This window comes from Triturus cristatus, chromosome 1_1 (assembly GCF_964204655.1).
Source record: "Triturus cristatus chromosome 1_1, aTriCri1.1, whole genome shotgun sequence".
Lineage (NCBI taxonomy): Eukaryota > Metazoa > Chordata > Amphibia > Caudata > Salamandridae > Triturus > Triturus cristatus.
In genome coordinates this window covers 472,768,736-472,912,914 of record NC_140579.1, presented here as the reverse complement: position 1 = coordinate 472,912,914, position 144,179 = coordinate 472,768,736, and the positions used below count along the sequence as shown (strand labels likewise).

At 46.4% G+C, this 144,179-nt stretch overlaps 1 long non-coding RNA gene across 1 annotated transcript; it reads right to left on the bottom strand.

Moving 5' to 3' along the window:
• Positions 1-48,798: 48,798 nt before the first annotated feature.
• Positions 48,799-111,464, bottom strand: LOC146870437 (uncharacterized). The gene is made up of 3 exons (XR_014978054.1): positions 111,325-111,464; positions 110,542-110,605; positions 48,799-49,041 (listed from the first exon to the last, which is right to left on the bottom strand). It is a non-coding gene; the product is annotated as an uncharacterized LOC146870437 (long non-coding RNA).
• Between the last annotated feature and the right edge of the window lie 32,715 nt (positions 111,465-144,179).

Here is a 144,179-nt window from a genome sequence, read left to right as displayed (position 1 = left end):
CAGTGAGTGGCATGAAATCAAGCACCAGCTCCTTCAGAACTATGGGCGAAATGTGTTACTGATTTCCCACATAACCAGCCCCAATCTACATCCAAACTTTTATACTGCAGATTGAATTTCACGTGGTCACAAGAAAGAAGTCAGGAAAAGATAACATTGCTCCTTATAGAACTGACTTCAAGAAAAGCATTGTACGTATGCCTCCTCCTGATGTCTCACACTGTGCCAAACCTACCATTTCAACCTGAACCCCCAATTCACACTCTCATTCATAAAGTACATTGTCTCAACAGGAGTGCTGAATGAAGCTGACCCAGAAATTCTAAGGACAGTATGGTTGGCCATGGGGAGATGAGATCAGTAGAGGTGTGGCGGCAGTGAGGCTTAAGATTTACTGTAAATTTGTGATGTATAACATGCTACAGTCAGGGCTTACATATTAGCAAAATTGTGATAAAAATCTTTGAAAGTCCAGTGCTCCCTATTCCTTCAAATTCATGTTCTATTCACTCAGAGATCAAAGGCTCATAGAATTGAGTCTGTTACTTCATTTAAGGATCCCCGGGGTTCGCAGCAGCGATCCCTGGCATGTTCCTTGCGACCCCCGGCACTGCTTTTGCACCCCCTGGCCTCTTGCAATGCTAAGAACAGAACAGAAGGCTAACGGTGCTCTTTACATTCTGCAGTTCAGGCTGGGAATTATCTTGGTTATACAAATAAGTATACAGCAATGCAATGTATCCTCTGATGAATACAATTTTTAAAATGAAATAAAAAATGTGCTGTAGTGATTAACAGTGCCTTACAAGTGATTCGAATCAAGTTGCATTAACAAAGGTAAGGGACAATTTATGTCAATAATATTGTTCTAATTGGTCTACATAAAGAAACACAGGTGGACAGAATCTTATTTATTTTTAAAATCTTTTTGTGCATGTTTCTGTAATTTTCCAATGCCATTTCATGCTTAGGTTATATTTAGGGGCGGGCGTTACTCGTTTAATTCAGTGTAGCGTAATCAATCAGAATTACCTGATTATGCAAGAAGAGTCATTCTCCGTTTAGTGCTATTTCTTAATTCAAAAATCCTCCCTAACATCCAAATTAGGCGCAAGAATGCATTCTCACACTGAGAAATAGTGCTAAATGCAACAGAATCAGAATAGGAAGCTTTAGCAGCTTCTCACGCTCGCTAAATGTGCTCTTCGGGTAGGATTTTCACCCAATTTACCCTGGGCATTTAGCGCTATTTTCTTACCATAAACTTCCCCCCCTCCACTGGATCCAAATTGGGCACAAAAAGGCATTTTACGCTAAGAAATTGTGCTAAATGTGCTGTTAGGGTAGAATCCCCCCTCCAACTTACTCCCGACCTCTTGCGATATTTTCTTAGAGCATAATGTACCCTCTCCTCCAAAATGGATGTGAAGATGTGTTAGACCTGGCATTTCTTTGCGTGATTACCCCTGACTTTTTGCCTCTACCTCCTCTATTGTTGGTGCTGTGATAAATTTTGTTTTGCAAACTTAGATGCTTTGGACACTTTGCCATAGTTGGACAGTGTCAAAGTGCAAGTGTTCCCTGTATAAAGTGTAAGGGTAATTGGTTGTCCATGATTGGTATGTTTGCCTTACTAGTAAAGTCCCTACTAAAGTGCACTATGTGTGCCAGGGCTGGTAATGCAAATGCTACTAGTGGGCCTGCAGCACTAATTGTGCCACCCACACAAGTAGCCTTAATGAGGGAACTCAGGCCTGCCACTGCAGTGCCTGAGTGTAGTTTGTTAAACTGCCATGTTGTTCTGACAATTGCACTCACTTGCCAGACCTTACCCTTCCCTTTCTATGTACATCAGACACCCCTATGGTAGGTCTAGGGTAGCCCATGGGCAGGGTGCAGTGCATGTGAAAGGTAGGACATGTACTAAGGTGTGTGCCATGTCCTGACAGTGAAATAATCTCCATTTCGTTTTTCACTGTAGAAAGGCCATCTTGGCCATATGATAGAATGGGAAGGCTGTGTAATATGTTTTTGAGCCTATCTTCCTAAAGGCTTAAGATGGAAAGGTGAAGTTTAGTATGCCTGAACTCACAATGTAATAACACATCTTTCTATGAAGGTGGTTTTTGCATTGTGTATTAATAAGCCACTCTTTTAGAAGTGGCTGGGTTTTTGTGTTCAACATTTCTGTGTGTCTCTGCTTGGTTGTGCATTGACTGTCTGGATTTGAAAGCGATATGATCTGGGGAATGTCTTGACCCAGGGGAGGAGGTGAGACAGCAATGGCTGACCTGCATCTGGAGTGTAGGGGGAGGAGTAGCTCCTAGAGGTGAAGAGGCCTGGGTTGCTGCTATAAAACAATTGTCCCATCTCCTGCTGAGTGATTGAGAATCCAGACCCCACTAATCAAAGGAAGAAGGTGTCACTGGCTGGGTGGCATCCAGAACTAGTTTGAGCAGGGGTCAGTGCCCCCTGAACACAAAGACTTCAAAGCCATTGAGGGGTATAACTATGAGAGCTGAATCCCCTGAACTTTGGAGAATGGCTTGATCAAGACTGGAGCTACTTTGTGGTCAAGAGGACCTTTGCCAAGGAAGAAATAACTGAATAGACTGTAGGAGAGGACTGACCCTTTCTGTTCTGGGGCAGGCCTGCAGTTTGCTGTTTTAACCAAGGAAAGGCTAAAGGGACTTTGCTGTGTGCTGTGTCCCCCTGCTTGAAAGGACTTTGCTGTGCGCTGTGTCCTGAAGTAACTTATCCCCAAGGGCCCGAGGTGAGCTGGCTCCCTGTTGCGGAAACACAGGAACGCAAAAGTGTCCAGGAGCGTCCCAGCAGCGCTGTGTGCGCATGCTTGTTGCAGCCTGACACCCTTGTAAGGTGTGCCCTGTGATTGTGGGCACCTGGAGTCCAAGCAAGGATCAGCGACGCGGTGTGCATGGGCTTTGTACATCCTGAACCCCTTTGTGAGGATTGTCCAGTTATCGTGTGCACCGGAATCCAAGTGAGTCTCACCGTCGCTATGTGCGTGTGCGTTGTGCACCGTGAGACCTTTGTGAGGATTTGCCTTGTTATTGTGCACCCAAAGCTCAAGGAAGTCTCAGCGACACTGTGTGCGTGTGCCCTGTGGCAGCCTGAGATCTTCGTAGCGGTAGCGGCCCGGAACAGCAACCCCGGAGGAGCTGAGCAACTGGCCCAAGCCCGCCGTTGCCAAGTCCCCAAAGATTGCATCGGAGGCCCAAACCGTTGGACGAGGAGAGGAAAGTGAGTTTGCACCCCCCCCAGATAACGTGTGTCGACTCCTAGGGCGGGGCGCGGGCTCGGAGGGAGACGCTCTCGGCCTCTCTCTCCCTTCAGCAGCGCGAGCCTCTGCTTCGGCTCGTCTCGCGGCCCGCATTGCCAAGGGAGTAGCAGTACTGGGGCCGGAGCGCGGAGCTGAACTTTTTGTATTATACCATACTTGTGTTGGGGGCATCTGTTGTCGGAAGCTACCTGCAAGCAAGCACGAGTGGCGGAGAGACCTCCTGAGGCACCGTGATCGGGGCCGGAGTGTAGTACGGATTACTCCATTTCTGCATAACGGAGTACCTGATCAATGTATTACACATTGCATCATTGCTGCATAACGAAGTACCAGATTAGTGTATTACGCATTGCATCTTTCCTGCATAACAAACTACCTGATTAGTGTAAGACACATGGCATTGTTTCTGCATAACGAACTACCTGATTGTCGTATGACACATTGCATTGTTTCTGCATAACAAACTACCTCATTAGCGTATTACGCATTGAATTATTCTTGCATAATGAACTACCTGATTAGTGTATTACGCATTGCCTTACATCTGTATAACAAATTACCTGGTGGTTGTATTACGCATGGCATTATTTTTACATTGCAAAGTACCTGATTGTCGTGCTACGAATTGCATTATTTTTACATCGCAAAGTGCCTGATTGTTGCGTATGCGTTGCATTATTATTACATTGCAAAAGTGCCTGATTCTAGCATTATGATCTGCATAACATGGTGTTAGGATTACAGTAGAATGTTTAGAAGTGTTCATCAATATCGCCAGAACTGACAAGGGCTGGCTGGCCTAACAACCAGCCAGGAGAAATATTACAAATACGCATATGTTGGATCTATATTGTGTGGTCTTATCGTATATCTTGTTATATAAAGTTTATACTCGTTTTTATAAAACTTGTGTGGTGTCTATTTGAGGAGTCATCATTGGGTTGCTGTGAGCGTGGTTGCAAATACTTTACACATTTGCTTTGAAGGTAATCCTGGCTGCTCCTGCCAAGCCACCAAGGCGGTGAGCGGGGCTATCTCAGAAGGTGACCTTCCTTTCCCTGACGTTGAAACGCGGGTCCCTATTTGGCCTAAGGTACCTACCTCGGCCAACCAGGGATCCCGAGTCTAACAAGATGCATTTTGCATTAAGAAGTAGCGCTAAATGCAGCAGGACAGAAATAGCAAGCGTGAACAGCCACTTGCGTTCCTTAAATATGCTCTTGCAGTAGGATTATTTTCGCCCAAATAATTCTTATTACGGGCACAGGCATAATTGCATTATTATCAGTATTTCTGACTCAACAGGTAATGCAGAATTACTGAAATTACTCCAATTACACCAGCAAAATTAAAACTACACCTGGGGCTCGTTATTTACTAGGGAGACTATCAAATGATGAGTTTGAATTATAAATAATTAGACCTACCGGTGTTATTTTGTGTTTTAATTGCACTCTACTTTCCTTTTACTACAAACATAATTTCTTGTGCAATAAATACAAATGTTCAAAGCCCTATCATGTGAGTACCCTATTTCACATATAGTTGTTAAATAAAATGGACATTTATCTATGTTAGCAACTTGTGTTAGGATATAATAGTGTTCCTTAAGAGTCTCATAACTTCAATGTTGTCAGTTATTGTGATGTCATCAGGATTAAGGTTATGTAACATCACTTCCTGGGAGGATTCCACATCAGATCATATGACATCACTTCCTGTGATGAAAGTGGGTAAAAGGAACGTTATATGATGTTACTTCCACTACCCGTGGCATTTTGGTGAATTGACGGCCATGAATAGAGTGTTCATGGCTAATTCCTTAATTAGTTTGAGGATCATCTAGCAACAAAAAATAGTACAGTAGTGACATAGCTTGTGCTCTAGAAAATTTATTGCTCATATCTGAGAAATCTCGTGCCTCTTGTCTTAGAAAAACTATATTTATTTATGTATTTATTTATATATAAGTTATATAGCACATACCAGACAGTGGATGGGCGACAGAGTGCTTTACATAGATACATAAGTAAACAGTGACATGAAGAGTAAAAATGAATACTTGAAACAAGCGGACAACGATAGGAACAGGGTGAAACATTGAGAAGTGTGTAGAAATACGTGCAGTAAGAATGCTAACTCCAAGAAGAGAAACCAAGTCACAGACACTACAGCAATATCAGGGAGATGATGTGGTCAGATCTTCTCGATCCAGGGCCAATCCTTCCACGCAGGGCAGCCTTTGGAGAGGTCTAGGAGGTTTGGGGATGCTTGCCAATTGTTGGTTGTCATAATCAGTTCTAGAAAACACTAGGGATTGTGTCACAGATTAAAAGTCCAAATCAAGGGTGAATGTTGTTAGTGTTCTGAGCAGGCTGGCTTGATGGTTGCCACCGTAGGCGAGGGAAGTTATGTGGATGTCAAGTTTGAGATTTCCGTAAAAAGCTCTGACTTTTCAGCCAGCTTGCAAACGAACAAGTTGCATGTGCCCAACCAGGTTTGCACTAGAAGGGGGTCATGAGAGGAATTCTGTTCCACTTGGGAGGAATTTCATTTTCTACACGCTTCAGTTTTCGATGTTGTAGTTTCCTCAGATTGCATATTTGAAAGTACCTGGACCATTGAAGCGATGTCTTCAGGGAAAGGTACCATCATGTACAGGAGGCTTCTTCAGTAATTTCTTGCAGAAATAAGTGCAAAGCTCCCTCCAGCGTCTCTGTTCACCTGAGCATAACACAGCCCCTTGTTTCAAGTGAGACACATTCAAGTGTGTGATGGCTACCCATATGTATTGTATCGAAGGACCCACATGCCCTTATAATATATATTTTAGGTATGTTTGTCATTAAAGTGGAATAATTAAGTAGAAAATTGCTCAGCATTCGCTTTGAATCAGCACTGTACTTCCGGAGGGAGATGACAGACTCTTAAATATTACATGTATAGAGCATATTGCACAAGCTGTACTTACAATCTAATAAAATGAGGGCAGGAAACAATGACCTCTGCCTTTCATCTTATATTAGGGGTAGATGTCGGGAGCTGGAGCACGTGCTGCTAATGGGCAGTAGCTGCCAGGCCTGAGGCCATGTGAAAGTACTAGCATTAAATGTGTTATTAATGACATGACATGTTTGATAAAAAAGGCAGGCACAGGGGTAATGATGCATAATCAGAGACCCAATGTTAAAGCAATGTCACAGCATTTGCCTTGACTCTAAACTGCTTGGCAAATAACAGCATCTCTCCCACTTTATGCTAGTGTGACTCTTCAAGAATAGGCATGGAGATTCATAGCGACACACTGCTTGAAGCTGAATACTTGCTAAGTAAGCACAGTCGTGGACAATGCCTTCTACAAGTGTCTTTTTTCCATTTTCTCCAGTGCTGGCCACTGAGCATAGCAGTGTAGCCACTGAAGGCGTCTAAGGTGGGCCGACCATGGGCATGAGCGTGCAGGACCCAGGTCCAGGGCGCTACACTTTCCCAGCGGCGCAACAGGGAGCTGCCTGAATTAATGTCATGCAAACAGCAGCTCATCCAGCCCACTTGGTCCCCATCGGTCCCGTTAAAGACTTTGTAATCAGCCCTTAATGTACCTCAGCGTAACTGTTAGCACCCCACCAACCTTCTGCCCTCCTCTTATCTTCCTCAGACCTCCTGCCGTCACACCACTCCGACCCCGCCCACAACACACACCACATTTTTTCTTTCCATGCAGGCTGTTGTCCCAGTCAATCCAATTTAGGGCCAGCCCTGCTTCTATGTAAAGGAAGTGTCTTCCTCAGCTCCTAAATTAAAGGACCAGGAAAAGTGAGTTCTTGTACGACTGTGGGTGTTATTTGCATATGCTGGCTGGTTGAAGGTGAGAGACGCCTCCTTTGTGCAACAAATCCCATGGCAGGGAGTCTAGCTAGGTTCTGCGCTGTACAAAGCGCATTGTATTCTAAACTCAATAGGAAAGGTGTTATACCTCTTGATGGCGTCTCACAACGGCCAATTCACAAATATAGTCAACCTATTTATAATAGGTTGCTTTTTGCGTATTGAATACGTTTTAGACATCTTTATGAGTCATAAATGTTTCTTGAAATGCTTCTGGGAGTCTTAATCGCTCATACATTCACCGGAGTACCTCTGCTTGAGTATAGTTGCATTTGCAAGACCGTCTACATGAATGTGCGGCAGCAAAATGTCTGTACTAAAACATTTCAATTCTTTTTTCCCGAGTTGGAAAATATATTTGCCTGTTCAGAATACCATTTCCCTACACCTTTGATAAAAAGTAAGTTTGAGTAAATTTTCACCCCATTTACACACTTTGTCCAACAGTTTCTGGAATATATTTAAGTATGTAGATGGGTTGGAATGCCTTACTGTAACTGTTTGTATAAACTCACAAAGTTTAACTTTTGAGGGCATTCATATCAACCCAAGTGACTACCACCCTCCAACATGCATCATAGGAAACACCCTTGTTTTCGGTTTCTCTTTATAAAATGCATTCCTCTTCTCTTGTATTCATGCATTGCATAGCATGGAAGGAAACTGTGAAGTGTAGGTGGGTTGCCTTTATGAGATTAGGGCTTATTAAAGGATGAGGATGGCCTCCCCTGGGGGAGTACCACCCAGCCTATTCAGTGTTCACAGCTGCCCGGTGGAGATCTCCAAGTCTACAGTAAAAGCCTCCAGTGCTGTGGCATCACTACAGGCTGAGGAAAAGGCCGACTATACACCATGTTGTTTTCCATACCATAAGATGTATATTTGTAAACTCATCTCTTGGGGCATCTTGGCACTGAATAACAGATGGTTATTGTTATCTAAGTCAGTGCAACACACATCATTCTTAAAGTCTGCCCTACAGTGTTCTTCTCTGGAGCATGTGCATACCATTCTCATGTTCCCAGGGCTGAGTTTAGTTCTCCTATTGATGATTGTGTGTCTCCTCAGAGCTAAGCTAGACTCAGCTGCCTTCGTCCTGTTAAACCTGTCTGTGGCTTTTGACACAGCTTCCCATACTGCTCTTACATATTGTCTGTTCAGTGTTGGCATTTGAAAGAAATAAAGTGTGAAAAATGCATCCTGCCCCAATTAACCACACTGGATTTTTGGACTACCTGATTTATGGACTTCTGCTATGAATGAGTCTCCCTACCTCAGTCTCATCAATGTAATGTCTGTTATAATGAATTTGGAGTGCTACCCACCAGTGCCCACCTTCCACGATAATGTCCACTGCTAAGCAGCTATGGTAAGATGCTTTGGGAAGGTTGCCCGCAAACATGTGAAAACATGTGGGTGCTCATGTAAACAGGATGAGTATGTAAGACCACGATCTAACTCAGTCCGGTATCTGCGCACTGGTAGCCTGTAGCAACCGGGAATTTATGTTGTTTGTGGCAGACCTGTGCAGGCCTAGGTACAATTTAAATTACTCTGGTGTAATTTGTGTTGTTTCAGGAACTTAGCATTACTTTACTTGTCATGTGAAATTAACGCAATTGTGCCACTGTATGTAATTACGCTCCATTCGCTGTAAAAAGTTAACAGGAATGCACCATTAGCTGTAAATATTTACAGCAAATGCACATGAACAACAGAACGTAAGCAGCTGTTGTTGGCAGTACTTATGTTTAAATGCGTCCTTGCATCAATTATTATGCTAGAATATATTTTGCATTAATATATAGGGTGAAATTATGATGATTATTGTTCCATAATTTCACGTAATCTTGCTGAAATTTTGTGCAATTATGTGAAAGCAAATTACATGAATTTTACAATACTTATAATATAAGCAGGCATTGACAGTCTGAATATGTTCATCTGTAGCGTAGTGCTTCACTGAAGTATGTATCGTGTGTTACTGTACTATTCGTTATGGGTGAAAACCTGTAGCGGCTACCTACCGGACCTGGGTGGTGGGTAGGGTGGGAACGGGACAGAAAAGAAAACATTAGAAAAAAACACACCTGATGAAACGGCCGCTGCCTCTCCAACGTTCTCCGCCCTCTTCCTTTCTACAGTCCCGGCTACCAGCAGGAAGCACCCGCCCTCCCAGCCTCCCCAATGCAGCATTGTGATTGGTATGAGCGTTGTGGATCAATGTTGAGACGGAGACTGGGAGGGTTTGCATGTTCCTCACCCGGCTGTGTAATGCAGCCTGGTGGGGGACATGCAAAGTGTGCAGGACTGCTTGGGGTGGCCCAAGAGGGCAGACCAAGCAGTCCTGAGCACTTCAGGAGGTAAAACCACTCCTCTCCCTACTCCACCAGCCCTGCCTAAGAGCCACTGAATTATATAGGAAAAATAATATGATAATAACAATAGTTATTATCATGTTATATTTCCTTTTGTTTAATGGGGGACGCTCCTCAGCCTTAGTGGAGGAGCCGTCACTGGTGAAATCTGCACCAGAGTACAGTTTTACTGTAGTTAGGCCTAGAGATGAGTGTGGCAAGCCAATCATATTGCAATCAGGATACTGAATACACATCTGCCATTAATTCCTGTGCTCATTGGGGCAATTCAAGATTCATGATTTTTCTCTAACTCGTCTACTAATTAGATTCTGGCCTTTGAATCATCCTACTTGGCAAACTTAATTACTCAGCTGGCCATATGGAGGATCAGAGCCCCGTCTTCAACACCATAGGGCCATTAGCTAGTAATTAGGCCTAGCTCAACCCCTCAGAAACTAAGGCGAGTAGCCTGACCTCTGAAGTCACTTGCAGAAGAGGATGCTCTTTGAAGTTCGGGAGGGAAGGGACCAGGCAGCTGCGGCAACTTCTGGTGGCCTGAGTGCTGAACCAGGAGCAAAACAGTGAATGATTACGTGATTTAATGAATGTAATTGTTAAATGGTGCATTCTTAGTGATTTTAATGGTGTCGCATTGGTTTATTATGACACATTTCTTCTTTCATTGATGTGGTGATCACCCTAAAAAGCCAGTAGGTTTGCGTTTTGATTACTTTATTTAAGGTTTTGTATAGAGCTGGCTAGACCCGGAGGTATCAGAGCGCTTTACAGAATCGAGAGTAAGGCATTAAACAGTCACTGAGCATAGTACGTGCAACAATCATCAGTTCAAGTATACATAACATAAATACACAGGAAAAATAGGTCACGCGAGAGGAGTAAACAAGAAATCTGTACATAGAAAAACGTTTGGTCATGAGGGTGGATTGCTGAAATTGTGATTAGTTCTAAACAATTAGAGTCCATAGAGCGAAAGACATCCGAGACAAATAGAGACAAACATAAAGAAAAGAAAAACAGCCAACGGAATCAACGGAGACTGCAATGACAAGAGAGACCAATTGAACCAAGTTTTGTTTGTTCATAAGTTCCAGTATTTGCTGAGGAGATGGCATTTCAGGTCTCTTTTGAAGCCGGGTAAGGAGAGGTTGCATCTTAGGTCCTTCGGGAGGGAGTTCCAAATGCTAGGAGCATTTCCTGAGAAAGAGCGGGCCTGGGTTGTTTTCCTTTTTATTTTGGGAGGAACGAGAAGTGTGAACCAGCTTCTCAGCAGTCTGGTTCTTCCTGCTTTTGTGAGTTTGTTGTCTAAATAGTCCGCAGAGTGTGAGTGAAGTGCTTTGTGGGTGATGCAGGCAGTCTTGTAGATGTATCTTCCTTCGATGGGAAGCCTGTTTAGGGACTTGAGGGCAGGCGTGATGTGTTCATACCGTTTGATGTCTCTTATGAGCTGTGCAGCCATGTTTAGTACTGATCTGAGGAGGGTGAGATGAGTTTTTGGGGTCCCCGTGAGAATAGCATTTCCGTAGGCGAGTTTGGAGAGGACCAGATATTGAAAAACCTACTTGAAATCATCCGAGGGAATGAATGGTTTAATTTTTTTTAGGTGTTTTAGAGTGTAAAACACTCCTTTTGCTAAGTTTTTGATGTGATCCTTCATTGACAAGTTTTTGTCCAGGGTGAAACCTAAGGATTTAGCCGAGTTAGATAGAGGGAGCCAGCAATTCAGGACCTTCAGGTCATTGATCCAGTCTTGAATTGGAAAGTGGTTCCTTTTGGGGGAGAACAGGATAACTTCTGTTTTGCTGGGGTTCAATTTTAAATGGTTAGAGTTAAACCAAGACTGTATCTTATTCAGTGTGACGTTGAGATGTAGAATGTCACTAGGTGATTTGATTTTATAGTAGAGTTGTGTGTCATCTGCATAGATGTGGTATTTGATCTCTGCTTGTTTCAGGATGATAGTAAGGGGTTCCATGAAGAGGTTGAAAAGGGAGGGGGAGAGGATTGAGCCCTGGGGGACACCAAGAGTGACAGGCGTGGGTCTCGAGAGGCACCCCATTGCACTGTTTCTCATATATGTGCGGGTTAGTGTGGTTATAGGCTTTAGAGGTCACTATTAGTTTGAAGGAGGGTGTTACAATAGATATGTCTGCCTGCCATCATGTACATATTGTGAATTCAGTTGCAGTATTAAGTAGTGCATGAGTGATAAAATACACTTCCTTTTTATAAGTAAAAGCACTGACTGGACAGTGATTATTGGTTGTTTCATTGTTGCATGCAGGTGTACTAGCCTACACCACTTCTACTGCTTAGGCCTTGGATTGCTTTGCCTCACTACCCTGAAAGGGTGAAGTAGTACAATGGGGTACTTGGTTCCCAGGAGATGGAAGGTTGCAGATGTATTACTTGAGAAGGACCCATATCCTTCTCAACCAATAGCACATTTTCTTACACTGTGTTCCTTCTTCTCCAATCAAACACAGTTTGTTTCATTTCATACCACTCATGCTCTTAAATTATAGAGTCCCACAGGGCTTCTCATTTAGTCCTCCCTTGTTAAATATTTACATAGCCCCTCTGTCTACTTTCATTCGATCCTTCATCTTTGAGATTATGTCATATGTGGATGAGACCAAATCATTGTATCTATCTCAGACAATCTTAAAGTTAAAGTTACAAAAAAGAAGCTCTTCTGTTTAGGAAGCAACCTGTTTGGTTGCCATTATGGTGATCTGCAGAATTGGTCCTACTTATGCCCATATAGCTTTTACAAGAAATCTTAGCTTCCTTTTTGAATCATTTGAAGTCATTCTTCTTTTCTCCCTCAGCAGACTTCTTGCTTTGGCTTTTCAAGATGCCCAGAAAGTTTATTCTCTTGCTTTCAATATTAAAACGTACAACTGTGGTTCAATCTTTAATTGCATCTGAACTCCTCTGTGGGAATTCCCTTTATTTAGGTATCACGGGATACATTTGACACCTCCTCCAAGTGGTGCATAGTGCTGTAATCTGCCTTTGCTTGAATCGTCCTGCTCGTTGCTCAGTCTATGCATAGCTGAAGGAACTACACTGGCATTTTAAAAGCTCTTTGTCTACTCCACCAGGCAATCAACTATTCAGATATCTTTGGTGGAAGATTCTTCCTTACCATCCTCCCATTTCCTTACGATCTGCCTTCCCTCATCTGACACAAGTCCCATTTTTTAAATTCAGCCAAACTGGAGAATGATCAAACATTAAAACCTTCCATTCCTAAATATACTACCCACACCCTATCCTACTTTAGGAGAAAAAAAACTTCTACAGAACTGATCCTCCTTTCACAGTGTCTTTATCTTCAGATCCAGGATGCCTTTTGGGTAACAGTTGTGCTATAGAAACCAAATGGTGCAAATTGTATCAGCCTTGGAAGGATAAATAGCTCAGTGAACCTGCCAGGATTTGAACTTGTGAACATGACGTTAAACACTGATGTGTGGAGCAGATGCAGTAGATCACTGCGCTAAGAGAACAATTTTAGACCTCACTCAGCATTTCTTCCTAAGGAATAATTGTTTTTGAAAAACAAATAGTCACTGGCCCCACATGCTGGGAGATTTCTCCCTGTTCATCAGGACTCCTGATTGATTTTCCTGTTGGGGTCACTATACCTTGTATGGTGGCCCTCTGTCATGGGCTAGGAAATCTGGTGAGGGCCACCATACACTGAATAGTGCAGGGTGATTCTCATTATGTTCTGGGGACCAGTGGGAAATGGTGGCTCTGCCAGCGGAAATCATGATGTTTCTTCATCATTACATGGAGCAGGTAACTGCAACTTTGGCGGGGAATCACAAACTCATGATGGCACCTGCTGTGCTAAAGTGAAATTGAGGGATATTGCCTGCATTTCTTAGTGCGCTAATAGTGCTTCCGTATGTCCTGTGAGAATGTCCTTTCTGAATGATTTTTTGGTTTTATTTTAGCTATGCTGTTTTGCTTGCGATGTACTTGCTTTGAATAATATTGACATGTATGAATTGGTATGAGCCTTTATTAGGTATTATTTTGTCGCTTAATCAGATAGCAAATATTCAACTACAGATGGATTTAAAGAGTCATCTTGAAGTGCACTGCTGAAAGGAGGTCTTGTGAGGAGCATTAGTTTTTAGAAGATGGAATTGTATGCAGTTTTGGAGTGCAGGCTTGGGCTTAGATTTTGGCTTTGAGTATGATATTCTTGTCTGTCAGGGAATGACTATCATCATTTATGAACCACTGCTGTTATTGAATTCTGACCGTGATCTATACTGACCTAATCTTGGAAGATTTCCTTGAACAAGGCGACTAACTGAGCGACAGTACTGAGTGATCTTTCTACACCACAGTCCTGTGAAGCTCTTGACATGGTTAAGCCATGTACACGGCGTTACAATCCACGAGCCTGGCTGTAGGCCATGAAGAATGTGAACAGAGTACAGGTAAATTCGGCTAGCTGGTTGTTTCTGCCGTTCTGTGGCAACACGGTGGATGCTGCCCCCTTTCACTACTCACCCGAACCATCAGTGGCATTCACAAAGCCAACCATCATTCCTGGGAAAGGTTTATTCAGCTGCAGGCAGCGGAATGAGGGAAGCAGTGCTCAAGTTTCTACCCCAGAACATACAATGGTGGAAATTTCGCCATGCTAATACCATTTCTCACTTACCGAAGTGCACGGTCGTAATTCGAGAATTGAACCCACTGCTTTATTTCAAACTACACTTTAAGGTTGCAGAGACAGATGCAAAGATAGATTTGTTGGGAAAAAGGGACCCAATATTAATTAATCAATTTAATAAGCGTATTCCAAACACTTAGCTCCCAAAAACATACTATACTTCGATCGCAATGTTACAGCATTGACTACGTTATAGTCAGGTACAAATAAAAACTAAAAGTAAACACACACAATTACAATACATTTTCACATTTTTACAATAAATATAACCCTAATTGCAATCAATGTCCAGTTACTCGCAAAGAGGGCACAGTAGCAATTTATTTCCACATAAAAATGTTATATAATTTCCACTATATAAAAGAGCCAAATTCAGTCAGCATGTTCTGTGAACTTACTCTGTCCCATCAACACTGAAAGTACAGATTAAAACAACCAGGACACAAGTCCTTAAAAAAGAAGTTGGGGGACTAACCAAGTCAGGCACTATTCAAGTGACATCATTGCGCGTGACATCACACATGGCATCACAGGAGGTGACAGTATAATAAATGGCAACACAACCCATGATCTCACCAGAAATGATATCTCAAGAAGTGACATCAGATCTTAAGACCACACACATATGTTTAGCAGGTCTCTCACAACTACATTAGCGCATTATGAGATTCAACAAATTAGATTTCGTTTTGGGGTTGTGCCAAAAAAGTGACACAACCCTGATGCAAAATCTGGGCGTCAAATTAAAAAAAAAAAATTTTAAACTCTGCTACAAAGAAATTGGCAACAAGGAGAAATGTGGCAGTAAATCTGTTTTGCTTAATTGGCTACAAAGTCTGCATTTTAAAATATCTTATAGGGTTAAGACACCTCCTGTAGGATCTTTGTGTGCCCAGTAAATCTCAGGGACTGACTGTTGGACCTGTCAGCCTTAGGATAGTCCTCCCCTAAGTTCTTGCCTTCCTCCTCCATTTTTGCTGATATCGTTTTTTCTGGCCTTAGGTCTCTGGGCACTTTACCACTGCTAACCAGCTTTCCCCTTAAAACATGATACGGTGGGCTTCTTCCCAATTGGCATATGCGCTTTACTTTTAAGACCCTAGTAAAGTGGCAACCCCTGTGCCGAGGGCCTGTAAATTACATTTTACTAGTTGGCCTGCAGAACTGAATGTGCCACCCACTTAAGTCGTCCTTTAAAACATGTCTCAGGCTTGCCATGGCAACCTGTGTGTGCAGTGTTTTACGGCCACGTCGAATAACTACACTTGAGAGGGTTAACCTATGTTTACTTCAGGTCGAGAGATCAGTTGCATGTTCCTTAGTATATTCCTAGAGAATGAGGGATCTGCACCCAGCTAAATTAGTGCAATCCTGGCTTCTCTTGGATCCACTAATTTACCTGAAGGTAGATCTCAAATTCTCTAGGGATATGCTAAGGACTATACTACTGATCTCTTGATATGAAGAGATCACAGTATGCATAGGTTAACCCTCTTGAGTGTAGTTATTTGTAATAGTCTGGTAAACTGAGGGTTGCAGCTTATATAGCTTTTCACTCCCCTTTATGGTTATATAACTGCTGTGTCGGCCTGGCAACATCAATCGTTTGCCCTTCTTATACAGATGTCATTCCTAGGGTAGGCAGTGTATTTAAAAGGTAGGACATGTACTTTAAAGTTTTACATGTCCTGGTAGTGAAACATTCTTAAATTTGTTTTTCACTACTAAAAGGCCTGCCTCTTCTTCAGGATAACATTGAATTTGCTGTATTACATTTATAAGTGTGATTTGCAAATGGGAATAGGTACCCAGTTCATGTTTGATGTCTGTGGAATCCTAATTTAAAATCCTCTAACTTATGGTGAATTTGAGTGTTAAATTGCAGTACCAGGATGGGCCATCACTGGTAGGATGAGAGGGAGAAACTGGGCACAGTCCCACATACACCTGAATAAGTTGTGTCCTGTCTCCACGCAAAGAGCTTCATACCCCCTATAGTTAAGTTAGGCTGGAGCCAGGACACGGAAGGCAGGACACCTTGGTACTTCAAAGTGAAACCTCTAGAAGCTTCTCCCCCCTTCAAAGGCACCACTAGGTACAAATACAGGACCTCAGACACCTCCACTTTAGTACATTTCTGGACCTGTGGATACTCTGCCAGAAATAAGGACTGGTGTGCTGCTATATGGACTGCCATTCTGTTGGACTGCTGCTCTGAAGGAACTGCTGCACTGCTGTGCTAACCTGCTGCCCTCTTGTGATAAGGACTGGGCCTACAACTCTAGAACCCAGAACCCCAGATTGACTCCAAGGGCTAGTTGGCTGGCCTACTGACTTGAACTTCAAGGACAGAAGGCTCCAACAACCTTGCACTTGCACCAAGACTCTGCCATCTGTTAATCTACCATGCCAATTGGTACCCCTCAGTCCTAGACCCTTGTAAGTGGGCTTTATGTGCTTTGCCAGCCTTTGTTGATCCCGCAAAACCAATGCATCTCCTTTGCTGCGTGGTGCTCCCATTTCCTTACGATCTGCCTTCCCTCATCTGACACAAGTCCCATTTTTTTAATTCAGCCAAACTGGAGAATGATCAAACATTAAAACCTTCCATTCCTAAATATACTACCCACACCCTATCCTACTTTAGGAGAAAAAAAACTTCTACAGAACTGATCCTCCTTTCACAGTGTCTTTATCTTCAGATCCAGGATGCCTTTTGGGTAACAGTTGTGCTATAGAAACCAAATGGTGCAAATTGTATCAGCCTTGGAAGGATAAATAGCTCAGTGAACCTGCCAGGATTTGAACTTGTGAACATGACGTTAAACACTGATGTGTGGAGCAGATGCAGTAGATCACTGCGCTAAGAGAACAATTTTAGACCTCACTCAGCATTTCTTCCTAAGGAATAATTGTTTTTGAAAAACAAATAGTCACTGGCCCCACATGCTGGGAGATTTCTCCCTGTTCATCAGGACTCCTGATTGATTTTCCTGTTGGGGTCACTATACCTTGTATGGTGGCCCTCTGTCATGGGCTAGGAAATCTGGTGAGGGCCACCATACACTGAATAGTGCAGGGTGATTCTCATTATGTTCTGGGGACCAGTGGGAAATGGTGGCTCTGCCAGCGGAAATCATGATGTTTCTTCATCATTACATGGAGCAGGTAACTGCAACTTTGGCGGGGAATCACAAACTCATGATGGCACCTGCTGTGCTAAAGTGAAATTGAGGGATATTGCCTGCATTTCTTAGTGCGCTAATAGCCGTATGTCCTGTGAGAATGTCCTTTCTGAATGATTTTTTGGTTTTATTTTAGCTATGCTGTTTTGCTTGCGATGTACTTGCTTTGAATAATATTGACATGTATGAATTGGTATGAGCCTTTATTAGGTATTATTTTGTCGCTTAATCAGATAGCAAATATTCAACTACAGATGGATTTAAAGAGTCATCTTGAAGTGCACTGCTGAAAGGAGGTCTTGTGAGGAGCATTAGTTTTTAGAAGATGGAATTGTATGCAGTTTTGGAGTGCAGGCTTGGGCTTAGATTTTGGCTTTGAGTATGATATTCTTGTCTGTCAGGGAATGACTATCATCATTTATGAACCACTGCTGTTATTGAATTCTGACCGTGATCTATACTGACCTAATCTTGGAAGATTTCCTTGAACAAGGCGACTAACTGAGCGACAGTACTGAGTGATCTTTCTACACCACAGTCCTGTGAAGCTCTTGACATGGTTAAGCCATGTACACGGCGTTACAATCCACGAGCCTGGCTGTAGGCCATGAAGAATGTGAACAGAGTACAGGTAAATTCGGCTAGCTGGTTGTTTCTGCCGTTCTGTGGCAACACGGTGGATGCTGCCCCCTTTCACTACTCACCCGAACCATCAGTGGCATTCACAAAGCCAACCATCATTCCTGGGAAAGGTTTATTCAGCTGCAGGCAGCGGAATGAGGGAAGCAGTGCTCAAGTTTCTACCCCAGAACATACAATGGTGGAAATTTCGCCATGCTAATACCATTTCTCACTTACCGAAGTGCACGGTCGTAATTCGAGAATTGAACCCACTGCTTTATTTCAAACTACACTTTAAGGTTGCAGAGACAGATGCAAAGATAGATTTGTTGGGAAAAAGGGACCCAATATTAATTAATCAATTTAATAAGCGTATTCCAAACACTTAGCTCCCAAAAACATACTATACTTCGATCGCAATGTTACAGCATTGACTACGTTATAGTCAGGTACAAATAAAAACTAAAAGTAAACACACACAATTACAATACATTTTCACATTTTTACAATAAATATAACCCTAATTGCAATCAATGTCCAGTTACTCGCAAAGAGGGCACAGTAGCAATTTATTTCCACATAAAAATGTTATATAATTTCCACTATATAAAAGAGCCAAATTCAGTCAGCATGTTCTGTGAACTTACTCTGTCCCATCAACACTGAAAGTACAGATTAAAACAACCAGGACACAAGTCCTTAAAAAAGAAGTTGGGGGACTAACCAAGTCAGGCACTATTCAAGTGACATCATTGCGCGTGACATCACACATGGCATCACAGGAGGTGACAGTATAATAAATGGCAACACAACCCATGATCTCACCAGAAATGATATCTCAAGAAGTGACATCAGATCTTAAGACCACACACATATGTTTAGCAGGTCTCTCACAACTACATTAGCGCATTATGAGATTCAACAAATTAGATTTCGTTTTGGGGTTGTGCCAAAAAAGTGACACAACCCTGATGCAAAATCTGGGCGTCAAATTAAAAAAAAAAATTTTTAAACTCTGCTACAAAGAAATTGGCAACAAGGAGAAATGTGGCAGTAAATCTGTTTTGCCTAATTGGCTACAAAGTCTGCATTTTAAAATATCTTATAGGGTTAAGACACCTCCTGTAGGATCTTTGTGTGCCCAGTAAATCTCAGGGACTGACTGTTGGACCTGTCAGCCTTAGGATAGTCCTCCCCTAAGTTCTTGCCTTCCTCCTCCATTTTTGCTGATATCGTTTTTGCTGGCCTTAGGTCTCTGGGCACTTTACCACTGCTAACCAGCTTTCCCCTTAAAACATGATACGGTGGGCTTCTTCCCAATTGGCATATGCGCTTTACTTTTAAGACCCTAGTAAAGTGGCAACCCCTGTGCCGAGGGCCTGTAAATTACATTTTACTAGTTGGCCTGCAGAACTGAATGTGCCACCCACTTAAGTCGTCCTTTAAAACATGTCTCAGGCTTGCCATGGCAACCTGTGTGTGCAGTGTTTTACGGCCACGTCGAATAACTACACTTGAGAGGGTTAACCTATGTTTACTTCAGGTCGAGAGATCAGTTGCATGTTCCTTAGTATATTCCTAGAGAAGGAGGGATCTGCACCCAGCTAAATTAGTGCAATCCTGGCTTCTCTTGGATCCACTAATTTACCTGAAGGTAGATCTCAAATTCTCTAGGGATATGCTAAGGACTATACTACTGATCTCTTGATATGAAGAGATCACAGTATGCATAGGTTAACCCTCTTGAGTGTAGTTATTTGTAATAGTCTGGTAAACTGAGGGTTGCAGCTTATATAGCTTCTCACTCCCCTTTATGGTTATATAACTGCTGTGTCGGCCTGGCAACATCAATCGTTTGCCCTTCTTATACAGATGTCATTCCTAGGGTAGGCAGTGTATTTAAAAGGTAGGACATGTACTTTAAAGTTTTACATGTCCTGGTAGTGAAACATTCTTAAATTTGTTTTTCACTACTAAAAGGCCTGCCTCTTCTTCAGGATAACATTGAATTTGCTGTATTACATTTATAAGTGTGATTTGCAAATGGGAATAGGTACCCAGTTCATGTTTGATGTCTGTGGAATCCTAATTTAAAATCCTCTAACTTATGGTGAATTTGAGTGTTAAATTGCAGTACCAGGATGGGCCATCACTGGTAGGATGAGAGGGAGAAACTGGGCACAGTCCCACATACACCTGAATAAGTTGTGTCCTGTCTCCACGCAAAGAGCTTCATACCCCCTATAGTTAAGTTAGGCTGGAGCCAGGACACGGAAGGCAGGACACCTTGGTACTTCAAAGTGAAACCTCTAGAAGCTTCTCCCCCCTTCAAAGGCACCACTAGGTACAAATACAGGACCTCAGACACCTCCACTTTAGTACATTTCTGGACCTGTGGATACTCTGCCAGAAATAAGGACTGGTGTGCTGCTATATGGACTGCCATTCTGTTGGACTGCTGCTCTGAAGGAACTGCTGCACTGCTGTGCTAACCTGCTGCCCTCTTGTGATAAGGACTGGGCCTACAACTCTAGAACCCAGAACCCCAGATTGACTCCAAGGGCTAGTTGGCTGGCCTACTGACTTGAACTTCAAGGACAGAAGGCTCCAACAACCTTGCACTTGCACCAAGACTCTGCCATCTGTTAATCTACCATGCCAATTGGTACCCCTCAGTCCTAGACCCTTGTAAGTGGGCTTTATGTGCTTTGCCAGCCTTTGTTGATCCCGCAAAACCAATGCATCTCCTTTGCTGCGTGGTGCAACCCCAGGCAGAACAAATGTGTCTATGCAGCTGTGTGCATAGGACCTGCCTCAAAGACTTGCATCGCTGCCGACGCTCACATCACATTTGGAACCGCCACTGCGCAAGGCACCCTTGCCGCAGGCCCTCGCATCTCTCATTGACGGCAGCCTTGACGACAATTCCAGACTCAGCATTGCAGCCTCTCAGCTCCTTGCAACCGTCACATCACCCGACTGCGTAAAGCAACCCAACTCATGTCTGCACAAAGCAACCCGGACTCTGGACTTCACATTCCAAGCCCTTATCATCGGGATATCTGACGATGATGCAACAGAACCTCACCCCGCAGCCTTGCCACTTCTCAGAGGTGACTGTACGGCGCATCTTAGACACGGGTCCTTGCACCCCTCCACAAACCAGGACTGAAGCTATCTTGTTCAGCGAGCCTAACTGGGTCCCTGTAGCCGGCCCACACTCCATCGCGATTGGCCTGAACTTTTAACTTTGTCCCAGTCTGGCATGACCAGATATCAACAGTTGGTGCTCCATGCCTTTTGGTTCTGTTTTTAATAAAATCTTTAAAAATTGAATATCTCTGGTTCTATTGATTGGATTTTTGTAATTGTGGTCTTAATATATATATTTTGTATTACTCTATTGTTGGCTCATGTTTGTTTGCACTGTGTTACTGTTGAAGTGTTGCGTAAATACTTCACACATTGCCTCTGACTTAGGCCTGTCCGCCCTGTGCCAAGCTACCCGAGAATTGAGCACAGGTTAATATAGGGCTGGTTCTGCCTTCATCCTGAGAATAATTGTGGTTCCTGCTTGAGAAGGGTTTCACCTTCCTCAACCAGTAACCCAATTTCTTAAAATAAGAATAATGGTAAGATAACTCTGGAGGTTAATGCATTTGATGAAGAGATCTGTATTTTGTGTAGTCACTCGTTTGAATCAAAGTAGCATGGAAGGTTAATGTGTCTTCTGCAAAGCACATCAGTAACATGCAGATTACACATTTTTATTTTATGTAGCTAGGTAAGTGGCTTACTGCTTTTATCACAGAGTTAATACAATTTAATACTTCTAATTTAGCATACTGATCTATAAAGGACATATGACTCCTATACCTTGTAACCCTCACTCTCCGATGTAACACATCCTGTACATTGACTTACACATTTGTATGATTTATTGTCAATGTATAATGTGTACCTGTAATCTAAAGCACTCTGATACCTTGCATTGGGAGGAGAAGCACTTTAAAAGAAGTAAAACAAAATAGCAGTAATGTGTTATTTGTGTAAATACTGGGTCAGACCAACACATCTGACATTCTTATAGTGCATGCATATATTCTATATACAAGGACTTGACAAAGTCAATGCTATGCCTATCTTAAGTACTTGTGCTTGTGAAGTGATAAAAAAGCTGTGTGCCTTTGCTTCCCCTCCATTGCATTTGCATCTAGGTGTGAGGTACCCGATAGCTCCAGCCAGGAATCTCGTTAACAAAAGGAGGCATGATGGCCCCTGAAAATCCCCCTTTGTTTTGGGCCCAGCTGGAATCTGAAATAGCAAAGCCCCCTCACCACCTGCATGTTGCTGCATGCAACAAAAGCAGACAATATGCAGGTGCGGATAAATGGGTCCCTTTGCTTGGAGATTACACCGGTATAAATTCAGTGTATTTCAGTGGGACATCCACCCTTTGAAAATGGTGGGTGGATGCTGTCTATCCGTGTAACCTATGACTTGTGCCCAGAAAACAACCCCATGATACTTATTAGGAACCTGAATGGAACTTTACATACCCATTGCTGAAGACTCCCACCCAACCATCAAACAGACTGCGCAAAATCATGAGGGATGCAGAAAATGCGCCTCTTCATGTTTCCAATATGCGTACCAAGGCAGTATTTACACTGGAATGATTCCCTTTCTATCAAAGAATATTTCTTCACAAAGGGACAATTTTCATGTCACTCAGGGCCCGATTCACAGAACTAATCTGAGACAAAATCCTAAACTTACTACTTTTGCGATTCACAGAAGGCATTTAGTAGTAGTAAAGTTAGGATTTTGTCTTAAGTCTGTCTTAAGTCTGTCTTAAGTTTGTCTTAAATCAAACTTAAGACAAAATCCTAACTTTACTCCTACTAAATGTCTTCTGTGAATACCAAAAGTAGTAAATTTAGGATTATGTCTCAGATTAGTTCTGTGAATCAGGCCCTCTATCTCTAATATAGGTAATTGCACTGCAAGACAGAATAGTGAAACACGTAGGGCCTGATTTTAACTTTGGTAACCCTGGGACCGCTGTCGCTTTTTGGCGGACCAACCACCTGCATACCTGGCGGTCTGACCGCCGGATTATAATGTGGGCAGTGAGTCCGCCATCAGACTGCCTCCAAACCACCACCTCTGCCAAGAGCTGTGCTCCTGCGGCAGGGAAAGGGGATAGCGGAGGTCAATGGTGGCGGTGCTGGCATTGGTACCGCCGTCAGTATAATGACATGCTTTTCTGCCAACCTTTTCCTGGTGGGGACACTGTCATTAATAGGTCAGCAAAAAGGCAGATTTTGGGGTACAAACATGCCTTCAAGGTGAGTGTGCCCTGAAGAAATGTTGACAGGTGGCAACTATGTGTGCTCCCATGCCATCGACACAGTTGCAAGCACTGTTTCTCAAGCAGACCGTGCTGTGGGGAAACAGTGCCCCTGACTGCCCGGAGGCATTGCAGCATGGCCGGCATTGGCTTTCCTAGAGGTGCAGCATGAAGCCACCATGACTGCACTGCCACCACAGTGATGTCATAATGCGGCGGCTGGGATGCTGCCTGCTTGGTGGCGTTATCCTGACTGCTGACACAGCGAGCTGGCACACCAGGATCATAATCAGAACCATAGTAAAAATGTGATACTTGCCTGTTTATTTTTTCAAAACCTGCACATTTTTCTTGTTCCACATTGCAGCAGGCAAGTCAAATGAATGCATCAAAAGAAGTGAATATTTCCTCTTTTTCTACACTTTGTCAAACTTGCTTTTAGTTTTCACGTTTCATATTTATGTTTCCTCCTTTTGTCGATCTACTGAAATGAGTGTTACCTCATGCATACTGTTTTATGGACTTCTATTACTTTTTAGATGGATATGGTTTAGTTTTACTATAGCTGACTGAAGAAGAATCTTTTGCAGATTTGAAACCTAGGAGCTAGAAACATTGAGTTACTAATAGTATTTCCCATGCCTTTTGATTCTTTAAGGGTTCTGCCCGGAGTTAGAGAGTCTGACCCTCTTCCTAGTACTGCTCTCTCTGAGCACCAGCCTCTTTGAGTACCATCCGGGTCTGGTGGCTCAGTGGACTAATGCATCCATGGTCACAGGTTCAAATCCGGGTGGGTTCACTTAGCCTATCATCCATCTGAGGTCGATAAAATGAGTACCATTGAGTTGGGTAACAATAAACATCTGTTATTCAGCGCCAAGAGACCCCGTTGAGGTGAACGTGTGCTTTACAAACACACATGTTATATTAATGAGTGGTCAGTTTGGAACCCCCTGGCCTTGGAAAATACACACCATTCAAAGGCCCACAAATCCAGATAAAAAATCAACTGTTTCACTTTATGTGTGTATTTTATTATGCCAGTCTTTGCTCTCTGAGGTGGAGCCAAAACCAAAGCTTCCCTTTCCAGTACACCCAAATCCAATAAGGGTAGCAAGAGAGGAAGAAAATGTCTTCAAGCAGAGCAAGGCAGTAGACTGTGTCTGGGTAAGTCGATGCAAAGTTGGATAATTGTTGGGTGAGATCCCTCTGAAGTCCTTGGTTTAGGTAAGAAAAGCTTAGATTGGATGGAATCTAAATTTCATGCCCGCTGAGATCTAACTGTCAATCTGGAATACTTTAATTGCCTTCAACAGTTCAAGATTTTCGTATTGGGACTTAGTCTCTGAAATGGAGGTCCTTTACTTCCAGTGGGACTAGACCACAGGGCGATTCCGATGAGAGCTCCATGAGTTTGGATACTTTCTCTCCACTGACGTAGATGACCGGTCGCAGTGGAACTCCAAGTGGGTGAACCTGTTTCTTCCATCCAGCGAGCTCGCACTTGGATCGCTCAATATTGGAGACAGGTGTTTCCCACACTAGCTAAGGTGTTGGGTGGGCCCGTTTTGCTCTGTTTCGCCTGCTAGAGAAACTGGGAAGCAGTAGGGTAGCACATACCCTGGGGGTACTGACACTGTTATAGCTAAACAAGTTATTGACAGGTTCTGGAACTCAAGACCAGCCCTCTCTTTCGTTGACTGGCTGAAAACCATTGACCAATATCCATGTGTATTTATAAAGACAGGGGTTGTGCACACAAATATAACAAAATATAGAAGGGGTGGTAGAATTATTTTGAGATTTATGCAAAAGAGATATTGTCTTTGACTGACTGGGTCCTATGAATCGATTACATTACAATGTGCATTATATTCTTTGTTTCCTAAAATCAATAAAATGTGCATTATAAAAAAAAAGGAATACCACCCAATTGATGTTCACTGCCATGCTGAATACTGAGATGGCACCATACGACACCACTATAAACTGAGTTCCAAAAGAAGAGCATGTAGCACTAATCGTCATGCTGTTTGAGGGGGAAGTTTGGCGGGCCAGCCATGCTAAGTTTACATAAGGAAAGAACAGCAGACCAAAGTACAAGTGTGAATATGACTATAGCTGTTTTTACTTTAGGGAGCGAAGCATTCACCTTTCATCCACCCTCAAACTTCTATGACAGATGACACAGCAGCAACAATAATATTTAGCTGCTTTTTGACCCTTGTAATTCATTACTCCAGGCAGAGAGAAAGGACACACAGACACACAAATACTGTTCGAAATACACACATATCAATATACCCAAGTCAACACACCTCTGGCTATCACAGAAATACATGCTGTGAAAAATACAGAATTAAACTAATTGCATGTATCTTTGATACCCATGTGTGGGTTAGAGATAATTAAAAATGATTGTGTATGACATAGCAAAATTCCATAAAATGATCTCAACATGGAAACTCTTCCTCGCCTTCCACAAAGCCTAAAACCATTTAACCTAATTCAATTGCCTTCTTGTTACAGCTCCAGTGGTTTGCCATACATTCTGTTGAAATATCATTAAGTCTACTCCTAAAAAGGCCCATCTTAAGCAATAAAATAAGTATGAATACCTAAAAGACAATCACGTAGAGTCTTATGGTTTTACAGTTGAAGATTTAACCAGATACATTTCGAGGCATAGGCAAAGTGGTCAAGGGCCCAAGCATTCTAAAGGAACCTCTTGGAAAGTGATCTTTCTATCTATCTGATCTCTGTCTATTTTTGTAACTCAACCCCTCTCCCTTGTTCTGCCTACCGATATCTCTCATTGCCCAGTGTCTTCTTAAGGATATTGGGGCCCCTGGAAAGGCATATTTAAGTTTTACTAGTGGAAATCTGGTTCTGAATGTTTGTTAGCCATTGTTAGACCTGTCATCCTTAGGGTGGTGTTCCCCCAAACATTTTGCCTGCTTACCTCCTCTTTTTGCTGTATCTTTTTGTTGGCCGTTGGACTCTGATCCCTTTACCACTGTTAACCAGTGCTAAAGTGCATGTACTTCTCCCTAAACATGCTGCATTGGTGCATACATGACTTGGGTATTTAATTTACATGTAAGTCCCTTGTGAATGGTATACCATGTATCCCAGGCCTTGTAACATAAATGCTACTAGTGGGCGTGCAGCACTGATTGTACCACTCACACAAGTAGCCTTTTAAACATCTCCCTGGCCTGACATTACAGGGCATGGTGTGCAGTTTACCGGCACTTTGACTTGGCACTTAAAACTACTTGCCAAGCCTTAAACACCCCTTTTATTCCACATATTTCACCCCTAATGTAGGTCGTAGGTAGCCCTTTGGGCAGGGTGCTGTGTAAGTAAAAGATAGGTCAGGTACTGTTACCTTTTGCATGTCTTAGTAGTGACAAACATACACATTTGTTTTTCACTACTGTGAGGCCTACTCCTCTCCTAGGTTAGCATTGGGAATACCCTAAAACATTTTTAAGCTGTAATACCTGATCAGAAAGGAGTAGCTGCATCATGTTTTATATCTTTGGAATCATAATGATAAATCCTCTTGAATAGTAAAGTTGGATTTAAAATTACTATTTTTGAAATCCCATTTTTAGAAAGTTGGCATTACTCTGCTCTGTGTCCCTGAAGCCTGTCTTTAACACATCTGGGGGGGTGACATCTACACTTTATGCATTCGCTCTAGATAAACACAAACCACGGAAGGGCTGGTGTGACAGAGAACACATCAGCATTCTTCTGCATTCTGATAGTTCTTACTTGGCAGGCAGGAGGAGGGGGAGCTGACACTTGTTTCCCACACAAAGGGCTGATTACTCTCCTACTAATAGACTGGAGCCAGGGCTGGGAAGGAAGGACATGTGAGCACTTCAAAGGCCCTTCTTTGAAGTCAGTCCAAGTTGAAAAGCGCAACTGGGTATAAGTACTTATACCCAGTTGCGCTTTTTAACTGGGACTGAGCCAAGACAGTATACTACTGGACCTGTGGAGAACTCTGACTGCCTGCTGATCTATGCCCTGCCCTTGAGTGACTCCAAGGGCTTGCTGGCTTGCCCCCTGTACTGACGTTTCAGGGCCATCAAAGAGTTCTTTTGATGCGCTTTCCCAGCTTGCCCGGCTTGACAATGATGGACATCATGGATCGACGACAATGCAGTGCCTGAAATGTAAAGGGGTTCGACGATGGAGCCTTCATCACCTGCGCCGGTCGGAACCGGACACATTGAGTCTTCAACGTTGATGCATGCTCCATCCAGGGTATTTTTCAGCTGGATCTGCATGAGTCCTGTAGCCGAACTGCCCTCCATCGCAGTCAGCCTGAACTTTGGATTTAACCAGTTCCAGCGCGACCTTAAGTCACCCCTAAGCACTGAATGTTTCTAAGCACTACTTTTTGATGTATTCTTTCTGTAAAAGTTTATAACTCTGGTTTTCGTTTTGGTCTTGTTTTACTCATAAACATATAGGTGCCGATTCGGATCCTGGAAAAAATTTCCCCGTACGACTCGTATCCGGTCTTTTTACCGTACGAATCGTACAAGTGCCGTACAAACTGCCAAGTACGATTCGCATGGGAAAAAGTCCATACGATTTGCATTGGGAATAATTCCCCACACGTCCTCGGGTCGGAAAATGTGTCCGACACGTCCCCGGACGATTTACCGTACAAATGTGAAAAGTGAAGTCCGACCGCGCAACAGTGGATGTACGGACCGTACCCCCAGCCGCGTATGTATGGAGCGTACCCCCACCCCAACAGTGGATGTACGGACCGTACCCCCACCCGCGTATGTATGGAGCGTACCCCCACCCCAACAGTGTATGTACAGACCGTACCCCCACCCGTGTATGTACACCTGTGCATGTACGAACCGTACCCCCACCCGCGTATGTATGGAGCGTACCCCCACCCCAACAGTGTATGTACGGACCGTACCCCCACCTGCGTATGTCTGGAGCGTACCCCCACCCCAACAGTGGATGTACGGACCGTACCCCCACCCGCGTATGTATGGAGAGTACCCCCACCCCAACAGTGGATGTACGGACCATACCCCCACCCGCTTATGTATGGAGCGTACCCCCACCCCAACAGTGTATGTATGGACCGTACCCCCACACGTGTATGTACACCAGTGTATGTACGAACCGTACCCCCACCCGCGTATGTACGCGCCGAACCCCCACCCGTGTATGTATGGAGCGTACCCCCACCCCAACAGTGGATGTACGGACCGTACCCCCACCCGCGTATGTATGGAGCGTACCCCCACCCCAACAGTGTATGTACGGACCGTACCCCCACCCGCGTATGTATGGAGCGTACCCCCACCCCAACAGTGGATGTACGGACCGTACCCCCACCCGCGTATGTATGGAGGGTACCCCCACCCCAACAGTGTATGTACGAACCGTACCCCCCACCCGCGTATGTATGGAGCGCACCCCCACCCCAACAGTGTATGTACGGACCGTACCCCCACCCGTGTATGTACGGAGCGAACACACACCCCACCAGTCTAAGTACGGAGCGCACCCCAGGCCCCAACACCAGCACCCTCACACAATATCGCGCATGTACGAGTCGTACCAAGCCAGAGACAAGGACAGCACTGTACAACAAAATGGCCGATGTACGCACCGTACAGACGCTAAAAACACACGTACACAACCAGGACAAAGTAAAACAACACAAGAAGACTCCATTCGAATCGCACTAAGCCACAAAACATGTCCAACAAGCACAAATACAACCTATTCACTGACCTGCAACTGCCAAACTCCCAAACAGAGGCCCAAAACACAACTGCTCCTTATAACACACCCACCCAAAGTTCAAACACAGCCACACCCACCAATGGACCAATAAAAAGGCCCAACACACACAAACCATGATCCTTTGCAACAGACCCACTGCTGCCAGACCACACAGAGAAACAACTGCACCATACTACAACCTCCACTACACCTTACAACTGCACACCTTCACACAACCACCTTCACAAACACCCCTCATCACATTCACACACACACCTGCACAACCACACCCACACACCCACAACCATCCACACCCACACCCACACCCCTCACCATGCCCACTAACAAGAATCCAAAGTTCACTAGCCGAGAGTTGGAGGTCCTTGTCGACAAAATCATCAGAGTCGAGCCACACCTCTTTGGAACATTGGTCAGACGGACCAGCATATCCGAAAAATCAGCCATGTGGCAGACGATTGTCGATGCTGTGAATGCTGTTGGGACCACCAGAAGGACCAGGCATGAATGCCAAGCCAGGTGGTACGATCTGCGGAGGACGGTCCGCCGCAAAATGACCGATGACCACAACCAGGCCAACACCACTGGAGGAGGGCCGCCCCGCAGACGCGCACAATACAATCCCTGGGAGGAGAAGGTGATGGCCATGCTGCCGGTGGTGGGAGTGGAGGGAGTAGAAGGACTCCAAGAGCCTGGTGAGTACACAAACAACTCACCTCACATGGGGGGAACGTCATCCACAACCAAACTCACAATCATGCACGCAACCACCCCAAAGCTATCGCATGACTCAACCACACTCCATAAACACGCACATGCCACTAGCGCCACCATGCCCCATGCACCCAGCTAGACAATGCCAAGTCACATGCCACAGAAAACACCAACACAAGACCCGGTAAACCGGATGGCCGGAGTGTGGGCCTCAAAAATCACATAGTGCAACTCAGAAGCAGACAACAATGCCCTCAGCCCATATGGCCTAGGTCACAGCCAGACAAACAGTGTGTCCCCACACAGGAAAGACTTGCCTGCAAATGGCGGACGCCTTGCATGAAGACATGGGGGTGAAGGCACTTTTTGCACATGACAGCAGCTAATGAACAGCCAACACTGTGAAAGAGTGGCAGCACACACCACCACAGCAGCAGCGCAGACACAGACACCACACCCAATGGGTGCCTGGAGATCAGAAACAAACTCACATGAACAAGCCAAGGGCCATTCAAAGATCTGCAAACAGTGTGTGCCTAGGAAGCTGGGCTGAGGTGACAGAGGGTGACACACAGAGGGAGGGAGAGGGGGAGAGAGAGGGAGGGAGACACAGGGAGACGGACAGAGGGAGGAGGCTGACACAGGGAGGAAGGGAGAGGGGGACAGAGAGGGAGTGAGAAAGGGAGACACAGGGAGACCAATTCAGCCTTGGGTGGTGTGGGAATGTCTGCTCGTCAGCAGGTGGACTGCGTGCATGTAGACAAGGGTGGCCAGTGCCTGAATCCCCCTCTCTTCTCCATGGCAAAACACTGGGCCATGTGTCAACCTATGCACGAGCACAACGCCAGCTACCTGCATTATATAAGTGTGTGGAACAACTCCATTTGCCCACGTACAATGCAACACGGAAGGCGCCAATGCATGGCTCGCCACACCTGCTCACTCCACTGCTGACTGCAGTCACAATTGACGCAGCAAGTAAGACTGTGTCACACATAGGTAAAGTCTCAAAAGCTGTGGCCAAGGGACATACCCATGCACAAGTGCACTGTGAGTGGAATGCAAGACATATCCAAATACCCAGAGGAAATGTGCCAACTTTGAAACGAATGAAACATGGATGTTGCATGGAACAAAAATAACATTGTCTCTCTCACACACAGGTCAACGTCGTGGATCACCCCCCAACACTGGGGGGGAAGACTCACAGGACCTGTCTCTGCAGGATGACGATCCCACCGGCAGCGACGACTCTCACCACTCTGTGGACGACCCCGACCAACCTGGCCCCTCTGGTGTCCAACCACCTGCAGCACCTGCGTCAGGTACAACTGGGCCAACCACCACCCCCACTCCTGCCACATCCCAGGAGACACCCAGGATCCCTGCCCCACCACCACAACGCAGCCAGGCTGACCAGGAGGGACATGGTGTACCGGGCACCCAGGAGGAGGCAGGCGACAACGCAAATGCCACCCCTCAGGGGTCCCGGAGACCTGATGTGCCCACAAGGCAGGCTAGGCGCAAGTGGGCAGGGGTGGTGGGAGTGAAGGATGGCGGAGGCGCGAGCCTGACCAGTTGGCTGCGGAACCGGTATATTCCCATGTAAGAAACATCCTGGACACATACCGGCAGGACACCACGGGCATGAGCCAGGTTGTGTCCACCCTCAACGAGATGAAGGGGACCCTCGAGGAGATCAAGACCCAGCAGGCCCAGCAACATGCGGAGCAACATGCCTGTCAACAGCGACACCAAGGACGGATGGAGGACAGACAGGCTGAGCTCGTGACGGTGCTCACGGGAATTAACCGTTCACTCTGTCGGATAGCCGACAACATGGGCAACCCTCCCTGTGCCACCAGGCGAAGAACATCACCACCCACAGGGAGGGATCAGGAGGAGGAGGATACATCCGACGGAGCATCCCAAGCATCGTCACGGCCTGCTTCTGAGGGTTCCCGCAGGAGGGCGGGTCGTCCACGGAAAAGACCGTGAGGGTCGGCGCAACAGCACCATCTCCCAGGACACCTGGCCTGGCACCTGGCCCACTGGCCCAACAGCAGCACATCAGCAAATGACATTCTCTGCCACATGGACTTGCTGGTCACTGTCTGACCAATGTTGACGAACACTATGGCATGGACTCTGATGATTTCCAATGGCAAGGATACCAACTCCCCCAGTGAACTTTTGATTCCACACACCCGGAAAGCCCCTCTTGTCATACCCCCCCCCCCAACACGTACCCCAACACAAATAAAAACTTACACGATCAAGAGATGATGCCTACATTTTGCATTATTACATTACATGTGTCTTGTAAAGTCTAACCATGCCTGAGTTCTCATATGACTTCAACCATCCATACCCTGGGGCCTGAGTCTGGCACAGGACACACATGGGTCACAATGTATTAGGCAAGACAGACATGGAGCACCATACACACCCGTGATGGGCCAAACCAGCTGAGGGGGTGGCCGCACAACCGTGCCGACAGACATATTGAGTACAGCAACAGTCATGCGCAGAGGTCAGGGATCATGTGGAGTGTCCTGGGGGGCACCCAGGTATGTGTAGACAGGTGGCAGAACCATGTCCTGCAAGCTTGAGTCAGGTGGATGCAGAGAATGGTGGCCTGGCCAACGTTGGATGCATGGGGATGGCACATGTCACAATACCCACACAGTCATGGACATCATGCACAATACAGAGTCTAATCCCAGACAACCAGCTTGCATCTTGCTACTCTACACATAGACACATAGCCACTGTCACTGAGAACCATGCCAGACATGCCGTATGCACCGTGGCAACACACCAGCATTGACTGAGAAGAGGGACCTTGGAGGCATAGGGACACCTTTATTAGTCATGTATTCCGGAATGCAGAGGCAACTCGGAGTACACATACACAGGTCATGTGGAGTAACATGTGGGTCCAACACTGGCACCCCCCTTCTGCACCACAAATGCTTGATATCCATGGAACTGGCACACAAGTGTCGGGTAACAGCTAAACACCCCCTGCTGCTCACGGAGAGGCTGCCATACACCATTGATCCTCTGATGTGGAAGTCCCACACCATGTCAAGCCAATGCAAACCGTATGTGTCCGAGGGCAGTGTCACACACATTGATGCCTTCATCACAATCCACTATCCCATTACAGATGACTGTCAACAAGTCTGACCATCTATTCAGGTGAATCCTGCTACATGTCATGTGTCCCATGGTGATGCGACATGTCTGCAGAGGAACCAAACATCGACATTGGCAGTGTGCACACATCGTAAACAACTGCCACACCCAATACACCCCTGATGCATCCCTTACCCTAAGGAGACTTCCAAACTTGTCCGTGCGTGTAACGCTGAGTCAGCACACGATGACGTGTCCATGAGGAATAGCAGTGCCACAACAATGCAATCAGCAGACGGCATGCGCAAGTACCTGGGGATGAGAGACACACAAGAAGTCAGCCACAAAAAGCTCAACCACTTGCATGTGCATGTACTCGACACATATAAGGATGACAACATGCTAGGTCACAATTATGACTGCGGAAATACACTCATCACTGGCACCATCACTCGAGTGACACATCCACACACACCTCTGACTCACGTGGCATACATGCAGATGGACACACACATTGCAACACATGCCACACAAGGACCAATGCGTGCACACTCAGACACTGGTACTCACCACTAAGCAAAGAAGTCACGTATGAGCCGACTCCGGATGTCCTCTTGCGGCTCCACATCCTCCACATCACTAGCCCCATTGCCAAGCCCTTCGTCCTCCACGGGTGGATGGTCCTGATCATCTTGATCCAGGATGAGTGGCACAGCTTTCTCAACTGCCATGTTGTGCAGCATGCAGCAGACCATGAAGATTTTGCAGACCTTCACCGGGGCATATGGGAGGGCGCCACCGGTTTTGTGTAGGCACCTGAATCGGCTCTTCGGGAGGCCAAATGTCCTCTCTATCACTCGCCTTGTCCGGCCATGGGCGGTGTTGTAGCGGAGCTGGGCCGGCGTGCTGGGGTTGCGGAGAGGTGTGATCAGCCATGGCATGTTGGGATAGCCAGCATCCCCTACATGGAAACCACATGGACAAAAGTAGGACAGGAGAAGCAGTCGGGCAGGAAGTCTACGCAAAATACAGGACAGACAGAGTGTACCCACCAACAACACATGCTCGTTCGTTGCGCAGCTGCGTCATCATTTCAGGCACCCTGCTACGCCTCATGATGTAGGCATCGTTTGCTGATCCTGGAAAACGAGCACAGACATGTGGAATCACTATGTTGGACAGACACACCACAAGGGCATTGATGGAGTGGTAGTGCTTGCGATTCCTGTACGCTACCTCCTGTGCCTGTGGTGGTACCAAAGCCACATGTGTCCCATCTATGGACCCAATGACATGGGGCATCCCTCCCAGGGCATAGAATCCACGCTTGACACCTGTCAACTGTTCAGGAGTTGGAAAATGGATAAACTCATCCAGGTGAAGCAACATGGCCTCTAAAAAATCATGCAGCACACGGCTGAACATGGTCTGGGACATGCCACCAACATGAGCTATGGTATATTGAAAGGTACCCGTGGCAAAAAAATGTAGGGCTGCCATTACCTTCAGCTTGGGTGTCAGTGCCGTAGGATCCCTGTGCAGCGGTTGCAGGTGTGGTGCCAGCCTTGCCGTCAACTCCTCAATCAACGGTTGGGGGAAGCGGTAGCAGCGTATACAGTCATTCTCCCGCATGTCAGCCAAGTCCGGAATTGGTCGGGGAAGAGGCGGCGCTCTGCAGTAATTTGGAAGTGACAAGGAAGAGTGAGTGCACCACAACAACAATTTATATGTACTGAGCACATGTTAATCTGTCAATACACATATGCTACATACGGAGTCAGGTATGTGCTACATGCCCTGGACACGTATGGCTGCCAGGTGACACTCCTACCAAGACCCAGCTACACACGGGGATTGTGAACCTCCACATCCCATGGCATGGGACTAGCTGTGTCCCAGTGTAAGTGAACAGCCAGACGCAATACAGGACTGACATACATCAACATATCAGCAGATGTAGGATGTTGATTGCAGAGACAGGTAGCGGAACACTAGAGCCACAGGTCACATGACATAACACTAGGACAGCCCACACACCTTGCCATGAAGGTGTACATGTCATGACTGATCACACATACATTGAGAGTATGCAGACAGGTCCTTGTTACGCTACTCCGTGTCCCATGCATACATACACACCTTACATCCGTACCACATGTGGCCTGGTGTGCGTAACAGTGTGCCATGGCCATCTACACACAGACACATGTTGGTTGCAGCAACTGCAGATGCATTTGAGGGAACACCAACATCAAGCTAATGGTAACACACCACACATACATGACATAGTCACATCGTGCAACGTGGGTAGTCACATGTCAGGTGTGGTAACCCCTGTAGCGGGCATCAGGGGACACTTGCGTGTGTTGTTGACTGTGCCATGCCAGTGACGCTTATCTCAAGTGTTCTGTACGACATGCACACATGTCAAAGGAGTGAAGGGCATGTCTGGCACATAGTGCACCATCACACATAACATCTGTACACATCTCATCATGCATCTATTGCCTTCACAACTCAGGAGTAATGTGCCACATCACAGCCTTTCACACCTGTGCCCCACACATGTAGTACTGCACAGACAATGCCTTGATGTCCATCCATGGACAAGTATGTCAGCTCTATTCCTTTCTGTATGCTGCCTGTCACCACTGTTATGTGTGAAAGGCACCGTACATTCGCTCTGAGGGCGTGTGTACAATCCCTATCACTATGGGAGTGCTGCCGTAGGCCTACCCATAGTGATAGTGAGCGTACACGCGTGTGTACGGTCCGTATCACTATGGGTACGCATACACGAGCAAACCCATAGTGATCGTGAGCGTACAGGCGTGTGTACGGTCCGTATCACTATGGGTACGCATACGCGAGCACACCCATAGTGATAGTGAGCGTACATGCGTGTGTACGGTCCGTATCACTATGGGTACGCATACGCGAGCACACCCATAGTGATAGTGAACGTACACGCGTGTGTACGGTCCGTATCACTATGGGTTTGCTCGCGTATGCGTACCCATAGTGATACGGACTGTACACACGCCTGTACAGCGCGTTGCTATGCATTTGGGGTGCCCTAGGGCCCCGGAACGCACCGTACCTGTGTGTGAATCTCCAAATTACATAGGGGACACATGAGGGACAAGTATGAAGCCAGAGATGCATGCTGGTTGCCATGGAGACCGAGTTTAAACTTTGAATTTGTTGAATGAGGTGGCCTGCAAAAGTCGGTTTGAAATAATCTACTTTGTTGCAAAGTTGTTGTTGAAATGACATCATGCTGAATTCTAAAAAAATCTAACCCCCTCACAGGGGTAGGTTTAAAAGGATTGGAGGAAACATAGGATGCAAATGTGAGTGACCAATCACTCTGTACTCCTGTGCATGAAACAGGCCAGCAAGGCAGATATAAGGCAGCCAGGTCCCATGAGAGAGCACTTGCCTGCACATCTTTTGATTCCACAACACTGCTGCTGCTCGTGATTCCCTGGCACCATGTCAAGGTCTGTGGAGAGGGCCCAGCCTTTCACCCTGGAGGAGAATTTGGCATTGCTGGATGTCATCCTCCCACAGTACCCTATGCTGTATGGCCGACCAGGGTTTCAGGTGAGTGCTGAGTCCACTAGCACAGACTGTGGCCCTTTTTTGTGACTGTGACTTCTGGCATTGTGTCCAGGTGTGACACACATGCATTGTACTGTAAGGTGGGTCCCAGGGGGGGAATGCTTAATGTCTCCCAGCCAGAGCATGCTGTGGTTCTTTTGTTGTGAAGAAGACACGGGAGTCGTTCTTCGGTTACCACCGATTACATCACGCGGGCTTACCATAGCCGGTTCTCTGACCTCACTTAGCATGGCGGAGCCAGTAATCATATTAAGAATTAGTATTTAGACGACCATACGAGGATCGTCACAACGACCAATTACCAGAGATAATATAGCCAAGTACCTTGGGCCATAGCGAATTGTAATATGGTCTATCTATCCTGAACATTAGACACAATTGATGGAGACTTGTTAACCCTCAATGCAAGTTGTACAAATATCAGGACCATTCCCTATGAAATAAACAACATTTACAAACAACTACAAGGAATCTTTTGTATTCATGAATGCGTTTTTGGAAAACAAACAACCGAAATATCGTCTGAAACAAGCTTAATTACATGACTGATACCTAAATCGTCTCTATAACTTACAATAAAAGCCCTGAGGAAGTCACTATACGTGACGAAACACGTGTCGGCTGTTATCCATCTGGATCAAGATTTGGAGACTATAAGTCTCTTTTTCATGAAACATTGATTAGAACCTAATGTATTAGGGAACTCTGACTTGTGCTTATGATTGCGATTTTTCTTCATTTTTGTAAAATTCTTAATTAAATTATCCTTTGCTATATATTATTGTGAGGACCTAATCTGTTCTGCAGCCAGTCTCTCATTGTCAATATCTTGTTCTATGCTTCTGTGGCTAGTAACCAACACGAATAACAACTGTAATTTTGGAGTGCTGGGATATCGCCGTTCAAACCATGCTGTGGTGCATGTCTGCCGTCCTCACTTGCATTGTGTTTACTGTGACAATCACTGCATGGTGCATGCCACATTCTGCCTGTCTAATCCTCCTGGGAATGTTGCTTCTACAGTCCTCATGTGATTCTGTGGTCACCCCAGTGTGACAGGTGACTGTACCCACAGATGTGTGTTTGTTCAGTGTACCTGTGCTGAGAGTGTCCACATGATGTGTTCGTACCCTGGACATCGGTGTGTGTGTGTAAGTCCCCTGTCATGTGGGTGGGTGCATATGTGGAGTGTAGCACCCCAGCTGCATGAGGGATGGATATACCCTGCCCATCTGATGTGAGCAGGGAGCAGTGCTGTGTGTCTGACGTGCAGAGCCAGCCCCACACCTGTGAGCCCCCCCAGTCTAGTGGCACATGTGCAGGGTGAGGTTTGTAGCTGCATTTGGCAAAGGCAGGTGAATGTCCTGTGCCTGTGTGTCTCTGTGTACTCTGCTGAGGTAGCGTCAGTGGCCTGTGGCATGTGACTGCTTTGAGGTGCTGCACATAATCCTGGTGTACCTTCTGGTGCACAGTGTGAGTCTGGATCATTTATTGTGTCGTACCCCTCATGCCACCTGTGTACTTTCAATGGCACGTGGTGCATTTGCCCTTACACAGAGAAAAATGTCCCTATGACAAAGGTGCAAGGCTTTGGCTGCATACTATGCCTTGTTGAAACCAGCAAAATTGTTCTAATGTGCGTCTCTGTGACATGTGGCAGGTGTATTGATGTAGTCTCACTTTTTCAACCCCACAGGTAGGCGCCTCTGCCAAGGAGCAGATCTGGAGGGACGCCGTCAGTGCCGTGAGGAGGACGGATGGTCGCAAGCGGCGCCTGGCCCAGGTGAGAAAACGCTGGCAGGATATCCGGTGCTGGACGCGGAGGATCGCACGGGTCCTGCTGGGGGACTCACCTGTGGGCCCTAAGAACCATGGGCGTCGCCGTCTGATCCACATCCACAAGCGTGTGCTGGCGGTGGTCTTTCCTGACATGGACAGGCACTTACGGGAGAAGCAGCAGCAGGAAGGGGGTAGGTACATGTGTGTTTGTTGTGTGTCACCAGCATTTGTAAGTGCGCAGTTGCATGGATACACTGCCAGTGTTTAAATGTGCGGTGCAGGTCCTGTCACCCACAGTATAGCGGTGCTGTCCTTCCTCCCTTCCCCTCCTTGCCATGTGTTCCCTGGTCTGTGTGTAGTCACTCTTTCACAAGGTCATCTGGGCTGGCAGTTTATCCACGTGACCAATGCTTGCAGCATCATGTGTGGGGGTGGTGTGTAACAGGTTTTGGGACCTTGCCTGTGCCCTGTCCAGTTCAGTACTTGTGGGGTCCATGTCAATTGGCACTGATGCTGAGTCCAGACATAGGAGTATGTCTCTGAAGTGTAATGCCTTACAGCAAGCATGTCCTATGTTGTGGCCTGTGACATGATGTGCATGAGTGTGCGATACGCAGAGTGCAGGGATGGTGGCCTGTGTTGCAGTCATTACCATTCAGGACCATGGAATATTGTGGCCACTACTGTCCCCATGGGCATATTTTGCTAGGTATCATGTGTGTCATCACAATATGTGGACACTCTCAGTGTCTACAGCATAGGATGTGCTCTGTGCCATTGTCCCCTGGCACCATGTATATTTACGTAACGTGTTCTACAAGTGTCCACTGTACAGCCTGACCTAATTTTCCTCGTTCATGCTCACGGTGGCCAGTGCCTGTGTGTCTTGTTACAATTATCTGATGATGGCCATTTGTAAATGAGATCGTTGTACAGGCGCACATGGGGTATTTTGGGGCCAATATGGGTTTCTGGCAGCCCATGTGTATTTCTCCCAGACTAAAAGATGCAAGTGCTTCCTGTGTCTCATCAAATTGTCTCATGTAGGGGGTGGTTGGTGCGGGCAAGGCCTACATGTTGACACCTGAAATCTCATTGCTCGGTCTGGCCAGTGTGTGATGTTTGTCTGGACATACACTCAAGGTGCAGTGACCCATTCATGTTGGGCATGTTTTTAAGTATTACCTTTGCAGCATGTGCCTCAAGTTCATGGAGATGGTCCCTGCTCATCCCTAGTTACGGCAACGCTGTGTGGTGCAGATGCAGTGCTGGATTGTCCCCAGAGCCTGGCTCCTCTGTCCAAATCCATATCATGTCATTTGCAAATGTGTCATGCTCTCCATAGTTTCTCAGTGGCATGGTGGGTGAACCAACTGTGTGTTGCAGGGCCTATATATGTACCTTGTATTGTAGATGTTACTCATCTTTCTTTTCAGGCTATGCACTATAACCTATGTAGATTTGACTCATGTGACATATGTATACAGGTGTCTGATTAATTCCTGTTTGTTCACCTTGCCCACAGCATCGTCGGGGGACACGGATGGAGACACCGGCACGGACCGTGCGGAGGGACCGAGCACCAGTGCCAGCAGTGACATCTTAGCTGGCACATCGAGTGGAACTGAGGCCGAGGGGAGTGAGCCGGAGGACCTGTCCACTGCCACCACAGAATATGAAGCTGACGGGTCCGAGGCTGAGCTCTCCGAGGGGGCGGAGGCTGCTCCAACAGCTGACAGCAGCACAACATCTCTCCCCGCCCCCTCCATTGCCATCACCGGCCTCCCACTTGCTCGTGTCCCTTCCCGGCGTGCTAGGTCACCACGTGTCTCCACTGCTGCCGCCAATGCCGAGTCTGTGGACATCCTGCGGCAGTTGCAGGTTGGTCAGGCTGCGATGCTTAATGTCCTCCATGGCCACAGCCGAGTGCTCAACAACATGGAGGCATACTTGGAGGGCATTTCAGCATCGCAGGCTGACCAACGCAACTTGCTGCGGTCTATTGACTCGACACTGACTGCAGCAGTGGGTCTCCTGCAGCACTTCGTCCCACCCCCTACCCATGCCCCATCCACACTTCCCACTCCAATGCCTGTCCCACGTACACCCAGACGTCAGCATGCACACACCCCACCAGACACAGGCACCACACCAGCAGGGAAGGACAAGCGCACACCTCCTGGCACGCACACACAGGGTGAAGTAGGCACACCCACTGGGTCGGGGGGCAAACGTAAGACACGCAGCCAGAGTGGGAGTCCGCATTCTGCAAAATCCACTCCCTCCAAATCCACTCCCCTCAGCTCTCCTGGCCACAAATCCAGCAAGGACTCCTTCATGGCCGCTCTGTCCCTGAGCCCCACAGTGACACCACCCCGCAAGCGGTCAAAGGAGTCCCCGGTCAGGGTGGTTGAGTCCCCCCCCCCGTCCACACCCTCCCCGGGTAGCGCTGCGACCCATCCCTGTGACCCCCCCCTCCTTGGGGCCTGTGGTTCCTTCGGGTGCAGGGGAGACGCTGGGCGACCTGGCAGTAGTGTGCAGCGCCGTGCTCCAATCCACCTTTGGCGTTGCCCCACCCCCTGTGTTGGAGTCGTCCGTCCCTGCACCCACAACACCTACCCTTGCCCCTCCTGTCCCTGCGGTGCCTGGTCCTTCCCCCCAACATGATGCCCCCCCCCTGTGGAAGACAAAGGAGTCTGACTGTGCAGGCAAGCTAGGGGACACACGTGCCACTGTGTCCCCATCCGGATTTGAGTCATGGACTGCCCTATGTGCCTTGTATATATTGACATTTATGATGATTATTACTTACATCCTGCTGAATAAAGCAATTTGTTTTTTCCATGGAACACTACTGTTTATCTGGTATTGCTGTTGGTGGACCTGCTCCATGATTTTGGGTGGTGATAATGTGTTGGGTGTGTGGGAAATGTAGTCTTGTGCTGGTCATAGGGTGGACCCTGGTATCTGTGTGCCATCACAAGCTGTTGGCTAAATTACTTTGTTCATGTAAGCAGTTACTGCATGGTGACATCGTCCCAAGGTGTGTTCCTTCCTCTGTGTAACCTGACATCTTCCCTGCAGGGTGTTTCCAATATGTGGTGCTGAGCTGTGTCTACATCAGCTGGGTGTGTGACGGACTCCTTCAACTTTGCACATGCATGCTGAGCGATGTCTCCACCTGCATCATTCGTGGCATCCTTGGTGGTCACTGTACTTGTGTATGTAGACTGTTGCCATGACTTCATGTGGACATGTTCTCTTTTAGGCGCTATGCATGTGTGTACTCCCAGCCTCGCACACATGTGGTACATGTACTGCAGGGTCTTTGTGCACCTGACTGACATTTGTGGGCATTGTATCTGTGGGTACTCTACCCTTTGCGTTCCATGGGCACTGCTTGGAGGACTCTACACCCACCCCTCCTGTGTCTGGGCACTGCTGGGAGTGATAGGCACCCACCCCTCCTGTGTCTGGGCACTGCTGGGAGGACTCTGCACCCACCCCTCCTGTGTCTGGGCACTGCTGGGAGGACTCTGCACCCACCCCTCCTGTGTCTGGGCACTGCTGGGAGCACTCTGCACCCACCCCTCCTGTGTCTGGGCACTGCTGGGAGGACTCTGCACACACCCCTCCTGTGTCTGGGCACTGCTGGGAGTGATAGGCACCCACCCCTCCTGCGTCTGGGCACTGCTGGGAGGACTCTGCACACACCCCTCCTGTTTCTGGGCACTGCTGGGAGTGATAGGCACCCACCCCTCCTGTGTCTGGGCACTGCTGGGAGGACTCTGCACCCACCCCTCCTGTGTCTGGGCACTGCTGGGAGGACTCTGCACCCACCCCTCCTGTGTCTGGGCCCTGCTGGGAGGACTCTGCACCCACCCCTCCTGCGTCTGGGCACTGCTGGGAGGACTCTGCACATACCCCTCCTGTGTCTGGGCACTGCTGGGAGTGATAGGCACCCACCCCTCCTGCGTCTGGGCACTGCTGGGAGGACTCTGCACCCACCCCTCCTGCGTCTGGCCATGTACGCTCCATACATACACGGGTGGGGGTACGGTCCGTACATACACTGTTGGGGTGGGGGTACGCTCCATACATACACGGGTGGGGGTACGGTCCGTACATACACTGTTGGGGTTGGGGTACGCTCCATACAAACGCGGGTGGGGGTACGGTCCGTACATACACTGTTGGGGTGGGGGTACGCTCCATACATTTGCGTGTGAGGGTACGGTCCGTACATACACTGTTGGGGTGGGGGTACGCTCCATACATACACGGGTGGGGGTACGGTCCGTACATACACTGTTGGGGTGAAGGTACGTTCCATACATACGCGGGTGGGGGTATGGCCATTACATACACTGTTGGGGTGGGGGTACGCTCCATACATACGCGGGTGAGGGTACGGTCCGAACATACACTGTTGGGGTGGGGGTACGCTCCATACATACACGGGTGAGGGTACGGTCCGTACATACACTGTTGGGGTGGGGGTACGCTCCATACATACACGGGTGAGGGTACGGTCCGTACATACACTGTTGGGGTGGGGGTATGCTCCATACATACACGGGTGGGGGTACGGTCCGTACATACACTGTTGGGGTGGGGGTACGCTCCATACATACGCGGGTGGGGGTACGGTCCGTACATACACTGTTGGGGTGGGGGTACGCTCCATACATACGCGGGTGAGGGTACGGTCCGTACATACACTGTTGGGGTGGGGGTACGCTCCATACATACACGGGTGGGGGCACGGTCTGTACATACACTGTTGGGGTGGGGGTACGCTCCATACATACGCGGGTAGGGGTACGGTCCGTACATACACTGTTGGGGTGGGGGTACGCTCCATACATACGCGGGTGGGGGTACGGTCCGTACATACACTGTTGGGGTGGGGGTACGCTCCATACATACGCGGGTGAGGGTACGGTCCGTACATACACTGTTGGGGTGGGGGTACGGTCCGTACATACACTGTTGGGGTGGGGGTACGCTCCATACATACGCGGGTGAGGGTACGGTCCGTACATACACTGTTGGGGTGGGGGTACGCTCCATACATACGCGGGTGGGGGTACGGTCCGTACATACACTGTTGGGGTGGGGGTACGCTCTATACATACGCGGGTGAGGGTACGGTCCGTACATACACTGTTGGGGTGGGGGTACGCTCCATACATACACGGGTGGGGGTACGGTCCGTACATACACTGTTGGGGTGGGGGTACGCTCCATACATACGCGGGTGAGGGTACGGTCCGTACGTACCCGTGCCCATGCTGTGGAATGCTTGTGCGGCCCGTACCCAGGCCTTTGGCACATGGGTTGGGGTGACGTCGGTGTGGGCGTGGTACGACTCGTACCCATGCTCTTAAGGCGTGGGTACGGTACGTACCTGTATTGTTGTGTTGCCGGTTCGCGTCGTCGCCCACTTCTGTTGTGGCGGACGCTGGCGTTGCTGGACACACCCCCACCCCCTCAAAGTGACCAGGGCCTGGAGGTCAGGTATGTCCAGGGCATGTGTGCTGTGTGACTTGGGTGGGGGTTTTGTGTCCTGCCCCTGCCCCCCCCCTTTGCCCCTGGGTGTTGTTCTGACCTTCTGCGGCGTCTGCGTCGGTACCTGTAGAGGAGGTCGACTGCTATGAGGGCCGGGATGACACGTAGGTTCGGGTCCATGTCTGTCCGTCGCGTACAGGTGCTCCTTGTGCGCGTCGTCCTGATTTCCCGGCAGTTTTTGGCTGCCGGAAAATATTCTCCGTGCGGGATGACGTCGGTGCGAATCGTACTTCCTGGTTCGTGGAACGCAGGCTGCATGCGTCCCGACGTCACGTCGGCGCTTTTCCGGATGTCATTTGTATGTTTATTTTCCTCGGTTGGTGTTTTGTACGAATCGTACGGAAATAGTGTTTCCGTGCGAATCGTACTTGCATGTTTGTAAAGTTTTGCAACCGGGTACGAGTCGGACGGAGAAAACCCTCCGACCGACGGTTCGTACCCGGTTTCTCCAGGATCCGAATCGGCACCTTAGTCTATTTTTCTAATCATGTGTGGAATATGTCTTGTGGTGTTTTCAGTGTGTGTGTGTGTGTGTGTGTGTGTGTGTGTGTGTGTGTGAGACTACTCTGTGTTAAGCTACCATAGGCTATCGTTTAGTTTGTATCTTGTACAGGGTGCATACTCTAACAACCAGAAGACCCAATTCTAATAGCCATCATATGGGCTTGAAATAGAAAATGGGTAATACAATTCAAAGTTGTCCCTCAGAATGGCTTGCCCAGGGTACCACAAATCCTTAAGATTAGTGGTGGCAAGAAATGCTTCCCAGCACTAGCAACTCACAACACAGTGTAACATTATGATGACTGTATTAGAGGTTCTTGCTGCTTGTACGCCTGTAAAAAAGACCGAGGCTTTTCCCTGCTATCCATTTCTCTCCAAGAACTGGAAGTGATTCCCATGTTCAGAAAAGCTGACCTCTTTGAGTCAAAAGGATGTAAAAGGCAAATAAATGCATCTCTGAAGAATGGAAGGTTTCATCATCAACTGAGTTCTGGCCGTGCAACATACTAGGCAACTAATTTGATGGAATACCTCCCTCCAGAATAATATAAAAAGAATCTCACTGGACCCTTAATATTATCTTCAGGGTACCTTTACATATTATCTAGTGGAAATCTAATACCTGATTTTCCAAAACCAGTGATTTGGCCTAACAGACTAGTTCCATGGAACTAGTGTGCCTACCAGACTTGTACCTCAGAGCATCTGGCCTCTCTCTGTGCATGGCTCTATTCTGACGGGAGATACATCCTGCCTCTCCTTCTTCTCTGACACAATACCTGTTATGATATATGATCACTTTGCCTCAGCATGCCAAAGGTGCTGCAGTGGTGAATGAGGGCAGCCCAGATCTGGAGGTGGGCTGTGACCAGGCAATAAAGCTATGATTGACAAAGTGGCATGCCGCCAAGTCTTGGTGGGACACATTTGTGCCTTAGCCACTTGCTCCGAGCTGTTTTTATTTTTTTTAAATGGGGTCCCTTTGCAAACATCTGTCTTCCTTTAGCACTAAAGAATTTAAATCCCCACCCTTTACATTCATTATGGTGGATAGGTAGATGCAGAATGAGGGCGCTGCTGATGGCAAGGGAAGTATGTGACAAATTATGATAACATTGCCCCTAGTAGGTACACTGCTATGGCTTATGGCTGTTATAATGTCACAGTAAATATCAGACCACAGCAGCTCAGAGCATGTCCTGGTGTAGCATCATTTTCATCGGACTGTGATGTGACAAGTGTGCAGGGCTGGGAGTATGGGCCAGGGGATGAGTGCATGAGGTGAAACATCTAATGGGTCATTACAGACACCGTGTGCATGAATAAATGAGATCCTCAATAAATCTGTCATACTGGGATTACATCCGCAGAACTAGGGCAAGTATTTGAAACTCATATAAGGAAGTTGCAATTAGCCTTGTCTACATTCATATGATGACAACAGCTGTACAGTATCTGCTAAGTTTATCTCCTTTGATTCTTCATAACTCCAGATGCTGACCTAATGAGGTAAACAGCAATCACTCCACTTGACCGACATCAAATGTCTGCCTTGTGGACTGATCCGAAATGTGTGTGGCATTTCCTGCTAAGCAAAATCAGCAACCTCAACTGCCAAAACCCCATATTTGGCATCTGTATACATCCAAGAAAATATAATTATTTAAAATATATACATTGAGCCACAAAAAAATATAATCACCAAAACTGTATATATTTCTGCTCATGATACTTTTTATTCATTGTTTTTTCTTTTCAAAATGTTCTCTCCTATTGTCCGTATACTTTTTTCATTATTTTGTGAAAAATAGTATCGGTTCTGCGTGCTGCCGTGGCTAAACGGGATAGACGTATTGATTCCCACGCACTTCCAATTGCGTTTATTCATTGTGAGAAGTTGATGTAACACACTTAACTGGACCCTGCAGGGTTATTATCATCCCTCATTGAGGAAATGTATTCTCAACCATTCCTACATTTGTTTTGATTTCCCATTTGCCCATGTACTATTTTAGCGTTCAGTGTTGTCCTCAGCATTTTGACGTTCAGAAATGAATCCAGTAATTTCACCATAACCTTGAACTATGCCAACAATGACAAACGGCTCTTTTGCCTTGGCATGAAATGCGAAAGTCAAATCCAGAAACAGAATGAACCCAAGCGTATCCGGCCCCTCTTACACCAAATGAATTTTCTAGGAAAGTTTGCTCTCAGTAGAGGCAGTCCTAGATAGTATGTTGGACGTTCAGAAACAGTACAAATAGAACTTAAACGCATCATTTCTAGGTCTTTAGCCAGAGGGAGAGCATTAGATGTAGATTTTTAAGGTTTAACGTACGTAATTGGATAGGAAAGAGAAATTTAGGTTACTGAAGATTTCAGGGACTATCCAGACTTGTAGTTGTGTGTGACAACTCAGCAGCCGATCCACATCCGGAGTGCCCCGGGGGCGCTCCCACGTCCCGACTGGTGCTGACGCTGCCGCCAGAAAGGGGGCGGAGCCTACATGCGTATGAAAACCCGGAAGAGGAAGGAGGTGTGGGTGGAGGCGAGGAGACGGAGACATCCACAGGAGACGGCGTGACGGTGAACGAGGAAGCAGACGAGGGAGACCAGAGCATCGGGACGGAGACGAACGAAGAGGAGGTCGACACCCGGACGCCCAGCGGACGCCGAGAGGAAGCGGACACGAGGGCGCAGGCGAGCCCCGAGGAGGACGCGCTGGACGAGGCGACCGGGTCCCTGTCAGCGGGCTCCGGTTTCAGGCGAGTAGTGGGAAACACAGGGAAATCGGTGATTGGGTGGTGGACAAGGGAGGCGGGTTTCTCCGGTCTATAACTGGGTGGGTTGTGGTACCTGGGACGTACGGGAGAGCTTTGGAGTCCCTCAACACCCCGACCCAATCCCTGAATTGTGTGACAGCCCAAAAGGGGGAGGAAAGACGCGGGGAGGCAGACAGAGACAATTGGGAAAACCCTGAAGGAAGGGGCCCAGGAAGGAAAGGGGAGTATAACCCTGACAGTGCAAGAACCCACCTACACCTAGGGAGAAGTATCCCTGAGTAAACATAGGTAGCACAGGGCGAGAGTAGGCCACCACACAGGTTATCCTAACCGCCTGTCCTTTTCTTTCTCCGAGGGGACGCCTGGAGACGCCAGCCCCACGGGACAACCATTGGAAGGACCGAGAACCCAGAGGGACGATCGACGGAGAGAAGGGACCACTTGGACCTACGGGAAAGCTTCATCCTGCTATTTCTGTCCTATGTTGGGTTTAATAAAGCCTCTTTTCCGCATCAAGTAGTCCTTTGCCTCTGTGGTCGTTCACATTGTGCCTTGTTCAACAGCTTTGGGTTGGATATTTCATGCTTGGATGGAAAAAAAACTATCCCATCCTCATCTCTTACAATAGGCTATGTTAATATTTCTGGTGATTTTATTAGTGCAATCGTTTTCAAATTATTGATCTAAAATATTTTGTGTTGGGTGTACTAATTTAATTGAATTTAATTTTAATTGTATTTAATTGTATTCTTTTATTTTGTATGTATTAATTAATTATTGTATTTATTACCATAATAGTGTAGTTATTTATTATTTATTAATTTAATAAAATGTGATGATCATTTAATTCTTAATATTTTATTTATTTAAAAAAAATACTTTTTTATTTAAATTGTTTTTGATTGAAGCATGTACTAATCACGTTTATCACAAATTACAGTAATGATAAGTGAGGACTCCACACAGCCACAAAATTATGTTTGCACAAATTAGTGTATACGTCTAAAATTATCTCAGTAAGAAGTTGCAATTAGCCTTGTACCTGGCCCATTATTCTGTCAAGGATAATTTAGCTGCCAGATAAATCCTTGTTCTAGTGCCTCAGGAAGCATTATTTTGAGAGGCAAGTCATTTCACAGTCACTGGAGACATCATCAAATCAAATATTCATAGTTTTAATTCCCATAAAGATGCTCTTTTTGAGCCTATTTGGTGGCGCAAAACAATCATTTTTATCCAGTGAATTAAAATGCACCATAACGGGCCCAACAAGAACAGAACTAAAAACTATACATGTAACCGTATTTTTCTTCTATTCACACATTTGATGATTTTGCAAAGCAATACGCTCTCAATTACCCTTTCATATTTTGCCTTACAACTGGCACGTGTAGAATTGGAATTTGCCAAGCGTAGTGAGTGTAAGTTCCAATTCTATTAAGGACACGGAGGCGAGGATTATGCTTTATCTCTCTTCGCTTTATTTTACCAAACTCCAAGCAGACAGAAAGATAATCAAAGAATTATAACCATTACGTGAAAAACTATAACTCCCTACATCCAGGGAGGAAAGCCAAGTCCATAGTCCATCAACAGTTTCCACCATCCATAGTACATAGTCCCATGTTTGTCTTTCCTCTTCCTCTTTCTTCGCGCGAGTCACGCCAAATCATCACTGGTCCTGCTTTGACCCATCGCTCCCTGGAAGAACAAAGACAACGTAAGGGTGATAAAAACCCAAAGCAACACATAACTGACAATGTGGCAAACGTTGCACAAGGACTGAAGCATGAAGAGCAATGAACAATTCCTAATACCACTATGAAAACCAGGAAGTGATTACTTACTCCAATATGGGTGGGTTCGCACCATCTTGCTCCAGGAGGGATAATCCTCGCCTCCGTGTCCTTAATAGAATTGGAACTTACCCTCACTGCGCTTGGCAAATTCCGATTCTATGTCAGGACCGGAGGCTTCAGATCATGCTAGTTTAAAGCTTACTTACCACTAAATGAGCCACATCCAGGACCGGTTTAAAATAAAACCTTTTGAACGTAGAGTCCGAAGACCAATCTGCTGCCCGCATTAAATCCTCTAGGCGCGCTCCCAGCGCAAACGCCTTAGAAGCCATAGTGCCTCTGGTTGAATGGGCACCAAACTGCTTTGTGTCAATACCCGCCTCTTGCATGACCCAACGCACCCATCTAGCTATTGTGGGAGAAAAAACAGCCTTGTGCTGCTTCTTGAGTGCTATCAACAGTTGTCTTTCGCCCTGAGGGCGGAATTCCTGGGTCAATTCTTCGTACGCCTTTAGGCATTCTACCACACATAATTTTGGGGTCTCTCGAAAGGCCGGGTATGAAATCATAGGGGTGTGAGACTTAGTACGTCGTCCGACCGTGAACACGACTCCGTCAGGAGAAAAAGTTCTTGCCGAAATATCCAACGCCCGGACGTCAGAATCCCTCCTGCAGGAGATTAAGCACAAAAGCATAGCCAGCTTAGAAGATAATTTTTTCAATGAAAGGTACTTATTTGGTTGCCAAGACAAAAAGAGATTCAAAACAAGATTGACATCCCAGAGGACCAAATACCGAGGTTCCGGAGGCAAAGACAGCCGGATACCTCGCAGAAGCTTGCAGACTAGCGGATGCTCACCAACCGGAACTCCGTCTAGAGGAACATGACCCGCCGAGATTGCCGATCTGATCGCGTTTATTGAGCGATATGCCAGCCCGTCTGACACCAAGTCTGCCAAAAAATTTAAGATGGGTACAATGCCTGCGACCACGGGATCCAAACTCCTTTGAAGACACCAATGAACCAATCTCACTCAGGCGGAGCGGTAACGCTTCGTGGTACTATTTGCCTAAGCCTTGGACAAGAGATCCTCAGCCGGTCTCGAAAGGCTCGGCAGCAACCAACGTTGCCTGAAAGTCGCCACACCATGAGGTGAAGGAGCCCCTGTGTGACTAGATGATGCGGCCTCCCGTCTGGACTCAGAAGCAGGTGAGGACATGGGGGGAGTGGGATTGGAAAATCCCAAGAAAGTTCCAGAAGAACCGGAAACCAAACTTGAGACCTCAAACAAGGTGTCACCAGGATCACCTCCGCCTCATGTCGACGGATCTGGGCCGCCGCTCTCGTTATCATAGAAAAGGGAGGAAACGCATAACCTCTCTCTGCGTTCCAGTCCTGAAGGAAGGCATCCATGACAAGAGCCATCGGATCCGGTCTCCAACTGAAGAACCGAGGGACCTGATTGTCCAGGTGAGAAGCAAAGAGATCCACCGAAAAGGGGCCCCAAAGAGAATTGACCCATTGGAAGATCTGAGTATCCAACTTCCAGTGACTGGAATCGCAAAGATTTCTCGAGTGCCAATCTGCAATCTGATTGCTCTGACCCGGAAGGTACTCCGCTGTGACCGAAATGTGATGATCCAGACAGAAACCCCAAAAGTCTTTTGACAAATTTGCCAAAGTCCGAGAACGGGGGCCTCCCAAACGGTTGACGTACTGAACTGCGGAGATGTTGTCCATTTTCAAAAGGACGCAACACTGCACTCTGTCCTTGGTCCAACACCGAACCTCAAAGGAGCCCGCCAGAAGCTCTAGACAATTGAGGTGAAGGTTCTGCTCGTCTGCAGACCAAGCTCCTCCATTGGAAAAATCCCTGCACCGAGCGCCCCAGCCTGACTTGCTGGCATCTGACTCTATGATAAGGTCTGGAACCGAGCCGAAAATCGCCCATCTGTTCCAAGTCTCCATGTGTGACAACCACCATGCAATCTCTTCTCTGCCGAGATGGAAACCGAATGATCGTATGACCTCCCCTTCCTCAGATGGTACGCTTTGAGGCGTTGAAGAGCTTGGTAGTGTAGAGGGCCCGGGAAGATCGCCTGAATCGATGAAGAGAGAAGTCCCACCACCCGTGCCAGATGCCGTAATGAGGTGTAAGGTCTGGAAATCGTCTGGCGCAATTTGTGCCAAATCTTTGCCATTTTTCGAGACGGTAGACTTAAAGTCGCCGGGACGGAGTCCACAACGAAACCGAGAAAGGTCACCCTTTGGGAAGGTTCGAGAACCGACTTGGCCTCGTTGATAATGAAGCCTAGATTCTGCACAAGAGTCACCGTCTGCTGAAGCTGCGTGGCTAAGGTCCGAGGGCACTGCGCCATAAGAAGCAGATTGTCCAAATACATGATCATGCGAATGCCCTGAGCGCGGAGGAATTCCACCGCTGGGTGTAGCACCTTGGTGAAGCACCAAGGGGCCGAGGAAAGTCCGAATGGAAGGGTCGAGAACTCATACACCAAATCCCTCCAACGAAATTGTAGGACCAACGGTGAGGCGGGTGAATGGGAACTACCAGATGGGTGTCCTTTAGGTCCAACCGCACCATCCAATCAGATGGCAGGTGGACGTCGCGGAGCAATGGATCCCCACCATCTTTAAATGGCGGTAAACCAACCACCCGTTGAACTCCTTGAGATTGATGATGGGGCGCCGGCCCCTGTCGGCCTTGTCCACCACAAAAAATGTTGCTGAGAAACCCGTGTGGGTGTAGACTTGACCGGCAAATGGCACCTTTGCGGAGCAGCTCGGCGACTTCCCCGTCGATCAATTGTGCTTCGAGGGAACTGAACGTTAGCGGCCGAGAAGGAACCTTCTGCCGGGGGTTGTCGTAAAATTCTATATAAAAAACCTGAACGGTCTGAAGGACCCATGCATCTGAGGTAATGTCCACCCACGCATTCCGAAAGGCCCCTAGCCAACCCCCGATGCGGACTTGTGATGCCGGAATCACACTTACCGTTGGAATTTCCTCCGCCGGCGTTGGCCTTGAAGTTTTCGCGGCCTCTGAAGCGTTGATCTCTTGTCGGGTAAAAGTTGGTGTAATTCGTGGTAGAATTATACTGCCCGCGGCCAGAGCCTTGTTCCCTTGCGGGGTTTTGCTGGGACCCGCGGCCGGACGAGTGGCCCCTGCCTCGACCGGCCCCGCGGAAATCCCGCTGGTTGAAGACCCGCTTGATACTGGATTGGGCCTTGTCCAGCAATGTAAATGTTGCGACGAATTTGCCTAACTCTTTAATGAAGGGGTCGCCGAAAAGGCCCCCTTGGGCCGTGGCTCCTGCCTCCGAGGAGGCCAAATGTTCTAGTTTAGGATCAAGTTTAATTAACGGCGAGCGCCGACTCTCGGTGGACAGGGCACAATTAGCGTTGCCCATTAAGATAATAGCCCATTGGGCCCAGTTGGAAAGGACTTCTGGGGAGATAGGGGACCTTGGCTTCTTTGGCCATATCCAATATTTTTGTCATTGGCTCGATAGCATCAAGGAGCTTCTCCTGACAGGACCGTCAGGATCTGTCTGTCGATGCCCTTCCTGGGATCCTTCATGTACTTAGTCAGAAAGGTGGCCATTTTAGGATCCAACTCCAGCGTGAAAGCAATTTTGTCATCCAAAGAGGGTCTAGGACACTCCGCCTGTAAACAACCACGAGCTTCCTTCTCGAGGGGCTTGCGGAGCTGACCCGCAACGAACCTGGCTACCTTATTGCCAGGGACCCAGGCCGCAGACCGGGGATGCATAATTTCGTCGGGATTCAGAATGTCTGAGTCCTCTGCAGGAGCTATGGAAGTAGAGGGGGTAGTTACTGGGCGCCAAGGACGAGAGGATCCCGCTTCCTCATCCGTAGCTACCTGAGTAGCATCATTGTCCGTCCCAGGGGAATGGGTATCCTGGAGATCCTGTAGGGGATCTGCCAGTGGGGGCGTGGGGACGGGCAGCGCCACCCTAGACAGGAACGCGGTCTTAAGCCGCGCAAAAGCATCCACATCCACCCCCTCAGGGCGTTGCTTCTTGGGTGGTGGAGGGAGGGAGTCCGCAGTCTGATCAACAGAGGTGACAGGGGGCTCCGTGCGCGCTGCCTCTAATTTAGCGCACTCCGTGACAATTCTATCAGTGAGTCGTTGCTCCATGGAGCCAACCACCTCATTAACAACCCGGTAGATTGAGGAATCCACCGCCTCATAAAAATCATCGTTCCAGGGTAAGTATCCATGGACCTCCTCCTCATAATATTCAGACTGGGCCTCCATAGCTAAAGGGAGTCAGGGGCAATGCCATGGGAAAAACTGTGAAATAAAAAGCAGGAAAAAAATACACCCTTTTTAAAACGTGCAGAACACTATCAATTTGCCAGTTAGCTGGACAAACCAATGGGGCAGGCTGAAAGGCTGCGCAATTATGGGTAACCCCAAGGGTCACAATAGAGTTGCACTAGCCCAAAAACGCACTACTGCCCTCAGTATAACTGACTGGGCTTGCTGCCTCCCAGCGCGTTTAGGAACCTACCAACAGTTCAGCAAGACTGAGCTCGAGCGCGCTGCCGCAGGCAACCGTTAAACGGTATTTCAAATGTGCAATACTGCACTCGCGAGCGCGGGTTAAACGTGGGTAAACCCGCTATACGGACCCCCGCCAGGGCGTAGGCACAGAAAAGCGTATGGAATACAACCCGTTAAAACAGGCGTAAAAGTGAGGCAGACGGGGACAAGGGTCTGACACTCCTTTCTCTCGCCGCGCGGCTCCTCTTCTGAGGAACCGCGACGAGTCGAGTGAGTTCCTCTAGCGGACTTCAAAAGCACCACACCAGCATGGGGGCAGCCGCGTAAGGAGCGGAAAACGCTCACGCGGCCGATTAGGGAATCAGAAATGAAAATTCACAATGCCTGCAAACACAACAACGCGCATACCCAAATGCAAAAGAATAATAGCGTAAACATAAGCATCAGTAACCCAACTGCAATTTAAGAAAGAAGAAGGGAAAAATCAACTTAACTTGGCTGTGAAGCAGCGAAGAAAGAGGAAGAGGAAAGACAAACATGGGACTATGTACTATGGATGGTGGAAACTGTTGATGGACTATGGACTTGGCTTTCCTCCCTGGATGTAGGGAGTTGTAGTTTTTTCATGTAATGGTTATAATTCTTGGATTATCTTTCTGGCTGCTTGGAGTTTGGTAAAATAAAGCGAAGAGAGATAAAGCATGATCTAAAGCCTCTGGTCCTGACATGGAATTGATCATTTTGGATCAATTTGATGATTAGCCAAATGGGAGGGCCCTTATGTTTATGCTACATATGGTAGTGGGACTTTTGAATTCCTCGTTCTGTTGGTAATACACAAATCTCATTATAAGTTTCCATAAGTATGCAACAGGATAAATAAAGTATAATCTCAAATACACTGCTAAAATTAGTTACAAATAAATCTATCAACGGTTCTTCTGCAACACCATACAATTTCATTGTGTTAGTAAATGAAGTTCCATGGGTGCAACAGCCTAATCCCTTTCATCAACACCAGAATGGTGCTTGTTTGTGTCGCCTACTAAACACATTACTCACAAAGCTATCCTTCGAGTTCTCAACCCTATTGTGCTCTGCACTGAAATGCTGCACTGTATGGCATCTCCAGAGCCATTAAGCAAGGGACTTATAACCTTGGCTTTTCTGGATGATTGTTTATTTGAGTGTCCTGTGTTTGTTATTGCTGGTGTCATAGCTACGTGCCTTGCTGGTCCTTGAGGTACAGAACAAAACGTGCCGTTGTGCCCTTGAAAAAGTGATGTTGGCAGACTGTAAATTATTAGATAACTCCGAATGGAAGCTTCATATAGTGACAAGTATTCGGCTGATGAAAATATCATACTTCAAATAACATCCATGCATGGGCGTCAATTCGCCAAAATGCCAGGGGAAGCGGAAGTGATTTAACATATCCACCCTTTGACTAAATAACATCACAACAAATGACATCATATGATCTTTGACACTTAATCTTCCCAGTTAGTGAGTTCACATGAGCTTAAACCCAATGACATCGCAATAACTGAAATTGCTGATGTTCAGAGACTCTTTGACGCACAATTACATATTAACACAAGTTACTAACACAAATAAATGTCTATTTTATAAACTACCTACATTTTAAGTAGGATATCATTCATATAAACATTAAACATGCATCTGTTTTTATTGCTTAACAATATTTATTTGTTGGAAGAGGACAATACAGTTCCACAAAAAACACAAAACATCACTGTGAAGCCAAATTTGGATTCTTCTACGGCTGATGATTTAATAGTTTCCCTAATGTACACCTCAATCATAAAATGCTTCGGAAATTACAGAAAGATTTACAAAAAGATTTAAAAACATTAGTAATGTTGTTAGCCATAATTTCTTCATGTAAACCAATGGTAACGATGTTATTGGCATTAATTGCTCTTTAACACTCTTAATACACTTTGATTGGCATCACTTGTAAGGCATTATCACTCACTACAACACAGATGTAAGGTTTTTATTGAAACACAAAAATTGTCATGTGTCACAATAATACATATCTGTAGCATCTTGCTTAAAAATGCATATTTTTTATTTCATGATTATTTTCAGGAGACTCATATATGTATTTGTTTTACCGAGCTAAGAGCTGAATGCCTCAGTGCCCAGCTGGAGCTGCAGAAAGTACACAGTTCACATTACAGGACAGTGTACCTTCTGTTCTTGCCACTGACTTTGCCACCTCTGAAGCCAGGGGTTGCAAAGGACAGCCTTATGCAACCCCCAAATGATGTCCATACATCCATGGTTCTATGAAAACAGATTTTGACACATATTTGCAGGATCGTCATGAGAATTTTCACTAGGTACTAAAAGATATGTAATCGATTGCGTCACTGAAATACACAAGGTTGCAGCAAGATTATAATTCGTTTCGGTTTGGCAAATATTTTCTTTTCTATTTTGCAGCTCAGTACCTGGACTACAACCTGGGCTCTCTAGGTTATGTGATATTCTAGGACTAAATAAAGTGATTATTGTTGACCAAACTATGCAGAAAAGAAAGGTAATTTATCAGGGAGGAAAAGACAAATTAGATGGCATAATGTGAGATTAAGGGCACCGTATTTGCACATACTGAAGTATATGCAAGTTCAACAAACCATGTCGAATATGTTAATCAGTAACAATGTATTTGTCATCTATATAGACACTTTTGAGGATCGTGTCCTTTCTACCTTCCAGAAAAAATATAACTTGTGTGAAACCTTCTCTGTTGGTCAGTGGAACAGAATACGTGTAAACATTTCTCATACATAAAATGGCCGTCAATATTCTCTTTGGTTTTTTTTTAGTAACATCTAATCCATTTAAGCTAAAAACTACATTTTTGGGGTAAAATTTGAACATTTTGCGAAAATGATGGATTATGTGGCAAATGCATTAAATCCGTATTCATGTGGAAAATGCCACAGCCTCAAAATTTAAAATAATTCCAGTGGCCCTGTCTCAATGTCTCGGTAGGAGGTGCGTTAAAATTCATACCTTAAGAAAAGCTCGATATTGGCTTATTCTCAAATCTCAGGGGGATATTCACAAGGAAGTGGCGCAGAGAGACGTCAGCCTTCTTGGCTTAATGCCTCTCTCCGCCACTTTGGAAAAGCAAGGCTGCACCCTATTCACAGGGACATGGTGCAGCCGTGCTTTTTCCCCTGCGATGGTGCTAGGTTTCACAATTTAGCGCCAACACTGGCACCCTTGCACCAGAGTGCAAGGGTGTCTGCTAGCAGGGAGGTTTGTTTATGTACAGGAAGGTGTCCCTTCCTGCACATAAACAAACCTAAAATGCCAGTTTGTAATTTACATGTGTGCTGCTTCATGCAGCACACAAGTAAGTTACAAAACGGCATTTTTAAAAAAAAGGTTTGTTTATGTGCAGGAAGAGACACCTATCTGTACATAAACAAACCATGACATTTTGCATTTTCCATGTGGCTGCACAAGGCAGCACACATGGAAAATGCACAAACGAAGAGAATTAAAGCATTTCTCCTCGTATCGCCAACTTAAGACCAGGGTTTACCTGGTCTTACGTTTGGCATTAGCTCCTATTTACGCTGCCCTTGTAAATAGGGGGCAGCGTAAATATCAATGGGTGTTGCAGTGGAACGCCCACCACAACACCCACTGCACGCCCCTTTCAAGCTAAACACAGCGTGAAAGGGGCCCTATTTACAAGGCAGCGCCTTGTGAATAAGACGAGGCCCCAATCGCCACCCCAACTTCACTGAAAGTGACTTTGTGGTGGCAATAGGGGCTTGTGAATATGCCCCTCATTGTTTTCTTAAACTAGCTATCTTTGAGAATACGAAACAGTGGAATTAAATATATGTGAATAGAGAAACAAAACATGCTAAAAATGAAATCAGTCTTTCTCCCATAATTTATTTATTTTTGTTTTTATACAAGGATGTTTGCTGCGGCAAACATGCAACCTCTCTCCGATATTTGAATCTGAGTTATTAACACCATCAGGACAAAATTCTAACCTGTTTGATACATGCCTATATCAACGAACAACAAAGGTACCCAAGCACACGCAGAAATAAAGTTTACAAAAATTAATGCGTTAATTAGAACATGTAACACAATAAGTGAATCTCCGTTTCTTTCTTCAATTTAATATTCATGTTCTCATAGTAAGTTTGCAGTCTTCACAGTGGTTTCCAAGCCAACACGTGTTTCGTCGCCTCTAGTATTATTGTACATGCGACTTGTTCACGGCTGAACACTGTCTAGTTATCAATCATTTATGTATGACGATAATTCCAGGTCATACAGTCAATCGACGGGGGGGGGCCCAATCCTGCCCCCATCCGCGTCTGGCTCCAATTCAACTCGAATTGGAGCCAGACGCGGATGGGGGCAGTTGCTGACAACAGATACACTCTCCACTACTCGGAGATGGGAACTTTACATAAATATTGAGCACAGCTACAGAAGAAATACGTCTACCTTACAAGGATTGGGCCCCCCCCGTCGATTGACTGTATGACCTGGAATTATCGTCATACATAAATGATTGATAACTAGACAGTGTTCAGCCGTGAACAAGTCGCATGTACAATAATACTAGAGGCGACGAAACACGTGTTGGCTTGGAAACCACTGTGAAGACTGCAAACTTACTATGAGAACATGAATATTAAATTGAAGAAAGAAACGGAGATTCACTTATTGTGTTACATGTTCTAATTAACGCATTAATTTTTGTAAACTTTATTTCTGCGTGTGCTTGGGTACCTTTGTTGTTGACCTTTGTGGCTCTGACCACAATCCTTTTGGGAGGCTAGTGGTTCTCCCCTACCCTTGAGCACCGCCACTGATTTAGGACGTCACTAATATCAGGTGTACTCGCTACAAGCGCCTAGTCTCTATTAAGAATACCACTGCCTAGTTTAAAACTATATCAACGAACATGCCAAAGTTGAATACCTAACTTTGCAAAGTTTACAGAGTTGTGCAAGTTTGGTGCAGCGTTGAATATACAAAAGACATTATCACATTTAAAAAATATAAAAATCAATATCATTTTCATATAATAATAATTATGGCTGAAATGTTAATACAGTTTACAAAATGCTACAGGGTACTTGGAGAGAAGAAGTGGGGTAGGTATGATGGAGGTATTAGACTCAAGCAAAAGCAAGTTTGACCTCTTTGAGGTCATGTTTTTATAGTGGAAGCGATTGGGGGCAGGTGTCATTGCAGGAACCACACATCAGGATATTTAACACAGTTTCATCACACACTGGAAGAATGTGGTTTGTGCCTCACATGCAAGCAGCCCTTGCTCTGCGCAGTTTAACACACATCCATCTGGAAACGCTATGCCTCACTGGAAATCTAGCTTTCTGTACACAAAAGGATCACACACACACACAAACACACACAACACTTACACACACACACACACAAACTCTTCTCTCTCTTTCTCACTCTCACTCTCTACTGAAACCCAGCAGGTCCGACTTGATCAATAAAATAATATTTAAGTGAGCTAAACACTGGCTCAGACATAGCAAGGCATAAGGTGATGGCTTGTGTACTTCCAGAACCCTGTACTTTAAGCATTCAGAAGCCCAATCCATCTTCAGGATGTGTCAGTTCAGTTCAGTTCAGACCCCATGTGTCATTTTCCTGGATGTCTGGAAATAAATCTACTTTATTATACCGCTATTTATTATTCAGAGGAGGCTATCATACAGGTCATGAATATTGATGCACATAAAACACCCCAGTCAAAATCGTTGTTGTGATTATATACAGCATTTTTGACATAAGTGTCTAATCTCTACTGTTAGATTTGGGGGTCTCTAGTTGGCAAAGGTAGGTACCTTTGACCAAATAGGGGCCCTTGCGTCTAGTCAGGGTAAGGGGGTACACTCCTAAAATAACCCCTGCTCACCCCCTTGGTAGCTTGGCACAAGCAGACAGGCTTATCTCAGAGGAAGTGTGTAAAGCATTTGTGAACACATGTAGTAATACAGTGACAACACTACAGATGGACACCACACAGGTTGTATTATAAAAAATAAGTATATTTATATAGGCCTAACATAAGACCACAAACGTCAAAAATCCACAATACTATACTTTAAAAATGGTAGAAATAGCTTATTTCTCATTCGATGGTAAATGCGACACTTAGCGTTCAGTGTACCTTTGGATGCGTAACGCGATATAAACAAAAGAGTTTCAGGGATGGTAATGCGTCGGTTCCTTACATGCAAGAACGGTGATGCATCAGTTCCTTGCTTCAGGGGAGGTGATGCGTGGGTTCCCTATTGCTGCGTAAGAAACGGTGATGCGTCGGTTCCATACCGGAGAGAAGGTGATGCATCAGTTCTTCACCGTGTGGGGAGGTGATGCGTCGGTCTCTTACTGCGCTTCTGTGGTGATGCGACTAGCAACGGCGTGATGACGACCTGGTGCAATGGACAAAAATGGCGTCTTCTTGATGTTGCGACAACGAAGGGGTGATGCGTGCACGCCCGACGGCCATGCGGCAACTCAGTGAATCTTCTTGAACCGCGACAGGCCCGGCGACATGCTTCTCTGGTGATGCGACGGCGACCCTCTTCTCCAGTGATGCGGGGCGCTTCGGTGATGCGATGGCGACAGCGGCAGTGGCGGCACGCTTCCTCAGCGATGCGATAACAGCTGCTGCGGCAGCGACACGCTTCTCCGGTGATGCAACGGCATCTGCTGCGATGGCGACACTCTTCTCCGGTGATGCGAGGCGCTTGGGCGATGCAATGGCGACAGCGTCAGCAGTGGCACGCTTCCTCAGCGATGCAACGACAACTGCTGCGGCGGCAACACGCTTCTTCGTCTTGAGTCGCGCTTCCAGCGACACACAGTCTCTCAGAAGGCCCAGCTCAACAGCAGGCACTTCAGATTCCCAGCAAGAGAACTCAGGGTAGCTGGTTGGTGATGTCTTGTATCCCTGAGACTTCAGGCAGGAGGCAAGCTCTAGTTCAAGCCCTCGGAGACCTTCTTACAAGTTGATGAAAGTAGCACAAAGTCCTTTCTCCTTTCTTTGGCAATCAGGTAACCACTTCAAGCCAAGCCTCAAACAGCACACAGCACAGGGATAGTCTTCTCCTGCAGTCTCTGTCTCTGGTTCCTCTCCTCAGCAAAGGTTCTTCTTGTTTCCCAGAAGTGATCTAAAGTCTTGGGGTCTGGGCCCCAGTATTTATACTCATATTCTCATTGTTCTCTGAAGGCAGAGAGGCCTTTGCCTAGTCCAAACCAGTTCTGGTCAGTCTTGGATCACTTTGTTTACAGGAGTCCTTCTTTGCTTTGACAGTGTGGGCCTGGAACATCAGACACACCACAGGAGGTGGAGCCAGCATTGTGGAATGCAGGCACAGTCTTATTCAGGTCCCAGGTGCAACTCCTCCCACCACACTACATGCAGATCTCTCTATTCAGCCTTGTGCTGACTCACCCTGTCTCATGGAATCCCCCACCCCCTGTCACTCAAACTCCAGACAAGGAATACACAACCTAGCAGAGGCAGGCTTGGATAGTTAGGCAAGAAAATACCTACTTTCTAAAAGTGGTATTTTCAAACACAGAATGTTAAAACCAACTTCACTAAAAGATGTATTTTATCATTCTGAGTTCAGGCATACTAAACTTGAACTTCTACCATGTTCCCTGGGTCAGTTAGGATTATAAAGTGTTCTAATCAAACTGCCCATTCTGGCCTATGGGGAACAGGTAGCCTTGCAATAGTGAAAAACGAAAATGGCTGTAATTCACTATTAGGACATGCCACACACACCAGTGCATGTCCTACCTTTTATTTACAATGCACCCTGCCCTTGAGCCTACCTTAGGGGTGTCTGATATGAAGAAAAGCGAAGGTGTAGGGACTGGCAAGTGGGCGCACTTGCCCAGTCAACATGGCAGTACCGGACTGCACATAGGCTCTGCAATAAATGCACAGATTTAAGGCAACCAAAATGTAGGCCATAATTAATGCTCTTACATATATAATAATTCTCAGAAAGAACCAAAGAACAACGATAAATTTATCAAAAATAAAGAAATTAGCATTTATTACATTTTTAGACAATGGAAAAAATTGAAAATCATTCATTCACTTTCATATCCATCAAACGAACTCACAACCATACCAAAAATGAATTAAAAACATTGTTGAAATTGTAACACATTGTCAAAGAGTGGTAAGTCAACACAATATATAAAGTACACTGTCAATTGAGAATGGAGTGGCACAAATTCAAATGACATAGGCTATGCAATGGCAGGCCTGAGACACACTTTACAGGCTGATTTGGTGGGTGGCACAACCAGTGCTGCAAGCCCAATAGCAGCATTTGATTTACAAGCCCTGGGCACACATGGTGCACTGTACTAGGGTCTGACCAGTAAATCAAATAATCCAGTCATGGAGTCACTAATCCATACATCAATCTACAATGGAAAGCATATGAACTTTAGCACTGATCAGCATTGGTAACGTGCTAAGAGTCACAAAACAGCCAACAACAAGTCAGAAAAAATACAGGAGGAAGGCAAAAAGTTCAGGGATGACCCTGCAAAAAGGGCCAAGTCCAACACAACCCCCTTCCAGCCAAAACGCAGGGTAGACCAATCACTACCTTGATGGGCTTCCCTGCTTTGGGTGATAGAACATGGACCCTGGCCCGCAACAGCACGGGCATATTCCAGTTCTACGCCAATCGGACCCCATTTGGATCCCTCTGTCCATACTCTCAGGGCCCACCAAGATAACCCATGGGGAACCCTTTTCCTCACCTGTGTACACCACCTGTGCAGCACCTAACCTGAGCTTGCTCACAGGTGTGTCCGAACAGACAGACAGCAAGCCACAGTGGCCACTGACAGTAGTCAGTGATGAGACACAGGCCTTATGCCTCTCAGGGCTCTCAAACCTCGGTGGCATACGAGAGCGGGGGGCAGTAGCCCCAGGTGCTTGGCACCCTTTGTCCACTCTCCCTCCTGTCAGGTCAGGTATGACATCCTGATGCTGACCTAGCAGCCCTGGGCCTGTACCCGGCGGCTGGACAGGAGACTGGGGTGGGCTTTCCCACACCTGGTCTTCCTCCTCCTTGGGGCTCTGTACCCTCCCACTTGGAGTGGTACCCCCTTCCAGAATTGTCAGGGTACCTGTACCAGGTGTCCTGCACAATCTGCCCACCAGTTCAGGGGCTCTATCCTGCAGCTGGGCTACCAGGTCAGAGGGGACACCCTGAACCTGGTGCTCCAAACTAGGGTCTAAACCCTCCAGTTGAACCGGGGTCAGAGGTGAGGACTCCCTCCCTCTGCACCCTCTTCCAGAGTACTGCACCCTCCCATCAGGAGCGGTACCCCCAGAAGACAAACCGCTCAGGACCCTGTTTACAGTTGTCCCACCCTCCAGGTCAGACAACATGTGAACCTGACTTCCTAACCCAGGGACCAACCCCTGCGGTTGAACACTCGCCCGGCGCACCAGGGCATCTTTGGGAGCACATATGCCCCCGAGGGTGACACATAACTCATGTGTCGTGTGACAGTCTGCCTGGCGCAGATCTCCCGACCCCTGTCCCTCTGGCAGTGCGTGAAGATCCCCCAGGACAGAAGTGGTTTCACTATGGTCATTCACCGGTGACACAGCCCTTCTGGCTGGCCCCTGACCCCCTGGTTCTTTCACTGGGGACTCTTTCCCCCTCTCACCCCTCAATCTGGACTTCTACACCCTCCACTTAGGAGTGGCACTGCCAGACACCGGAACGGATGGAGGCCTGCTTACAGACACTCCCAGTTCACTAGACACTAGGGGATCCCGCACAACGGGTATGCCCTCAGGACAGACTAGGCTCCCCACCTGGTGTTCCCTTAAAAAAATCATCCAGGCTCTGAGACTGGGTTTCGGGCACTTGGGGACACGCAGCCCCACACTCACTCCTTCTCCACTGAGACAGGACGTGAGTCCCTACACCCTTCCCACTACACTGGGACCTAGCTGGGCTGCTCTGAACCTCTTCCCCCACCACACTTGGTTGGGAGAAGCCTAAGCCACCTTCTTTAGGATCACCCCCAGATACCTCTTCAGATCCTCTAGCACGCAGCCAGAGGTCTGTCTCCTTGGTGAGCTCCCTGGGGTCACTTTCCTACAGGTGTTGGCATAGCTCTGGAAAATAGGGACTTACAATATGCTCTCCCTCAATTGGATAACACAGCCCCCCAAGAGGGGTTAACCAAACTATCCTTCACCTCGCCATCCAGTGCCTCGCACACCCACTCCCCACCACTCTCCTGAGTCCATTTGCCTAGTCCAAACCAGTTCTGGTCAGTCTTGGATCACTTTGTTTACAGGACTCCTTCTTTGCTTTGACAGTGTGGGCCTGGGACATCAGACGCACCACAGGAGGTGGAACCGACATTGTGGAATGCAGGCACAGCCCTATTCAGGTCCCTGGTGCAACTCCTCCCACCACTCTACATGCAGATCTCTCTATTCAGCCTTGTACTGACTCACCCTGTCTCCTGGAATCCCCCAGCCCCTGTCACTCAAACGACTTGGATAGTTAAGCAAGAAAATACCTACTTTCTAAAAGTGGTATTTTCAAACACAGAATATTAAAACCAACTTTACTAAAAGATGTTTTTTATCATTCTAAGTTCAGGAATACTAAACTTGAATTGCTACCATGTTCACTGGGTCAGTTAGGATTATAAGGTGTTATAATCAAACCCCCCATTCTGGCCTATGGGGAACAGGTAGCCTTGCAATAGTGAAAAACGAAAACAGCTGTAATTCACTATTAGGACATGCCACACTCACCAGGGCATGTCCTACCTATTACTTACAATGCACCCTGCCCTTGGGCCTATCTTAGGGGTGTCTGATATGAAGAAAAGGGAAGGTTTAGGGACTGGCAAGTGGGTGCACTTGCCCAATCAACATGGCAGTACCGGACTGCACATAGGCTCTGCAATGGCAGGCCTGAGACTCACTTTACAGGCTGCTTTGGTGAGTGGCACAACCAGTGCTGCAAGCCCACTAGCAGCATTTGATTTACAAGCCTTGGGCACCCATGGTGCACTGTGTTAGGGTCTGACCAGTAAATCAAATAATCCAGTCATGGAGTCACTAATCCATACCTCAATCTACAATAGAGAGCATATGGACTTTAGCACTGATCAGCAGTGGTAAGGTGCCCAGAGTCATAAAACAGGCAACAACAGGTCAGAAAAAATACAGGAGGAAGGCAAAAAGTTCAGGGGTGACCCTGCAAAAAGGGCCAAGTCCAACATCTACCTATTACGGTCCACTCTGAAAACTTTATGTGAGTAATGCAGATGCATATATTTATTTTTTCCGCTTCCGAGTCTGAATGGTAATTCAAAACTGCTATCCAAAAATGAAGGATTTACTTCATCGAAGTTGTGTATAAAAACCTAGTTATTTTGTTGTGGGTAGTCAGACTAACACCTTGTGAATGTGTCCTCATTCTTTTTGTGGACCAAGATTTATTTTTGGGTTTAAAACGTGTTTACGTGATGCACATTGACGTTTTTCTGGTGCGTCCCATAGGACATATTAAAACATGGCATGTGAAGACCTTGGTGAGGGAAAGGTTTAAATGTTTTACTTCCCTTGTACATTTGTCAATTTCTGACTCGGTATTTCGAAATATCTTCTTGTGTGTGTGCATCTACATATTATTAATTTATAGCATAAAAAGTGGAAATCAGTGCATATTGGTTGTACCTTATTCGTTGTGTGTATGCATATGGGTCATGGACTCTACTTCTTGGTTTAGCTATAAGTGTATTTTTCAATAATTCTGTAATATAAAAGAAAGTATGAAATTTTGGAAACATGTTTGAAAATAGTCTTTTGGTTTAGTCATTAATGATGGACATTATGGTTTGAAAGGGTGAAATGTAAAGAATCCTTCAATGTAAAAGCGCTGCAATCAGAGTTTCAGAGCACACTTTGGCATTTCCAAGGATAATGGATACGGTAATGGATACAGGTGACTGATAACCTCAGTTTCAATGGTTGTAGTCCATTCCTGCTATGTCTGGTGGGTTTACATTTATATAGAACGGAATATGTATTTCCTGCCAGTGGTTTGTAAATAAATCAGTTTGACATTCATGAAAAAATAATTGACAAATTAAAATCATGGAAAATATTATTGACACCAAATATCTCGGTGAATGCGGCCAAGAGCTTGGAATCATTACTTTGCATTGAACGTTTAAGGGCATGAATTTACCAGGTCGCAAGTTACAAGATGCAGCTGTACTGTGCAATAGGACAGGCAAATTATCAATTTGCATGGGATGGCTGAGTGAATGCTCCCAGTATTAGAGGATCACAATTAGCAAGAACGCAATGAAATGTCTTCATCCAGGAAAGACACTTGAAACTATAGAGTCAAGTGGGCTTAGGACCAACATTGCTGCATCCATTATCTGCACAAGCACATATGATGAGCTAAATCTAAGCTCAACCCCAAAGAGAGCACCATGGAGGTCAAACAGAAACCCTTGACCTCTAAATGAACCCAGCATTTCTGAGATCCTAAACAGTTACAGCCCTATGGGTTCACTTCAGGCAAAGCCCAACCATATACATGGTAACAATCTGAATCAAAACTCACTAGAGTTAGACCTTCCTCTGCCTTTGACTGCATTGACAGAAATACTCTATTGGCTAAGATGCAAAGGCTCTTCTCTAAAGCCCTTTGTAATTCTACTTATCAGGAACATTTTCACAGGCGCATCCACATAAGTTATACATGTATCAAACGGCTGTTAACTCCAAAATTCCCCAACAAATATGCTGTCAAACAAGACTGCCTATTTGTTTCATTCTTGGACAACATATATAGAAAGAATCTCCCCAGCACACCAATGAAGCTAGTTGTGCATACACCAAGAATCTAAAACACACCCCTCCCCATCCCCCTCATAGCCAACCATGCAGTACTCCTGGCACGCACGTCAAAGGCTCGGAAATCCCCCCCCCCGCACCAATGAATTGCTAAAAAAAAAAATACATCATCATGATCAAAAAAGAAAAATGTTCAATACTCCGTCCATCATTTCCTTTGGTTTTGCTTTGTTCGCCATAAGTTGGCAGGGTATGCTCAGACGTGAGTCCCTTGCTCACTTTGCCACTGGATTCAAGCAAGCCTGGCTGAAGACGGCTGAAATGCCAGAAATCGGTCCTAGGAAGCTTGTTTCCGGTCCAGGGAAGACATGGCTTGGCAGTTCGGGCTGGACTGTTCCCATGAGGCACAGGGTCAGACTGATTTGCATATGGCAATGTCTGATCTGGGGTGGCAGAGTGGGCTAAAGAACGGTGATGGATTAAACCCAGATCAGTTGACTGGGGGTGAGTGCTTGCAATGTTCAACACTCCGTCCATCATTTCCTTTGGTTTTGCAAAAAAGAAAAAAGCCAGATCGCTGCATGGAGTTCCCAATTCATAAAATCCAAAGTCAAAAACATTTACCTGGAAGAACAACCAATCAAAAGGCTACAGACCTTTACCTATCTGAGCATCACTTTAGTAGCATGAGACTCTTGGAAGTGATTGCCCTGGAGATTCTTCGCTTCACTCACCACTTTGGATGTAACATAATGTCCAATGTGCCAACCACAGCACAAGCAAAATTTGACTCAGTTTCAACCGGTGTAGCAAAAATATGAGCAACAATGGATATTATTACACACACAGAAACCTTGCAGAGGAAACTTTGGAAATCAGTGCTCTCCATCACCAGCTATCCAAGCATATTACACATTTACTCTTGTCGAGCTACAATACCAGCAAAAGGTGATAACCTGCAAGGCCAAGCATAACAAGGCATGCTCAGTCCACTGATAGATGAATACCTTGGATGACTTCTCAACCTGTACAATAAAAACTCTAAGTACGAGCAAGTGGCATAAGGAGTAAGGGAACTGAATCTTTCCTCTGAGATGTTTCCTTCACTCTTCCTCTCTTAGGGCTATGATTCTTATAAACAAAATCAAAAATGGCAATACTAGAGACTCAGCTAACGAGAATGCAACGAAAAAGCAGATAGGATCAAATACTTACCATGGATGGAGGACTTTGAAACTTCACCCACAGCAGCAACCATACCACACAAGCTGCATGGCAGGAAGGAGTGCAGAAGCTTCTCACTAACGAACTTTGACTTGCATGAGCGAAGTCACAATCAGAATGTCTTTGCAATAGTGTTTGAAATGGGGTTTCTAGTTGACTAGGGTATGCCCCTAAGCCAGGCAAAACCCACCACTCTAGTCAGTGCAAATAAGTTACACACCAAAGATAACAGGTTCTCATCCTCTTATAGCTTGGCACAGAGCAGGCAGGCTTATCATTAGAGGCAATGTGTAAAGTATTTGTGTAACACACACACAGCAACACAGTGAAGACAACACAAAAAGACTCTACACAGATTTAGAAACAGAATGCTTACTTATTGGATACAAAATAAGATCAAAACAACAAAAATCCAATAAATATGCCACAAGAAATAGCTTTTGAAAGTTTGAATGTGCCCACCCCGCATTGTGGTGCTGACGGCGGGTGCCCACCATGCTTATGCGCATCTTAAAGACGGGTGCCCACCCCACATGTGGTGTTTTATCTAAAGCGTGTGCCCACCCCGCATTGCACTGCCAAAGGAAAGGAGCCACTGGCCGCTGCGATCGTGCGGCGACCCGGAAGTCAGGCAAAGCTGTCTGACATTGGGCGGAGCTAAAGCCCAGCAGAGGAAGCTCCTGTGAGTGGGTGGGAGCTGCGTGAAGGAAGTCCGGAGCCTCGCGGGCTCCTCATTGAAGTCCCAGGAGGGGCCTGGGTGAAGTCAGGAGAGCCCTGCGTATGCCGAAGAAAGGAGGACGGCAGCGCCTGCTCTCGCTCGGCCCCGAAAGGAGTGGTGAGTTGTGCTGAGCCTTTACCTTTTTTTCTACCGGAACCTAGGCCACGGTGGTGACAGGCCGGTCCCAGGTGCCAAAGAGGCAAGCCGGTGACCCACTAGGCCAGTGTTAGCAGCTGCACCGTCTGCCTGGTTGCGGGCAGCTGCGTGTGAGGAGTCCTGCCTGATTGCCTTGTCGGCTGCCCAGGAAACCAAGCCCTGGTGAGTGGGGCTGGAGAGGGCACAGGGTGGGGTCGAGTGATTGTCACAGGAGGAGCCCGGTGAACAGGGCTCCTCAGGCACTATTAGTGCCAGTGCTAAGTTCGTTTTGGGCCGCATTGTGGTGCCGAGAGCGGCACTGGGAGGGCCCCATTGAAAAGGGCTCCCTAGGCACTGTTAGTGCCAGTGCTCGGTCATTTCTCACAGCTGCACCGCAAGGGCGCGGGCAGCAGCAGCGAAGGGGCACTTCTTTGGATGTCAAGGAAGGGGTTAGATGCACCTCCCGCCCCCAGTGCATCACGCACATTGTCTTTGCTGCCAAGGCAGCCAGAGGGCCAGTGGAAGGCACTAAAAATTATGAACCCTGACATCTCTGGACAGAGGGCATTTTGAGCCCTATAGGAAAGCCAGTTGGCCTGGGGGTCATTTTAGGCTGTGATTGGGGCATACTGTGTTTATGCTGGTGATGCTTATTCCCTAATGTGATTTATGTGAGGTATATGCCAAATGTGATTTATGTGCCCTGCTTCATGCCTCTAATGTGATTTATGCTTAGGTGGTTATTGCATACTGTGTTTATGCTGGTGAGGCCTAGTGCGTAATGTGTTTATGCTAATGAGGTTTGGGCCGAATGTGTTTATGCCTAATGTCATACAGGATATGTTTAATGCCTAATGTGATAATGCGGAGGTCATTATGGTACCATTAGTTACTGGTTGTGTTTTATATTTAATACCTGCATTGTGATGGTTCTGACAGTGGCCCGATTGTCCCTGTCTTGTATATAATCCCCTGTAAATATTACCTAGTGCCAGTTGGCACAGTGTATAATGTGTGATTACTATTGTAATGTGTTTTGGATAATACAAAGGCTATTTTTATATAACCTTGTGTGGAGTTTCTTTTGTGGTGTACCTAGTGTGTTGCTGCTGCGTGTGTGTTGCGCAAACAATTTACACATTGCCACATTGCCTGACTGCTCGTGCCAAGCTACCAAGGGGATGAGCAGGGGTTATATTCAGCGTGTAACTCCCTTGCCCTGACTAGAGTGGTGGTTTCTGTCTGGCTTAGGCACAAGCCCTAGCCAACCAGAAATCCCATTTCTAACAGGGTCCAAATGAGTTCAGTACACATTCACTACTGCAACTGTGCACCGGGCCAGAAACTACCTTCATAATCACACCTTCATGGCGAGGTGCACCGCATACTGTCATCAGGACTGTTCAGGTCCAAATGAGGTGAGCAGAGTGTCAAACAGGCAATTGTGGCAGGCCCCAGCTGAGATCTGCGTTCTTGGACTGCGGGTGGGGTCTGATATTCACCCTCTCCTGAAGGTGCATAGAGCGGATGGTCGCCAGCTTCACCTGTGATCGTAGGGTGGCCACGAAGGCTCCCTGTTGTCAGACAGTGTGGGGGACCGTGTTCCAATATTGTACTCTCTGGTAAAAGAGATCTTTGCTTGTGAATGCTGTCAATCAGGTTACCATCTTGTAGTGGGACGCTTGTGAAGCCGGTCGAGCTTCACACTACTGAGGTACTTATGAGAGGTGTAGAGGTAAGGTTTTTGATAACCCTGAGCCCTTACAGAGAGATCAATAGGCAGGCTAAGAAGCCCTTGGATTCACTCTGGAACTGTATTTTAGTTCTTCCTGGTAGGGAAAAGATCAGCAGTCAGCAGGGCAGCTCATCAAACGAGGGCAACAACTCCTGGGAACAGTCCGGCCAAGCAAAGTGTCAATTCTCCTAGTGCAGCAGCCTTTACTTGAGCAGGGTTTACTTCAGGTCTAGTAGTATACTAACTTGGTTGGGGTGACTACTTCAATAGAGCCTTTTGAAGTGCACAAGGGTCCCTTTTACCCCAGTCCTGGCTCCAGACAATCAATAGGGGGTAAATCAGTCCTTTGTGAGAGCGGACGTCACAATCTATCAAATATTAGTGCAAGCCACCTCGTTCTTTCCCTGCCCAGGAAAGATATCAGTATGCAGATGAATGCAGATGTATCTCCAGTCACACCCAGCCTCTCCTGTGTTGTGGCTGTTTAGAGAGTATGGACAAAGTGTAGCTGACACCCAGGCAAGATGTGAATTGGAGGCAGGTTGCAGGCACGCAGAGCAAAGTTAAGAGCAGAGCAATGTCCACTTTCTAAAGGTGGCATTTCTAAAACAGTAGCAATAAATTCAACTTCACCATAAAATAGGATTTATCATTACTATTCCAACCATACCAAGCATGATAAAAGCTACTCCTTTCTGATTGGGAATTACCACAAAACAAGGTATAAGGGAATTCCCAACGTTAGCCTATGAGAGACATTGTCCTCACAACTGTGAAAAAACAAATGCAGCTGTTTGTGACTGTTAGAACATGTAAAGCACAAATGTACATATCCTGCCTTTTAGGTACACCCCGCCCCGCCCTTAAAGTCATGTAGGGCCTGCCTTAGGGGTGACTGATGTGCACAAAATTGGGAGTTTAACGCTGGACAAGGGGTTTTAAGTGCCAAGTTGTAGAGGCAGTAAACTGCAATGGCAGGTCTGAGACAGGTTTGAAAAAGATACATTTGTGGGCTGCACAATAAGTGCTGCAGTCCCACTAGTAGCATTTAGATTACAGGCCCTGAGTATATGGTATACCACTTTGCAAGGGACCTACAAGTAAGCTAAATATGCCAACTGTGTACATACCAATTTGACCAAGTATTAGGTGTGATGCACATGCACACCGGTCAGTAGTGGTAAAGTGTGCAGAGTCTGAACGCTAACAAAAAGATACAGCAGAAATGGGAGGCAAAAGGCAAAAGGTTGGGGGAGAGACCACCCTAAGGATGGCAGGTCTAACAACTGGAGATCCAGTTTAAAATATTGCCCATGTTGTCTTTGAATGCAAATGGTATTCAAAGTGCACAAAATCATATTTAGAGAACTTGATAAGACACATTTATGTTGCAGACTAAAAAGTACATAAGCATTGCTTTGGGGGGATTACAAACCAAAAATGAACCAGTAAATTTCTGCTTTCCTCAAGATAGCTAAAGAAACCAGAAATAACAAAATATCACTGCCAGCTTTCCATGAAGGAAAAATCGAGAGGTTAATGAATCCATACTTACATCAATATTTAGCCCATGACCTCCAACGCAAGTATGATTAGAAAGCAGAGTTAAGACATCAAGCCAAATCTAGGCCTTACCCCAAGTGAGAAAGAGGGAGAGTCAAAACTAACATCTTCCCCAGTTTTAAGCTTACCCTTTACCCTCCCTAAACCAGCAATACCTCTAAGAACGAAAGAACCCAGAATGAACTGGACAAGATCATTTAGACAGAGCTCCAGGCACACTTGCCTAATCACAGCCAACCGGGACCCAAGTCCACTTTTATCACGTCTTTTCACCACCTTAAATTAAAATTTAGGTTCATTTGCTTTGTTATGAAAGCCTAATAGGCAGCAGATTGGAGTGGTTCCTCCAGAAAGTGGTTCATTACTTGATCCCCCCAGAATCTACCTGGTGCACCAGTTTGAAACTGTGCACATGTTTAAGTGCAAGGGAAGAAAACATACAGTCATGTTACATTGTAGTATAATGTGAAATAAACTGAGCCCAAAATTGTGATTTATATTCAGCATGGCCACCCTCAAGAACAATGGGATTACAAAACTGTGCAAAAAAGCCTTCCACAACAGACTTTTGGCATAATGAGGCCTACAACTTTCCACTATAAAAGACCAGGTCACCCACACAAAGTTTGACTGATCCATTTTTTCAATAATTTTTGATGTATTCAAAATATATTAAGGTTAAAGTACCCCATTCTATACATCATAAGGCTATTGCAAGTCACCGAGGCGTTCCATAACCACATAGAGAGGAATGAGGCTGAAAGCCAAGTTCCATTATAGGGTTATGGAACTCTGAGGTGACTTATCATGTATACCAGGGGGTACTTTATCCCATAATATACATGGTCACACCATCACTTTTCACACAAACCACTTAAAACTTTGGTGCGTAGATCTTTCATATGAAAGAGAGAGCATGTTTGCACACATGAAGAATAAAAAAAAAATGTCTAGTGCAAAATTAAACACATCAAAATCCTGTTAGATATTTGTTGCAAAGAGATAGTAGAAACTATTCAATACAAGTTTTAAAAAAATTGTTTCAACAGCTCAAATGTGTACAAAAATGCAGAAGCATCCAGAGAGATTCTAGCTCCTTCTAGGGAGTGGTAAACATGTTCTCTCTGCTTGTCATTGTAAGCTATTAAAATAGAGCAGAAGAAAGAAAAGAAAAGTTCTGTTTGCTGCTTTCAACACAAGCTTTAATTACGCTCTGTGACCCAACACCTGCCATTCACCTGGCTGCTGGTTTTGGCAGCAGGCATTGTATGTCAGGACTCGAGTGTAATAACAATATAATAGTCAAGCTTGGATGTCAAGTTCTGATGCCTCTTCTTTATATATCATCACAAGTCTCCAATTATAAAGAAATTAGTAAATGCCATTTAGAGAGGAATTACATATTCCCATATATGTAAATGCTATTTTCACACAATATGCACCTGAAAGAACTCCTTCGGTCACTACAGTGATTTCAGGGCAACACCCCCATATTATTTGGCGAGGGCCAGTAAAAGGCCTTTTGCTATCCTACATTTTGATTGTTTATGCTTCACAAGAAATCACCTTTGGCAATCCATTAAGAGGCAGTCAAGATTGGGTTCCCAGAAGTAGTCAGTATTTCTTACGTTTTACCCCCTTTAATCAATATTACTTTTATTTAGATTTTTTCTACTTTGGTTTTACAGGGTATACATTTAGTATAGTGTTTTTACTGTACCCATCACACTATAGTCCTGAAAGCAGTTCTCATACTGACAGCTGAGATGCATGTTGATTCTCTAACCTTAATGCTGTAGGCAAGTTAAGGCCAACCTAAGAAAGCACCAAGATGTGGAAGTGAGCAGGTAAGTAGCCTTTAAAGCATGTTGTGCTGCAATCTATGGCATGGCACTGGTAATACTGAGAATAAAGATTATTTCCGCCCAGCCGATTTTATATTCTGAAGCAAATTATACAGCATGTGTATTTATGATTTGACCGAGCATTGCTCTCTTCTATAGTTACCAGTTAATTTGCAATCATGGACATATCATTCTCCAATCACCTTCCTCCACACCATCCTCTTGCCAAGCTGGAGGCTCATTTTGTCTTAAAGGCAGTTAGTTGACCAACAAGAAGGAAGAAAAGCTCAGCAATCCTAAAGCTTCCTATCTACTCAGATACTGGCCCTTCGCTTACCATCCTCCAAGACAAGGTTTTGGTTATGCTCTACCAACTGCCAATGTGTCAGAAACCAAAACCCAGGACTAAAACTAACCCTGGGTAAAATTCCTGTTATGCCTGTGCAATCTCATGTAATTTCGTGATTTGCGTGGTGCTCTTATTATGCTAAATGGAGTCATTATGCTAAATGAAGTCATTATGCAAAATGGAGTCAGTATGCCATGCTGCATTCGCTGCAATATTTGAGTGCGTGAGCAACGTGAACAACCAGAATGCAAGTGGCTGTTGTTTATGACACTTTTGTTTTGTGCACAATTTCTTTAGTGCAGCATGAGTCCTCGTGTCCAAAATGCACACAAGGATGCAATTTTGTGCTACAATACAGTGCTAAATATTGGTTTTGCGATTCACATAATTTGACGTAATTTTGCATAATTCCTGAGAAATTTTGAATTATTATGCAAAACGATTGCACAAATTTTGCCCACTTCTAAAAACCATTAATAAATAGTTCACCAAAGAGCTGACTGAAAAGAAATAATAATGTTATAATGTGAAAAACATATAGCATTTATTGTTTGAATCTGACAGAAGTATGTAATAGCCAGGGGTGAGGATACCACTGATGCAGCGGAGTTTACCAGCTCTAGTCAGACACATACACACAACTCTCATTTGGACCCATATACATTCATACATTCAATGAACTAGTAAATATCCGCTGGTCATCAATTTTGATTTACCTGGAGACCTGTTACACCAGTATCATTACCATTCCCTGTCTCCTTATGTAAATGTACTTTGTCGATGGATCTAGTTGAAGATTAGAATAGGAAGGAAATAATTACACAGTTAACCTTTAATTTAAAGAACCACAGACTCTGTAGGAGTTTTAAGGATTTATCTGAATTAATAATTTTGTGAGTTAAATCAGAATACACGTAGATACACCAAAATTCTCCATCAGGAAAAATAGTACAGTTAGCTTAAAATCAATTCATATTAATTACATTTTTGTGATGACAGTACCTAAGGAGAGAAAGAACAGAGAGCAAAATACGGAGAATAACACCACAGAACTATATTTACCTAGAATGGTTTGAGGACCTAGACATCAGAGTATCAAAAATTCAGGACAGGTTCAGTACCGGGAAGGTGACCTCTTCTAGTGTAACGCCGGCGTTACACCCCTCTCTGGTGCTACTCTCTCCGGCTCGGGCTCGTCCGGACCCCTTCCTAAATGTGCCTCCTCGGTTGTGCCGCGATTCTTCCCTAGTGTTGGATTCTTCAGTCAGATTTCGGCAAAATCGGGCAGCATCTAAGCATAGCATCAGCATCTCGGCATCAAGTGTGTCTAACTAACTAAAACTTACCTCAGTTATACCAATTCGAGTGTATGATCCACCCCCAAATGTTTCAATTCCATGTACACCCCTCAATTTGATTGGGCTAAGCAGTGGGGTGAGGGCATCACACCATACTAAGTGCAATAACTTTCTTTAGTTCTATTGTCTAATTCCCCGCCCCTTCATTTTAATGCCCACAAGCTTTATTCCCACAAGCATTTCATATGTGGATCGATAAATCTGTAGAACAATGTTTCAGCTTCTTCCTTTCGTAGGTTCAAGAGTTGAGCTTCTCATGTCCTTGCTGGGCACATGTTTAGACAGCCATTCAATGACCTCATTGGTCTCAGAACAAGGATGTAGCACGCATGCGTGGTTGTCGCAAAGGGATAGGGACATCGGTCACCCTCCAAGGCCCAAATACGAGCTATTAATAAAGTCAGAGAGAAACATGTTAGAATACAAAATTAAATTAATTCACTGTATACCACTTACTTCAATTCTAACCCCATTTACTTAATATATCTTTTGCATTAATAGCTTAGTAAAACTTGCACAGGTTAGTTTCAGCATGGCATGTGCGTTAATGCGAGGATTTCGAGCAGCCATGTTAAAAGCTATTGCGCAGCTGCAAAGATTTCCCACCAAGCGACAGGAAATGTCATAGTACGTAGATGCAGTAGACGCATGCGCAGAAAGTTCCCACGTTTTTGGCTGCCATTTTAAGGACACTCGGGTTACTGGTTAGTAAAATTCATAGAAAAGCTTCCCCTAGATACAATATGTAAAATGTGGTGCAACATTAGTACTCACAAACATGTTGGTTATAGTATTACAGGTTATTTGTGAGGATTGCATACGAGCAAGTTTCTTTTCATACCATGAGGCAATAAAGTGTGGAGTAAGATACATCTTGCTAAATGCAACAAAAGTCCTGAACTCTGTGAAGGTGGTCCTGCACAACAGCGAATTTGTCTTTCTGTTTTATGTATTCTGGCATTGTTGGTCCTCTGCACTTTTCTCTCTCCACTTCTGACAGGGTCTGTTTAAACTATATAACCTCAGAAACCAGCTTTCCTTGAATGATCAGTTCTCTAATATTCTTATCATGTCAGCCAATCAGCCTCGTGAAACAGTTTCCAAACTAGCATCTCATTTACATATCGCATTAGATCAGCTATTCACGAAATCCAATCAGAAAATCCAATACCTGGCACTTACTTCTCTCAGTGCATGGTGTTTTCATTGGAAGTATCTGGGCTGTACGATGTAATTACTGTCAAAACACAATGCTTTCACCTGCTTTATATCACTAGCATGTGCATCATGGCAAAAGCATTCAGGAAATACAACATGTAGAGGGAGGGGTTGGCACAGTCCCCTGGAAGACACAGAGCTATTTATTTTATTTATTTATTTATTTATTACATTTGTAAGGCGCAACAGCTACCCAAAAAGGGTTTCCCGGCGCCAGGCGGGCTCGGTGCAAATTATAGAGGCAGTCAGAAAAGTTATTGGTTAAATAACCAGGTCTTAAGGCTAAATGGCAGTGTGTAGGATCTAGGCAGATCGGTAAATAATTCATTCACGTTTTGCATTCAAACGCTTCTCTACACCAGAAGCAGGAGGTAAAATGGTATCTGTACTATAAAGCAAAGCAGTAACTAGAGTATGGCTCCCATTCTGGTCCATGATAATTAGCAGATTACAGAAGTATGGCAAACTATAGACACTGGGTCATTTAACAAAGGTATTTTAGATTTTGTGATGTACTACTCCAGCAGTACTGCTTCAAGTAATATAATTCACTAAGATGCAGGCAGAGATTTCCATCTACACCTGTCCTATTACTTGGGCTATGTTAGACCTTGTAACCTTGGAGTGGTCTTCCCCTAGACGTTTTTCCTTTTACCTTCTGTTTTAGTTGATTCTTTGTGTTGGCCTTAAGACTGAGCACTTTATCACTGCTAAACTGTGCTAAAGTGCATGTGCTACTCCCCTAAACATGATTTCATTGATGTATACCTGATTGACATATTTGATGTACTAGTACGTCCCATATAAAGTGGTAAACCACATACCCAGGGCCTGTGCTTCAAATGCTACTAGTGGGTCTTCAGCACTAATAGTGCCACCCACATATATAGCCCTTTAAAACCTGTTCCAGGCCTGCCACTGCAGTGCGTATGTATGCAGTTTGCTGCCGCTTCGACGTGGCACTTAAAACTACTTGTCAAGCCTAAAGATCCCTTTTTTATTACATATGTCATCCCTAAAGTAGGCCCTAGGTGACGCTAAGGGCTGGGTGAGATGTAAGTAAGAGGTATGGCATGTCCTTTATGTTTTACATGTCCTAGTAGTGACACTCATCCTATTTCATTTTTTACTACCGTGAAGCCCACTCCTCTCATAGGCTATCATTGGGAATTCATTAATACACTTTTAAGATGTACTTCCTGATCAGAGAAGAGTAACTTTTTCGTGTTTCATATCTTTGGAATGGTAATGCTAAAACCTACTTACTGGTGAAGGTGGATTTAACATTACTGTTTTAGAAATGCCACTTTTAGAAAGTGGACATTTTTCTGCATTTACTGCTCTACCTGCCTGTCAGCCTGTATCCAATACAGGTCTGGGGTTGGTGACAGGTGCACTTTGTGTATTTCCTTTAGACATCCACAAACACAAGAAGGTGAGGCTCATCTGCATTCTGAGCACTCATCTGCATTCTGATGGCTCTTCCTAAGCAGGGAGGAATGGCTGGGCTGATAATTACACTTCAATAAGTAGTGTCCTGTCCACACACAAAGCTCTGATTTACCTCCCACAATAGCCTGGCAGACATGGCTGGGTTTATGTTTCTGCTTCTAACACTGCGAGAAAGCAGAAGGGTATGCCTGGTTGGGGAAGGTGGGTGGGTCAGGGAGGAGTAGCTTGCCCAATGCTGTGGGCCCTAACTGTTTGGTTGGCCCTCTGGGGCCCCCAAACCAGTCATGTGCACTCTGACTTTACGCTATGTAGGCTGCATGCAGCCTACATAGAGGAAATGGCCTCCCCATAGGCGCCCGGCTGGGTACCGTCCCCACCAATCACAATGCTGCCTTTGCAGCATTGTGATTGGCTTAGGGGAGGGGAGGGAGGCTGCCTGCTTCCTGTTCAGCAGGGGAGCAGGAAAACAGGACCTGGCCAATCTTGCTGTGTGTGATTATCCACCGCTTGTCTTCCGGTTTGTGCCATGTGCAGCGTGGTGCTAGAGTACCGAAGCCAGGACATGCACGAGAAGGTTGTTGTGCCCAATGCTGGAGAGACAGAGATATCACCCAGTCACACTCTGTCCCTTGGGGAGTACCGAGTTAGTCAGGTCAACTTGAAGAGTACAACATATTTAATATTAAAGCAAGCTCCATGGAAAAGCCACCTAAAATACAGCAGTTCTGGAATCCCATACTTTCCTCTCTGGTGATGTGCTTTATTTGTATTCTGAGCTTCCATAAGAATGGCAAGCTCGCTCAATACCCAGGCCGGCAGCATTAAGGTAATGCAGCTCACCTTCTCTAAACCTCATTACTGCTGCTGAGCACAGGTGGTGAACATGCTTTTTCATTAAATCCACTCAATAACTGGTGAAATGGCTAGAATGGTGGTTCCAATTTCTTTTATAATATTGCTTCAGATTTCATGTGAGGGACAAATGGAAGAACATAGAGGCACACTGAATGCTGACAGGGAGAGCTGCAAGAGAAGTAATGGTGAGGGACATCTCCAGAAGGGGTGAGAGAGGGACATAAAGGCAGAGGGGTGATAGGGAGAACTGCAGGAGAGATTAGTGGATGGAGGGAAAGTTGAAGGATAAGAGACAGTAGGTAATGCTGACAGTGTGCAGCAGCACCTGCAACCTGCAACCTCTTCTCTGGACCCTGACACCTATTTATTTATAAATCAAACACTGGCTGTGTATTTCCCACCCTAAAGAGGTGCAACAAAAGTCTTCCATGGCAGCAGGACTCTCCTGAGCTTCACTGCATACTTCAGATCGCAACTCTTAGGTCTTCAGGACTTGGGGGCACATGCTTCCAGATAAGGAATCGCGATTCCTTAATAACGATTTTTAAGGAATCGCTATTTAGGAGTCGCAATTCCTTATGCATGTAGGAATCACAAATAAAATAGCAATTCCTACACATTCCCTAATAGCGAATCGCACATTGCGATTCGCTATTAGGGAATGCATTCCCATTCATTCCTATGGGCCTAGATACCCATAGGAATGGGAAAGCATTTGCAATTTGCGATAACCAAATAGGTAATCGTCAATTGTGGATGCAATTTCTAGGATGCTAGGGGGCCTAAGGCCCCCCGATGCACTCCCGAAACAGGTAAGTGTGCACACGTGGCACACACACATGCCTTAAATGCAATTTTGTGCATTTTTCTAAGGATTTGCAAGTTACCATCAACTTGATGTTGATGGTAATTTGCGAAACCTTAATGGAAAGTCGCATTTTTCAAATGCTTCATGCATTGCATTTAGGGAATCGCAATCTGCGATTCCCTAAATGCATTCGTAAAATAGCTAATCGCAAAAATTGCGATTACCTCATTTGTGAATGCATTTTGGTTTGATGCATCGGAAATGCCTTTTTACCGGTTGCAAATCATCCAGTTTGCGACCGGTAAAAAGCTTGATGCATGTGCCTTTAGACCTTTACCAAAGAAGCTATTTGTTGCAGATTTTCCCATCATCAGCACAACCGTCTTGTCTTCTTGGTACAGGAAAATCAGGAGTCTTTTGGGCGCACGGTATAGCACACTGTGCAAGTCCAGGTGCCCTCAAGACAAAGAAAAATGTGAGGAATAGAACAACTGCACAGATTTAATGGACCATTTCTCCTCATGCATAATAATGAACAATGACCCGGGGGGCGCTAGAGGGCGCACAGCAAGATGGCCACACCTGTGTGAGGCTCTGCCCGGCTGAGCCATAATCCGCCCAATATCCGCCTGAAATACTAGCCATCTGGAGGCACTCTGGGGCGATTCCGGCAGGTGGGATTCCCCTGCATCGACTGGTGTGCTCGTTCTGTTCCTCCCTCTGCCTGCTGCTGCGTAATACCAGCCATCTTCACCGACAGCTTTCCGGCCACAAAATGGCGGCGCCCGCGATTCCCTGATGTGAGGCGGCAGCTCTCGCTCCTTGCTGTGTCGGCGGCGGCATGTTCGGTGCACCAGTGAGCGGACGACGGCGGAGTAAGGCTCCTGTGTCCCTGGTGCGGGCGGCGGTGAGTGGGGCGTGATCCGTGTTGGGCCTTCGCTTGTGGACGCGGCTGTGGGCCTGGCGTGGTTCGCGGCCTGTGTGCTGCTGCCAGGCGCTGGGATACGCGGGAGGCCGTGGCAGTGTCGTCGGGCCGGGCGGCCCTCTGCTGTGGGCTTCTGCTGATGGCGCCTTGTCAGTTGCCCTGTTGGAGAATTTTGACGAGCTGCGTGTGTGCATCACTCTGATTCCTCACTAGCGGCGTTAGCCTGTGTATGCTGTGGGCTGCCTGCTGCTTTGCTTGGGGCCGCTGTGTGGCCCTCGTGGTCGACTTCTTCCCAGTGGCCTGGGCCCCTTGAGCTGCGCTCCTTCACTTATCCCTGGTCCTGCAAGGCCTAGCCGGCCTCCTGTACATGTGAGCTCCCTGGTGATAATCTACGCTGCGTTACTATGCTGGGCTGTCTGCTGTCGTGGGGCGGTGGGTCCTGGAGCTGCCCTTGTCCCCTGCGGGTCTGCACTTACCTATCTGCCCTCTCTTGCTGCAGGAAGCGGGGGCCCATTTATCCTTGGCAGGTGGCCTGCAGCCCACCGCGTCACCCTACTGCTGGGTCTTAGCTCGGGGCCCTCGTCTCTCCTTTCCTCATCAGATTACTTCCCCTTGAGACCACCATGGGTCGGACTGACAAGTCACAACCCCGCCTCACGTTTGAGGCGCGCAAGTCCTCCAAGCCCTCACAGAAGGCAGCATCTGACTCAGAAGCCAATGCCCTGGATGGTGGACCTTCTACCATAGAGACCACGCTTCTCGCCATACAGCGTAGCCTCCAGTCCATTGAGGGTACAATGGCGGCTGTTAACCAACATCTTGATCACGTCATCCCAACTTGAGAAACAAAATGCTCGCATTGGGGAAGTAGAGCAAAGAGTATCCACCACAGAAGATGGGTTGAGCGAAGTTGCGGGGAAAACTCTAAATATGGAAAAAGTTCTCTCTCTAATACAGGCCAAGAATGAGGACTTGGAGGCTCGTTCCAGACGGAACAACATTCGCATCACGGGGCTGCCAGAGTCCACAAATGTAGGGAAAATGGAGACCTTTATTCAAAAACTGAGCAAGGACATTTTTGGCACTGAACAACTTTCCCTCCTGTTCATTATTGAGCGGGCCCATCGATCACTCACAGCCCGGCCTGTCCCGAGCGCCCCGCCCCGTTCTGTAATTGCACGAGTACTCAACTATAGGGACCGCAACACCATTTTGCGCATGGCCATTATTAAGGGAGCGATTGAACACCAAGGGAACACACTCTCCTTTTTCCCAGACTTCACTGTTACTGTACAGGCTGTGCGAAGAGAGTTTGGGGCTGTCAAAAAGTTTTTACAATCTGAAGGTGTCCCCTATGCTATGCTTTATCCCGCCCGCATGAAAATAGGCCCGGATCTTCACCAATCCCAAAGCAGCATTGGAACACGCGAAACATTTAAAGAGGCGGCGACGCGACTCTCAACCACAATCTGAGACTGAGGATCAGTGATGTAATTGGGACAGTGCTTTGTTTTTGTTATATCACGTGCCCGATGGGCAGTTTCTCCTCGTGCTCCCGTGATAGTGTTGTTCTCTCTATGCACTATATGACCTCTTGTATTACAGGTGTCCGGTCCTTGATTGCTTAAGTATAACTGCCTCTCCTTGCCTGGTAAACTGTTGGGTATACTCTTGGATCAGGCACAATTGTTGCTCTGCTCAGCCACCTCCTACTTGATAGGAGGCCAGTTGTTCTCTGACTCCCCCTAATGGGTGAACCCCATTCTTGTTATGCTCTTCTTGTTGTTCGTTGGGAATGGGTTATTGAGGGTTGGGATGACTTTGGCGAGTTGGGGGCGCTCAAGTGGGAGGGGGGGTCAGGAGGTGGTGGGTCTAGAGGGGGTCTTTTGGCACTTGCAATCTATGGGTGTGGTATAGTTTTGGGTCATTTGTATGCTTGGATATATGTCTCCTTCATGTCTCAGTGTTAGATTTCTTTCTTGGTGCAGTCTCCATGGGGGGTAAAATAAGGTTTTTAACTTGGAACATACGAGGTTTAAACACCCCCAAAAAGATTCGCTCTGTTTTTGATTATCTGGACAGACTTGATGTGCAGATTGCTTATTTGCAGGAAACACACCTCACGACACTGTCCGAAAAGAATGTGGGGTGTCGATGGGCAGGGGTGCGTGTAGCATCTTCATTCTCCAGCTATGCACGTGGGGCAATGATTTTGGTTAAACAGGGGGTTCCATTTTCAATTCTCCGCACTGAAACAGATGACTCGGGCCGTCTGGTCTTGGTGTATGGACATCTGGGTGGCACCAGTGTGTTGTTGGTGAATGTGTATGGACCGAACGTGGATGATCCGGCCTTTTTCAAGGATGTGTGGCGCCGCATTACGAGTTTCCCTGAGGGTGAGATCATTTGGGGCGGTGATTTTAATGCTTGTCTGGATGTCACTCTTGATCGTAAGGGCAGCGAAGTGGTGAGGCCTAAGCAGGCTTCCGAGATGCTATTGGGATTGATGGAGGCGGGGTGCCTGTGTGATGTGTGGCACCTGCGACACCCTGGGGCGCGTGAGAACATGTTCACTTTTTCCGTGTATGGGACCTGATCTCGATTGGAATTTTGGTGGACTACTGAGGCTGTGTTTACTTGGACAACCGAAGTGTGCCATATGGCCCGCACGCTCTCGGACCACTCTCCTGTGCTCTTAGAATAGCAGGTCCCTGCATGTGAGAGGCCTCCGTTCACTTGGCGGGTACAGCCGTCTTCCTTAACTGACTCAGTTTTTAAACATACGATCGGGGAGGCCATTCACAATTTTTTTAGGGAGAAAGAGGGGTCAGTACAAAGTGCTGGGGTCCTCTGGGAGACTTTTAAAGTAACTATTAGGGGGATTTGCATGGGTACGCAGGCAGGCGTCCAGCGAGATCTCCGGCGTAGGATTTGAAAACTAGCTGATGAAATTTCCACTTTAGAACATGCCTATGATGCGGATCCCTCCCCTGCGACGTTATCTGCGATTCGGGAGCTGGTCACCGAACACATTGATATGGTCGATCAGGGGTTACTCCACAGGTCAAGGCGCAGAAAAAGCACGATACTACGGTAAGGGGAGCAAGCCCAGCCGCTCACTCACTCAGAAATTGACTGCACCGTGTAGTCAGGAGCACATCACTGAAATACTAAGCGAAACGGGGGAGGCGCAGTACTCAACTGCAGATATCAGTAAGACTATACTTCAATTTTATGCAAGCCTTTATGACAATAAAATTGATTTACGGCACGATGACTTGCATTCTTATCTCGACGACGTTGCTCTGGGATGGCTGTCCCCCAGTCACAGGGAATATGTTATGCAGCCCTTTGATGAGGAGGATGTGAAACTCGCCATTATGTCTCTTCCTACATGCAAAGTGGCTGGTCTCGATGGGCTCCCCAGTGAGTTTTACAAGTTATACGCGGGCGCTCTGGCCCCTAGACTGCTGGTGGTTTACGCGGAGGCATACAAAACTGGTCGCCTTCCCTTCGTGAAGCTCTTTTAGTCATGCTCCAGAAACCGGATAAAACGCCCAACCGCTGTGACTCATACCGGCCTCTCTCGATTATCAATATGGACGCCAAGATACTAGCTAAAATGATTGCCCTCTGGATACAGCCGCTGGTTCCACTACTGGTGCTTCCAGACCAATCAGATTTGGTTCCTGCCCGCTCCACCACACACAACCTGCGTACACTGTTTGCCACCCTACATTACTTTGACTCTGATTTCCAAGCAGTGGCTGTGGTGCTCGACCCAGCAAAGGCCTTCGACTGCCTTCAATGGGAGTACATGTTCATAGTCCTTACTAGAATGGGCTTCTCTCCATTTTTTCTTCAGTGGATCAGAGTTCTTTATACTGAGCTGGTGGCTAGGGTTTGTGTCAATGGCTGGGTGTCCACTACCTTTCCTATTCATAGCGGCACCAGGCAAGGCTGTCCTCTATCTCCAATGCTGTTTGCATTAGCCTTGGAGCCGCTTGCGTGTGAATTGCGTCAGCTCCATGCATCTGCTGCCTTGCGATTTCGGCAGCGCCCGCTTATTGTCTCGTTATACGCAGACGATATGCTGCTATACGTCCGGGAACCCGCCACTTATTTACCTGAGTTACTTTGTGAATATGTCCAATTTGAGGGCTTCTCAGGACTCGGAATTAATTGGGTGAAGTCTACAGTTATTCTCCTGACTGCAGGCACTCATGAAGTCGAGCTAGATTTCCAGCTGGCCTGAACCCGGGACCCGGTGAAACACCTGGGTGTCTGGTTACATAGGGACCCTGCGCTGGTTATTTCCATGAATTATGGCCGTACCATCTCACAACTTATAAAGCTGAGCGCTGGACCCGTCTCCCCCTCTCGCTCGCAGATCGTATCCCAGTGACGAAAATGACTATACTACCCAAGCTGTTATATCTCTACATGAATATCCCTATCCGTTTGAATATCTCTGTTTTTAAGACGCTGCAGTCGGCTTTGCTATCATTTGTCTGGGGGGGCAAAAAGTCTTGTTGTAGCTGGGATACACTTGCTCAACCGTTTAAATATGGTGGCTTTGAAGCTCCGGACTTGCGTTTCTATTACTTAAGCGCTCAGGCGCATTTTGCGCATTATTGGTTCTTTCCCCAATAATTTCTGCCGCACACAGCGATAGAAGCAGATGCTATTCTCCCCCTGCCACTAGTGGCGGCAGCACTCATGGGTGGCAGTGGAGGCCCCAGGGAGGAGATTAACCCAGTACAATGTACAGCCTGGGCCTGGCAAGCTCTCGTGAAGAGGCACAGCTAGCCTACCTCTATGCCCCGCGGCTACCACTGGCGGCTCACACGGGCATCTCGGCGGCTCAGGAAAGCTTGGCCTTGCACACACTGAGGTCCGCCGGAGTGTTAACAATGGGAGATCTGTATAAACAGAGTCACTTCCGTTCATTAACTGACGTGCAAGCTGGTCGTACTCACGGTTTGAGGTTAAACTTCACCTATATTAGGGTGCGGCAAGCGGTCAGAGCGATATATCCCAATTACCCTACTGAACCACGTCCTTTGCGGGCACTGCAGGCGGTGATCGCTGGTGAGGAGCGAAAGGGTTTGATCACTAAACTATATGCTGTGTCCCAGCCCGAGGAGGAGCCAGGGGAGCACCCCTCTTAACTTAAATGGAATGTGGCGTTGGGTTATACCATACCGCGGGACCGTTGGCAGTGTTGCTGTAAACTCACTGGATGCCTCACTGCCAACTGTAACTTGCGCATTATTCATTTTGAATTTTTACACCAACTGTACTATACTCCACTGCAGCTCTGGAAATTTGGACTCCGTGATACGAATTGTTGTGTGCGGTGTGGACAAGCGGATGCCGATTTTCTGCACCTTGCTTGGCAGTGTGCAGGTGTAGCTGCTTTATGGACCAAAGCAGTGAGTGTTTTGACCGAGGTGATGCTTGAGCGTGTGCGGTGTGTGCCAGAGGTGTGTCTGCTGGGAGATGGGAAATTCTTAAAGCCGGGCAGCCGGCGGTTGGTGGCCGTGGCGACACTAATGGCCAGAGGAGCAGTGGCACAGTGCTGGGGCGCCAAGAACCTCCCCACGGTGCGCAGATGGATCCGGGACCTGACATATTGTAGGGAACAATTGGAGACTTATGCGGAGGACTTTCCGGAAAAATCCAGGCCTAAGGACTTTTGGACCCCGCTGACAATGTACCTTTTGAGCCACCCTGATCTATGATTTGCTTTGTCCCTCTGTTTACTTTTCTCTTCTTTTTTACTTCCTCGCTGGATTTTTTCATATAGAGGTGTACTGCCTTGGAGATTCTCATATGTGTACTGCCTTTTGGTTATTAAGGTTGACGAATGTATATATTTTATTGTTTATAATTTTTCGTGTACATAATGCCACATACTTGTGAGTGCTGGGAGGGGGGGGGGATGGGTTGGGCGGGTTGTTAGTTTTTGGAGCTCCTGTTCTGCCTTTGTCTTATTGCATTCTCTCGTTCCTACGAAAAATTGCTTGTATTGATATATGCTTTCCCAATACTGTGGCTCCCGAATGGGGCATGTATACTCTCTTACGAGCCTTTAATAAACCAATTAAAAAAAAAAAGAAAATGAACAATGACCCTTTGGGTATGTTGTAGGGAGCAACCGTGATGTCATTGCAAGACTTCTCAGTTCTTCTTCACCTGCTTCTCTGTCTCTACATTGAAAGCTGTAGGGCCCCCAAGCTCGAGGTATTTTATCTGAAAGATTGAGGCAGTCTTGGTCCAGTGTGCAACCCCAGCATACTCAGACAAGCCTGGGTTATGGAATCATTTTTTTTCAAAGTTGCTGGATCATGTCCTATATCTGGGCACAATGGGGATGTTTCGTATACCCTGCCATTTCCTTTAGTCGTTCAGATACAGAAATGCCCTAAACCGCACTGCATATGTTAGAGTGTCTGTTCAACAGTATATTACCGATTACCCATTGAAGAGGATTGCTGCGATGGAGCCACCAGGAACATTCAATCTTACTTCACCAAGCTCTTCAGGGTGAATAAGTCTTTTTTAAGTTCAAAAGTAAGTGTATTAAGAAAATTTAAAAAGACAATACATAGGATAATGGAAAACGACAATGCATTTCATACACAGAAATAAAATTCGGAACACAGCAATACAATTCAGAAGGGTGAATACGTCTTAATTGGAGCCCATATTAGGCTGAGATAGCCTTTGGAAGGCTCAAGAAAACATGTAACGCATAGGGAGGGAAGAGTTAGAGTTAATGCACACATTGAATTTATGGTACGACATAGACAAGAGCATATGATCAGATATTATTCAAGAATTATTATTGCTCCAGGCAAAGTAGCATTTTATTGTTAGACCACTGTCTTCCCTCAAAACATCATTTTATGTACCGGTTCATGTATATTTCTAGTCATCCAGATGTGATGCACTTTGGCACATGTCATACCTCTTCCATTTGGAGAATCCAGCCTTGCTGCAAGTAGTACAGATGTATTTATTTAGATATCTGTATGTTTACTGTGAGACGACATCCTTGGTGTGGTATTTTTCCAAACCTTTTACCTTCACTCCTAGTGTTCTTGCTGGCTTTGCCACTACTAGCCAGTACTTTAGTGCCTGTGCTCTCTCCTTCAAACATGGTAAAAACATAACGATACCTAATTGGCACATCCTGAAGTTTGGCCTACTCATGAACGTGATTGGGCCTATTCACGCCAAAACTCTGGTGCCCACAACAACTGCCTACCAGAAGTTCCAGTTAGACCTTTCCCTCATGCCGAAAGAAACCACCAGCAACAAACAGCAACATGAGAGCTACACTTTGAGTTAAAGCAACGACAGCCCACAGTGACTGCTAATGAGAATCTACAGACATGTCTGCGATTCCTGACCTGCTTTTCGCACTATAGTGACAACCATCCACAATGCTCAGGATCCTCCTCGTGGCCTCCTCCACCATGAACAGAACCCTTTGCGCCAGACTTAGAAGGTAACTTTTCAGTGAGACTAACCTGGTCCCTGTATCCGACCTTCACTCCATAATGGACGACCTGAACTTGTGCCTTTCCCTTGGTCTAGTGCCACCAGATGACTGCGAGTGGCATTTTATTGTTTTAGGTGCTATTTTCACTTCAAAATTTAAAATTGTATGTCTACTGATTAGATTTTAGTCGTTCTGGCAACATTTTATTTATTAAAATGTATTGTATTTTTGAAATTGGTTTGGGATTTTACTGTTGGTTTATTTTAAATGTATTACTATTTGTGTGCTGCATAAATACTATACACATTGGCTCTATGTTAAACCTAACTGCTATGTGCTAAGCTACCAGAGGGTTAAGCATGAGTTGATTTAGTGATTTTTGTAGTTCACCTTAACAGCCCCATCAACGAATAAACCAATTTCTAATATTTCTTCATATAAGAAGTTCCAAAAGGTCCTGACATGTTTTCTTTTTTTTTAATTTTTTTTTTTAAATAATCCTCATTTTGCGATTGTATAGATAAGGAGGTTTCTGGAGTCTGATGATCTCTTTTGTTAGTCTTTGCCTTCACAGCCCCATCACTTTCCGAGATTGCCTTTTTGGGGAGTATCCCTTTAATTGTTTTGATCCATCAGTTTTTCTCCACTTGCCCTTTATCGTTTTCAATATTACCATTGGTGGGTGGGGGGGAGCTAGCCAGTTTGACAACTCGGCAGAAATCATTTCTGCCTGGTATTATGGTTTGTCGCGTTAATCATTGGATTTGTTGTTCATGACCCAGTAAAAGATTTTAGTTACTTTGAAAATGTTGTTCCCAAATTTCCCCAAAAATTTTTCTCTTCGTATAGCCCCTGTTTCTATCGAGGTTGTTGATTTTAATGGTGTAATTTAACCAGTTTGTGTAACTTGGAGCGACCGGTTTAACGCAATTAATGCAGATTTCTCTCCGGGCTAATAGCGTTAATACAAAGAGTAAATGTTCCTGTTTTTTATTTAACTTATTTCTATCAGCACCTGTGTTACTGTGTATCCCCAAAAAAATTAGAGAGGTACTTACAGTTATGTTGGTTCTTAGTATCGTATTCACGGTCTTACCAATCTCCTCCCACTAGTTGGTTATTGCGGGGCATTTTTGAAACATATGGATGTCATCCGCTCTTGCTTCTCCGCACTTGGGACAGAGCTTAATATTGGATCCTTTGAATTTAGACAGTTTCTTTGGGGTCCAGTAAGCCCGGTGAACTGTAAACAAGTGATTCCTTCTTAATGGTGCTGATTTTATACAGGACCAGCATTTCCCCATAGATTCTTGCCATATCAGTTCTAGATCTATCTCTTGATCTGGTATGTCTTTCCTCCAAAGTTTTTCCGGGATTGAGAAATCTTCCTCTCCTGATTCAATAAGTGTCCAATACCACTTTGATATTTCTTTTCTTATTAGTGTGGTTCTTATCATTTCGCTTTCAAGTGTCTCGTTTCCGTTTTTTTTCTCTTGTAGCGACTTGGCCCAATTTGATAGCTGGTAATATTTAAATTTCGATATCTTACCGTCTGTTAGTTCATATAGCAAGTTCCATGGGATTATCTCATTTCCTTTTAATATTTGTCCCCATAGTACTATTCCTGCTGCTTTAAGTGGCACTGCTAAAGAGTCTTTTAAGCATTCCGGTGACCCTGGAGAATCCCATATTGGTGCTTTTGTACTGTAATACGGTATATTTACTGAGCTTCTTATTTGGAACCAAAGTCTAGCAGCGTTATATAAAATCTTCAGTTTTATTTTTTTGAAAAATTTTGGATGTCCGAATTTAAACAGGAAATGGTCTGTTTTCTCGGTCATGTTTTGCAGGAAACTTGGGTAGTCTTGATACTTTCTCAATAATGATCTAAAATTCTTAAATTGGAAGGATCTATAATATTCAAATAAATCAGGACTAGCTATCCCTCCTTGATCTTTCTTCCTCCTGAGTTTACTCCAGGCTATTCTCGTTCCTTTTGAGGCCCAGATAAAACTTGCAATTTCGCCTTGAATCTTCATCATGAGTTCTTTTGACATGTTTTCTTGCAGCCAATTCAGTTACTGTGGTGGTGAATCTAACAGTATAAATATATCACTATCATTCTCCAGGAAGATGAGAGTTGATCATGGTACATGCGATCACTTATGGAGACATGAGAGACTTCAATGAAGAGAAATGGCAATTCAAAGTGATGAAATGGGAAAAAAATTGATAAAAAGTTTACAGGAATCACCATTTCCTGTCAATACAGCTTTTTGTTTGATCAGAGAATACATTTCCTTCTTCAGGACTGTCAAGGGAGAATTATAAGAATACCAAATGGTGAACATTTCACATATGTTGTTAGATACAACCCCTGAAAATGAACTGACATTTCGATACTTTCAATGTGAGGATATCTTGCTCCCTTACCCTGTGTTCTGTTGTTGCAAATGCTATTTGATAGGTGTGTGTGTATATATATAATTACATTTTTTTTTAAAATAATGTGCAATTGCATTTAAATGACAACAACAGAAACTGGTCTGTGACTTTAATTCAAACATAATTCCTGCATATGATATGATTTGAAACAAATCGTCTTGGATGAGAAATTTTGCACCCAGGCAAAATAGACACCGCAATTTATTCAGCTTCACAGAATTCAAGACGAAGCACCTGCTAATCTAAGCCGTTTAAATTAAGCATTAAAGCAAACACAAAGAGATGATGGACAGTGCGCTCAAACTTTTCAGACACTCACCCCCAGTCACAGATCTGGGTTGAATCCATCATCGTTCTTTAGCACACTCCACCACTCAAATTCAAACCCAGCCATTTGCAAATCAGTCCTGACCCTGTTCCTCATGGTAACAGTACAGCCCGAACTGCCTAGCCAGGTCTTCCCTGGACCGAAAAGTAGCATCCTGGGACCAGTTTAGGGGAAACACCATTCATTAGCCAGGCTAGCTTCAATTCAGTGGCAAAGTGAACAAGGGACCCACGTCTGGGAATACCCTGCCATTTTAGGGTGAAAAAAGCAAACACAAAAAGATGATGAACGGAGCGCTGAAACTTTTCAGACACTCACCCCCATTCACAGATCTGGGTTGAATCTATCATCATTCTTTAGCTCACTTTGCCAACCCTGTGCAGACCCAGTCATATGCAAATCAGTCTTGACCCTGTTCCTCATGGGAACAGTCCAGCCCGAACTGCCAAGCCAGGTCTTCCCTGGATTGCAAAAAAGCATCCTGGGACCAGTTTCGGGGAAACATCCCTCATCAGCTAGGCTAGCTTGAATCCAGTGGTAATGTGAGCAAGGGTCTATGCAAACGGACATACACGTGCTCACTGTACCTGTTTTCTTCATTTTATTCCTCCACATTTCACTGAATTTAGGATGCAGCTAAACAGTAGCTGCTGACCACATTTGAAGTCTTCTGACTGGCTGAGCCAACCTTGTCATCCAACCTCCAAGTCTTGCTCCTACCTATGCCTACTCACTACCATAAACATTAAACAAAATGTCTCAGAACGGAGATCCCAGTGCAGTATTCAGCTAACTGGACTATGATCACAAGAAATATCATAAAGGAACCTGTTCAAAGCTGCCAGTTTACTGAATCCAGAAATTGTACACCTCTTTCTCACATTTTATCCATCACACTGCTTAGTGCTGTGTCCCATAGCAGGATAACTTTTCTATGGTGGTCATAACGCACAACATGGGAACACTTCCCATGTAGGACTACAAAAACGACAACACACTTCCAACCACACACCCTACATAGTGTACCATGCTATCCATGTAGGCAAGAGCTTTAGTGCACCATATACATTAGCACTATATAAATGGTGCAATAAAAAACAACATGAAATTACTTCCGCCACCTAACAAAACTATTCTTCTTCCACTTCTCAATTCGTCAAACATTTTTAAATCTCACGTAATAACAGATAAATAATGTAAAACAAATAGTACTAGACAATGAAGTGAACTTCCACTCAGTGGTAGGCATGGAATACCTTCCAATCATGGGTATTATACATTTTGCTTTTACTGCGGTTGGGGGTATCCCTGTGGGAAATCCCAAGTACTTCTACGGTAAGTTTCTGTATCACCCAATCGATCTCTTTTGTGATCCACACAGAGGCATAGCTAGACCTTTTGCCGGTCGTGGCAGTCCCAGCATTTGACGCTCTGTGACGGTTGCAGGTGAGACTAGGGGCAGCGCCGCCGCCCCCCTTCCCGTCCTGTAATCCCCTTTTGCCACACCACTGGTTCTACAGTCCCTACTAACTTACTCTTGCATAAAGCCCACATGGAATCAGTGAAGCAGAAACGCTCTTATAGTTTCCATATCAAGATTTAGATCTTCTGTCATAGCAATGTTAAACAAGTTCCTGTACTCAAAATATCAAAAGTAAAGACTAGAATCCATGCGAGAGACGATATAAGGCAGGATTAAACATGTGCGTTTCCTTTATTGTTCCTGCCTTTGTAGTGCAGTCCACAAAAGAGCCTTGCAAACAAACACTCCAAGAATGAAAAGGAAATCATTGTCCCAGGGAAAAATGCAGAGAACGTGTGTTTATTTCCCTTGCTGATGCTGAATAAATCACTGTTTGGCAACTCTTCACTGACAAGAGGGTATCATCAATCAGAACGTATTTTATGTCATCCTTCGACGTGGTCTATTCCCACATAGCAGGAATTAAACCAGTTTTGATTAGATGCAGAGATAAATCATGTTAGCAATGATTTTCATTTTTACTATATGCTACCCTGTGACAGAGAAATGGCTTTAACCCTTAAATAAAAGCATAATATGATTTACTTAACCGAGATTACCAAGACCCCCTTAACCTGGACAAATTAGTCTATAGTCCAATTTACCAAAGCTAGAGCATGACCTCATTGATTTAATGATGTACAGAACTTGTAGGGGCTTCATCACTCCAGACCGCAGAATGCTGCAACACATCTTGTCGTGAATGGGGGAAAGAACATTGTAATCTCTGTAGGTCTTTCAAGTGGCCAACGCAAACCTCCAAAACATATGGAGACCTACTGTGTAATGCAACTGGTTCCCATATAAAGCTCTCTGATACCCGATACCTTCGGGTCAAGTTTGAGCTATATAAAACTCAAGAAAAAAAAAGGAGAAGTATGCAACTCATCATCCATAGCCTCGTATGAAGAATGCTCCGACAAATCTGTTATTTCCTCATGGTTTACAGAAGCTGTGGCCCTCATTTCAGGCTGCGTGAGGGGAACGGCTTACCTTTTGCATCGTTCCTGCTTCTGTGAACGCCGTGAGGGAAACGGGCAGCATTCTTTCCTGGACTACTAGTCCCAGCAGCCCTCCAGCGGTGATGCGGCGAAGCGCCACTTAAGCCGCGCACGCCTCCCGCAGCGCGGGTTCTGCGAAACGCCGTGAGGGGAACGGCTTACCTTTTGCATCGTTCCTGCTCCTGTGAACGCCGTGAGGGAAACGGCCAGCATTCTTTCCTGGACTACTAGTCCCAGCAGCCCTCCAGCGGTGACGCGGTGAAGCGCCACTAAAGCCGCGCACGCCTCCCGCAGCGCGGGACGTGCGCGGGCCAAGGGCGGGTCCGTCCGTGCCCGTCAGAGGCCGGAGTAGGCTGGGCTGGGCAATTCCTCTAAGTAGTGAGGTGAGTGTACAAGTTATTCATGGGAAAACGTACTGTGATTCCATCTACCCAGGGCTCTAGAAGTTCCTCCATCATTTCGTCTTCCTTTGAAAGCATGCTCGAAAATGCTTTCATGTTGGTTACATCTGAAATTGAAAGTGCTGAACGGAGATTGTCCCTGGGCCAAACAGTATCGTCCCTACATATGCCTGGTGGCCTCGAGAACGATGACCTTATAGTCCCTGTGCCGTTATCGCCAAGAATAACAATTGTTAATCCCACCTTTCATGATAATCCATCTGTGGCCTTGGTGTTCGATAAGAACCTCATTGATACTGTCAATACTGTTGATACTGCAGACTCCCAGCAGGTTACTGAAACTAACCCCAGCACCACTAACTCGGCACAAAACGTAAAGATTGCGGGGGGGAAAAGGAAGAAAGGTAACACCCAGACGCCTATTAGTAAGAGAAAACAACCCCCTCGCATTAATAAAACCCAACCAACCCCTCAGAGCATGTGGTTACGAGGAAAAACCACAGCAAGCGGGATATCAGCTAGTATGAGTACTCAAACAGAAGACTTACCGAATAGTATTGTTGATCTGACTATAACTACAGCAGAACCTAATTCTATGTGCACACAAACTGAGCCAATATTTGTAAATGGCACACAAGGAAGGACAAATGAGAATCTAATTGACACTATAGTGGATTCCACTTTTAAGCATTTGAAAAGTCTAATGGATAAACAGTTTAAATACATTTTTAAACGTTTGGATAGACTGGAAAGCCTGGTGAAGAAAGAAGATACTAAAAGAAAAGGGACCATCATTATTGATCAAAGTAGGGGTGAACGACTATTGAAAGATATGGAGACAATTAACAAAGGCACTGCAGGGGGAAGCAGTAATTGTACTACACCTGGCGTAGACAACATATGTGAAAAGTGTAATGGTAACAAGAAGAGTTTTCCCCGTAACCCCATGCTTAGCACTTCGGTTAGTACATTGCCATTGCCAAACGTACCTCTGGCAATTAAACCCTCTTGTCACACTTCATCACCAATAGCAGTTCTTCCGACCCCACCTGTGGCAGCACCCATAAAATTAATGTCATACCCAAATAATGAGCCTATTCTTGCTACTCGGGCAAAAAAACATGCCGATACTGTACTTAATTTGCCGCCAGAAGCATGTCCTTATGTTCTAGTTTTAGATGGAGTACCTCCCCTGCATGAAGACCAAAGTGAGTCTTGGGATCAACTCAAGAAGAAGTGTATTGATTGGCTATTCAAGTTCAAGGAGATGGGTATGGAGACTGTTAACGAAATCCTGATGGTGCGACGAGTGGGATGGGTAGGACCTTCAACTAAAATATTATGGGTGATTGTATAGTTGTGAATTTTAGACATCCTTCTTTGGTGAAGGGTATATTAAAATGTAACACTAACTACTTTAGTACCCCAACGGCCATAACTTCATTACCACTCGGCTTTTTTTATAGACCACCTCAAAGAACCCACTACTCAAACACTTCGATATATCATGTACATAACCGGTTCGCTGCCCTGTCGGATTTAGAGGGACAGGACTGACTACCGAGCGAACCCTCGAACACTTTAGCAAAATCTCGGGATATACAAATGGGCAATCAGGTCATGATCAGACCCAGCTCTATCGGGAACCTTCAAACGGTTTGCCCGGTAGAACTGTTGCCTTTCTGCCCTGTTATTAGTGAACCCATGTCCACTGATCAACACCTAAAAATATTGAGTTGGAATATTGCTGGCCTAAAATCCAAAATGAACATAGTAGAGTGGACCAACATGGTTAGCAGTTTTGATGTTTTGATGTTTCAGGAGACATGGAGTACTAGTAGTTCGTTTCTTGAGGGTTTTGTTTGTTATAATAGTACTGTTCTTAGCCCTGAAGCTGGTCGACCTAGTGGGGGGTTATCCACATGGATAAAGATCACCGCAGGAAGTAATACTAAACCCTAGGAAACAAATGATAGTCACTTTCAGGCAACACTCTATTCGAATGGGATTACGTTATTGTAGTAACCAAGCTGAGGTACAGATTAGCAACCTGGTTAGATGTTTATTTGGCTACATGAAGGACAGAGCAAAGGGTCCAGCTCTGCCAACAGCTCCAGCAAGAATGCCGCTCATTCCTAGGCAACCATACATTCTAGAGTACATTGACATCAGAGTACATCATCACAGTGCTAAAGAATAGTTACATTACAACATATCTTCTCTCCTCCAAAACAAAACAAAGAAACAACTTCAAATAAAAAACATATTTAAGACCTGTACCTTGCAGGCTTAACAATATTCCTAGAACTCCTCTTGGAAGTTACTTGATGCAAAGAAGAACTACCATTGTCAGAAGAAACAGTTGCACCTCCATGGACCTTGACCACCCTGTTAAGATTCCACCAATTCCCACCTTCAACCATGAGAGCATTACCAAGAATCTTGATAATTTTTACAGGACGACTAAATCCGCTGTCACCTTTTTTTGAATGAACACCACTTTTGATTTTAACAGTATCCCCCAATGCCAGTGAAGTTCTTCTTACACCCTTACAAGAATCAAACCATAACTTTTGCTTGGATTGAGAAACAGACGTATTTTCACTAGCTAAGGACACTAGATAACTAACATCAGATTCAGACCTGACACAGTTCCTCATCCAAGCAGGTCTAAAACTGGTGTTAGGTTTACGCTCTCTCAACAATTCAAAAGGAGATATTTTGGTAACAGAGTGGGGTGTAGTCCTGTAGAACCAAATCATAGCATTGAGTGCCTTGACAATATCCTGACCTCCAGCTCTGGCCCACTTAACACATTCCCCCACTACCCTGTTCATTCTCTCCACCAACCCGTTACTTTGTGGGTGATATAGTGAACTCTTATGGTGCCTCACTCCAGAATCCTTCAAAAAGAACTCAAACTCAGAACTGACAAATTGTTTACCATTGTCTGAAATTAACACCTCAGGAAAACCATCTCTCATCCAGACTTCTTTGAGAAAATCAAAAACAACCTTACTGTTAGCATCTCTGACTAACTTTATCTCTGGCCATTTAGACGTATAATCTATTAGAACAAGGATGAACCGAGACAGGAAAACAGGACAAATAATCTGCCCTACTATTCTTTCCACCAGCAATATGCTGCACCGTGAACTGATATTGCAGTAATTTAGTCACCATACGCATTATTCTTGGAGAACAGCATTTACTTCCACTTCCACTCAGAATGTTAACTAAGGGTTTATGATCCGTATAAAGCATGAAACGTTTTCCCCAGATATACGGTCTAAACTTCTCGATCGCCCATGCACAAGCTAACAACTCCCTTTCGATTACAGAGTATTGAAGCTCTGGAGTTCTCAGTACCCTAGACACAAAACAAATAGTGTTCTCCTTATTACTATCAACTTGGGTCAAGGTAGCACCAACCCCAACTTGACTCGCATCTATAGTGACACAACAAGGCAAGCTTGGGTCAAAAGGTTTGATAACGGGACCACCACTAAGAGAAGACTTCACCACTTTAAGAGCAAATGCACAATCTTCGCACCAAACAAATTTGATCCCCTTTTTAAGCAGATTGCTTATAGGACGCACTATAGATGCAAAATTTGGTATAAACTGGGAATAGTATTCACACAACCCCAATAATGACTTAACTCCAGCCTTATCTATAGGATCAGGCGCATCCGCAATGGCTTGGAGAAGACCAGGTCTTGGACTGACCCCTTCTTGCGATATGACATGACCCAGGTATTCAACTTTAGAACATAAAAATTTGCATTTCTCCTCCTTCAGAATCACACCACGTTTCTTGAACAAGGTCAACACCTTTTCAAGTGCAAGATTATGAGAAGCAATGTCCTTCCCAAAAATCAAAACGTCATCCTGAAACACAAGGACACCATCAACATTTCTGAGGATGGTGCTCATTATCCTCTGAAAAACTGCAGCCGCAGACGCAAGCCCAAAAGGCATTCGACAGTAACGAAAAGTACCTAGCGGCGAAACAAATGCCGTAAGGTGTCGTGACTCGGGATCAAGTTCCACCTGGTGGTACGCACTGGCTAAATCTAATTTTGAGAAATAACAAGCCCCCTTTGTGGAAGAAAACAAGTCATTTATCTTTGGTAGAGGATGGGAATCAACCCATATTTCTTTATTCAAGGACCTCAAGTCAACACAGACGCGAAGATCCCCACCCCTCTTCCTTGCCACGACCAATGGAGAAAGCCACAACGACGAATCTGTGGGTTCAATAATCCCTTTGGCACATAGTCCCTTCAGCTCCTTTTCTAAGTCATCCCTTACGCTGAATGGAACTCCTCTAAGTTTGTGCTTAATGGGAAAAGCACCCTCCTTTACTATGATTTTGTGTTGGAATCCTTTTATCTTCCCCAATTCTTTGCTAAATACTTCAGGATATTTGTTTTTCCACTCTGTACCCATATCTTCACAGTCAACAACTAATACTTGTTCCTTTTCACCAGGTTTCAGTATCATGCCGAACAACCCTTGATGAAACCAACCAAGTATATTTAGTCCTTTTACAGCAACGTAAATTTTCCCTTCAATTCTCCTTCCCTTAAATTGTAACACATCTTCAAAGTAACCCATTAGATCTATTTTCCGCCCCTCATACGAAACAGGAGAACGGTCAGGGGAAAAGAATGATTGGGAACCTTTCCAAATTTCCTCAAACAAGTTTTGAGTGATCATAGTGATCTTAGCCCCCGAGTCAACTAGCAGTTTTACTGTGTGACTTCCTATCTTGATATCAACAATGGGATCAACACATGAGGAAGGATCACCTTTGACAATGTCTTTAGAAGAATTGAACTCCATTGAATCTAACGCGTTCTCACTTCTAATAACAGAAACGACTTCCAGGTCAGAGTCCCCCTCAGATTCCACACTACAAACAGCAGGTTTACTAACATACTTTTTTTTCAAGCATACTTTAGCGAAGTGTCCCATTTTTTACAGTAGTTGCACATAACATTAGTGGCAGGACATCGCGAACCCTTAACATGTGGAGGATTTCCACACCTGATACACATATTTTTAGAAATGGCCTTAAAACTAGTACTGCTCTCTGAATTAGTCTTTGCCATTTGATGAACCGGTTGAGTAGTCTTGCTACGACTCTTTGTGGAATTGTTCAAACTGACCGCATTTATGGTGTCCTGTGGTTTGTCATCCAACTCCTTGAGCGATACTAAAGAAATTTCTATGCTCTTTGCAATTTTTATAATTTCATCCAGTGATGGGTCACCTAGAGTCAAAAGTTTTTGGCGAATGCTCTTGTCCTTGCATTGGCACACGAACTGGTCTCTAATTAACTGATACGTGAAATTTTCAAACTTGCATTCTGCTGCCAGTCTACGTAGGACAGAAATGTAGGCATCAACATCTTCCGTCTCTGTTTGTTTCCTTTTAAAAAATGTGTGCCTCAACACCATAAGGCTTGGTTGCTTGTCAAACCTAGTTTTTAATTTTATAACAGTTTCCTGGTATTCATCAATTCCATTTAACTGTTCTTGTGTAAGAGCTGGTAAGTGTTTGTCAATTGATCTTCCTTCAAATCCTAAGGAATGGAGAAGGAGACATTTCTTCCTTTCGGGATTGTAACGTAAAGCACCTGTAGCTCCTAAGTAAGTTTGAAAGGCATCATACCAGATCTCCCACCTAACTGGAGGGTCACCTGGTGATTCCAAAAATGAAGGTGGCGGACTAACCGATTGCATGGTGCACAACTCTGATAATGTTGGAACGTTTGACAGCGAAATGGTGTCTGATAATAGAGAAAAATATATATAAATGGAAACAAACATTTTTTTTTTTTTTTAACTTAAACTAGTACAAGGAATTGTTATACTAGATTCATTTAAAGCATCAAAATCATCCATCAATTTTGAGTTTTTCTTTTAAACGAAAATTGCATCGACCACCCAACCATTGCAATAAATATAACTAAAAAAATGAAAAGCATGAAGTCTTAACATACAATTATGATGTGCGTGTTACCGATGGTGATTGCTACATATAGAAAAAACTGAAGATTAAGCTGAAATTGATGTGTCACTGACACTGATGACGGACATACAATACACGCAATCTCCCAAAGGTGTGTGTGTGTCACCGATGTAAATGACAGACAATTAAACTAGTTGTTGATTTGTTGTCAGCTAACACAGCAATTATATGCAAATGACACGCATTATAATGTCCATTAATGTGGCACACTTTATGATGTGCATTCGTGGTGTGCGTATCACCGCTGTGAATCCGCTGTGTTCCGCTGAAGAAATAAACTTGTTCTATGTTTTGGTGTGCGTGCCACCGTTTAAGTAGCATGCTTCTTCCCTGAAGCTAAGTGAAAGCTTCCCTATCCAAGATGGTGGCTCTCACGTAACGTTTGTTCTCACGCGAGAACGAGGTGACATCAGCTTAAGTGATGTGAAGACAATGAAGGATCGCTGAGCGCGCGAAGGCAGCTGCTGGGATACGGTATGTTTACTAATGAAAAATGCTTTTCCAGAGTTGTGCGCGAGGATTCTCTCGCGTTAATGAAATGTCGGTTGATGTTCAGCGGCCGAAAACAATGTCGGCAATAATGATTAGCAGGCAAAGATATATATACTTTAAGAGTATTGTCTACCACCTCAATAACACGTTGAGTGCTCGAAAAAGAGTGAAAGCGGATGAGAATTTACACAGGCTTTACAGTTTGAACATATATAAAACAGTACCTTCAGATCTTGAACAAACCAGGCTCCGTTACCCTTGCTCCGTTTCACTTGAGATGAAGAAATGGGCTTGAGGTTGAATTGTAGGCTCTTATTTGAATTGTAGACTCTTATTTGAAACGTCGAGTCGTTAGGCTCTGTCGAAAATTAGTTGCTCTGCTGAAAACTTGAAACAGCTGCGCTGCGTGCGTTCTTGAATGTAGCCAAAATCGTCGCCAATACATTTGTAGTAACCAAGCTGAGGCACAGATTAGCAACTTGGTTAGATGTTTATTTGGCTACATGAAGGACAGAGCAAAGGGTCCAGCTCTGCCAACAGCTCCAGCAAGAATGCCGCTCATTCCTAGGCAACCATACATTCTAGAGTACATTGACATCAGAGTACATCATCACAGTGCTAAAGAATAGTTACATTACAACAGTTATGTTTCATAAATTTTTATAACAATGATTTTAGATCACTGCCCAATAGGAATTTTATTATCTTATTTTATTGATAATATGTTTGAAGAAAAAAGGTTTGGTAAATTGGACGGAATTTGTTTGGGAGGTGATTTTAATGCGCATTTGCACAAAAGAATGGACAATACCTTAGTTATACCTGTCCCGTTAATTCCGTGTAAAAGAGGGGAAGAATTGTATAATTATCTATCGACCAGGGATCCAACTAATGTCATGGAGAAAGTTGGTCGTATGTCTGATAAAGTTCCTTTGCCCACCTTTAGAGGTCGTGGCTGTTCATCGACCATTGATTATGTCTTTATATCCTCATCCCTTGAGAATTGTCTAGTTAAGGCTGAAGTTTTATGCACTAGCTATAGTGACCACAACCCAATTCTGACAACTATTAGTTTTGTCAATAAATTTATTAAACAAAAAGAAATAGGGGCAAAGAATCTGGTGGCATCCACTGACAAACTTAAAGTAATCTGGAAGGGCATAGATAATAAGGCCCTACTTGCACAAATTATAAAATCCTATCCCTTACTTGTGGAGACATGTTTGTCTAGTGGATGCCCTGATACAGGGATCATTCAGGCCTTTACTGGGTTATGTGATGGCATTAAACAGGAAATCTCTAAACCTGTCAGTAAACAAAGCAAGAACCCCAGATGGTTTAATGGCACCTGTTCACGAGCAAACCGTGATCTTCGTGAGGCATTAGCCGAAAAACCCAGGGATATGACCCTGGTTAAAACCCTGAGAGGACGATATAAAAAAGCAACTCAATTACGTACTGAGGAGATATTGAAGGAGAGGTGGGACTCCCTTGCATGTACTGCTGCAATTAAAGATGTAACTGGGTTCTGGGGTGAGGTGAAAGCTATGAGATCCATGGGATCTAATATAACCCCCATAAATTGTAACATACCTAGTAAGTCTTGGGAGGAGCATTTTTGCAAGAATATATACAGCTCCAGCAATAACTATTGACTCTCACTATCCAGCTAATAAGGTTGTTATATCTATAACTGAAGTTGAAGATGCCATAAATCAAAGCACAGGGAATAAAGCCCCAGGCCCTGATGAGTTATCAATCGACCTTATTAAATCCGAACCCGATTTCTGGTCCCCTTTACTTTGTAATGTTTTTAATAATCTGTCCAACACCACAATTCCGAAAACCTGGTCAACAAGCATCATCGTGCCCATCTTCAAGAAGGACGATAGATCCAATCCTAGTTGCTACCATCCTATATCTTTAATAGATAACACACTGAAGATTTTGGGCAGAGTGATTTTTAATAAAATTAGCAATTGGGCAGAGGATAATCAAATTTTAAACTCTTGTCAGTTGGGATTCAGAAGTAATGTGGGAACTGTAGAACAGTGTCTGAATTTAAATCTTATATTAGGAATATACACTAGCGCCAAAAAGTCCCTTTATATCTAGTTTTTTTTGGACTTATCTTCAGCCTTTGATTTTGTTAACCGATCACGATTATGGGAGATTTTATTAAATTACGGGTTGGATAAGTCACTTGTTCACTTTTTGGCACATTTGCACAGAGACCTCAAAGCTCGGGTAAGGATAAATAATGAAGGAGAGGTCTCCGGGGATATTTCAATTGGTAGGGGGGTCAGACAAGGTTGTGTCTTGGCCCCCCTACTTTTCATCCTTTATATAAATGAATTAAATAAATCCCCGTCTAAATCAACATGCGATGTACCGAAAATTAATGGTAAATTACTCCCCATACTCTTATATGCGGATGATGCGGTCCTGATGGGCTGCACACCCAAAGCACTCCGCGTTTTAATCATGGGTTTTGTTTCTTTTATGGCAGATTTGGACTTGTGTACTAATTTTAAAAAATCATACATCATGTCTTGTGGGCCTAAAAAACATCGTATTAATCACATAGTGTCAGGAGATAATGTTCTAAAAAGCACTGGCACTTTTCCGTACCTGGGTTTAGTTTTTTCAGACTCTGGATCATGGTCAGCACACGTGGTTCATGGTAGAAACAAACTCGGGAAGGCAGTTAATTCAATTATTAGTTTACGACAGCCAAAGCGGGCCGAGGTAGTGATACCTTTATTACAGATCTATAAATCACAATGTCGACCAACTGCAACTTATGGTGCCGAGGTGTGGGGGTACACAAACTGCAGTGGTATCCAAACTGAAGAAAATAGATTCTGTAGAAAGGTGCTGGGGGCCCAAATTTCTTCACCCACTTACATATGCCACAAAGAATTAAATTTGTATTATGTCGAGGATTTTATCAAATCTCGGCCAGCATTGTTTTGGATAAAGATTTGGCGAAACCCAGCAGCAATTTTAACTCAGGAAATAATTAACGACTGCCTCAAATGTGATAGGGGCAGTTTTATACCTTGGCTTAGTGCTGTTAAGAAAAGTTTAGCTAGTGTGAGATTGGAACATATTTTCTCCCATCCTTTAAACATAGACGTCAAGAATATAAAAATCGTGAGGAAGGCATTGTATGATTCATTCCGAAGGGAAAGTGGATACACGGAGCTCTATAAACCATCAATAATTAGATATATTTCCATTTCGACACTCCCAGGCAATAAAAATGACACGCCACAGGACTATCTTAAAAAAAACATTGGAAGATGGAATAGGAGCTTGCTCTTTCGCCTCAGGGATGGGAGTATAACATATTCACTTTGCTTCCCACTCGGTTTTAATAAAGATTTAGAGAACCTACTCTGCCCATGTGGAACTGATCATAAACAAACAACTTTACACTTCCTGTTCTTCTGCAACTTTTACATCAGATACACTAAACAGTATTTGATTTCCTACTTTAAGTCACATGCTATTATTAATTATAAATCGGCATTTGATGAAACATTGCGGCTAGGAAGTGATGATAGGATTTTCAGAGTAAGCTCATTTTTGCAATCTGCGGTACGACCGCGAAACACAATGAACATTTTATAGATCGCATTTTGTTTGAGGCCCTTTTCATTCAGTTTAAAATATTTATGCACGGCTAATTTGTACATTGACACAGCTAGGTTTGTTGTTTATACAGTGTATATTTCGAACCTGCTAGCACTTTATTGCTATTTTTGCACAATTGTTTTGTGATATTTAACGATGTTGAGTTTTATTAATCCTACTAGCTCTCTAATTTGGCGGTGACGATTTGCATTTATCGACATCTTAAATCTAATGTTTTTGGACTGCTAATCTGCACAAATGTATAGCTGGTCTGATGCTTACATGCTGCACTTATTGAATTTATTTGCACTTTACTGCCATCTTTGCACATATGCCCATGCTATTAGATATTGTTGACTTGATACCTGACTTATTTTAATATGTGTTTTATGTTATTGTATATTTGTATCCTATTGGTGGTGATGATTTGTACTTTTATGGATATTTTATATCCGAATAAAGACCATTGACTGACTGACTTGGCCGCAACACATCTTGTCGTGAATGGGGGAAAAAACATTGTAATCTCTGTAGGTCTTTAAAGTGGCCAACGCAAACCTCCAAAACATATGGAGACCTACTGTGTAATGCAACTGGTGCCCATATAAAGCTCTCTGATACCTGATACCTTCGGGTCAAGTTTGAGCTATATAAAACTCAAGAAAAAAAAAAGAAGAAGTATGCAACTCATCATCCATAGCCTCGTATGAAGAATGCCTCGACAAATCTGTTATTTCCTCATGGTTTACAGAAGCTGTGGCCCTCATTTCAGGCTGCATTGGAAATGTTGAGTGACGTAGTAAAACCATATTCCGCCATCATTAGAACATTTGAGCAGCAAAATCCTGGTGCAATGTCTAGGTGGAAAACGGCTCAAATAAGAGGACTTACTATGGGAATTGGTTGCAGATATGCCAATCCCCAATGTAATTCACATTTTTCAGATTACCTTTTAGTCAAGACCTTTTGATTTTATTAAAATTATATGTATATATAATTACATAAAGTGGCTTTCAGCTACCCCTCTTTATCAAAGAGCACATCAGAACACAAGGTAAATTCCCTTTTACTTTATTATCACTTTAGTTTTGCCATTGTTAATAGAGTCTGAAATGAGAACAGGATGCTTTCTACCAGATGGCACATTCCAGCGTTATCATTTCCTGTCTCCTGCCACTGCTGTTGTAAATTCCTTTTTTAAATGGCCTATGTGATAGCTGCTTTTTAACACATAACAGCAGTTCACATGAACTCTGTATATAAGCTCATGAGGATGCTCTGTCTTTACAACCTTTTCTTTCTATCTTTGTTTCTTTGTATGTTTCTTTTGTTTGTTTCTTTCTTTTCTTTCTTTCTTTTTTCCTTATTCCTTTCTTACCTTTTTAGGTCGAGCATTCGAGACCTCTTGTATACTTTAGTATACTTCTTGGGGGGCTTACAGCCATCACCTCGCATTTCATTTGTTTGCTTCATTGTCCTTTAAGAATCCTTGCTTGCTAGTGGTCCGTCTTGCCCTTTTGTCCCTCCTTTTTGTCTTTGTTCCTCCCAAGGAGCAGGGGCCGAGTACTGTATCATTATGCTTTGTCTGATTTATCTGGTGTTTTGTGAAACTATTTTCTTCTTTACTTCCTGCTGGAGATACTGTTTGCAGTCGAGTTCACTTAATCTCCCAGTGCCCTCTACAGACTGAGGAATGCAGCATCTGGATCACTGCTTCAGTATTTCCCCATACACAGGCTTGTAAAGAGTGTTTTTTTTCTCACATTTGCCCGAGGGCGCAATGTGTGTGCTAACCATTCAGACTTGTTTTAGGTAGGGGTCTTTATTTTCTTTCCACATGCTTCACCTGTGACCTCACCCTGTAGCAGGAGTGGGCAGGGATGAACTAGGAGTGCTGCAAGAGACGGCATGAGCCATCGGACAGAGTTTTGCAGTTTTTGGTGACAAACTTGTATGGTTTTTTTTGCCAAGTTTAATTTGGGAACTGGCGCTTGTTTTTAAGTTGACACTAATACTATTCACTATGTAATAAAAAGTTTCAGCAAGAATCCACACTAAATACTGGTGCCACCGGAAGAACACATTTTAGTTTAGTGGCCGCATGCCGTCAGTTAGAGTGCGGTTTCTTTTGGGTTTTGGTTCATCTGAAGATGCAGCTTGTGGCATACTCTGGTACCAACAGAACGGCATGGTTACTGAGTGTCTGTGTGTCCCCTCATGCCCAGCTTCACATCTAGGTTCTGTACACACATAAATGCGATACGAGCCAAGGGGCAGCCAGTGTAGAACCAGTTGTAGCTGGCATGCTCTCTCCCGGCGCCTTCGGTACCCCCGAACGGGGGCAAAATCTGATCCCGCAGCACAAGGAGAAGCAAGAACTTAACTCACGGCATTGGGAGACCATGTCTACAGAGCTCTGCTGCACCATTTGTGCATTTCTGTAGTTTTATGGTGTCTCAGTGTAAACTGAGGCTGTCGCCAGTAAGCATGATAACGTAAACATGTTTAAACCAGGTGATTCATAGTAACAAGGTATATTGGAATTTTTTTCTTTTTACCATCCCATTCCTTCCCTATTGCCTATTGCTTGTTTTGCCTGTGCCGTGTCTGCTGCTCAGTCAATTCATGTAACCCTTTCCAGTCTGTGGGAGGTAACTTCCTCCCAATCACAGAGAAGGGGAACAGCCATTACAACGCGGTTTTTACCACGTGCAGCTTTTACATCGCATGCGTTACAACGCATGCGATGTTACAACGCAATGCCATTACAACGCAAGTCTTTACATCGACTTGCGCTAGATGGCGTGCTAACATTACAAATAGTGTAGTTTACTATCCCAACACCTTCCCTACTGTTACGTGGACTGGAGTTGGAATAGTAAATTACACTTTTCTAATGTTAGCACGCCATCTAGTGCAAGTCGATGTAAAGACTTGCGTTGTAATGGCATAGCGTTGTAACATCGCATGCGTTGTAACGCATGCGATGTAACTGCACGCGTTGTAATGACACACGTTGTAATGTCATACATCCACAGAGAAGCACAGGCCCTTGTTCCCATGTGGTGGCGAGGGATGGGACATTTTTTTTACCCGGTTTATAGCCAGTGGGTATCTTTTTGTCTACCTTACTGCCCACACTTTGATGAGACGGCTACGGGGCACTCGAATTCGGAAACAGTCTAAGTTAAACTGTTTTCTTTGTCTCAGGCTCCTTTGTGGCTGCCAGCTGCACATCTCACCACAAGAGGAGGAAGACACATATTTACAGAAGAACTAAATATTTCCAAGCGGGTCTTGAAAGTATGTTTGTCCTTGATGAGTGCCTTTCAGTAGCATTACAGGCCTCTTAAAGCTCCTCTTCTAAACCATTGTGCTGTTGAGAATGTGTGTAACCAATAGTCTCTTATTTGTTCCACTAACAAAGGAGCGCACACAGTTTCAACAGTTGTGACACAGAGATGCACATCAGTAGGTTTTTTCTTATCGGAGAAACTAAACTCTTTCAAGGTGACCTTTGCTAGATGTTTAGTTAGTTTCTCCTTTTAGAAACCAGCAGTCTTCGTCGCATACATTTGAATGGCAGTTCCACAGAAGCCACGCTGCTGTGTTTAAGCTTTACTTTTGTATCAGCAGCACTGTCGATATGGCATAGAAGCGGTCCACACACTGAACAAGCAGTATGTTAAAGTTTAATGCATGTTTATTCTGAGTCCATAGATGCAATTTTAAATAGTACTTTTTTTGGTTCAAAATAATTTTACAAATCCAACCTCAAGTATCATGGTACTGATGTGTCCTGCTGTATAAATAGATTAATGATGTGTTACAGGAATTTGCCAATCACAATAATTTGGGCTGGTGGTTGCCGGTGCCAGTACTTCATTTCGGCTGGAGGTTGCCAGCACCAGTACTTAATTTGGGCTGATGGTAGCCTGTGCCAGTGCTTCCTTTGGGCTGTTGGTTGCAGGCGCCAGTACTTCATTTGGGCTGGAGGTTGCAGGCGCCAGTACTTCATTTCGGCTGGAGGTTGCCAGCACCAGTACTTAATTTGGGCTGATGGTAGCCTGTGCCAGTACTTCCTTTGGGCTGTTGGTTGCAGGCGCCAGTACTTCATTTGGGCTGGAGGTTGCAGGCACCAGTACTTCATTTGGGCTGGAGGTTGCCGGTGCCAGTACTTCATTTGTGCTGTTGATTGCTGGTGCCAGTACTTCATTTGTGCTGTTGATTGCTGGTGCCAGTACTTCATTTGGGCTGGTGGTTGCTGGTGCCAGTACTTCATTTGGGCTGGCGGTTGCTGGTGCCAGTACTTAATTTGGGCTGGCGGTTGCTGGTGGGCATCACCATCCCCTTACTTTGGAGGACCAAGGTTCTTTTCATTTCTTACCATGCTGCTGCCCCAGCCCATACCCTAGCCAAACTGCCTTGGGTGCCTTCGCTTCCTCAGGTATTTCTGGTCAGCTCAGCTGGGCTCACATAGTACACCACTAGCATTGCACTTCAAGAAATGTGTGGTCTCGCCTACTTTATTGTGTCACCAGCAATTGCCCACAGCCTGCCTGCAGTCTTGCTGCCTGCCTCAGCCTACAGCCTGAACATGAACCAGGCCCCAAGCCCCAACGTCCTTCTTTTCAGCATTAAATAAAAAAAAGCACTAACTGGAGCATCTATCTATCTACCTGTACTCATTCTACCACTTATTTATCCATGCATCAATTATCCATAAGCCCATCTATCCATCCGTTTAACCATTTCCATCATATAGGGCATTTGTCTGGTCATGCAGGCTTCCATCCTTTTAGAGAGACTCTTCTGTTCATTCATCCACTCATCCATGTATGCATTCACAAGAACACCATTCAGTTATCCACATGCAATCTTCCATATATCCATCTATCCACCCACCCACCCATCCACCCTTACAGACACACTTTTCTGAACAGAACTCCACCCATTCATCCATCTATTCTTTCACCAGAGCACCCAACCATCCATATACAATCTCCGATCCATACCTCCACCTGTCCATTTTCTCCCATCAAGCCATCACAGGCTTCTAAGTCAAAAGAATAGAGACTTTGGCATTGTCTTGCCATGAATGTTTATTTTTTATTTTTGGTGAGGTCTCAAGAAGTTTCCAGCCTGAAGAACACCAAATGAAAACAAAGGCCCATGAAGTACAGACAGTGACTGCCTTTGTCTTTAACTCACATCCCCTGTGAGTGCATGCTTTAGGACTTTCTCCAAACATTAACCAGCAAAAAAAAAGCAAAAATGGCTGCTTTCCTGCATATTAAGAAGAACAGTTTTTGTATTTACAATACTTTTTGAATAATGTGCAATTATTATATTTTCATAAATTAGTTTCCTGACAGCGAAACAGTGATGTCACTTCGTAGTCATGTGACCAATAGCTCAGAGGCGACCGTCACGTCATGTCACGGCAGCATCAGTAGAGTTCACTGGTAAGGCTGTGCTCTTAGTGTGTCACACCTCTGGAACGATCAGCCAAAGCTTTCCTGGCAGCTTCTTCATTTTCAACAACAAATAGATAATCCGGGGTCTAATCTAACAGTTGCCTGCTAGAGGAGAATGATAACTAAACACCTATGTCATTAAGAGTAAGCCCAAAGGAATATACAAGATTACAAAGTAAAGAGACCCTTGCAAATGGGTGGATTCCCATCATATCCATCCTACCTTCCACTAACCCTCTTGATCATAGAGGGAAAATTCAGTGGATTGTTTCATCCAAAAAAGGGTCGTGTAGGAAAGAAGAGATTAGGCTCGCACGGAACCATAATAGAGATTCCCAAAGTGTATGTGAGAATAACAGGTGCAGTGCAAATGTGAAAGTAAAAAAGGATGTACAAGAAAAAAAATTATGTGTTTGGATATCTATTGTAATCCTTATTAAAAACAGTGCAAACAAGCAGTTTCAAAAATAGCTGCTTGAAAAAACGGTTGACATGTTTCAGCCTTCTGAATAAATGGTCCACGGCTTTCTTCAGGACCTGCCTGTTGATGGTATTGCTACTGCATAGAGCCTATTGTGTCAAAAAACTAGTGACAAATAAAGAAAAAAAGCAATAAAATAGGCATTCAGGTTGGAGTTAATACAACCTCTAGTGCCAATTTACAGACCCTCCGTATAGACGAGATGTAGAGGACACCTGTAAAAGAGATAAATCATGGTACTCTAAATGACAGAGATAAGTGATCGGCGCAAAATCTTTTTACAACTTGTGAATAATACAGAGGTATATACAAATTATTAGCCTCAAGACAGCTTCAAGTATGTAATACAATGTAATAGGAAAAAATTATTATTTTGCTCACCCGTCTGATATGAGGACTGGACCTCACCTCGCCTGGTAACCACTCAGGTCAATAAGGCCCCGCTCTGACAAACATAGATGGAAGAGGGACATGTAAAGATAGATCTAGTGAATCACTGAGTCGACCTATCCAGCTAATTTCATATCTCATACACTATGTAAGTCTGTAAGGTGATTTCACTGTCAACTGATCAGAGAAATCAGGTAGCACTCAGGTGTCCCATGTGAGATCTACACCACCCTATAAAAACATGGCGAAAAAGCGAAATTTTACAAAAAACTCATTTTGATGGACGCCACATCAAACAACTAATGCGTTAAATTTTCATCTGACGCAATGTGTCTTGCTCAGATGTTCAAAGGCCAAAAGGCTCAGAGCCACAAGTAAGACAAACCACTACCTGAGAAATCACTATGCAGACTCTCCAGAAATATGCGCTAGCCCAGGAAGTAAGAAAGAGGGGAGTAGATCCTGCCTTCAGCTAGCTTCACTATACTGTGCACGACTAACATTTGCCCAAACAGATACTATATTTTAACAGGCCTCGAAATCCTTATGTTAGCCACACCTACAGAACAATGTTTATAACGTTTATAACCCTTCTCTGCGTTTGAAAATAAATGTCATTTACGCGAAGGTGAACAAGAGGGATCGGCAGGAAGAACCAAACCAATCGACTAGCGTCTAAGGTACTAAACCATCATGTGAGAGCACCCTAGCCAATAATTAAATTAAGAATTTTGAAATTTAAAATTTAAATTCCACGCATCCTTCGAGCCTTACCTGTCCATCGTTGCCTCAAGCTCCGACCGAGCTGGAGATGGAGATGACGTACAGGGGGCTCGTTCGTTCTTTTGTATCCGCCATAATCTTACGGCTGGAAACAATTTGGGACGCCATGTCGCTCTCTACGTACGTCGGAGTGGACCACAAAATGACGTCACTATCATAGGGAAATGTAGTTCTTTTTGTGGTTTTGTACGTGTCTAATCTTTCACTGTCGTATTGAATAAATATCTAATAGTGTCTCGGGACATGAATTGCCCACCCTTGTTATGTCAAAAGGAAGTGGTGGAAGATTCTTATTTAGAAGGTGATTGCAAAAGAGTTCAGTTCACCTTTTTAAATGACGTAAGTAAGATTAGAGACGAACGTCCGCATGTACTCGGAAGGACTACAAAATGACGTCACCAACAATGGGAAACGTAGTCCTCAAAGTATCTAATCGATTAGTTGGCATGTTAAACAGTGTCACAATCATCCATCTAATATGCCATCAGCTCTTGTTGTGTCCAACAAAGCGTATACTAAAAATTATTACCGGTCAGATAAAAAAACCTTTGAGTTTATGAGTTTGTCCCCCGTGTTGCAGAAACTAATCACGATTTTAGGGAAATGCAGTTGTGTATGTGTCTCATTATTCACTACCATCTTAGATTGATATTTCTCAGTGTCTCGGAACATGTCACCTGCTCCTGTTATATCAAAAAGTTGTGGTAGGGGATTCTCACTAAGAAAGTGAATCGAAGATGTTCGATTGGCCTTATTAAATGCTGTTAGTATTGTGGCAGAACCAAATTAGTGTCTAGAAACTCTGACCCAAGAGAAGGAATAATATCACTTTTGATTTCCTCCTTGGTATTATATGTTCAATACAGATAACAGTAGATAGATGTCACTCTATTTGTACAGCGAAACCCATGGTATAGCATAATTTAAGCCCATTGTATCACTGCGCAGTTTGAATACCCACTTCTGTTCTCTCAAAAAGAGGAATTTCGATACATCACTGATATGCGTGGGTATATGAGGTTTCTCTAACACTGTCCAGGAAAAATCTTCAGCTTTATGATAATAATCCACAAAGTGTTTCGTCAGTTTGGTTATCGCCTTCTTACACCTGAAAGTACTCTTGTGCTCCAACATACGTAGTCTGACTTTACAAGTAGTCATACCTACGTATTGACTCTTACAAGGACAGGTGATAAGGTATGTCAGATTCTCGCTATTACAATTGGTGAAACTGGTCTGGATCCAAGGTCTATTAGTGCCTATATCTATAGACTTGGATTGTTGAGTCTGTGGGCAGATGGCGCAAGACCCACATGGAAAATGACCCTGCACTGCGGGCAGATCCCATGGAGTCCCCACCGCTCCAAATGGCACACCTAAGGGTCTGGTGTGGACTAGTTTGTCCCGTAGGTTAGTGCCTCTTTTCAATGAAAAAAGTGGGAGAGGGATCTTCCCAGTGCAACTGTTCAAAATCCGCCAGTGTTTGCGGACACACTTCTGTATACCATTGGTAAGGGTACTATAGGTATTGACAAAGGTGAGTCGTCCCAAAGGTGGCTTTTCCAGAGATGGCTCGAGTAAGGCCTCATGATTATTATTAGTGGCACGCTTATATGAGCGTTTGATTAGTTTCTTCGGATATCTCCTGGCTTTCAATTGGTCAGCTAAGTTCATCACATGTTCATTGTATTTGCTCATAGTAGAACAGTTCCTCCGAACACGGAGAAACTGGCCATACGGCAAGTTATCTTGTAGAGATATGGGATGTTGGCTGTCATAACACAGCAAAGAATTGCGGGCCATGGGCTTATGGTATGGTTCATTCTCTAATCCAGTAGGGGTAGAAAATATAGAAAGATCTAAAAACGCTATTCTGTTTTTGTCCAGCTCAACTGTGAATTTAAGGAATTCATTCCTAGTATTCAACCACTGTTGGAACTCTACAATCAAGTCAGGGCTGCCTCGCCACACAACTAGCACATCATCAATGTAACGCTTCCATAAGCGAATCGACTTGTGGAAGGGATTACTTGATGTGAGGACGTGCTGTTGTTCAAATGGATGGACATATAGGTTGGCCAGGCTATGCGCAAAAACACTGCCCATACTGGTCCCAGAGACCTGGAGGTAAATCATCTCCTCAAATTTGAAGAAATTGTCCTTCATGGCCAGCTGGGCACATGCCATGATGAAGTGAATTGGAGTTATTGAGTCAAGATCTGTGTCAGTTAGAATAGAGGCAATCGTATCCAAAGTTGCATACGATACAATTGCTTTTTTTCTTTATTTGTCACTAGTTTTTTGACACAACAGGTTCTATGCAGTTGCAATACCATCAACAGACAGGTCCTGAAGAAAGCCGTGGGCCATTTATCCAGAAGGCTGACACTTGTCGACCGTTTTTTCAAGTAGCTATTTTTGAAACTGCTTGTTTGCACTGTTTTTAATAAGGATTACAATAGATATCCTAATAAATAATTTTTTCTCTTGTACATCCTTTTTTACTTTCACATTTGCACTGCACCGGTTATTCTCACATACACTTTGGGGATCTCTATTATGGTTCAGTTCGAGCCTAATCTCTTCTTTCCTACACAACCCTTTTTTGGATGAAACAATCCACTGAATTTTCCCTCTATGATCAAGAGGGTTAGTGGAAGGTAGGATGGATACCCAAATGATGATAACGATCACGTTGATGAATGATGGGAATCCACCCATTTGCAAGGGTCTCTTTACTCTGTAATCTTGTATATTCCTTTGTGGCTTACTCTTAATGACATATGTGTTTAGTTATCGTTCTCCTCTAGCAGGCAACTGTTAGAAAATACCCTGGATTATCTATTTGTTGTTCATCATATGGAATTGGGGATTTAATCCTTGGCAGGTCTATAAAATCCCTTGGACCCTTTATCACCTTTGCGTTCTCAAGCTTCTTCATTTTAGCAGAATGTTCATGACATTTGCAGACAACATTCGATAATGGAGAAGGAAATGGTGTAATGGACAGAGCTGCCTACTTTGGCACTAGCACAGCACCACCTCTGCATCAGTGCAGCACCAACTCAGCATCACTCAGCACTACCTGTGCACCAGCACAGCACCACCAAAGCATCACTCATCACCAACTCAGCATTACTCAGCACCACCTCAGTGTCACTCAGCACCACATGAGCACCACCGCCGCACAAGCAGATCACCACTTAGGCACCACCACAGTATCACAACACCACTCCGCACCACCTGAACACCAGCTCAGCAGCACCTTGGCACCAGCGCAGCAACACTACCTAAGAATGACTCAGCACCAGCACAGCATCACTCCGTATCAGCACAGCATCACTCAGCATCATCTCAGCATAAATCTGCATCACTTCAGTATTACTCAGCACCACCTCAGCATCAGCACAGCACAACACCATCTCAGAATCAGCAACGCACCACCTCCACTTTAGTGCACAATCACCAGTGCAGCACCACCTCAGCACCAGCTCAATCTCAGCACAGCAGCAACTCAGCATCAGCTCAGCACCATCCTCATATCAGTGCTCTACCATCAGCGCAGCCCCTCCTCAGGACCAGCACAGCCCTACCTCAGCAGCAATTCAGCATCAATGCAGCACCATTTCAGCATCAGCACAGCACCACCTCAACCTCAGCGCGGCATCTCATAAGCACAGCACCATCTCAGCATCACTCAGCCCCACTTGAGTCCTGTGCAGCATCACCTCAGCATCAATGTAGCACAACTACCTAAGCATGACGCAACACCACAGCATCACTCAGCACCACCTCAGTATCACTCAGCATCACCTCAGTATCACTCAGCATCACCTCCACACCAGCACACACCACCATCTCCCCTAGTGTCCATCCACTGCTCGTGTTGTAATTCAGGCACTATTTCCCAGCCTCCACCCTTCCATTGTTTATGCCTCTCATAATAATAAAAAATGTATAACAAACAAGCATTAGAACAGGCAGGAACAAGTTGCCAGAATTGCAAGGACAAAAACACTAGAAGAAATTTTTGATGTTAATTATTTTTTTAATAGGGTCTTTCAGTTGAATATAATGTCTTATTGTTAAACTTGGTAACACAATCCACACAAATACCCTCCACAACATGCCAGATAATTCCAATCAGCATAATTTCACTGAACGCCACACACTTCACAATTCATCTTTACACATTTCCATTCCACACCACATAATTAAAAAAAAAACATAATTCAGTTCAACAACACAATTTCACACCACACTACATCAATCCAAACCAGAGAATTCCACATCATGCCACAAAACTCAACAGCACACCACATAATTATCCCCCACTATATAACACTCCATAACACAAAATACCATTCAACATAATTCTACTCCGTGACCCACAATCCCATTCCACATAATTCCAGTACACTCAATACCACATAATTTATATCCACATAATTCCACTGCACACCATTCCACTTAATTCCACCACACAAATTGACTCCACACCACACAATTCCACCCCACAAAATTCCACAATTCCAGTCCAACCCACATAATTGCACTCCACACCACATACATCCACTCCGCTCCAAACCAAAACACATGGGTAAAAGACATTGTTATGTACAATGCCAATAGCTCTAACTCTCACAAATGTGAGACCTACTGCATTGCAAATACTTGTTCTCACTGTATTATCTTTCTCTTTCTTTCCTCCCTTTTTTTCTTGCCTTCCTCTTTCCTTCCTTCTTCCCTTTTCTTTCTTTCTAGCCTTCTTTATTTTTTTGCTACCTTCTATCTTTCCTTCTTTCCTTTCCTGACTTTCTCCTTATTGCCTTCCTCTTTCTTTCATGACTTCCTCTTTCTTTCTTGCCTTCCTCTTTCTTTCTTCCTTTCTTTCTTTCCTTCCTCTTTCTTACATTCTTTCATGTTTCCCAGCAAATGTAGCCCTGAGCACTTAAGGCTGTAGTCATGCAGTGCCTCGGGCCACACATCAACCAGCCTGTCATTTGACCCTCTCCCATCTCGTCACACAATCGGGTGATGTCATTGAGCCTTATTGTTCCCACCTAATAACCGTTTATCAGAGCATTGGGGAAAAAAGCATGAGGTTGGACTACAGTTAGCTACATAAAAGCTGGAGCATGCACAGTGCATCAGAATGATGTATACACTGTATGGACTCCAGCTTTCAGTCGATGAGGAGTGAAGGAACTGTGTGGCTACCCAGGGTCCATGCAGTACTGACAGCTGAGGAGCTTAAGTAGACCAATGTAGCCTCTAGAGGGGAAACAAATTACTCTTAAATGTGTGTATGGGTGTGGGCAGGTAAGAGTAGGTTTGTGTGTCAGCATGTATGTCTCTGTGTTTGTGAGAGTAAATGAGTTAGGTGACAGGAAGTGAATAAGAATGAGTGAGAGTAAGTAACAGTGAGTGAGGGTAACTGTGAGTGTGAAAGAATGAGACAAGTGAGTGAGAAGTAGAGAGGCTGACACAGTGACAGTAGGAGTAAGTGATTGCCTGAGAGTGACATGTGTGAGAGTAAAGTAGAGGCAGTGAGTAAGAAGGAATGAGTGAGATAGTATGTGAGGAGTGAGAGCGAGTATGAGAGTGATAGAGAATGGGTGTGAATGAGAAAAGGTTTGTGTGAGTGTATGTAAGTGCACATGGATGTGTATATGTGTGTGTGTTTGGGAGAGAGACAGAAAAAGACATACTTGCAAATCTGCTGCAGGCCCTGACATACCAGAGGTAATTTTTGCCTTAGAGAGGCAAAAATGGCAAAATGCCAGTGCTTGCTTACAAACTGGAATTCTTGGCATATGTGGTACTGATGTGAAAATTCAGGTCCTAGCTTACTATAGGTGAAAGTTAGCATTCTGGGCACTCGTAGAAAAATACTGACACTAGTATATTATAAGTAATACTTGACATGGGAGAGACCCATGTCAAAATGCTGGCACCAACATACTGGAGATGTTTCTGGCCATAATGGGCAAATGTGACGTAATACTGGTAGAGGTAAATATGGGCATACGGCTAAATGCAGGTGCAGGTATATTTCAGGTCATTCTCGTCATTCGTGGTGAAATACTGGAGATGACATATTTGAGGTAATTCCTGGCATAAGGAGGGACGTCTATGGCACATGGGGCGAGCAACTATAACAAAATGCTGGCCCAGACATGCTGGAGATAATTGGCATAGGGGTCACTCAGGGTATATGAGTATTTTCAATGGAAGGACTCTGCCACTACCACCTACTACGGAGCAAAGTAAACAGAAGGAGATGATGGACGGAGTGCTGAAACTTTTCAGACACTCGCCCCCAGTCACAGATCTGGGTTGAATCCATCATCATTCTTTAGCTCACTTCCCCACCTCAGTTCAGACCCAGCTATATGCAAATCAGTTTTGACCCTGTGCCTCATGGGAACAGTCCAGCCCAAACTGCCAAGCCAGGTCCTCCCTGAACTGGAAACAAGCATCCTGGGACCGGTTTCTGGGTAACACCCTTCATTAGCCAGGCTAGCTTGAATCCAGTGACAAAGTGAACAAGGGACCCATGTCTAGGCATACCCTGCCAACTTAGGGCGAACAAAGTAAACACAAGGAGATGATGGACGGAGTGCTGAAACTTTTCAGACACTCACCCCCAGTCACAGATCTGGGTTGAATCCATCATCATTCTTTAGCTCACTTTGTCACCTCAGTTAAGACCCATCTATATGCAAATCAGTCTTGACCCTGTGCCTCATGGGAACAGTTCAGCCTGAACTGCCAAGCCAGGTCCTCCCTGAACTGGAAACAAGCATCCTGGGACCGGTTTCTGGGAAACACCCTTCATCAGCCAGGCTAGCTTGAATTCAGTGGCATAGTGAGCAAGAGACCCATGTCTGGGCATACCCTGCCAACTTAGGGCGAACAAAGTAAACACAAGGAGATGATGGACGGAGTGCTGAAACTTTTCAGACACTCATCCCCAGTCACAGATCTGGGTTGAATCCATCATCATTCTTTAGCTCACTTCGCCACCTCAGTTCAGACCCAGCTAAATGCAAATCAGTCTTGATTCTGTGCCTCATGAGAACAGTCTAACCCGAACTGCCAAAGCCATGTCCTCCCTGAACCGGAAACAAGCATCCTGGGACTGGTTTCTGGGTAACACCCTTCATCAGCCAGGCTAGCTTGAATCCAGTCGCAAAGTGAACAAGGGACCCACATCTGCGCATACCCTGCCAACTTACAGCAAACAAAGTAAACACAAGGAGATGATGGACGGAGTGCTGAAACTTTTCAGACACTCACTTCCAGTTACAGATCTGGGTTGAATCCTTCATCATTCTTTAGCCCACTTCGCCACATCAGTTCAGACCCAGCTATTTGCAAATCAGTCTTGACCCTGAGCCTCATGGGAACAGTCCAGCCCGAACTGCCAAGTCAGGTCCTCCCTGAACCAGAAACAAGCATCCTGGGACCGGTTTCGGGTAACACTCTTCATCAGCCAGGCTAGCTTGAATCTAGTGGCAAAGTGAGCAAGGGACCCACATCTGGACATACCCTGCCAACTTAGGGCGAACAAAGTAAATACAAGGAGATGATGGACGGAGTGATGAAACCTTTCAGACACTCACTTCCACTCACAGATCTGGGTTAAATCCATCTTCATTCTTTAGATCACTTCGCCACCTCAGTTCAGACCCAGCTATTTGCAAATCAGTCTTGATCCTGTGCCTCATGGGAACAGTCCAGCCTGAACTGGCAAGCCTGGTCCTCCCTGAACCGGAAACAAGCATCCTGGGACCGGTTTCTGGGTAACACCCTTCATCAGCCAGGCTAGCTTGAATCCAGTGGCAAAGTGAGCAAGGGACCCATATCTGGGCATACCCTGCCAACTTAGGGCAAACAAAGTAAACACAAGGAGATGATGGATGGAGTGATGAATCTTTTCAGATACTCACCCCCAGTCACAGATCTTCGTTGAATCCATCATTATTCTTTAGCTCACTTCGCCACCTCAGTTCAGACCCAGCTATATGCAAATGAGTCTTGACCCTGTGCCCCATGGGAACAGCCCAGCCCGAGCTGCCAAGCCAGGTCTTCCCTGACCCGGAAACAAGCATCCTGGGACCGGTTTCTGGGTAACACCCGTCATCAACCAGGCTAGCTTGAATCCAGTGGCAAAGTGAGCAAGGGACCCACGTCTGGACATACCTGTCAACTTAGGACGAATAAACACTAGGAGATGATGTATGGAGCGCCTGGATACCTTTACGGGTGATTGACATGCTATAAAAACAATGTTAACATAACAAATTGCAAGTCATTTTTTAAATAATGTGGCATTGATGGAACGTGGGGAGCCCCCATGACAAAATACTCAATCTGGCATAATGGAGGTAAATATTGATATATAGGGGCAACCATAGTATTTTTTTTTAAATGTGAATATTTAAATGTTCCACATTTCAGCTTATAGTGTTTTAGTAACTTTATATGAAAATTGTTCTTTAACATACGCTGTTTGACCTCATTTATTTGAAGAAATTGCTCTGTGATTAGAAACCCTGCCCAATACCCCTAGTAGAATTATTTTACACCACCATTTTCAACAATCATGAGCCACTAATACTGACCCGGTAATTTCATGAATCAGTCTATCAGCTGCAGACATCACAGCACAAAATCATGGAGCAGCAACCACATTGTTGACCTCATTTACAATATTTTGACACACAGCAGCGTAGCATGCCTTCCTGCTGTGCTGCCGTGCGTCAAAAGAAAATGGCAGGAATGCACTTTAAATACAAGATATGCCACATTCCTGTCCTTTTCCTCTGCACTGATGCACAATGGCCTGTCATGCGCCAACGCAGGCACCCTTGCACCATGGTACAAGGGTTTCTGCATTGATGGAGTGATTGTTTTTGTGCAGGAAGGAACACCTTTTAGCAAGAAATGCCCTATGTAGAAAACATTTTGATTTACAGGTAATAAATATAATATTCTTGAGAATTACTTGACATTTCATGAATGAAAGCTACCCAGCATCTACACTTCTACCAACAAATATTTCATCCATACTGCTTCTCATTGACCTGGGTACCAATAACTACGTTTTACTTACATATATGCCTTGAATAAATACTGTGTGAGTACACATACATATACTGTTGATCGATTGGCCAAGCAACATTGATGATTTCTGTTGCCCAAGCCAATCACCAAGTGGGACCCGGGTCACATCACTCTTTTTCTAAGGCGGACTAGCAAGCCCCTAAGGGCATACCACAAAAACGATCAGCTTATTTATTTATTTAGTTGCACGTTTAGTAGCACAAACGTGATCTGAGTGAATAACAATATACTGAACAGTCATTATAAAACAAGGAGTGCAAGGTAAACCTTAAACGGTACAGGACTGCCAGAAACATAATTAGAAACTTAGTCACTAGAATGCATTTGAATAATAATTAAAAGGCGTCTTTGTGGAGGAATATATAATGTCTGGGGAGGGGGAACTGTAGAAAGCTGAAAGCACACCCAATCACAGATCATGAAGTCAAGTCAAGTCAAGTCAAGTCAATATGTCTTTATTTCGATTAAATTCATCATAAAAGACATTCGAGCAAAAGTTAAAATAAGATAAAAATACTATCGTATTAAGAACAAACATTAAAACTCCGCAGTTATAAATAGAATTAAAATCGATACAATGAGGGTAAAAAAAACTGAATAAAAACAAGACACATTATTACCATTATGACCTTGCTCTTATAATCCATGCCCAACCTAAAAATTTGGCCACAGCAATTACGGTGGATTCACTCGTGTCATATCTCAATAGTCTTAGAGCCGTTGACCCCACTCTAATGCCCATATTACGGCAAATGGGTTTAAGCCATTTCGCCCGGGGAACGGCGTAAGTAGGGCATTCAAAGAATATATGTCCAATTGTTTCTCTGCGATCAATACACCAATGACAAGATTCGGTCTCCTCCCCCTTCCAACTTTTAGTAAATGATCTAGTGGGTAGGGAGCCGACCCTTAGCTGGTGATAGAGTTTCCTGTCACTGGGCTTGCAGATAATATCCCAATATTCTTCTAATAAAGGGTCGCTTTTACACACCAGGAACATGCCGGTCAAAGAGGTAGCCGAGGTCTGACTAAAATGTTTCTGCTGAATATGAGACCAATATAAACTTTTAAGTAGTTTTTTTGGGGGGGAAGGGATTGTCAGCGGGATTAGACCATAAGATGCCCAGGCCCATGGACTCCAGGAGCAATCTAACTTGCTTAAACCAAGCTAGGTTACCCGAACCCAAGATGGAACGAACATCCAGGATAGCCTTAGCATATGGGGCTAGTTCCGGTGTGGTCCAGATTCTTCTCCATAGAGCCACTGGTTTAAACCGGGCAATATCTTCTATTGAGTGACACCCAAGATCCAATAGTAGTGGTTTCACGGGGCTTGAGCTAGGAAGACCAATGATTTTCTACAAGAATTTGTTTTGGCATTTAACCAAGGAAGAATGGTCCGCAAACCCCCAGAGATCCGCACCATAAAGAATCGCCGAACTAATCCTGGAGTTAAAAATCTTCATAGCTGGACCTATCCTTTTGGTCTGAGACAAGCTCAGCTCTTTGGCCAAGCACCCGGATAGCTGGGCAAACTTTAAAGATAAGATGTCAATTTGGGGCTTCCAACTCAGTTTACTTTCGAGGACGATCCCCAGATAAGTCATTACATTGGTTTCTTCCAGCTTCTCGTTGTTCATCATAACATGGCCTGCCATGCGTCTACCCTTAATAAAAACCGTAAGCTTCGTTTTTGAAACATTGACTTGTAAGTCATGATCAAGGCAAAAGTCATCAAACTTATTCAGGGCCGCCTGTAAACCCATCTGCATCTGCGATAATAAGAGGGTGTCATCCGCAAACATAAGTAACGGAAACTTAATGCCACCTGGGGAAGGGACGTCTGTTGAAATAGTTGAAAAATACTGCACAACCCTGTTGATGAATAACAAAAACAGGGTAGGCGCTAAGACGCACCCTTGCCTGACACCCCGCGTTACTGCAAATCTATCTGTGACCTGCCCTTGATTCCCCCATCTTACCCGAGCAAAATTTGCATCGTGCAACCTAATCACAATGTTCAAAAGATCTGGGGGCATCCCTAAACTACCTAGGACCTCCCATAGTTTAGACCTAGGGACTGGGTCAAAAGCTGACCTAAGATCAACAAAAGCGGCATTCAAAGTGCCACCGCCTAGGTAGACCGTTTTCCACACGATCAGTTGAAACCTAAAAACCTGATCGATGGTACTGATACAGGATCTGAACCCAGCCTGAAGGGGGATAAAATCTCCTCCTGCTTGATCCAAATCTGGATTTTAGCTAAAACCATCCTAGCAATGATTTTTTGGATCGAGTCGATGAGACTAATCGGGCGATAGTTCCCTGGGCATGAACGGTCACCCTTCTTATATATAGGCAGTATCTCGGCCCCTTTCCAAGATTCGGGGATAGCAGCCCCCATGGCTATGGCTGTTGCCAAAAAGGCAATATAAGGTACCCAGTTTCCTCGATCGTGTTTGAAAAGGTCCGCCGGAATACAATCCATACCAGGTGCCTTTCCACAGGGTATCTGGTTTAATGCTGCTTCGACCTCTCTACAATCAAATGTAAGGTTCTGCGTGTTGGTCACATCACGGAAATTGTGGGGGGTAGTTTCATCCATCAGGTTAGAACCTGAAAACTGGGACTCAAAATGCTCCACCCATAGTTCAGGAAGAACGTGGTTAGTGGGGACCTGTGCTTTCAGTGAGTTACCCCACTTTACAATATGCCAGAATTTAGTCACATTTTTTAGTTTGCTTGCAGCCAAAAGCTCTAGCCAATGGTTGTTATCCCAGGACTGTTTGGCCAGAGTTTTGGCTTTAAGGTAATTGCGCCTAGCTATTCGGATGTCACCCATGATCTTGGTTTTGATGGCAAATTTCAGTTTACCATAGGTCTCACGGCACAATTTATTGTACCAGTGATTGCGCTTTGGTTGGATTGATTTTTTTACTTTAGTGGGTTTGGAAAAATAAGTTTTCAGGCCCAGAAATAAAACCTTGTGAATTTTTGTGATCTCCCTGATGACGTCTACTTGGGAAGAAAGGGAGCGCAGACCATTCAAGGCACTAGAAACTTTTATACTGATCTCCTCTAGAGCACCTGTATCAATTGCTACCCTATCCCAGCGCACTCTACGTAAGTTATTAGTAAGAAAGGCATCAGCGGTGGCTATCTCAGTTTGCTCGACACTTCTGTGGGCAATACAAGGCAAAAGGCATAGAATCAGGGGGTTGTGGTCGCTCTCAGGGCGATCCAGGATCAACATATCTCTAAGAGTGGACCAAAACTCCACTTTAATGAGGGCATAATCAATTCTACTATGACGGAAACCATCGTCAAATGTGTCCCGACCCATTTTATCGGAGTCAGTACGTCCATTTGCCGCCCTAAAGCCACGCCCCAGGCACAAACTTGTCCACTGAATAGCGGACTCAGTCCACTTCTTGACAAGAGGAAGGTCAAGAAAGGGAATATTCCATAAGACATCTACGTCAGTCATAAATGTTTCCCCATTAACAATCAAAGGCTCAAAACAGCAGTTAAGGTCCCCCAAAATTATTACATTAGTATCGGGGTTGACTGAATCCAGAAACCCATCAAGATGGAAAAAAGTGTTGGAACCACGCCCTCCTGGCTGACCTCTATTATAGACATTAATAATCATAATATCAGGGCTGCCCTGGAGGTGCAACAATACTATTAAGAGATCTGGGCTGTCTATGACCAGTTCTGTAGGTCTACACATGATAGTTTGCCTGACCCAGATACTAAGACCACCAGAGGGTCTTCCCTTAGTCCCTCTGATAGCTGCTTTATGAAAGTTAAGGTAGCCATATAGATAAACCGCGTCCACTGACCATGTCTCCTGGTCTCCTGAAAAACCAGGATGTCATATTTTTCCACCCATGCGGACCACTCATCTATGGATATTTTACTCTTAAGGCCAGCTATATTCCAGGAGACCAGAGTAAGCTGTTGAAGATCACTAGCAACAGACAGATGTTGCAGAGACAAGACCTGGGGGTTAGTCAAATTGGCATTCTTGCCAGGAAGTAGGGACCCTATCTCACAGGGGCTTTGTTCCGAGCAAGTGTGATTAGCCATATCGCACTGGGCCTCGCTAGCATGGGGAGCTAACACTAAAACGGCTGACTTTTTGCAGGGTAGATTTCTACCTAGGGGGCATTCAGAGGAAGCAGGGGGTAAAGAAAGAAAATCTGGTTTACTATAAAGCACAGATGATATAGAAGATGGAATGCTTAGTTGTTCGCTCCCAGCTCCCGAAGACCCCCCAAATTACCTCTACAAAATATTTGCTCCACCCTGCTAATACTTCCATACCCCAAGTTTCTTTCGCAATCTAGACCCATGTTGTTATCAACCAGTCAGTCCACCCCCTCCAAGCTACTCAATGGGCCAAATCGATTGTACAAGGGGAATGGGAAATCCTGTCTGATTGGGCCATATGAACGTCTAGAGGCCCTTTCCCACCCATCAGTCTGGTCATTATATGTATCGTGATGGATAGTGGGATCGAAATAGCACAAATCAAAGGTGACAAATCCTCTAGTGCCCTGGGTATTGGGATGACTGCAGATATACCTAACCACTCTTGGGTCCCTAAAATTTGTGATTATGCAGTCACCCTCCACATCCTTGTGTTTGGTACCTAGCCAGCTCACTCTTCTAACAGACAACATTTCTGTGTTCATATTGGTTGGGAGAGGCCTATTCTTATTGAGCCAATATATGACCTTATTTTTGAGCTCTCTGTGGGACTCAGACTTATCACGGGATAACCCAGGAACACCTGCCAAGATTACCGTATACGGTAAGGATTCGGGGGGTAAGTTAATACACGGGGGTTTAAGAAACAGACCTTCTCTCAGGGGCACGGTAATCCCTCTGTTATTGGACTGGGGTCTAGAGTTGTTAATAACCATCTTCAACCTACCCGTTCCGTCGTGTGTTTGACCTTCTACCGTAGTAGAGTCCGAAACAGATGGGTTTGCTGGCTCATTGGGCATAGTAGAGATAGAACCAAGAGGGGGATGACTAGGCAAGATGGAATGAGGGGTGCCAGTCAAAACGTTCAGGGTATCTGTAGCTATACCTAGCGTAGTTGCTGGCCCATGGTCAGCAGCGGACTCTATGAATTTGTTTAAAATAGCCGTATTGGCAAGCACAGTACTTTCCAAGTTCCCAACATTTGTGCTAAGTTGTTTGACTCTCTCGAGTATGGGAAGCAATAATGATTTTAACAGTTGCTGGAGGGTCTCCAAGAAGCCATTTGGGAGCTGATTAACACAAGACTGGCAGGATGTTGACTTATTAGGCCTAAGACTAGGGGCGACCAGGGATGTGGTGGAAGTGGCTAGGGGGGGGATTACATTCGGAGTAGTGTCGGGTTTGAACACTTTAGCGCATCTTCCCTTTTGAGTCCCTCCTCCACGTTTTTTCCTATTTCTTTTACCAACAATATGCTGTGTCGAACTCCCCTTATCCATGTTAACACCCGGTGGTGCTATAACAGGAGGCAACAGGGTGTTAGTAATGGGTTTCACGACAGGTGGTATATTCTCTAGAATGGAAATACTTTCAGGGGTAGTGTCTAAACTGCTGTAATTGGTTATATCTGACCCCACAATCTCAGTACTTGAAACCGTGTATAAATTGGTGTGCGCTGGCAAGCGCTCAGAGGAGACAGCAGACATTATATTACCAAGAGAGGATCTCTTAGCCAATAGCTCTAAGGACAATCTTTTCTCGGTGAGGGTAATTTCATGCTCGAGAACACTAGCCGCTCTTGTGATAAAATTATCTAGAGTCCCAAACACAGAGCCTCATACGATCTTTCTCCCTGACCTTAGAGAAGAAGCCATTATTAATATTTAACACATCCTGTATTTCAATAGAACACACTGCAGCCACGTCAAAAAAGCTGATGGGGGTATGTTAATCACACAGTCATTGACGAACAATGACTCATGCAATTATGGAAAACAGAATAACAAAACACCCCTAGCTTAGACACAACTACACAGTAAAGTCTCAGGAGTGATGATGGACACTCGTTGCTATGAGCAAGGCCTAGAATACCACTGTTCAGGGGGGTGGCCCGACCCGTCCTCCTTCGTCCCCTGACGGCCACAGACGGCCCGCCCTTTGCCCGGGCTTAGCCCGGCGCTGCCCGCGCGCTGTCCTGCGACGCGGGGGCTGTGCTGAAATTTAAAGCGTCTCCAGGCGGGTGTGAGACAACGCCGGCTTCCGGGTTCGGCGCTCGGGAACCTGGGAAATGAAGTCCCCCACCACACAGCGGCCGCGGTGTTGGTAAATGCGGCAGCGGGAGGGAGACAAGACAGTCACAAGCAGGCACAGGTAAGTGCTAGGTCCCACTGAAACAAGTGACACAGTGATTATGGCCCCCGCTCCACCGGGGCTGTGCTGAAATTTAAAGCGCCTCCAGGCGCGTGTGAGACAACGCCGGCTTCCGGGTTCGGCGGTCGGGAACCTGGGAAATGAAGTCCCCCACCACACAGCGACCGCGGTGTTGGTAAATGCGGCAGCGGGAGGGAGACAAGACAGTCACAAGCAGGCACAGGTAAGTGCTAGGTCCCACTGAAACAAGTCACACAGTGATTATGGCCCCCGCTCCACCGGGGCTGTGCTGAAATTTAAAGCGCCTCCAGGCGCTTGTGAGACAACGCCGGCTTCCGGGTTCGGCGCTCGGGAACCTGGGAAATGAAGTCCCCCACCTCACAGCGTCCGCGGTGTTGGTAAATGCGGCAGCGGGAGGGAGACAAGACAGTCACAAGCAGGCACAGGTAAGTGCTAGGTCCCACTGAAACAAGTCACACAGTGATTATGGCCCCCGCTCCACCGGGGCTGTGCTGAAATTTAAAGCGCCTCCAGGCGCGTGTGAGACAACGCCGGCTTCCGGTTTCGGCGCTCGGGAACCTGGGAAATGAAGTCCCCCACCACACAGCGGCCGCGGTGTTGGTAAATGCGGCAGCGGGAGGGAGACAAGACAGTCACAAGCAGGCACAGGTAAGTGCTAGGTCCCACTGAAACAAGTCACACAGTGATTATGGCCCCCAGATCATGAAGTACAAAATGCAGAGTACATACAATTTGCACAAATTCACCACAGAGTCGAGCCTGAATCAGCAAAGCCATAGGCAGTGGGCAAGCTCTAAGAAGTGCTGAAAGGATAAACAACATGTTAAGTGATGACATGGTATGGTTTTCAGGTCTTAAGCTAGATATAATGTTACCAACACACACGGCAAAATAGCCTTTGGTAACGTCTTGGGGTTTCAGGCAAGGGTCTGCACAGAACTTAAAGCATAATGGTGCTCATTTACTGGTTCTGCCGGGCTGCTTCGCTATCCTGGCGGCTGCACTTGGTTTTCCGCTGTTCTTCCATCATGGCTTTGGCTGCCACGCTTAACATGCCGGTCACGTGGAGTGGCGGCGGCGGCAGAGCGGGGTCCCACTGGCGTCACATGGTGTCTGTCTCACTTGTTTATCATCCGACTCTGTGAAGATTGATGTTTGCCTGAAGGTAAAGTAGCATCATCTGGTACAAAGGTTGCTCTATATTTTCTGCATTTGAGTCAAGGCCGGGGGGCCTTGGCCCCGTGGGGCGCTCTTTGAGATTGCGGTTGCTGGATCACATGTGCTGTTGCGGTCTGCCCCCCCTGCAGCATAACAGGAGGGGGGGAACCAGCGTCCGAAGTTTGTTCAGCGATGCTGCTTTACTGTGATTTCAGCCGCCATGCCGCAGCGGGCTTGCCCGGTAAGCCTGCGGTGCGCTCTGTGCCGTGTGCTGCAGTGGGTGTTGTGTGAAGAGCATTACGCTGGTTAGAAGCATAGCCTATCGAACGCACGATCCTGGGGGGACCTGAACCGCACCGGGCCCGAGGTGGGGCAGACGGGCATGTTGTGTTCTCTTGCACACGCGACTACCTCCTAGAATAGGCAGCTTTCGCGGTATCCGGATGCCCCCCACATGCTGCTGGCTGTCTCAATAGGCGAGACTAGCCCATGTGCGACGAATGAGGGGCCTTGCTTCACTGTCCGTGATGTGAGTGCACGCAGGCCGTGGTATGTCTCATTGTAGAACCTGCGCTGGTATCAGCACAAAGGGGAAACATGCACCACCGCAGTCAGCGTCGGGGCTGAGAACAATTAGATTTGCATGCTGGTTGCCCGGGCTATTGTGCCTCTATATATGATCTGCTGGCAGGCAGGCAGGCAATTCGCTTATGCCCGTAGGTTGCATGGTTTTCATGTGCTAACGGCTATTGTGACACCATAGATGAGCAGTTAGGGAGGCGGGTAAGTTACTTGTGCCCATATGAAGAATTGTTGTCTCATTGGTGACATAGCCCAAGCGTGTAGAGTTTAGGAACCCAGGTTCACGAGGTGGTCTGATCCCTGAGGGGCCTTGGGGTGCGACGATAATTGGTATAGTATCGCACATCTGAGCAAAGGCATAAGGTGGCGTTCAGGACAGCTTGTCGCAAGGCTGTCCGGAGTACTTGGCGTTTTGGGTGCTTCTGTTGATGTATCACGGGAGCTATGAAGTGACTAGCGGGTTTTCAAGGCTAAGTGCTTATTTGGTTATACATAGAGCACTAAGATTGGGTAACGTGTTAACAGCTGCCGACCGCTGCTTGAATGAGTCGTAGCGCGTGGTTGGAGGGACGAGTTGATCATATGTCGTCTAGCATACCGATTGTAGGTGAACGGAGGTAATTGCCTTGCCTATGTACTAGGTAGGGCAGAGCATGCAGCGTTACGTTATAAGCCATTGGTGCTGTACCATTGGCCAACTGCATATCCCGAGTGGGAGGGTTGGCAGCGCGGGTCGACATGCACAATGAGTTCTCTAATGCCAATGTTTATTTCAACCCGCATCTTGTGTGTTTCAAGGACGTGGTAGCGCTAGTTGGGACAGGGGGCCATGACGAAGAACATGGGCGGAGGGCAGCGGAGGGCTTACACGTGCGCTCGACGCTACGCGCTGGCAACATTGATTAAGTTGCGGCGGCAGGGAGTGGCAAAGCGCGAGACACAGGCACACAGCAATGGTGTGGGGCATTTTGCCGGCCCCAGGCAGCTTGCCTATGTAAGCGTGGCGCTCACTGGTGGTAAGTCCTGTAGAGCTATCTTGGTTTATTTAATTGTCGATGGCAAGCTCGCGGAGCCGTCCTCTTTCACCACGATAGTCCTGCAGCACAAGATCAACACTAGTTCTGTCTCCTTTCCTGTGGGTTGAGCATAGGACTTGTGCCATCGGTTATGTAAGTCACTGGGAGGTAGCGCTGCTCTGTTTGACTGTTATTATAACGGCAGGTTGTGGAGCACTGGGAACATCATTTAGGCCTTCGCGTGCTCCTCTGTTTTTAGTAATATCATGCGGCCGGAATTGGGAGAGGAGGTGGTCTATCGGCTGCGCTGCCGCCTCTGGTGCAGGAAACCAGGGTTCGAGCCTCGAGCTCGCGTCCACATCCCGTGAGTCTGGGCAAAGCACTTATCTCCCCGTGCCTGAGTGTGTAATTTAAATACGGTGCTATGTATAGCGCTCCTATACCTTCAGGTTGAGTTTGCGCGATATATATATGATGTGCAGTAATGCACAGCCTGCCTGGATCTGTGTGGTGTAAGGAAGGCGGTGCTTCAGGGTCCCCCAGGCTTTGAAGGGGCTCTTAGCGGCAGCCGGGTAAAAGGTGGTCGGCTTCATCGCCAGCACTAGGTGCACATCGCCAGCTGGCTGCTGCTTTCCAGTCCGGGCACGCGCACTGTGACCCTGTTCTTCATTCACTTCTGCTGGTCTCAGCTGGTTAGTCAATAGTTGGCCTTGTGTTAGGTGGTGCTATTTGTAGTAAATATAGGGATGCAGCGACATGTGCTCAGTATGGCATGCAACTGGAGCTCATGTTTACGTTTCTACACCTTCGGGTGCACACACATTTACTTGTATAACTGAGATGTAATTCTCAATGCGCGTTAGATTAACGTTATGAATGGTGTTCAGTCAGGCCTTTCATCAAGCGGGACACCTAGCAAATGTACGGTGTGCTGGTGGCTGGGCTGCATGCCATGGTCTTTGCCTGAGCTAGTTGGGGAGCCCCGCAGACCAGTTTTAACTTTTAATCATTCTTGAAGCTTGTGCAGGGCGCACGCGGCTCTGTTGGTGTCTTTCGTGTAGAATTGGCTGTTAACTGGTGTGGGGGGACAGCCCAGCTTTCGTATTCGCAGGCAGGCTGACATGAGGTAGAATAGCTCTCGGTGGGCCTTGCAACTGAGCTAGGATGGGGAATTATTTCACTATATGCAATTATAGGCACTGATCAGCCAATAGATGGGCTTGGTGTAGGTAGTGCTCCTCGCGTAGTAAATATAGGGATGCGCTGTTATGTGCTCAGTATGTCATGTAACTGGAGCTCATGCTTATCGTTTTAACACCTTTGCGCTCACATACACGGACATTTGTATATTCAAAATGTATTTCTCTATGCGCATTAGAGTAACGCTATGAATGGTGACCATGCAGGCTTTCAAGGAGCGGGACACCTAGTATATGTGCGGTGTGCCAGTGCCCGGCCCGCATGCCATAGTTATTGCATGAGCTGCTAGGGGAGCATTTATAGTAGGCGTCTAAGAAGCAGTGACGTAGCCAACAGATGGGACCTTGGTTGCAGGGACACAGGAGGAGAGATGGGAGGTTGATTGATAGTATTCGTGCCGCAGCGGGGGACTGGGCCTGTTTTTGGGGGGGGGGGCTTGGTTGCAATGCTTTGTTTCATTGGCAATTGAGACCGAGTGGACTTGGAACACCTAGTAAATGCGCGGTGTGTTGGTGGCTGGTCTGTATGCCATAGCCAGTGCCTGAGCAAGCTGGGTAGCCCTGCAGACCAGTTTTAACTCTGAAAAACAATTGTAGCTTGCGCAGGGCTCCCTCGGTTCTGTCGGGGTCTTTTATATTAGCCGGGTGCTCCTGGGACGCTTCACCGCTGTGGTCGGGAGCAGGTGGGAGGTGTCACTTTGCCTTCAGCACCTAAGCTAAGCGAAGAGTTAAGCTTAGTGTTGAGTGAGTTTCACTGTTCCCGGGTCGTTCATTGGGGTTCCTTTGGGTAGGATGACCTAGCGGCTAGGAACAGCTAGGGTGGTTTACGTGTGCTTTAGCGATCATGAAGAAAGTATGCATCGCGGGCCCTGGCTCACACTGATGTGGGCTAAGATCACACACACCACAGGTGCCGAGGCCTGCACTGAGGCCTGGCCTTGGGGTCCCAGGTCACGACTGAGATGGCTAGGCCTTCAGATGCTGAAAGGATGTCCGTTGTTATTTACTCGATTATTAAACGATTAGTTATTTCCTGGGTTATCCGCGGGTGTGGAGCGTTAGGCTCTTGTTGTCTTTCCATCGGGTCTGTTTGATGCGGGATGGTGGTTTTTGGGCACAGCCGCGTGGTGGTTCTTTCTGTGTCAGATTGGGGTTAGCCTGCCTTTAATCTCCCTGTTTGTCACACACGATTTTAAGACGGGGGGGGGGGGGCAACCAGCCCGGTGATGATTGAGTTGTTAGTACTGTTATTAGTATTAAACACCCCAGGTACTTGTGGTACTGATATTTGCACCCAAACAATAGGTACTCTAGGACACATGTCCTCCATTACACACATCTCCAGACAGGACTGCCCCTCCCTGCCCCTTCCCCCCCCCCCCTCCACCCGCCAACTTTTGGAGCAAAAGGGGTCCAACACTTGTGGGGTTGGCAGGCTTTGACAGAGGTTGGCGGCGAGCTCTCACATCATTCGTGTTGGACCCGGCCTCGTGGCGTGGTCCTTAACCCCCTGGATTGTGCCCGTTCCCCGCCCCGGCCTTCACGGGCCACCCGTCTGAACTGCACCAAGGCCCTTCACCCGGAGCTGCACGTGGTCGCATACTCCTCGTGGCTCCGCCATCTTGTTGGCATCCACGTCACCCCGTGCACCAACCCGGCCTCGACCCCAGCGAAGCCCGACATCGAGGCACCACGAACTAGCCAGGGGGTGCCGCAGGAACCATTCATCGCCCCCGGCGGAGGACAGTATCGATGGGACCCCCAACTGTCCTCCCCTCTCGAGGTGTGATCGCCCGGCAACTCCCATGGGCCTGGCGCCTCTCCTGCTGGGCGTCTGGCCACCTCCACCCGGCCACTCCGCCCCCTCGGGCGCATAGGTCCGGACATCAAAGGGCTCCAGACCTATATCTGGGGCAACCCCACCACAGCTCGGCAGTTGTATCCCGGAGTCGAGAGCCCTGCTGATTGAATCGCGGCTGACCCTACGGAGAAGAACTCTTGTCGGAACCATCACGAGCCCTGCTGACTGCGTCGCGGCTCCCTCTTGTGAACTCTTTCTGAACCACCTGGAACATCGGAGCCCTGCTGACGCTGTCGCGGCCCAACCTCGCTGGAACCTTCCTCGGAGCCCTGCTGACGACGTCGCGGCTCGAGCTGAACAGAGACCATCTTGAGAGCCCTGCTGATTGAATCGCGGCTCTCCACGAACTGTACGCCAGAGCCCTGCTGACGCCGTCGCGGCTCGACCCCTCCGAGATCAGAGGTCCTCCAGCGTGAGGATAAGAACTGGGCCCCAGGTACCCTCGTACCACATTCCTGCCAAAGACTGTCCCGCTACCCCTACCCTTCCAAAGAGACATTGAGACTTTTGGTGGATCCCTCGATCCCTTCGTGTAAATATTGAGCTCGTAACCTTTTATTGATGATAAAGAATTGCTTGTCTTGAGACAACCTCTTTGAGTCCGGTGTGGTGGTGTTACTGTGCTAGTACGGGATAGGAGAAGGATCTCTCAGGAGACTTCTCGGCAGCGCTCGGCTACTTCGTGCAGTGAGAGGGCCCCCCCTTGGTGGTCTCACCGACTCCTCGGGGTCCGCCTTCCAACATTTGGTGGCCAGCGACGGGATCCGAGCCGAACGCAGTACGTACCAGCCAGTACCCACTAGCTACCCATCCAAACAAATAGCATCATGAGCAACCAGGAAAACAACGCGACAATGGAGTTCCAGCCCGAACGGCTGGAGGAATATACGCACAAAGAATTAAAACAGTTCTGCAGAGACAAAGGCATTGCAACCACCAGCCTCGGTACCAAGGAAGAGATGCAGAAAGCTCTGAGGGCATGGTTGGAGGCTGGGGCAGGCCCCTCCCAGGAAGAAGGGCCCTTGCCCCTGACGGAGACCACAGCAACCGCACTGACCCCGGCAACCGGAGGAAGAAAGAGCCTAGAAACCGGCCTCTCCGAGGAAGAAATACGAGAGCGGGAAAAGGTCCGGAGCCACGAACTAGAGCTCGCCCGACTGCGGCTGGACGGCGAACTCCAGCTGGCAGAAAAGAAACTGGCCCTCGAGCAGCTACGCCTTCAAGAAGAAATAGAAGAGAAGAGACGACACCGGGAGTTGGAGGAAAAGAAAATAACTCTTGAGCACGAGCGCAGTCTCAAGGAGCTCGAGATCAAGGCCAAGAACGGAGGGACCGACACCCCCAGTACTAGAGACACTCTACCGCCCCCCGAGGCCAAGGTGCATATCCCGAAGGAGGTCGTCAAGGAGTATTACAAGAATGACGATATCCAACAATGGTTCAAGGCCTACGAGGTGGCCATGACCTCCCATCGGGTGCCCCGAAAAGACTGGGGCGCAGGCCTGTGGGGGCGATTCCTGAGTGAAGGGCGGGACACGCTGCTCCAGCTACCGGAGGAGGTGATGACCTCCTACGATCACATGAAGGAGGCCCTGCTCACCCGATACGGACTAACAGCGGAGATGTACCGCCAGCGGTTCCGAGACTGCAAGAAAATCCCGGGTACCACATGGGTGGAATATGTGGACTTTTTCAGTCGGGCCCTAGAAGGGTGGATCAAAGGCAGCAAAGTAACCACCTACGGACAACTGGTCGACCTCATCGTCTGGGAACACCTTTCCAATAATTGCTTCGTGGAACTGAGACAGCACCTCCTCGACAGCAAAATGACCGACCCGCGCAAACTTGCCGTCGAGGCCGATCGATGGGTCAACTCCCGGGTCCCCCGGAGCTCAATGGGGGAGTACCAGAGGAATCCCAACGGACCCCCACGCCAGCGCGGTGGGGGGGGAGGGCCGAACAGGAACCGAGACCCTCCCGCTGGGGCCCCCAGGAGCCCCCCTCGAGGGCCACCGCAGCCACATCTCTCCCCGAGCCTAGCGCGAAGGGTGGGCCCGGCCCGACCCGGACCACGGCCACCAGTGACCTGCTATGGCTGCCAACAAACCGGACACTTTGCCAGCGACCCGGCCTGCCCCCTGAACCGAAGAAACGGGGCCGGCGGGCCCCCGCCCCGGCAGCTGACAGCCGCCGCCTTGGGGGGAGAGGAGGAAGAAGAGGCCCTCGACCGAGAAAACACTGAGTGGGAGCCGGCAGCCATGTCCCTGGTCTGCCTGGGTAGCCGAGAGATGGTACCCTGCACCCCCATCCCAACCAACACCCAGAAGTACCGGCAGCAGGTCACGGTCAACGGACAACGGGCCGAAGCCCTTCGCGACACCGGCGCCAGTATCACCGCTGTCCGCTGCCACCTGGTGACCCCGGAACAGATTCTACCGAATGTGCTGTGCCCTGTGCGGACGGCCGACAACAGTGAAAGCCTATGCCAGATGGCCCTGGTCCCCTTCGAGTGGGGAGGGGTGACGGGCCTGCTGAAGGTGACGGTGCGCGACGACGCCCCGGTCGACTGCCTCCTGGGGAACGACTTGGAGAGTTCCCCCTGGGCTCAAGTAGAACGACGAGAGCACCTCCGAATGTTGGGACTGGCTGATTGGGCCTGCTCCATCACCCGGTCCATGACCGCCCAGGCCCCCCGCTCCTCCTCGACCTCCGGGACGGCCCGACCCGAGGGGCTCACACCCCCTCCCGCCAGCAGCGAGGAGGAGGCGGACACCGACCCCGGGCCCAGCGAATCCTCCCCCGAAGAGATGGCTTCTCCGAGCGCCCTACCAGAACTGACGCAATGGCAACATGAAGGGGGCCCCACCCGAGAGCAGTTCCAGCAAGAGCAACAGTCCTGTCCCTCTCTCGAAGGGGTCCGACAGCAGGCGACCACGCAAGCCAACGGTGACCAGACCGGCACCCACTGGATCTACTGGGCCGAGGGCCTGTTGTACAGTGAACAGAAAGTGGCAGAACTCGGGGCCGGCCGCGTGTTGGTGGTCCCCCTCCGCTTCCGGGAGTTCCTTCTCAACCTGGCCCATGATGTGCCCCTCGCCGGACACTTGGGGCAAGACAAAACGTACAGTCGTCTGGTGACCCACTTCTACTGGCCTCGGATGCGGAGAGATGTGGACAACCACTGCCGGTCCTGCCAGACCTGCCAAGCCAGCGGAAAGACGGGGGGTCGGGTCAAGGCCCCCCTCCAGCCCTTTCCCGCCGTCAGCACCCCGTTTGAACGAGTCGGAATCGACATTGTGGGACCCCTGGACCCCCAAACCGCCCTGGGCCACCGCTTCATCCTGGTCCTCGTGGACCACGCCACCAGGTACCCGGAGGCGGTCCCGCTCAGAACTATAACGGCCCCTGTGGTAGGCCGGGCCTTGATGGGGATCTTCTCCCGAGTGGGATTCCCCAGCGAAGTGGTGAGCGACCGTGGCACGAACTTTATCTCCAGGTACATGCGGTCCCTGTGGCAACAATGCGGGGTCACATACAAGTTCACGACCCCATATCACCCTCAGGGGAACGGGCTGGTTGAGCGGTTCAACCGAACATTGAAAGGGATGATCCAGGGCCTGGAAGAACCCCTCAGGCGGAAATGGGATGTCCTGCTGCCCTGCCTCCTGTTTGCCTATCGGGAGGTCCCGCAGAAGTCCCTGGGGTTCAGCCCGTTTGAACTATTGTATGGGCACCCGGTCCGCGGACCACTCAGCCTGGTCAAGGAGGGCTGGGAGATGAAGCCCCGAGGCGCCCCTCCTGACGTCTACCGATACCTCCTGACCCTCCGAAACCAGACCCGCAAGTTCCGAGCCATAGCCGAAGCCAACCTCGAGGCCAGCCAGGAGGACATGAAGCGGTGGTACGATCGCAACACTTCTACGGTAGAATTCGAGCCAGGTCAGAAAGTATGGGTCATGGCCCCGGTCGAACCCGGCGCCCTCCAGGACAAGTGGACCGGGCCCTTCAAGGTGGTGGAGAAGAAAAGTCCCGTCACCTACCTGGTCGATCTGGAGTCCCCCCGGAACCCCCTCCGGGTCCTACATGCGAACAGGCTAAAACCCCACTTCGCCCGGACCGAACTGAGCCTGCTGCTGGCGACCGACGAGGGGAGCGAGGACGACTCCGAGCCCTTGCCCGACCTCTTGCAGTCCAACATCCATGATGGATCGATCGAAGGTGTCCAACTCGCCTCGTCCCTGACCCCGGAGCAGCGCAACGACTGCCAGCGATTACTGCGGGACTACGCAGCCCTCTTCTCTCTCACCCCGGGGGTGACCCACTGGTGCGTCCACGGCGTCGACACCGGGGAGAACCCCCCCATACGACACAGAGCCCACCGGGTGCCTGACCGAGTGCGGGCCTGCATCCAGGCCGAAGTAGCGAAGATGCTGGCCCTGGGGGTCATCGAGCCTTCCGACAGCCCGTGGGCCAGCCCTGTCGTCCTGGTGCCCAAGGCCGCAGCTCCCGGTCACCCCCCGGAGTTGCGATTCTGCGTGGACTACCGAGCACTGAATGGAGTAACAAAGACGGACGCACACCCGATACCCCGGGCCGACGAACTGATCGACCGCCTAGGGGCCGCTCGCTACTTGAGCACGCTGGACCTCACCGCCGGGTACTGGCAAATCCAGCTCACCCCCGGCGCCCAAGAAAGATCCGCCTTTTCGACTCCGGATGGGCATTACCACTTTCGGGTGATGCCCTTCGGAATGAAGAACGCCCCGGCCACCTTCCAAAGACTGGTGAACAAGGTTTTGGCCGGGCTTGAGGCCTTCAGCGCGGCCTACTTAGATGACATTGCCGTGTACAGCAGCCACTGGGCCGAGCACCTCCTCCACCTGGAGGCCGTCCTGGCCGCCCTCCAGCGGGCCGGGCTCACAATCAAGGCCAGCAAATGCCAAATCGGCCACGGATCCGTGACCTACCTGGGCCATCAAGTGGGGAGCGGGCAGGTGGCCCCCCTCCAAGCGAAGATAGATGCCATCCAGACCTGGGAACCCCCCACTACCCAGACCGCTGTCCGGGCCTTCCTGGGTCTCACCGGATACTACCGGCGGTTTATCCGGGACTATGGGAGCATTGTTGGCCCCCTCACAGAGTTAACGTCCAAAAAGCAGCCCAAGAAGGTACACTGGACACCCCGCTGCCAAACAGCCTTCGACACCCTAAAGACAGCCATGTGTACTGCCCCGGTGCTGCAGGCCCCGGACTATCAGAAGGAGTTCGTGGTACAGACGGACGCCTCCGAGTATGGGATCGGGGCCGTCCTATCCCAAGCCGACAAAAAGGGGCTCGACCGACCAGTGGCCTTCATCAGCCGACGACTACTGCCCCGAGAGCAACGCTGGAGCACTATTGAGCGCGAGGCCTTCGCTGTGGTGTGGGCCCTCAAGAAGCTCCGCCCCTACCTCTTTGGCACCCACTTCCGGGTCCAGACCGACCACCGGCCCTTGCAATGGTTGATGCAAATGCGGGGCGAGAACCCCAAGCTGCTGCGGTGGTCCATCTCGCTACAAGGGATGGACTTTGACGTCGAACACCGGCCCGGCAATGACCACGCCAACGCCGACGGCCTGTCCCGCTTCTTCCGCCTTGACGAGGAGAATCCCCAAGGAGATGGGTGACTCTCCATGCCTTCGGCTGGGGGGGACGCCTGTTGGACCCGGCCTCGTGGCGTGGTCCTTAACCCCCTGGATTGTGCCCGTTCCCCGCCCCGGCCTTCACGGGCCACCCGTCTGAACTGCACCAAGGCCCTTCACCCGGAGCTGCACGTGGTCGCATACTCCTCGTGGCTCCGCCATCTTGTTGGCATCCACGTCACCCCGTGCACCAACCCGGCCTCGACCCCAGCGAAGCCCGACATCGAGGCACCACGAACTAGCCAGGGGGTGCCGCAGGAACCATTCATCGCCCCCGGCGGAGGACAGTATCGATGGGACCCCCAACTGTCCTCCCCTCTCGAGGTGTGATCGCCCGGCAACTCCCATGGGCCTGGCGCCTCTCCTGCTGGGCGTCTGGCCACCTCCACCCGGCCACTCCGCCCCCTCGGGCGCATAGGTCCGGACATCAAAGGGCTCCAGACCTATATCTGGGGCAACCCCACCACAGCTCGGCAGTTGTATCCCGGAGTCGAGAGCCCTGCTGATTGAATCGCGGCTGACCCTACGGAGAAGAACTCTTGTCGGAACCATCACGAGCCCTGCTGACTGCGTCGCGGCTCCCTCTTGTGAACTCTTTCTGAACCACCTGGAACATCGGAGCCCTGCTGACGCTGTCGCGGCCCAACCTCGCTGGAACCTTCCTCGGAGCCCTGCTGACGACGTCGCGGCTCGAGCTGAACAGAGACCATCTTGAGAGCCCTGCTGATTGAATCGCGGCTCTCCACGAACTGTACGCCAGAGCCCTGCTGACGCCGTCGCGGCTCGACCCCTCCGAGATCAGAGGTCCTCCAGCGTGAGGATAAGAACTGGGCCCCAGGTACCCTCGTACCACATTCCTGCCAAAGACTGTCCCGCTACCCCTACCCTTCCAAAGAGACATTGAGACTTTTGGTGGATCCCTCGATCCCTTCGTGTAAATATTGAGCTCGTAACCTTTTATTGATGATAAAGAATTGCTTGTCTTGAGACAACCTCCTTGAGTCCGGTGTGGTGGTGTTACTGTGCTAGTACGGGATAGGAGAAGGATCTCTCAGGAGACTTCTCGGCGGCGCTCGGCTACTTCGTGCAGTGAGAGGGCCCCCCCTTGGTGGTCTCACCGACTCCTCGGGGTCCGCCTTCCAACAATTCGGCTTAGGATGATTCCGTAGAGTTTTGGGGCAGGTCACAGGCCGCTTCCTCTCACTGTGTTTGTTCTTCGAAGTGTGGCCGGGTCAAGTGACGGAGGAGAGCAGTCATCGCATGGTATATCTGGGCATGAAGGAATGCCAGGCAAGATTGTAGCGTAGGCAGGTAGTGGTACTTATCGGGGATTGGATGTTTGTTTCAATGGCATGCCGCCATGCAAAGGGACCATGTACTTAGGTCACGTACATCAGGCAGTGACAGGTCAACAGGGACCATTTGTACTAGAACATACAGGAGTGGTTCCCACCACGGTTGGTCAGATGGGAGGCTGTCATCTTTATTCGCACTGGATACCCTTACTCCAACACTCCTATTGTAAGCTGAGGATGCCTGTTGACGCTGTTAGACCTGCTATTAGTTATTAAAATCACCTGTGTGCCTTGGCATGGTCTGTCTCGCATCAGGGCCAGTTGGGGGTTACTGTTCAGGATACGGTCAGACTTCTTGAACATAGACTTGTCAACATTCTCCAAGGAACCCATGATTAGCAGGAAGGTATTGTACCATGGAGAGCCTATGGTTGTGTGTTTGTGCACAACAGTAGTAAGGGAATTACATTCTGCTTCAACAGGCTTGTGTTCCAGCATTAGCACTAGCAGCTGTAAAGCTCCTTTTTTCACCCGGGACTGGGACTGGTAATGTCATACAAATCTTGCAGCCAGACACGGAATAGGCAAATATATACATTGATGATGCAGTAGCATTGTTTGTCTCGCTTCCAGGCCAGTCGGGGGTTACCGTTCTGGGTACGGTTCGACTTTTGGTTGCGTTGGATACTTGGACAGGTGCCCGTGCACCGGTCCAAGGGGACATGAGCACGGCGATAAGTGGTTCAGTTATGCGCAATTTCCTGGCAGTTGTCAGCGAACATTCAGAATACTAAGGTTGGTGGTTAGCCTGTTGTCCTGCCTGTCAGAGGTGTTTTAGCTTAGGCATGGCCACTTTCTGTCTGCTGGGGGCAGGGCATGTGCAAGTGCCAAGAGGGTGCGGGTTGCCTGGTTAGGGCTGAGATGTTTGGAAGGGAGCACCAACACTGGCAACCACTAGAGCGCATTTGTCAGTCATAGAAGGTTAAATTGATAACTGATGGCAGGGTACCAGCCACTTCAGTTACGGGCATTTCTCCTGGCATGGCCATGCTGGGGGTTAGATGCCTGTGGTTTGCCCTGGGATTTATGCTAACAGGCAGGTTGAGCTTTCGAGCTTAGATGGGCTTGGGTCCGACCTCGGGTCACAGGTGCAGATCCTGGTAGGTTTACTTAGTATCCCGACCTGGATCTCGATTGAAGTAGGTATCATTGATTTGAGTAGCGGTAACGGGTAATTTCCCTCGCCCTGCAGCCTTGTGTAGCAGCGATGTGGCAGTCGCCAGCCGGTTCACTGCCCTTGAGGTCAGATCCTTTCTCTGATGTCCCCTGCGCCGTGCTGCCCTGTCCTCATCATACTTTGAGCACAGCAGCATGATGGACTGGGACATGTCCCGCATGCCCGCTGCCATCTCAGCCATGCCCCCTGCCATGGCGCTGATGCCCTTGTCTATGTTTACAAAAGTCTCATTGAGGCCACGCATTTGTCGCTGTATGGACACCATTGCCCTAGCCTGGATGCATTGGATTTTCACCATGGTGGCCTCAAGCCCTGAGGAGACTCCATGGCCCAGCCCTAGGGGAGGTGGACTCTGCGGCCGAGCCCTGCGGCGCCGTCTGCCAACTATGTGTGCTCCCTCAGAGTCGGAAGGCACACTGGCATGGGTTACATCCTGGGGTACAGTGGACGTTTCCGCCCCCCTCGAGTCTTCAGACGATGAGTCTGTCACATCCAACCTGGCAGCAGGACGCCTCCTCAACCTGTGCAATGCAGGTGGTGAAGATGGTGGTGACACCTGCAGGAGTGGGGATGTTGGCAGGAGCGGCGATGTTGGCAGGAGCGGCGATGCTGGCTGGGGTGGTGTGACTGCCTGTGGTGCCGTTCCCTGGGCAGTACTGGTGGTGGCCTTCTCCGCGCTGTGTTTGTGGTGTGCCCTCTCTCCCTTGTCATGGGCAGTTCTGTGCGCAGTAGTGCCTGTGAACAGAAAAGCGACATCAGCTAAGTGTACCTGAAGCATTGATTTGCTGACATGACAAAACATTTTCTAAACAGTATCTCAATGTCCTCTGCCTGCTTCTCGCTACTGTGTGTCACATGCCCTGTTATTCTGTGCTACTCGTATCATGTTTGGGCTTTCAGGGACTACATCTCCCATGATGCATTACTAGCATGCACTAACACCTGTACTGGAGTGGGATTCTCATTGCACATTTGGGGAGTTGGGATAGGGGTAGGGGGGGCACATTGCTGTGCAAGCATCTTACCTTGTTTGGTGGTGCCTCTGGCGGAGCTGTCAGCGTCCCCAATCCCCACGATGCTTTCTGGCTCAATGGTTGTCTCCACTAGCTCCTCCAGTTCTGTCAGGGCTGGTGCCCTGTTGCGTCCACCTCCTGTCTGGCTGGCCTCTTTTTTTAATTCTGCCACCTTCCTCTTCGTGATGATACGGATGTCGTACCACCGCTTCTTGAGGACATCGATATCCCGGGGGGTCACTCCCATGGCATTCACCTGTGCCTGGATTCCAAGCCAGATCTTGCGTTTCTCTGACTCAGGCACTTGCTGTGACTGTTTGCCAAAGAGCTTCTGGTGCTGCTTCACGACCTCCTCCACCAGTACTTGCAGCTCCTTTTGGCTGAATTTCAGCTTTCGCTTCCTCTCCCCTCCTTCCCTCTCTGTGTCCTGGCCGGCCATTGTTGCAGTTTCCAGGGCAGAATCAGGCAGTTGCTCTCTTCCTCTCCTCAGCACTCCCAGCCTCTCCAGAGTCTGCTGATTGTGTGCACCTGCCTGGGTGTGGCCACTTCCTGGTTGGGTGGGGTTTAGGTAGCACAGGATTGGCTGATTCAAGTCATGTGTTTTTGAACTACCGATTCGCGATTCGGTAATTACCGAATCGGAAAATACCACTTCGGTATTTACCGATTCGGTAAATTCCGATTCATGTTTACCGAATTTTACCGAATCGGTAATGTTTACCGATTGTTGACCTACTTATAACTTACCGATTCTTAAATACCGATTCGGTAAAATTCGGTATTTAAGAATCGGTAAAAATTATTTACCTACATATGGCCCCATGGGAGATAATAAAGGACGAGAAAAGAACAAAGTCATTCCTGCGGCATACACTCTCCGCAGCATGTGCAATGTTCTCCTGAGCAGCTTTACTCAACCATACATTTCCAATAAGATCTGTCCGTGAAAGGGTGTCAGTTACCTTCAAAATATGGCAAGTGAAGTATTCATATAGATGTCTACATGATGCGTTAATTTTTATCTCAAATTAAATTCTTAATTCCTGGTTAGTATCTGTTCAGGTTTCAAACGTGTGACGTTGCAGTCCACTGTACACACCACTGATCCTGTAAAGCCATGAAGACAGGTCAGTTACCTAAAGCATCCACTGCAGAGTCACAGTAAAAGGAAAAGGGTTTCAGCAGAGTTTTGGGGATTGCACCTGTTTGAGGGGCGCTTTACATCTCAGCTCCCTTCAAACATTCACAAGTCATAGACAGGCTGACGTGCCCATATGACCACACCATGTCTGAAGGATGACACCTGCTCAGGCGTTGATGCATTTCAGCTTAGCTATCAATATACAAATACATCAGAAGACAGGTTTGAGTGGGATGAAGCAGGGTCAACCCTAGCCCTAGCCCTAAGCAACAAAGATAAACGTAACAACATCACAACACACTTGTTGGCTCTGCCTGAGTCTGTGATACATTAAATATTATATAAAAAAATATTAAAAAGCATAATTCAGGCTTTGATAGCATATTCAAACTTAGATATTCTTTAAGATTAGTATGGGCACCAGAGCTAACGGCCCCAGATTTTCATGCTCTTAGGTACTTGTCCAAATCACGTACAAGAAAGGGTAGTGATGCCTTGCCAATGGCAAATTGTGCACTGTAAAAATGGCAACAATCTCATTGCTATCAATATAAATGAGGGAAGATAACCAGGTGCTATTTTTTGGTAAAACAAGTTGCTTTAACATAAGTATTTAGATCTATCACCCCCAGGAGGCCTCTCAGCCTATTAAAAGATAACATGTTTTTGATACCTTTTTCAAGGATAATCAACCATAGGAAGATGAGAAGCTGAGTGGATAAGGTTGGATTCACATATTTGTAATGCTGGTGCAATAGTCCACCGAGCCATTGGACCTGGTTCGTAAACTAAATAAATATAATATTCACTTAAAAGAAAATAAATGCAATTGCTCATAACAACAATATTTTCACTATTGAAATGTCCTCGTTCAATTTGTGTTAGCTTCAGTTTTTCTAAAAGGGGCACTGCTGGGGACGAGAGTTTCAACAACTGAAAACGTCATCTCCAGGGTGCACTGCTAGTGCAAAGCGTGGTTTACCAACTCGTAAAGGTAACCTAGGTCTGCACTGCTAGTTTCTAGGAGTAAGACCGCCCTGAGTCCCCTTCAAGGACATGGGTCTTGTTGACTACGCTCACTAACTTGGGTTTAAGGCATTTACTTTTACACTCACCAATTTCCAAGTTTACCAGCCACTACTTG